This window comes from Pinus tabuliformis, chromosome 9 (assembly GCF_031772625.1).
Source record: "Pinus tabuliformis cultivar Carrire ecotype Pingquan chromosome 9, CPIR1, whole genome shotgun sequence".
In the NCBI taxonomy this organism is placed as follows: Eukaryota; Viridiplantae; Streptophyta; class Pinopsida; order Pinales; family Pinaceae; genus Pinus; species Pinus tabuliformis.
Genome location: NC_142307.1, coordinates 498555464 through 498699642, shown reverse-complemented (window position 1 = coordinate 498699642; position 144179 = coordinate 498555464). Strand labels below are relative to the sequence as shown.

The 144179-nt window shown below is 38.2% G+C and overlaps 1 protein-coding gene across 7 annotated transcripts; it reads left to right on the top strand.

Moving 5' to 3' along the window:
- The first annotated feature begins 59944 nt into the window (after positions 1 to 59944).
- Positions 59945 to 139593, top strand: LOC149149397 (uncharacterized). 7 transcript variants are annotated; one of them, XM_089440223.1, is made up of 6 exons: positions 59945 to 60163; positions 60288 to 60327; positions 60438 to 60474; positions 60590 to 60658; positions 77994 to 78031; positions 78217 to 78464. In XM_089440223.1, exons 1-6 carry the CDS (start codon positions 60125 to 60127, stop codon positions 78222 to 78224), a joined length of 231 nt encoding a protein of 76 aa, XP_089296349.1. In that variant the 5' UTR covers positions 59945 to 60124; the 3' UTR covers positions 78225 to 78464. The 7 variants fall into 7 exon arrangements, 5 of the variants coding, with proteins under 5 accessions (XP_089296349.1, XP_089296348.1, XP_089296351.1 ...); XM_089440222.1 differs by lacking the exons at positions 77994 to 78031; positions 78217 to 78464 and adding an exon at positions 139266 to 139593; XM_089440225.1 differs by lacking the exons at positions 77994 to 78031; positions 78217 to 78464 and adding an exon at positions 60828 to 61139.
- Positions 139594 to 144179: the final 4586 nt, after the last annotated feature.

The window sequence follows — 144179 nt, the reverse complement described above, 5'->3', positions numbered from 1 at the left end:
GCTGAGACACTAGTTCCAGCTTGATGGGTTTATGGTCTGAAGTGCTGCAAGGGAGAATATGAACTCTAGCCTCTAACCCAAGCAGAAGAAAAGAGCTTTGAATTAAGAATCTATCCAATCTAGCAGCAATATGACCAGGGCCAATTCTTTTGTTAGTCCAAGTGAACTTAACAGAGATTGGCTTGATGTCCAGGAGTTCCTAGTCCTGCATAAGATCCTCTGCCCATTCCCTTGCCGGATCTCGAACAATGCTGCCTCCTCTCTTGTTTGCTGATAAGAGAGTAAGATTGAGATCTCCTGCTATGATGATATTCTCCAGGTTAACTAGATCTGCTTGGGTTCTTATGGAGTCCCAGCAGGCCTTTTTTTCCACAGCGTTCACAGGGATGTACACGTTGAAGAGGCTGATAATCTCTTTTGAGTCTAAGTGCTGCAATTTTAAGAGCAGCCAGTGAGTATTGAGGGTCTCAGAAACGAATGAGAATTTGCTAGCGTTCCAAAGAGTGGCCAGCCCTCCGGAAGCCCCTCGAGCTGAGATAGCTTTCGCCTCACATTTGCTCCAAAGTTTCTTACTTGCTTGAAGGAAGAGGGAGTCTTCCAGTTTGGTCTCTTGGATGAGAAGTATGTCAGGAGTTTCTGTTCTTATTAAACTTCTGATGGCTTCTTCTTTGATTTTCCTCCCCATACCTCTATAGTTCCAGGAGACTATCTTCATCATTTGAATTTCTAGTTGGCTCCCTTAGAGCCTTGGGGCTGGTTTCTCGCCATCTTTGCTTTTGATGCTAGGAGCTTCTTAAGGGTTGGCTGGCTGCCTAGAAGTTTATCCTTAAAAGTTTCCAGCTCTCTTTTTTCTTGGCCAGATTTGCGGCCTCTTGTGGATCTCCTTATCGAAGCTTGGGATTCTCCTATTTCCCCTTCTTCATCTGAGCACTATGATTCATGCTTCTCTTCCTCTGCTGCGATAGTGTTTCCTTTGGAGCTCTCAGCTATTGCTAAATCTATTGCTGGAATACCACTTTCAGCCATTGCCTCTGTTGCTGGAACACCACTTGTAGCTTGATCAACTCCATTTCCAGAACCTTTGGGGGTGTCTTTGGAGGGAGAGGTTGATTTTTGATTTTCTGGTTCCTGAGTTTCCTATATTTGCGAGCTTAGAGGGGAAAATTTGTTTTCTTGATCCTTTTTGGGAGGGGGTTGCTGAAGGGGGGCCTGAGGACCTCTTCCATTTGGACCAGCCTGCTTTTGGGTTTTCCTGGCGTGCTTGGCCTGGTTCCAAGTTTCTTCTTTACCCTTTTCTGGTTCCATATTGGTTAGGCAACCTCTAGCGAATTGGTCGTAGACATGGCATTTTCGGCATTTGAAAGGCAGTTGCTCGTAGTCCAGCTTCTGCAGATGGGACCAACTTCCTACTTTGATTTTGATGGCTTTTGGGAGACCCACCTCTAGGTCTACTTCTACGCAGATACGAGCACAATCATATTGACCTTTGCTGTTTGCCCTATCTATGAATTTCCCAAGGGTATTTTCGATGTGTTTCAGCGAGTCCCAGTTCCAGCAATGGATTGGAAGATTAGGAATTCTGACCCAAACAGGGACAGCTGAAGGGACATCGACTGCAGGGTCGAAATCCGGCGTCCATCTGTTGAGATACAAGCCTTGGGGGCCCATGAAATAGGGGCCATTCTGGAAGATCAGATCCTTGTCCTCCTGTGAGGTGAATTCGAAAAGGAAATACCCTCGTCCTAAGAAGTAAGAGGTGACGCTGCTCTTGATCAAAGGAGCCCAGTTTCTGTTTACCCAGGACTCAGTGGTCTTAGGGGAAGGCCATAGACCGGTGAACTGGCCAACAAGAGCCCGCTCAGCTAAGGAGAGGGCTACTTGAATCGGGGTCTCTGGCGGCAGGGAGATTTCAGGAATGTCCTCCAGCCTCTTGACAAACTTGGCTGCTTCGCTCTTCTTCTTCTGCGGCAAGTCGGCCAAGAGCCGAGTGAAAGCTTCAGCAGATGAGGGCAGGCTTGCCTGGGGCGAGCTCGGGACCTCCATGAGGGTGAGCCCAGCTTAAATGTCCCGCCCAACAGAAGACAGGCGCTGTGAACTGCAGAAGCTCAAGAAGGAACGCTGAGAAGGAGGGCAGAGGGCCCAAAGCCACAGGCCGCAGAGCAGCAAGGGCGCAGAGGCGCCGGGGCGCAGCTAGGGTTTCATGGCTGCTCCAGAGCTCACGCGATCGATCCTACCTTGTATTGGAACATCCAACGCTTAAATACTTCTTAAAAAAACAACAAATGCAAATTAATAAGACCAACAACAAATAGAACAAAAATAAGTATATACGTGCTAGAAGGTTCGAACGCGGAACCTATTGGAAGAAATAACTAGTATAGAGACTTCTCTGTAATGCCTGCATTAAGTGTAAACAACCCATTACCCATTGAACTGTATCTAGCAAGAAAAACAATTTTTGCAAAGGTAAACAAAGCCGAGAGTCTTTCAAAACCATTTCTGGGTAAACAATAGAGAATAATTATAAGAGCTCATGTGGTAAAATTACCAAAGAGAACATTCGCACAACTGAGTCGGTGCTGTGGTGGAAAACGAGCCAAAATGATTGATAAAGTAACATATGGTAGACAAATATATCATTCTCAGAATGTAGAGAGAGTAAACTAGTAAAAAGAACTCTGACATTTCGAGCTAGTTTTAGAGATTGCAGAAGCTCAGTCAGTGACATACATTGTGAAAATGAACTAACGTAATTTGTGGAGGTATGGTAGTTATTATCTTTCCAATAAACCCTACTGAGTGAAAATCACCATTCATCTAGAGTGGAATCATCATCACCATCGATGGGTTAGGCTGGAAGGACCCATATGGAAGGATAGTAAACTAACACGTATACCACAATACATACAACATAATAAATTGAATCCCATTATCATATTTATTAATATCAGATAATCTGATATGAATTTTATAACTCTCACATTCCTTATTAATGTAATTACATATTTTACATTCCTATTATCTCAATATTATCATTTAAATAATTATTTCAATCATAAAAAATCATATTGTTATGAAACCAGCTCACAAAAAGATAGAAAAGAGAGATCCACGCCTTAGAATTCAGCCTCTTCGAGGGGGCAACCTCCTTTACATTACATAAATGAACAATTCTTGGATGATACAAATGAAAATACCTCCTTTCTATATATAGGAGTCTAAGTGGTCCCAATACAATCAAAGCCTACATAACAATAATATTGTAGGGCACAACAATAACAATAGTGGGCTTCTATGTGGCACAATAGTAACAATATGGGCACTACATGGGTACATCAATATAAATAAGGGGTATAACTACAATAGTAATGGGGTAATCACTAGTATTATAGGGACCCAACATGCCCCTCTCCTTCAAAAAAGTGTTGTCCTCAACGCTTGAGTAGTTCAGGATACTTCTGCATAAAATTCTCATCCTCCCATGTGGAATCTTCAGCGGATAAGTTCTTCCACTTGATAAGGTACTCTGAAATTGATCGATTTCGTAGCTGTCGAGTTCTTGTTTCTATAACTGCTTCCGGTTCCAATATAATTTTTCCTTCTTCGTCAAGTTCTGGCAATATTGTTTGAACTGGGAGCTTGTCGCCTATAACCTTCTTTAAGCATGAAACATGGAAAACTGGGTGCAATCGAGAAGCTGCAGGAAGCTCCAATTTGTATGCCATAGTACCAATCTTTTGCAACACCTTGTACGGACCATAATACTTTGGTGATAATTTATTATCCTTCTTAGCTTGCTTGAGGGACATTTGCTTATATGGTTGTAGCCGTAGGAATACCCAATCACCTACATCAAAACTTCTTTCACTGCGATGTTGATCTGCCTGTTGTTTCATTCTATTCTGTGCCAACACAAGGTTATCCTTTAAGAGTTGGAGGACTTGTTGTTGATGTTCGATGTGATGTTCCACTGCCTGAACCTTAGAATTTTCTCTTAAATATGATGTGATGGATGGTGGTTGATACCCATAAAGTGCCATAAATGGGGTCATTTTTGTTGTTGTATGGAAGGAAGTGTTATACCACCATTCAGCCAGAGGCAACCATTTGACCCATTGTGTCTGTTTATCAGATACAAAGCAACGAAGATATCCTTCCAAACATTTGTTTACTATCTCAGTTTGCCCATCAGATTGAGGATGATAAGATGAGCTATGAGCTAACTGAGTACCAAGACAAGAAAATAATTCTGTCCAAAAATTTCCAGTGAAAATGGGATCTCTGTCACTTACAATAATCTTTGGGTTTCCATGTAGCTTTTGAATTGTTTCCATAAATGCAGTAGAAACTGTACTGGCTTTAAATGGATGTGATAATGCACAAAAGTGTGCATACTTGGTAAGTCTGTCAACTACCACCATGATGACACTCTTTCCCTCAGACTTGGGTAAACCTGTGATAAAATCCATTGAAACCTCCTCCCAACGTTGGCTTGGAATGGATAAAGGTTGTAATAGACCCGGTGTCTTAATTGTTTCAACTTTATTTTGCTGGCAAACCAAACATTCTGCCACAAACTTTTGAATATCTGATTTAAGGCCATCCCAAAAAAATTCCTTCTTAACCCTGTGGTAAGTTTTTAAAAATCCTGAGTGCCCTCCTAAGGGAGAAGTGTGCAATTCCATAAGAATCTTTTGTTTTAGCTGGGAATTCTTACAGAGGTATAAGCGATCTTTGTACCATAACGAATCATTTTTCCAGCTAAATGTATCAGATGTACTGGAATCTTGTTGTAGCTTTCGAATAAGTGCCCACACTTCTTCGTCATTCTTCCATTCCTCCCTTGCTTCATTTATCCAATCTGGTTGGATAATAGAAATGGCGCACAACAATGCTTCCACATCCTCATCCTTTCTTGAGAGTGCATCTGCCACCACATTTTGCTTCCCTTTTTTGTAGATGATTTCAAAGTCATAACCCAACATCTTTGTGACCCACTTTTGTTGCTCTTCAGAGGATAATCTTTGTTCTAAAAAGTATTTAAGGCTATCATGATCTGTTTTTACCTTGAAGTGTCTTCCCATTAGGTAGGGTCGCCATTTCTTAAGTGCATGGAGTATTGCCAACATTTCCTTCTCATAAATAGCTTTTCTTAAAAACTTTCCCTTGATTGGACGACTTTCAAAAGCAATGGGTCTTTCATCTTGCATTAGAACAGCACCAATTCCATTTCCTGAAGCATCACATTCCACAATAAAGGTTTTTGTGAAGTCCGGTGTAGCTAAGACCGGTGCTTGGCACATTGCCTCTTTAAGATGTTCAAAGGCCTTTGTTGCTTCCGGAGTCCATGAAAATGCATCTTTCTTCAATAATGTTGTTAGAGGTGCTGCTATTCTCCCATAATTCTTAACAAACTTGCGATAATACCCTGTCAACCCAAGAAATCCTCGCAGATGCTTTATGGATGTGGGGATTTTCCATTCCTTAATGGCTTTAATTTTGCTAGGGTCTACCTTAACTCCTTCATGAGATACAATATGACCCAAATATTCCACCTCCTGGACTCCAAAGAAACATTTGGATCTTTTTGCATATAATTGTTTCTCCTCCAATAGTTGTAGCACCCTGTCAACATGTTCAACATGATCCTTCCAAGACTTGCTGTAGATTAGTATATCATCAAAAAATACTAACACAAATTTTCTAAGGAATGGTTTGAAAATTGAATTCATCAAACCTTGAAATGTTGAAGGTGCATTGGTAAGGCCAAAAGGCATGACCAAAAATTCATAATGACCCTCATGAGTTCTAAATGCCGTTTTCGGAATGTCTTCAATCTTCATTCTGATTTGATGATATCCTGAACGAAGATCCAACTTGGTGAAGTAAATTGATCCATGCAATTCATCCAGTAATTCATCAATGACAGGAATGGGGAACTTATCTTTAATAGTGAGCTTGTTGAGCTCCCTATAATCCGGACACATGCGCCATGATCCATCCTTCTTGTGCACCAATACTACTGGAGCAGAGAAAGAACTTTGACTTGGTTGAATTATACCAGCCTCTAGCATTTCTGCAACCATACGTTCAATTTCACTTTTTTGGACATAGGGATATCTGTACGGCCTGATGTTTGGAGGAACACTTCCTGGAATCAGATGAATAGCATGATCATGATCACGCATAGGTGGGAGACCTTTGGGAGTCTCAAATACCTTGGAATGATTGTCCAGGACTTTTTGGAGATCTGGAGAAATAGATGATTCCAATGTGGAAACATCTAGCGAACATAATTGTGCAATTACACCCCTTTGCTCCTTTTTTAGAAGCTTTGTCATACCATTAGAGCTGATTATCTTTCCTGGTTTCCCTGCAATACCCCTTAATTCAACTTCCTTTCCTTCCACAGAAAATTTCATGAAAAGTTCTTGAAAATTAAAAGCTATTGTACCCAAGGATTGTAGCCATTGGACTCCTAGTACAACATCAGCACCTCCCATTGGAATGGAAAGCATTGGGCTAGTCAATACATATTCTCCCATGGATAGCTTGATATTATGGCACTTTCCAGAGCAATTTATTGTTCCTCCATTTGCAATCATCACTTGACACTCTGGTGCTGGATATAGGAAGCAATTCAATTCTTTTGCTACCCTACAATGAATAAAATTGTGGGTGCTTCCTGAATCAATCAACACTATTACCTTTTTCTTCTTGATTTGTCCTTCTATCTTGATGGTTTGAGGAGTGGTAATTCCCGCCAATGCATTACAAGATATGGTCGGATTTATTTGTTCTTCATCTAGGCTTTGTTCCTGGAATATATCCTCTTCTTTTGACCTTTCTTGCTCCTTTTCTTCTTCCTCTTCACAATCTATGTAGAATAATTTCTTCTCAGCACACTTATGACCTTTTGTGTATTTGCTATCACAATTGTAACAAAGCCCTTTTGCTCTTTTTTCTTCCAATTGTTGTGGTGTCAACCTTGTAGGTTGTGGAAGACTATGGGCAACAACACTTCCATCTTTATAGTTGTGAATGGTATGCTTCCTAGTTGCCATAATTTTGCTTTCCATTTTTCTTGCTAACCTGAATGCCTTCTCTAATGAATCAGGTTCCCAAAGGCGCACATCATGTTGGATATTATCCTTTAAAGACCCTATGAACACATCAATCCTATGCTCCTCTGGAATATCTTTTACCCTTATGTTCAATTTTTGGAACTCCTCAATGTGCTCCATTATTGAACCCTTTTGTTTGAGACTTATCAATTGGCTAAAAAAAGTGTTGCTTTTTGTATCCTCATAATGTGCTATCAATTCTTCCGTAAAAATTGCCCAAGTGATAAATTGTTTACGAGAACAAAGCCATTGATACCATACAAACTGATTTGGTTCCAAATATAAAGTTGCCATACGTACCTTTTGTGTGTTTTGCACATTATTGAGATCGAAGAATTGCTCCATCTGTAATATCCATGTGGCGGGATCCTTGCCATCAAACTTCCTCATATCGATTTTTGGAACATGGTGAGTCTTCGATCCAACATTAGCATCTATGGTATCATGATTAACATTTCTTTTGTTCTCATCATGAGTTTCCTTTACTACCTTTTCACCATTAGTGACACTTTCTTGTAGCAACTTCTTCAATTCTTCCATATCTGTCTTCAAATCTATCTTCAAATCTGCCATGTCTCTCTTCAAATCTGTCTTTGAATCATCCATCTTAGCTTCCATGCCCTTTATCTTAGATTCCACGCCACTTATCCTAGCTTCTGTTAGCTTTTGTGAGCGTGACATTTGTTGCACTTGTTCTTGTAATTTTGATATATCATGTAGCATTTCTTCTTCTTCTTCATGAGTCATGCTAGAGCTTTCAGGTTCCTTACTAGGTGTTTGCATTTTCTTTCCTCGGGGCATCAGTTACCGATAATAATTCTTTACTATGCCCTTTGAATTCCGTTAAACCAAGCTTACAAAAAAAAAAAAAACTACACACCTTTTTTTCACTTTATAGAAGCATGATATTGAATTTGATGTGTCTCTGTAATTTTGAATCATCCAGTTCTGAAATTGCTACCTGAAGTAGCCTTCTGCGTCCTCTTTCCAATGCCACAAGTCTGAGCCAAATTGGATTCTCCAAGGAAGAGTTATGTGAAATCTCCCACAGTGACTTGCTTTTAGACTGGTTTAGTAGAGCGAACTTGTACGACGTGCCACGAGCCACTGTTTCAACCTTTGAATCTAAAACACACATACAAGAAACTACAGTCCGTCCTCTTTCTGTACCTTTTTACGAAATTTCAATCCGATCCTCAGAGAGAGAGTTATGACGATTTTCCCCAAGTCACCTGTTTTGAATGTTATTCAGGAGTCTGCAAAAAGGCCAACTTCCTTAGATCATATCTCCGACAATATTGCACGAAAAGCTCTGAAATTCGGACCAAAGGTTCAGCGCAAATTCTTCTCAAATGGGTTTTTTTTTTGACTTCTGAAACGTCACAGAAAAAAAGTTATAGCGAAAATGCCACGATGACCTGTTTGGAGCAGCGTAACCCTAGAATCCAAAGCTCTGATACCAAATGTTATGAAACCAGCTCACAAAAAGATAGAAAAGAGAGATCCACGCCTTAGAATTCAGCCTCTTCGAGGGGGCAACCTCCTTTACATTACATAAATGAACAATTCTTGGATGATACAAATGAAAATACCTCCTTTCTATATATAGGAGTCTAAGTGGTCCCAATACAATCAAAGCCTACATAACAATAATATTGTAGGGCACAACAATAACAATAGTGGGCTTCTATGTGGCACAATAGTAACAATATGGGCACTACATGGGTACATCGATATAAATAAGGGGTATAACTACAATAGTAATGGGGTAATCACTAGTATTATAGGGACCCAACACATATGTTTTTAGCTTTAATCTCTTAGAAATTCCTAAATTCTAATTAATAAATTTGTAAATTGAGGGTTATTGTCAGTTGTTATTCTTACCTTCTTTATCTATTTATTAATATTCTGGGCAGTTCAGTCTTTGGAATCATTTTCATCATGAAGATGAACCATAGTTGTTGGTTCGAAATGCCTATTGTAAATATAGTGAATGCGATGAATCGGGAAACCTGTTTACAACATAATAATAAATTGAATAAATGTGTCGTAAAAATATAAGTGATCCAAGAGTAAACCCTACAGGCAGTGAATGTCATTGATTTAAAACAAAATATAGCTTAACCGTTGATTTGATAAGGGAGTATAAGTAGTCATGGATTCAATATTAAGAGAAAGAGGTTTAAGAAACCCACCTTTTCTAAAATTATGCAAGCATGAAACTATAACAAAAATGTTAGCCAACAAAAGAACCTGGGGCAGAAAGGAGGATCAGGAACAAGATAACAAAATACTAGTGACTCAGTAAAACCACCAATAAAATGCTAGGGTTATAGTGAAAATTACTTATGGAGAGATTTTCCATAGAACCCATTAAATAAGAAAGCAACATTAAACAATATTCAAGAATCACCTACTATAAATGGTGTTTCTTGTAACATACCTTGAATCAATGTTGCATTGGATGGGAGGCAAGCAGATCATCAGTCCACCAGGGTGGAAAACAAGGTAAAATTCTTGAAAAAAATGTATATGTACTTATAGATCTAGGATCAACATTAAGTTATATTTCCCATGCAGTAGTTGAAAGATGTAATCTTGTAAAAGAGAAACAAAACAAGCCTTAGTTAGTACAGTTGGCCACATGAACTAAAAGAAAAGGGATAGAAATAAGAAAAAATTGCATAATACATCTAAATGGAATGCATACCACACTAGATTTGTATATATTACCCTTGGGATCTTATGAGGTTGTCATAGGTATGGATTGGCTAGAATCACATAGAGTGATATTAAATTTTTTAGAAAAGTATTCTACCTGTGTTGATAATAAGGGGGAAACTTGCATGGTCCAAGGAATACCAAGAAATATTTATGTCAAACAAATATCTGTAGTACAAATGAAGAAATACACTAGAAAAGGATGTCAAATGTTCATTGTCCAAGTGAAAAATATTTCTAATAATAATAAAAAACCATCATTAGAAGAATATCCTATACTAGAATAGTATAAAAATGTTTTTCCAGAAGAAATACCAAGAATTCCTCCAAGGAGGGATATTGATTTTACCATTTATCTTCTACCTAGAGTTGTTCTGGTATCAAAGGCACCATATAAAATGAGTATTCCTGAGTTAATGGAGTTGAAGATTCAGTTACATGAGTTTTTGGATAAAAAGTATATAAGGCCAAGTGTGTCTCCTTGGGGGGCACCCATTTTGTTTGTCAAAAAGAAGGATGGTACTATTAGGTTGTGCATATATGATAGACAACTTAATAAAATGACCATAAAAAACAAATATTGCTTACCCAAGATAGATGACTTGTTTGATTAAGTCAGAGGAGCTTCTATTTTTTCTAAAACCGATCTAAGATCAGAATACCACCATATTAGAATTAAGGATGAAGATATTCACCAAACAACATTTAGCACACATTATGGGCATTATGAATTTGTGGTACTTCCATTTGGGTTTACTAATGCACTAGCTACCTTCACATGGCTTATGAACAATGTACTTAGACCATTCCTAGATAAATTTGGAATTGTCTTTATAAATGATAATCTGGTATACTCGAACAGTAGAGAAGAACATGACCAACAATTGTAGATGGTACTTCAAACTCTTAGAGATAATGAATTATATCCTAAATTCAACAAGTGTTCATTTTACCATAAATAAATTCATTATCTATGACATGTAATATCAGAGGAATGAATTGTTGTTGATCCATAAAAGATAAAGGCAATAATGGAGTGGTCGGTACCTAAAAATGTAGAGGAAAGCATATCCTTTATGGGAATTACATAATACTATAGGATATTTATAGAAGGATTTTCCAAAATTGCATATCCAATTACTTCTTTACAAAAGAAAGTAATCAAGTTCGAATGGAGTAAAAAATGTCAAGACAACTTTGATAAGTTAAAACAACTCCTGATCACAAGTCCGAGTTTAAAATTGGTTGATCCCAACAAGGATTTTTGAGTATGTACACATGCATGTATTGAAGGTTCAAGAGGAGTTTTGATGCAGGATGGTCATGTTATTTGTTATGAACTGATAAAGTTGAAAGAGCATGATAAAAACTATGCTAATCATGATTTAGAATTAGCAACTGTCGTTCATGTAACCAAAATGTGGAGACATTATCTTATAGGAAGAAAGTTTCAATTGAGGGCAAATAATGTTAGTCTCAAATATCTATTTGATCAACATGATCTAAATGTTAGATAAGCAAGATGGTTTGCATTCATTAGTGAATATGATTTTGAGATTATGCATATTAAAGGAACGAAAAATAGAATAGTTGATGCTTTAAGTAGAAAGATTAAAAAAATATGTGTTATATCAGCAACGAGTTGGTCAACAAACTTAATATATAAAGTCAAAATGGTTGCAAAGTCTAATTCAGAATACCTTAAAATCAAGGAAAAAGTCCAGAAAACTGAAACATTGGATGAAGAGGGAGATATTTTTCAATAGATAGTCAAGAAATATTACTGTCTGAAAGAAAAATTTATGTGCATGATGATATAAATTTGAAAAAAAATGTTTTATATGAGTTACACAAAAGGCCAACAACTGGCCATCCTAGCTACAAAAAGTTGATTACTATGTTGAGAAACGATTTTTACTGGCCAAATATGAAGAATGAGACAACAAAATATGTGGCTAAATGTCTTGATTATCAACAAGTTAAGGCTTCTCATCAATACGATGGTGGGTTGTTGTAACCCATACCCATTCTAGAATGGAAATGAGATACAATTTCAATGGATTTTTATTACTAGACTACCTAATACTAGGAGGCAACTTGACTCCATTATGGTTGTGGTTTATAAGCTCAGTAAAGAAATACACTTTATCACTGTAAAATCCACTTTTAAAGCAATAAACGTTCTAGAAATTTTCATGAGAGAAATTTTTAGAATCCATGGGATACCTAAAATTGTAATCTCATATAGGGATGCAAAATTCACATCCAAGTTTTGAAAAGGGTTGTTTGAAGGTATGAGAACAATGTTGAACTTTAGTACAAATTACCATCCTCAAACTGATGGCCAAATAGAAAGGACCAATCATATATTGGAGGATATTGGAGGATATGTTAAGGATGTATGTTAAGGACAAACAAACAAATGAGAGGATTACTTGCATTTAGCAAAATTTGCTTATAATAATGGATACCAAACCTCCTTGAAAATGAACCCTTTTGAAGTGATGTATGAAAGAAGATGCAAGGTACCTTTCAGTTGGGATCATCTTGAAGATAAAATAGTGTTGGCACCTGATATGTTAAAATAAATGGAAGAAGTGGTCAAGTAGGTTAAACAAAATTTAAAAACGGTCCAAGATCATGATAAGAGCTATGCAGACTTGAAAAGAGTTCAAAATGAGTTTAATGTGGGAGATCATGTGTATTTAAAAGTTAAACCCAAGAAAAGCACACTCAGACTTGGCAGTTGTGCCAAGTTATCACCTAGATAATGTGGACCTTTTGAGGTGTGAGCCACAATTGGACCTCTAGCCTATCGACTAACCCTACCAGCCAATACTAAAATTCATAATGTGTTTCATGTATATTTTTTGAAAAAGTATATACATGAACAATCTCATGTAATTGATTGGACTGTTGTACAGGTGGAACCAAAGGGAGAATTCCTAGTAGAACCACTACATATTCTAAACCAAATGGTAGTCACGCTCCAGAATAGAGATGTACTGCAGCTGAGGGTTCAATGGAAACATTTCAATCCAAAAGATGCAACTTGGGAGTTAGAGTATGCTTTCAAAGAAGCATATTTTGATAAAAACTTGAATGTATTTGAAAATAATAATGAACACTGGGACAATTTCAAACTCAAGCGAGGGAGGATGTGATATCCCTTGACTTGATGTTTTTTGTAATTAAATGTGCATATGTTTATTTTTTGTTAAGTAAGTTAGACTGAAAGATAATTGGAAAATTTTACTTATCAACAAATGTACTGCAGATAATAACTCGTTGTAAATTTGTAATTATGATGTTTATTTTTTTATAAATGAAGAAAATCTAGAAAATTAATTTTTGAGTACAAATGGCTAAAAGAGATAAGACTACAAAATTATTGTGAAATATTTATTGCCCACCAATAAGTCTTAGGCATCTAATCTGGATAATTAGATTTAATTGGGGATTATGATATTGGCCAATTAATTGTTTCCTAGAAGACATGGAGTTGTCTTCAACAGTGGTACACAAAAGCTCATTAATGAGTTGATAACTACCTCCCACTTGTTGGTGAGGTGGAGACAATTAATAACCACCAAAAGAGTGGTAGATGGGAATGGATAAAATATTCCCTTTTTACTGGCTTTTATCTCATTTTGAGAGCATAAGAGACTAAAGAGGAGAAGGAAATTGAGACAGAAATAAACTGCATGTCTGATATGCTTGGGGGACATTGGCTATTTTGCAGTGTCAATGTTGGGAGGAGCCAAGTACTAGACTATTAATTTTTCAGAAAAGAAAATACTATTTCAAGTTGGTATCTCTAGTTTCTATAAATATCTTCTTGTCAAGAAAATGAAAATGGTTGTCTTATATATAATTTTTTTATACATTGGGAAAAAGTAAAGAAAAGAAAAAGAAAAATGAATTGTATTTTTAAAAGCTTGTTTTATTTATCTTTTCTATAGAATGGAAGTTAAACTATATGCATGATAAGATAGAAGAAAAAGAAACAGTTGAGTCATAGAGTATTATTTTATAGAGAAATTGTTTAATTATTATGCTAGCTAGAAGTCGAATCTTTATTTAAAGAAAAAACAAATATGAAAAACAAATATCATTTCTTGATATGTATATTTAGAATTAAAGTCATTATTATTATTGATTTGAGGCTTCTGCGATTTATATTTTGTATGGTGTTATCTTCCAAAATCATTATTATTGTTATATTTTATATATAGAATTAATTGTCAAATACACAAATAACAAAACTGCAGATTACTTTAAACGGAAACTGCAGATTACTAGTATAAATGAAATACTCATATGCAGGCTTGTATTAACGACAAAAAAAACCTTTTTCTAGAAAAATGGTTTAAATAATCAAAACCACCAAAGTATTAGTGAATTGTTCTTGATATGTACAATAATATGAATATTAAAAAAAAAAGGTTGTAAGACAATAATTTAATTGCAAATTTAACAATATTAAGCCTAAACAAGGTAAATGCTATTCGATACATTATACAATGCAAAAACCTTTCAAGTAAAAATAAATAAATATGTACATATTTCTACAAATAACATTGTCCAATTGGAAATTTGTATATAAAAAACCATAATTTTAGTATAAACAAATTAACTATAGAGTCTAGTATAACAAGGCCAGAGAAAGGTTTATAAAGAACTTATTTAACATTTAATAGTTGATGGATAAATACTCCAGAACTAAGTACTCAGTTACAAATGGTCGAAGAAGATTTTAATTCAAACAAGAAATAAATTGTGCCTTCATCCACTAGTTTCACCCAGAGTGAGCTAGAGTCCCGACCTTGTGAATACGGTTAAAAAAATTAGTGAAATCTCATAGTTGGACTTGAAATCGAAAATGCTAGAGGAGAAAGAAGAATTTCCACAGAAACGTGGAAGGAGTTACCTAAAAAATTAAATATACCATTAGTAAAAAGTAAGGAAATAACTATGATGGAAGAATTAGGTAGTGAACGTCATTGATTTAAAACAAAATATAGCTTAGTTTCTCATTTGATAAGGGAGGACAAGAAGATATGGAAGTGTTATTCGATGACAAGTAAGTTTATGGAAGGTTAGGGATAATTATAAGCATAAAAATTATGTTTAGTACCAAACCAATATCCAACCACATTGTTAACCAAAAATATGTGCAGCGGAATTTTAAAACAGAGCGACCTGATATGTGTTAACATGTGATTATTCGTATCAGTATTGGGATTGAAATAGTATCTCTATATGAAAAATATAAGTGGTAGTTTGTGTCCAATTCGATGGATCTACATGTGTTGAATTAATACATATAATAAAGATCATAATTAATACATATATTATAATATATGAAAAAAAACAAAACATAAAAAATAAAACATAATATAGATCATAATATAATAGGAAAAATTCAACATATAATAAAGATCATAATATATGAAAAAAAAAACAAAACATAATATAGATCATAATATAATAAGAAAACATAATATAGATCATAATATAATAAGAAAAAAAACAAAACAGTCTCAATAAAGATCATAATATATGGAAAAATCATAATATAATAGGAAAAAAAACAAAACAAAAATCATAATATAATAGGAAAAAAAACAAAACAGTCTCAATAGGAAAAAAACAAAACAGTCTCAATAATACTTAATATATATAATAAAGATCATAATATATGAAAAAAAAACAAAAAAACAAAACATACTTAATACATATAATAGGAAAAAAAACAAAACAGTCTCAATAATACTTAATACATATAATAAACATCATAATATATGAAAAAAAAACAAAACATAATATAGATCATAATATAATAGGAAAGAAAACAAAACAGTCTCAATAATACATATAAGAAAAACACTCTCTCAACATGAGAGACAAACCAATTTAATAGTTTTAATAATACATATAGGAAAAACACTCAAAACACTCTCAATAATACATATAGGAAAAACACTCTCTCACATTAGAGACAAATGAATTTCTATATAGAACTAGCAGACCATAAGACTATGATATAGGAAAAACACTCTCTTAACATTAGACACAAATGAATTGCTATATAGAACTAGAAGACCATAAGCCTATAATATAGGAAAAACACACTCTCTCTCAACATTAGAGATAAATGAATTGCTATATAGAACTAGCAACAATAAGACCTCTTTCAACATTAGAGATAAATGAATTGCTATATAGAACTAGCAACAATAAGACCTCTTTCAACATTAGAGACAAAAACACTCTCTCAACATTAGAGACAAATGAATTTCTATATAGAACTAGCATACCATAAGACTATAACATAGGAAAAACACTCTCTCAACACTAGAGACAAATGAATTGCTATATAGAACTAGAAGACCATAAGACTATAATATAGGAAAAACACTCTCTCTTTCAACATCTCTCTCTCTCAACATTAGAGATAAATGAATTGCTATATAGAACTAGCAACAATAAGACCATAAATTGCTATATAGAACTAGAAGACCATAAGACTATAATATAGGAAAAACACAGTCTATCTCAACATCTCTCTCTCTCAACATTAGAGATAAATGAATTGCTATATAGAACTAGCAACAATAGGACCATAAGATAGGAAAAACACAATATAGAAGAAAGAACTAGCAACCATCTCAACATCTCTCTCTCTCAACATTAGAGATAAATGAATTGCTATATAGAACTAGCAAAAATAAGACCATAATATAGGAAAAACACAATATAGGACAAAGAACTAGCAACCATCTCAACATCTCTCTCTCTCTCAACATTAGAGATAAATGAATTGCTATATAGAACTAGCAACAATAAGACCATAATATAGGAAAAACACAATATAGGACAAAGAACTAGCAACCATCTCAACATCTCTCTCTGTCAACATTAGAGATAAATGAATTGCTATATAGAACTAGCAACAATAAGACCATAATATAGGAAAAACACAATACAGGACAAAGAACTAGCAACCATCTCAACATCTCTCTCTCTCTCTCAACATTAGAGACAAATGAATTTCTATATAGAACTAGCAACAATAAGACCATAATATAGGAAAAGCATTGTCTCAACATTAGAGACAAATGAATTGCTATATAGAACTAGCAACAATAAACTAAGCTATAAATAGATGACTAAAGAAAACCACTGAAGTAAGAGGGGATTATTAGTTTTCACTAGTTAAAAAATATAATATAAATTTCTTTTTATACAAACAAAATGTAAGCTTGAGGTTATTGGTAGCTATTATGATCAAAACCTTGTGAGCTATTTTCTTGTCGAGAAAATGAATTAAAGAAGGGAGAATTAAAACTATGGGACACAATTAACCAGTTTCCTTTTAAATTTTGATAGAATGTTTTGATTGTGAATTTAATGCATTGTAATTATGTGCTTGTTTTAATATATATATATATAGAGAGAGAGAGAGAGAGAGAGAGAGAGAGAGAGAGAGAGTTTCTTTACCTTGTCGAGAAAATGAATTAAAGAAGGGAGAATTAAAACTATGGGACACAATTAACCAGTTTCCTTTTAAATTTTGATAGAATGTTTTGATTGTGAATTTAATTCATTGTAATTATGTGCTTGATTTAATATATATATATATAAAGAGAGAGAGAGAGAGTTTCTTTAAAAAAAATTAGACTAAGAGAGGGACATTACAAAAAAGTACCCTCATCCATTGAAAGAATGTTGAGGAAGATGAAAAGGGGATGTAATGCTAGGGAAGGAGCCAAATATACACCCTTGAAAATCTCACCAACTTAGTACAAATGGTAATGGAAACCATGGAAATATGGAAATCAACCATCCTACACCAGATGGTAAGTTGAAGGAATTGGTGTTATAGACATTTTTGGGCACTGCAACCCCAATCATAAATGTCCATAAACCAAGGGCTCCTAAGTCCCTAAAAGTGTTGTTCCACCCCCTAAAAGAACAAGGTCAACTGATTACAGCATCTTCCAGAAGTTCTCCATGAAAAACTACTTAGAACTGGTCAAAACTGGACCATCTCACCTGCTCCATGGTCAAAGTGCGTTGCATCCCACCTAAATGCACACAAGAGGTGCGATGCATACTGAAAAGCCCTTCTATTGGGTGCGATGGGAAAGAGTGGACAAATGGCAGGGTCAATCTGTGAGGTGGAGGATCATGGAATCTTCCAGAAACTTCTCCTGTGACACTTGCCTCTCTGCATTCGCCCAGGGATGAGTAAGAGATCATCAATTTCCAAGTGGAATCAAGAACTATCAGAGAGAGGACACTAATCAAATCTCAAAAGCTGACTCACCCCCCTTGCAAACATCTATATATGGATCCCTCATCCCAGAGATCTAGAGGCTGGAATTTTGTATCTTGTAAGGAAGTGCTGCTGGTTTCTTGGTGTAACATCATAGTGTTGGGTGATCTAAGCTTTTCATGAGGTGAAGAAGGGCTTTCTTGCTGAGAGGATGACGCTGGGTCAGAACAATTGGTTGTAATCCTCTTTGTTATTCTTGATTATTAATAAAGCTATTCAAGTTTTCCTCCACATTCTTGTATGATTGATGATATATGCATTTGTGTGGTCAATATATATCTGGTCCTATATTGTTTATGATAGTAGATCTATGTTCTTGGATAGTGCTATGCTGCTTTGATTCTACAGGTTCTCTTTGAAGCTGGGTAGACGAGGAAGCAAGTGGCAAAGATCTATCGGAAGGGAGAGGAATCAAGCAAAGAACAAAGCGCAAGATAGAGGTTGGTCTCCTTTGTTCCCCTCTTATCTGCTTCTCATAAAGGAAAACGAAAGTGGTTTTAGTTTGTTTGTTTCTAAGGTAGCTACCAGCCTTAGTGGGACTAGCATCTCTGCATAGACACTAGATTTACCGATAACAAAATGGCGACTCCGCTGATGACCGAATAGATTGTTTGCTTCTCTATATTTGTTTGCTTTATAAACTTATAGACGAAGCCTAAAGTCAAGCCAGCTAGCCTTCGAACTGCATTTGCTATGCAAGTGCAAAGTAGATCAATGTTGCTTCAGTCTATCTCCGGGTTTTGTTTATGAATTGAAAAATCGATTTACAAGCTCTATAATTGCCCTTGTGGTGGCTCTAGTAAGCTCCTTAGATCTACCCCTGTGATTTACTTACTGATTACCACTTGCTCGGCCAAAATCCCTGAACTGTGCTGCAAACTATGATCAAGAACTGGATCAAAAGTCTCGCACTGCACCATCGCACCCTCCCTTCAAGGATCTCAGTATGCATCGCACTTCCCGTGTGCTGTAGGTGGGATGCATACTGGAATCCCTGTGTAACAAGTGCGCTGATCAAAAAGGGCTAATTTTGCCTCCAGACTTTGGTTTTTTCACTCTTTTCAGCTCTATTCAGGAGTTTTTGTTATCTGTAGTCAGTATACCTCTGTTGGAAACCCCCTTCCTTGCCATTATTCTGCCTCCATTGTGCAAAGAACTGTAAATGTTTTTATGTATTGTGAGCCATTTTCAGTTCTCTTTTACAAAGAAGTAGCGTAATTGAACTGTCGTTTCTTGATTTGAAAGTGTCACAAGTGTCGTTTTCAGTCGTAGAAGAGAATCCGATTTTTCTTGATAGTCGATTACACTGTTACTCTTGTATTTGATTTGAATTAGTAGTTTTTCAAGTGTCGAAAGCAAGTTTTCAATTCCAAATCGCAAAGTGTCGTCATTGTCTTCATTTTGTCTTAAAAAGAAACTTGTTAGTAATATCGCTTTGAAAAATAATTCAGATTTGCGCTTAGCTTTCTTTTTATCATTCACACATTAAGAAGGCTAAAAAAAATACATGCATGTGCATTTGCATTTAGACTATTTGTTGGTTTGATTTAGGACAGTGCATATAGTGTGTGTTCTCTGCTCTATGTTGAAAGAATATCATCTCTCTTTTCTTAGTAGCTAGGATTTTCATTGCAAAAAGAAGATTAAACGATTGTTTATCATCTTAGATTGCATTTTAGTAATTGTATATCTACATCACGTGGTGAACCTGAAAGGCAAATTTTTTAAGCAAGATCAACTGTAAAATAAATTTAATGAATCTAAAAATGCTTTGGAACCTAACGCACAACATTTAGAAGTCTAGGCTAGAGATGTATTCCGACGTCGTAAAGCCTGGTAACTGTTGTTTTCATTACTGGTTGGGTGATTCCTCCACTTTGAGATGATAAGTGACAGTACGGACTTGTGCTCCCACGTATCGTTGAGTATATATTGGGAGACCACAATAGGCTTTATCCTTTATCCCTAGGAAGCCGTGTCTGCCGCCCTATCGATCACAATGCACTGAACACATCATTCGGGAAGATTGACTGCCGTACCGTAAAAAGTATTCTGCAGTTTTGCAATTGGTTTGGTAATCCCTCTGTCTAGATTTCCAGAGTAGTCTCTTTCATTCCTTTTCAGATTCCTTAAAGGAAAAGGTCCATCTGAGCACTTGTCACTTCAGGCTCATTAAAAATCGAAGGCGACTAGAGTCATCTTTTGTTTTTTCTCGACTCTTAAAAATTGAAAAAACAAGTTGTGTCTAAGCATCTAAAATTTATTTTAATCGGAATAAACATCACCTTTCCTATGTTGGTCTTAGGTTGAGAAAAATGGAGTCCACCAACCAAGGATTTCCCCTTGGAGGAAATCCTAGTCCTTTCTCCTCTTGGGGAGATGTTGGTGCACACCATATGGCCACATTGTCGCTTCCAGGATTGAAAATCGGCTTGCCCGTATGGCTCTTCTCGACCTCTGTCGTTCAGAACACCGTGATTCCTAAACAATCAAGTCAGCAACTAAACGATACCAAAGTCAACCCCCAACCTTCTACTTCGTCCAATTCTCCCTCTCCTCCTTCCTCTTCGCTTGATAAAGCTGGTAAAGCCAAAAATCAAGTAACTGAGAAGAAGAAGGAGAAGAAGAAGAAAGAGAAGAAGAAGGAGCCAAAGGCGAAAGGGGCAACCAGGCATCGTCTAGTGAAAATCCACACACTACACCGTCCAGGCCTAAATCGCCATGTGTCATTTGCAAAAGAGACCACTATCATCGAGATTGTCCTTGCATCCCTCGGATCTTAAGGGACTGGTCTCCTCGTTTGCACAATCCGGTGTCGTCAACCTCTGATGATCATGTTGAAAATACACCGTCAACTAGTGAAAGTGAAGCCCCTGGACAAAAAGGAAAATGTAAATTTCCTTCTAAACTGTGTGAAGGCGATCATGCCATCCACCATTGTCCCTTCTTAGACGAGGCTAAAAGAGTTTTGGACGACCGTCCAGTTTCACCACTACGGCTTCCTCCTGGATATAAGAAGCTCTTGCCGAGTCCGTCACTAGTTGAAAATTCGGCTGACATGCCATTGTGGTCAGCCGAAGTGTCTATCATTGAAGATAAACCATCTGAATCCACACCAGACGAAAGTCAAAAGGTCGAGACGGTAGTTGACCCGGTCTTGCCTTCAGAGGATCCATCTTCAGATGATACAATCACCGGAGAGAACAAGAACGACATCGTCCAAATTCTCTTCATAAGCACAGACTCCGATGAACATGGGGGCAGTCTACCCGTTCCTTTACCGCAGGAAGGAAGTTCGTCAGAGTCGTATCTGGCCGTCTATTCGGTCCCACCTCCAAGCAACCTAGTTGTTTCCTTCGATTGAAATCTACTAGGCATCCCCACTTACCGGCTAGTGTACCATTTCGAATCATTGCTCAAATATATAGAATGGTCATGGCCGGTACCATCATAGATGAAGGGGCTTCTATGAGTATCCTTTCCTCAACTGCTTGGAAAGTGCTTGGTTCGCCATCGCTTTTGCCTGAAATGAGAAATCTAACAAGCTTTGACAAAGGAACCAGTCGATCGTTAGGGATCCTTCCCAATGTGCCGATAACATTGAGAAGGAAAATCGTTCACATAAACGTAATGGTAGTCCAAGGACCCCTGGATTATAATCTACTCCTTGGACGTGACTATATTTATTGCATGGGAGCCATTGTCTCCTCACTCTTTAGAGTAATGTGTTTTCCGCATGAAGGAAGGGTGGTCAAGCTCGTAGACCAGATTTTATTCCCTGGTTCACACATAGCAAATAGTCAAATACCATCCCTGAATGGTCTTTTCACGCAAGGAATGTCTCATCAATCCCCAGTCCGTCCACCTGATGAGCGCAAGTGATTCGGAGGACATGGCTGAAACCCAGGGGGCATGCACCTTGGCCTGTTTCGACAGGAAAACCTTGGGTATAGGGTAGGTTTCCGCGAAGGATATATGACTAGTTTATGAAATTAGACTGGAATAAGATTCCTTTGTGAAAGTTATGTGAGTGGAGCCAGTTGCGCCACTCACCTTTGTATATTTTGGTAGACATCGCTGAGGAAGTGTTTTGCATGAAGTATGGATAGAACAATCTTTGGTAACCTGGAAATTTTTCGCTATACCTGGGGGCATGCAAACCTTTTGGCGTGCAAGCGAAGAGCGACCATTTATTTTTTTAAATTTGTAGTTCCTCTAACCCTTTAAACTCATAGGATTGGTCGTTTCCTAACTTGCATAAAGAAAGGATGTGGGGCAAAGCTTTAAACAAATGCCATTTTAAATGAGACATCGTTATTATACGACTGGATCAAGCAGTTTTAACGTGGAATTCAAGCTCGTTAAAAAATAAACATAAGCAATGAGCAAATGTTCCCCCAGAGTTTAAGCTCATTAAAAAATGAACCAATTTTCGGTAAATAACCATCGTGAATGCATTATCATCAGCCTTTGAAAACTGGGTCGTGTTCTCATCATCACCTCCACTCTATTTTGGCCGATCATTCACCTCCATTTGATTGTTTACCCTTTTTGAGGAACATCTGCGAAGAGTGATCCTGTTATCCATCCTTGTGATGCTGCCGTGATTGGAAAATTCCAAACCTTACCAGGAATTAGCTGCTACCCAAATTTATCACTCGTTCCTCGAAAAACGAGTCTCCTTTAAGCTCTTTTCATCTGACTCGTAAAATATGAAAAGATTGCCGAGCAATTGGCCTCTCCAGCTCGTTAAAGTGACTGGAAGTGCTATCCCTCCTTTAGATTTTAATCTTTTTGGACTTGAGGGATTATTACACAAAAAGATCAAGCGCTTGTATTGTTTTATACTTTTTCGGACTCAATGGATTATATGACGAAAAAGGATTATTGGAGTTTTCTTTACGTCCCTTTTTAAGATTCTCTAATATTGAAAAGGACCGAGTTATCTTTGTCGTTAAACTCGTTAAAACCGAATAGCGACAAACTTGTCCATACAGACAAGAACAAGTTTCACTATCGCTAGGCTCGTTAAAACATAACGATGGGTTCGCCCGAAGGGTAAATTATAGAACAAGCATATGTTATCCTCCTCAAGCTTGACAAAAATAAAGAGGTACTGGTCAACAATGACTGGGGAAAAATTGGGAAGAAAACTTGGAAAAACTTTATTGGTAGCAAGTCGCTCTTGAACATGACACTTTCACTCCGCATCCGAGTCGGGTTGGGTTGTTCCGTTCACTGGTCATATCACCATGGGTCCGTCACACCATCCATATTTGGGGTTAACGCTACCAATCCATCATGTCAGTGTCGCCGATATGTTCAAGAGAAGTCTCTCAGAGAATTCACCTGTGTCTTATCCACTGCAATACATTTACGCTCTATCCTTTCATGACCGCCACCCTGAACCTTATGTCGTCAGATCGTTTTCACCTCCATTAAAATCATTTGCTCCGTTCCATGTCATTGATGTGGGATTCACTAAGGCCCTCCTATGACAGATCGCTTCTTGTCGACATCAGCTCATTATCCAAGAAGTCGATCTAGGAACAACCCTTTCATTACTTTGAGGCTTGCATGCCTCAATGGCAAGTTTCTCACTTCCGGCAACAGGTTTACATCAATGGCCTTCGACCGAAAGATTTTGCGTGGTGTTCGACGCCAAGTCCCTTATTCACATCACATGAATTGTACTGTAGTACCTTGAGGGTCATCATCATTATCGGTGATTCCTCTCGCGCCTGTTAACAACTTACATCATTGGCTGGTAATCAGGCGATGTCTTTCCGTGTTTGACTCCAGAACATCTCTCACATGGATCGACTTGTACTTTGAGTGAAGATCGAACGAGATTGAAGACCCCGGATCTAGTTTCATCCATCCGGGCTACGATATATATTCAGGAAAATAAAGACATCAAATGTACATCATTACTGCACAGATAATCATCCAATCCAAGGGATGATGGCTCTACCAGAATCATCAGTCTGCACTCAGACGATTGTCTGTCTTATGTACATGAAAATGAATTTATAAAGCTGAGCATGGGAATGCCCGCCTCAACTAGATCATGAAAATATTATGAAGATAATGTATTGTATTGTATCTTATTACAGGTCGCCTTCCAGCTTGAAAAAACTTCGGATCCTCATGATAAAACATTTCACCCGACATCAAAAGATTAACGACCTCATGCTTTAAGGGGCAACTGTTATAGACATTTTTGGGCACTGCAACCCCAATCATAAATGTCCATAAACCAAGGGCTCCTAAGTCCCTAAAAGTGTTGTTCCAACCCCTAAAAGAACAAGGTCAACTGATTACAGCATCTCCCAGAAGTTCTCCATGAAAAACTACTCAGAACTGGTCAAAACTGGACCATCTCACCTGCTCCATGGTCAAAGTGTGCTGCATCCCACCTAAATGCACACGGGAGGTGCGATGCATACTGAAAATCCCTTCTATGGGGTGCGATGGGCGAGAGTGGACAAATGGCAGGGTCAATCTGTGAGGTGGAGGATCATGGAATCTTCCAGAAACTTCTCCTGTGACACTTGCCTCTCTGCATTCGCCCAGGGATGAGTAAGAGATCATCAATCTCCAAGTGGAATCAAGAACTATCAGAGAGAGGACACTAATCAAATCTCAAAAGCTGACTCGCCCCCCTTGCAAACATCTATATATGGATCCCTCATCCCAGAGATCTAGAGGTTGGAATTTTGTATCTTGTAAGGAAGTGTTGCTGGTTTCTTGGTGTAACATCATAGTGTTGGGTGATCTAAGCTTTTCATGAGGTGAAGAAGGGCTTTCTTGCTGAGAGGATGACGTTGGGTCAGAACAATTGGTTGTAATCCTCTTTGCTATTCTTGATTATTAATAAATCTATTCAAGTTTTCCTCCACATTCTTGTATGATTGATGATATATGCATTTGTGTGGTCAATATATATCTGGTCCTATATTGTTTATGATAGTAGATCTATGTTCTTGGATAGTGTTATGCTGCTTTGATTCTACAGGTGCTCTTTGAAGCTGGGTAGACGAGGAAGCAAGTGGCAAAGATCTATCGGAAGGGAGAGGAATCAAGCAAAGAACCAAGCGCAAGACAGAGGTTGGTCTCCTTTGTTCCCCTCTTATATACTTCTCATAAAGGAAAACGAAAGTGGTTTTAGTTTGTTTGTTTCTAAGGTAGCTACCAGCCTTAGTGGGACTAGCAGCTCTGCATAGACACTAGATTTCCCGATAACAATTGGGTAAGATTTTTTCATGTTGAGATTATATCACCTCGAAAATAATTTCAATTGAATGCATGTCTTGTATGAATTCCCAAGAAGGGTATGGTTAAGGGAGAGAGATGTCGATACATAAGATTTGGTTAAAAATTAAAAATATGTATGAACTTCCCATGATCGATAACAATCTAAAAAGTGAGTAGTAGAATAGTTGAATAAAATAATGGTGGATTATCTAAGGAAAATGTCAACTTGCGAAATAGTGAAGCCCATGGGAATGAAATCTAATCCACTTCTGAAGTTGTGAGTGCGACTCTGAAAAGGGGATTGCTAAGAACCCGTGGAGTCACAACAATTTGGATGGGATTATAATTTTAACATTGCTGATTAAGGATATCATTGAAGAATATTTTGTTTTAGTATTTCAAAGGCTTCTTGACATTTGTTTGTCCAACAATTATATGAATCTTTAGCCAGCAGTCCAAACAAGGGTGAAGTTAGTTTGCTAAAAATGTTTAATGAACCTTCTATAATACCCAAATAATCTAAGGAAATTCCTGACATCTCTTTGCTTTTGAGGGATAGGGACCCTTTTGATGATGTCAATCTTGTTTGGGTCAACCTATATTCCTTCCTTGGATATGGAGTGACCAAGGACAGTCCCTTCATTCATAAAAAACTCACATTTCTTAGGGCTCAATGAGAGATTCATTTCAATACATTTCTTCAAGACTTTGCATAGATTAGAAAGAGCTTCTTGGAAGTCACATCCATAAGCAGTGAAATCATCCATGTATATCATAATAGAGCCATGAACAAGCTCAACAAAAATACTAAGAACTTCCCTATGAAAAGTAGTAGGGGCATTGCACAGACTAAATGGAATAAATCTATAAGTAAAGGTACCCCAAGGACATGTAAATGTAGTCTTATCTTGGTCTTCAAGACTGATCTATATTTTGGTTGTATCCACTAAATCCATCTAGGAAGGATAAAAAATTATTTCCTGCAAGGCCATCTAGGACTTGGTCAATGAAGGGCAAAGGAAAAGGGTTCGTCTTTGTAGCCTTGTTAATCTCCCGGTAATCAACACAGATTCTCCACTTCTCATTCTTCTTGGGAACTAAAACAAGAGGAGATACCCACTCACTATCTGAAATGGGGCATATGAACCCAACATCTAGTAGCTTTGGTAATTCTTCTTTCACAATGTCCTTAAGAGTTGGGTTCATCCTTCTCTGGGTTTGGTGCACAGGCTTTTGTCCCTCTTTGATGTAAATATGATGTGTACAAATTGAGGGATGCACACCTTTCATTTCTTTATAATCCCAAACAAAAACATCTAGGTGTTCCTCAGTACATTGCACAATTGTTCTTCTTGTTTGGCTGAGAGAGAGGGGTTGATATTTAGAGTTCTGGATCAAACAAACTCTACAATCTTGACATGTTCTAGGCTAGAGTCAACAGAGCACAAGTTAGTCCAGGGACTACTCTCAGATTATTTCAGCAATTCATCAACTGGTATGGTAGTGGGAGGCTGGTTCTGCAAGATATGGTCAATAAGGTCATCTTCACCAAGATTTCCCCTTCCTATAATGATCCAAAATGGATCCTAGAACACTCTCTAAGTTTTCATGAACTCTTTAAAAATCATGCCAAAGATTCAAAGTCTTATAAAGATCAAGCTATCGGAAGGAATCCTCAGACAGTTGCAATGGTGATCAGTGCGGATCAACGAGGACTGTCGATCTAGCGCGCAGAGCGGCGAACCATGGTAACCCGCGCTGACACTAACCATCAAATGCAGGGATAATTTTAAGTAATAGAGGCAGTTTCCTATATGTGATTAGCAACAAGTCACTAATCGCATATTGCAGAGCAAACCTCTCAGTGAAGAGAAGCCCCAAGCACCCGAACCCGAAATAATTATAAAATGCGGAAAATATTGTTTCGGTTCCGTCGGAGTGGGATTCCACAAAACCGGCAGAATATCAGAGGGGCTTCAAGCGGTAAGCGGTCTTGACCGAGTTCCACTCGATGCCACACATCGATTGCCATGCGTCCCGATGGGAAGAAAGAAAATCGCTCACATCGGACGAGTAAACATTATGCTAGTTAGCCGCCTGATATGAACGATGACCGTAGGATCTGAGCCCCCAGATCAAAGGCAGAGACGTGTTCCGATGGATGATTGGATTTGAGAAGGTTATGAAGTGAGGTCACATAGGATTTGAAGTCCGAGATGGACAATGTGTTGGTAGAAGGTCGTGTTTCACGAGCATTCTTGGAGTTAACGAGAAAAAAAGGTCGTTTCGAATATGTCCAAGAGAACTGACACTCATCTGTTATGAACTAGGTGGCCACCTCCCTGTGAGGCGTTATACAATGACTGATTACGCAGGACAGAGGGATTCAAATGGACAGAGGCAGGGGAACCAAAAAGTTGGGAAGCAGAAACGAACAGTCGGGAAGCAGATTGGCTTTAAAGCCACAAACTGACAGAGAGAGAAGCGAGCAGTAAGCGAAGAGTAGTAGGCAGTAAGCCGAAAGCAGAGAGAAGAAGTCAAGCTGACCTACAGAAGAAAAGGTAGCATCGAGCCAGAGTTAAGATAGAGACAGAGAGAGTCAGAGAGTCTGTGCACTCCAGAGAAGGCTTGAGAGGTTCAAGCACACTCCTCTGTAATGCCTGTCATGTATGAGTCTCAGATTGGGCTCATACTACTGTGACCAATAGAGGTCAAGAGTTCAGTGAGGGGAGTCTGTGTACTCTAGAGACTTGGGGAATCCAAGTACAGTCTTACTGATTTGTATCTGCTGAGTGAGACTCAAATTGAGCTCACTGTTGTAAAAACTCTGCTTTGAAAACATAATAGAGAGGCCACCATTGAAGGCTGGACTGGGAGACGTAGCCTAAGAGTATTGGGTGAACTCCTTATTAAAATCGTTGTGTTTATATGTTTGCCTGCTATGTTTTCTTTCACTGCTTCATTGCCTGTGTATTTCGCAATCTTATTGATCCGTTGCATAAAATAACATAGTCACATCCATGCACATGAGTCTGTAATACCTTATTAATTGTCTTGGATCAATAACAAATCAAGTGGTATCAGAGCTTTAGGTTGCTAAGGTTAGACAAACTTGTGCTGGACTGTTTGTGAATGATAACTAGATCAAAGCTTAAATTAGGAGAAGGAGAGTTGGTTGAAGCTAACCCAGAAATTAGAAGAGTCTATCCTAAGAGGAAAATGTCAGAAGAAAGTCCCTTGGAATTAGACTCCCAGTTCATGGACAGTTTCATGACCATGAGAGCCATGGTAGAAGAAATGTATAGAGAATTTAAGAGAGGTAGAGGTGAAGAGTCATCAACCTCCAAACAAGATAAAGGAGTAGAAGAACCTCTTCTAGTTGCCCACCCAGAAGGCAAAGGAAAAGAAGAGAAGCCCTCTCCACCATCTCCCCCATCATCACCTTCATCGTCATCTTCTTCACATAAAGAAAGCCCTAAAAAGAAAAAGAAGAAACCTTCTTTGATTAAATTAGATGTGAAGTTTGATTTTCCAGTTTATGACGGAGAATTGAATGCAGAAAAGCTAGATAACTGGATTAGACAGATTGATGTATATTGCAGAGTGCAGAACATCGATTCAGAAAGGAGAAAGATTCAGTTGGCTAGCCTACACCTCGGAGGCACCGCCCTGGTATGGTGGGAAGGCAAGACACAAGCTGATTTGAAGAAGCATGGTAAAATTCTTTCTACCTGGAATGAATTTGTTTCTGCAATTAAAAAACAATTCTATCCACTAGCTTATATGCAGCAAGCTATGATGAGTTGGCAAACTCTTCGCCAATTGAAAGGGCAAAGTGTACAAAGTTACACCCAAGAATTTAGAAAAAGATCTTTGATTCTAGGCATTTCTTTAGACTCACCTGAAACTCTGCTGAAGTATATAGGTGGTCTACACAACTATTTAAAGCACACCATTCTCATGTTTAATCCTACTAGCATAGATAAGGTATCTATTCAGGCTACACATCTAGAGGCTAGAGGCAAGAATGTGAACCCAGAAGTTGGGGGATCATCAAAACCCACTGCAAATAAGAACAAGGAAAAGAGAAAGCAGAAATGGAAAGAGAGGAAGGCAAATGCTGTACAAAAGACCAAACCTTCATGCACTCATTGCAAGAAGGATGGGCATGATGATGAACACTGATGGATTTTGCATCCGGAGCTGAGGCCCAAGAAGTACGATGGCAAAAAGAAGAAGACTGTTGCAGCTATTCAGAAGGATTTGGGGTCGGACTCAGGGGATGAAACAAAAATCACAGCCACAGGTATAAAAGGTAAAAATTTTGAAGCATCTACTAGTAATTCTGCACAATCTACCGATAATGAAGAAAATGAGAGGAAAAGACATGAGCTTTTTCATATTAGAGTTATTTCCAAGCATCAAAAGATTGATACTTTGTTTGATAGTGGCTCACAAGTAAACTTAATTTCTGAAGCAATTGTAAATAAGCTGGGATTACTAACCACACCTCACAAGAAGCCATATCCATTGGGTTGGTTATGTGATAAAGCAAAGCTACAAGTGACTATAGATAATGTAAACTTAGGTTTTTGTTTGGGTCAGCATTTGTAGATGAGGTTGAGTTAGATATTGTTCCCTTGGATATATGTGGAATTGTTTTAGGAAGTCCTTACTTGTATGATAGAAAAGCCATTTTCTATAGAGCTAAAAAAAGTATCAACTCGTAAAAGATGGAATCGAATATATTGTAAGAGCTCATAAACTCAAGAATAATTATACTCTCATAAACTCAGGGTAGATGAAAAGAATTGTAAATTCATGCAAACAATTTTTACTGATGGTTGTAAAGGAAAAGAAACCTGATAAAACTAATGTATTTGAAGGCTGTAATGCTAAACAGCAAGTTGATTTAGAAAAAGTTTTTTCAGAATATGATATGCTATTTCAAGAACCTAAAGGTCTGCCACCCAAAAAGGAAATATTACATGATATTAATTTGCAGCAAGATGCTCCATTGCCTAACATCAGAATGTACAGGTTGTCTGCTTTAGAGAATGCAGAAATCAAGAAGTAGGTACAGGAGCTGCTTGAGAAAGGGTTCATAAGACCTAGCACATCACCATGTGGGTCTCCAATTGTCTTGGTGAGAAAGAAAGATGGCTCATGGAGAATGTGCATTGATTACCGAGCACTGAATAAGATAATGATAAAAAATCGTTATCCCCTTCCTCGCATAGATGATCTATTAGATCAGTTGAAAGAAGCTGTTTACTTTTCCAAGTTGGACTTGCATAGTGGCTACCATCAAGTCAGAGTTGCAGAGCAAGATGCATGGAAGACTGCTTTCAAAACAAAGCAGGGATTGTATGAGTGGTTAGTTATGCCTTTTGGCTTAACTAATGCTCCTGTTACTTTCATGGGAGTAATGAATGATGTACTCAAGCCTTTTATTGATGATTTTTTCATTGTATATCTAGATGACATTCTTTTATTTAGTAAAACATGGGAAGAACATTTGAAGCATGTAACGCAGACTCTAGATGTTTAGAAAAGAGAAAATCTTTATGTTAAGCTATCAAAGTGTGAATTTGGAAAAATATCTTTGAATTATTTGGGTCATATTGTAGGGGGGTGGTGAATTGAAGATAGATCCCTCTAAGGTTGCAGTCATTGTAAACTAGCCTAAACCCAAATCTGCTACAGAAGTTAGAAGCTTCGTAGGAGCAGCACAATATTGGAGAAAGTTTATTTCTAACTTTTCTTTGATTGCAGCTCCCTTACATGCTTTAACATGATTGAAGGTGCTTCAGTGGGGAGGCAAATAACAGAAAGCCTTCGACACCTTGAAAGAAAAGATTAGTACAACACTAGTACTAGCACTACCCGATCTTCAAAGACCCTTTGAGATTGGAACGAATGCCAGTGATTATGCCATGGGAGCAGTGTTGATGCAGCACGATAAACCCATATGTTATCATTCTGAGACATTTAATTCTACAGTGGTTAATTATCCCACATATGATAAATAATTGTATGCATTAGTACAGAGTGTGAAAAAGTGGAAACATTATTTAATGGGAAAAGAGACAGTTATACATATTGATCATCAACCTCTTCAATATTTACACTCACAAACTAAGTTGTAGCAATCAAGACACTATAGGTGGATGGGTTTTCTACAACCGTTTCATCTTGTCATCAGATATAAAAAGGGAATACACAATAAAGTTGCAGATATGTTGTCCAGACCAATCATAAATGCATCTACTATACTTAAACATAATTCAATATTGCATGAAAGCTACATTGAACAATATGCTCAAGACATAGACTTTAAAGATGTATATGCAACTTTAAGTCATGGCAAACAAGTAGAAGAATTGGATTATCATGTTAAAGACCAATTCTTGTATCATTTTCGAAAGTTATGCATTCCTCAAATTGAAAGAGTAAAGATAATTCGAGAAGCACACACTTCTCTAATATCAGGTCACTTTGGTGTATTAGTAAAACAATTGCACAACTGCAAAGATTTTGTTATTGGCCCAAAATGAATGAAACAGTTTCTAGATATGTAAGAGGGTGTACCATGTGTGCTAAAAGAAAGCCCAACAATAGAAAACTAGGCTTGTACACTCCACTACCAGTGCCTTCTCATCCTTGGGAAAGTGTTTCCATGGACTTTGTTGGGGGATTGCCTAAATCTAGAAAAGGTCATGACTATTTATATGTTATTGTCGATAGGTTCAGCAAAATGTGTATTTTAATACACTGTAGAAAACAGATTACGGCTGAACAAACAACAAAGTTGTTCTTTCAGCATGTATGGGTTCATTTTGGATTACCCACTTCCATTATATCTGATCGAGATTCCCGATTTGTTGGAAATTTTTGGTCAAGTCTGTGGGAATTGATGGACACTAGACTGAAGAAGAGCACAACCTTTCATCCACAAACATATGGCCAAACAGAGGTGGTCAATAGGACAATGATCCAGTTGCTCAGAAGATATTGCAGCAAGCATCCCAAGCTTTGGGATGAACATTTGTGTTATGTGCAACATGCTTACAACCGGGCTAAACATTCTTCTACACAGAGATCTCCTTTTGAGACTTGTTTTGGTTTCACACCAAGGACTCCCTTGGATTTTGTCTTTGGTAAAGACATAGTAGTTGATGGACACAGTGATGTGGACAAGGCAACCAAGTTCATTGAACAAATCCAAGAGATTCACCAGGCAGTATAGGAACAGCTAGAAAAGAGCCAAGCCAAGTACAAGGCAAGGCATGTATATCAGCAAAGACAGAATGCAAGGTGAAGGTAAGAAGCTGAAGCCGATAAGGTATGGACCTTTCAAGATACTTGAGAAAATCGGTGAGAATGCTTTTCGCCTTGATTTGTCATCTTACATGCACATATCTCCAGTAGTTAATGCAGAAATCTTGAGACTGTTTGAACCTTCATTGGTTGAAGATCCCGAAGAGTAGAGTCAATTGCCTTCTATTGATGATCTGTTGCCTAAATATCTCAATGAATTGCAGGAAGACACAGTTCTGGAAAAGAAGGTGAGAACTATATATGCACAGAGGGGATGTTGAGTACCTCAGGATTGGACTCAAAGGTTCAAAACCAAGCAGTGCAAGATAGATAGAAATTGGGCAAGCGAGGAATCTATATCCTCACTTGATTGATGCTTAAAATTCAACTTTTGGTGGTCCAAAAGCTTTTTCAATGGGAAGGCGTGATCCAAAATGGATCTTAGAACACTCTCTAAGTTTTCATGAACTCTTTAAAAATCATGCCAAAGATTCAAAGTCTTATAAATATCAAGCTATCGGAAGGAATCTTCAGACAGTTGCAATAGCGATCAACGCGGAACAATGAGGGTTGTCGATCTAGTGCGCAGAGTGGCGAACCATGGTAACGCGCGCTGACACCAACTAGCAAATGCAAGGATAATTTTAAGTAACGGAGGTAGTTTCCGAAATCGCTAATCACATATCGCAGGGCAAACCTCTCAGTGAAGAGAAGCCCGAGCACCCGGACCTGAAATAATTATAAAATGCAGAAAATATTGTTTCTGTTTTGTCAGAGCGGGATTCCACAAAACCGGAAAAATATCGGAGGGGCTTTGAGAGGTAAGCAGTCTCGACCGAGTTCCGCTTGATGCCACACAGCGATTGCCACGCATCCCGGCGGGGAGAGAGAAAACCGTTCACATCGGATGGGTAAACATCATGCTACTTAGCCGCCCGATATGAACAATGACTGTAGGATCTAGGGCCCCCAGATCAACGGCAGAGACGTGTTCCCATGGATGACCGGATTTGACAAGGTTATGAAGCAAGGTCACATAGGATTTGAAGTCCGAGATGGATAATGCGTTGGTAGAAGGTCGTGTTTCGTGGGCATTCTTGGAGTTAACGGAAAAAAATGGTTGTTTCGAATATGTCCAAGAGAACTGACACTCATCTGTTATGAACTAGGTGGCCACCTCCTTGTGAAGCGTTATAAAGTGACTGATTACGCAGGACAAAGGGATTCAAATGGACAGAGGCAGGGGAACCAGAAAACCGGGAAGCGGAAACGAACAGTTGGGAAGTAGATTGGCTTTAAAGCCACAAACTGACAAAGAGAGAAGCGAGCAGTAAGCGAAGAGCAGTAGGCAGTAAGCCGAAAGCAGAGAGAAGAAGCTAAGCTAACCTACAGAAGAAAAGGCAGCATCGAGCCAGAGTTAAGATAGAGACAGAGAGAGTCAGAGAGTCTGTGCACTCCAGAGAAGGCTTGAGAAGTTCAAGCACACTCCTCTGTAATGCATGTCATGTATGAGTCTCAGATTGGGCTCATACTACTGTGACCAATATGTTGGGTGTGGAGCCTGATTATCTTCTGCATTCAAAGGTTTCAACCAGATGTATACCCCAAGAAGACTGTACACCCCTCCATGCGGGGGGGACTTGATCCCCCCGCGGGGGTTCGAGGGCAGCGCCCTCGAAGCTAAAAATAGATGTAAAATTACCTTGTAAAATTCTAGTAATTTCTATTCAATCTGGGCCGTTCATTAGGCGGATGATCTGACGGTAGAAGTTATGTTTAATTTAGGGTTTTTTGCCCTAGAAGGCAACCCCTCACTATATATGAGGGAATTGTATTGCGTCTATGTATATCTGTATTCTAAGTGAGGAAGAGAGAGGAGATTGAGAGCGAAGAGGGAGTTACAGCGGATTTGTTGTAGGTTGTATCTCTTCAGTTTGTTGGATAATATAATAAGAGAAGGACTGGTTGTTTCTCCGTGGATGTAGCCCAAACTGGGTGAACCACGTATATCTATGTCTCTTTTGTTTTATGCATTTTCTGTGTTTATATTTCTGCAATATTTTATGTGTTCCATTGCTCCGTAATATATAATTTTCTAACAACTGGTATTAGAGCCGAAGGTCTATTTGGCTTATAAACTCGCAAGAGAGAAGGGTTCCTGGTTCGAGTGGGAGCAATGGCAGAAGATGGTAGGTTTAGGGTCGAAAAATTCAACTGCCAAAACTACCAGTTGTGGAAGATGCAGATGGAAGATTATTTGTATCAGAGAGATCTGTACCTACCATTGAGTGGAAAGACAAAGAAGCCGACGAGTATGATAGACACAAAATGGGATATTCTCGACAGAAAGGCACTTGGAACAATACGGCTATGCCTAGCAGCGTCGGTAGCGTTTAATATTTCAAAGGAAATGACAACATAGGGTTTAATGTTGGAATTGGCCAAACTATATGAAAAAACCTCGGCCTCAAATAAGGTATTTCTTATGAAGCATTTATTTAATATGAAGATGTCAGAAGGTGGATCTGTTGCAGACCATTTAAATGATTTTAATATAGTTACAAGTCAGTTAAGTTCTGTAGGGGTAAATTTTGATGATGAAGTTAGGGCTCAATTATTTCTGTGCTCATTTCCAGAAATTTGGAATGGTTTAGTTATGGCCATTAGTAACTCTATCTCTGGATCTAGTACTTTAAAGTTTGATGATGTTGTCAGTGCAATCCTTAGCGAGGAAATGCGACGGAAAAGCTCCGGTGAGACATCAGGTAATGCTTTGACTGCAGAGACTAGGGGAAGAAAAATGGAAAGAGGAAAGAGCCCTAGATATCACAATAAGTCAAGAAAAGGCATATCCAAGTCCAGATCAGGGATAGTGTGCTGGAAATGTGGGAAGAAAGGACACCTGAAGAAAGACTGCAAGTCTCGGTAGGGAAAAGAAGAAGACGCACAGCAAGAAACTAATCTTGAAGCAAATGTAACAGGTGATGTGTTGCAAGATGCTTTGATTCTTTCATTAGAAAATATTATTGATGCTTGGGTGGTAGATTCAGGGGCCTCATTCCATGCCACACCTGATAAGAAACATTTTCATGATTATGTTCAAGGATATTTTGGGCAGGTTCGATTCGGTGATGATAAACCCTGTAAAATCATTAGAATGGGTAGAGTTTTCATAGAACAACAGAATGGAAATCAATGGATATTGAAGGAGGTAAGGCATGTTCCATATCTGAAGAAAAATTTGATTTCAACAAGGTAGTTGGGAGGTGAAGGTTGCATAAGTAATTTCACAGATAAAACCTGGAAGGTCACTAAAGGATCCTTGGTAATAGCGAAAGGAGAAAAGGTTGGTACATTGTATTTATGCCATGGTATTTCTAATTTTGTTAATGCTTTAACCTCTTTAGGAGAAGATACATCATTGTGGCATCATAGGCTCGGGCACATGAGTGAGAAGGGGATGCAAATTCTTCACTCAAGAAATTTGTTGCCAGGTTTGAAGCATGTTGATTTAAAATTCTGTGAAAATTGTGTTTATGGAAAACAGAAAAGAGTCAGATTCCGTAGAGTTGGGAAAGAGAAGAAGAGCGAAAAATTAGAGCTTGTGCATACATATGTATGGGGACCTGCTCAGGTACCATCTCTTGGTGGCTCTCATTATTATGTTACTGTTGGGTGTGGAGCCTGATTATCTTCTATAGTACCGGCATTTTGGACCCCAGTTCAAAATGGGGCGGCAACGCCGCCCGTAAAATGATCGCTGCCGTGGGGGGTCACTTTATGGAGCCCCCCCCTGGCGGGGGGTTTCGGGGGCAGCGCCCCCGAAGCTAAAAACAGCTGTAAAATTGCCTTGTAAAAGTATAGTAATTTCTAGTCAATCTGGGCCGTTCATTAGGCGGATGATCTGACGGTAGAACTTATGTTTAGTTTAGGGTTTTTTGCCCTAGAAGGCAACCCCTCTCTTTATATGAGGGCATTGTATTTGAGGCTGTGATAGAGGTGTATTCGGTGAGCGAGAAACATAGAGGTGAGACTGTGAGAGAAAACAGAGGATATTACAGCGGTTTTGCTGTAGGTTGTATCTCTTCATTTTGCTGGATAATAGAAAGGAAGGACTGGCTGTTCGGGGTGGACGTAGCCCAAACTGGGTGAACCACGTATATATGTGTCTCTCTTGTTTTGTGCGTTTTCTGTGTTTATATTTCTGCAATATTTTATGTGTTCTATTGCTTCGTAATATATAATTTTCTAACAGTTACTTTTATTGATGATGCAACTAGAAAAACCTAGATTTATTGTATTCAAAATAAATCTGATGTATTTGATACTTTCAAGAAATGGAAAGCTTTGGTTGAAAATGAGACAGGGAAAAGGTTGAAGTGTCTCAGATCAGATAATGGAGGTTATTATTGCAGCAAAGAGTTTGATAGGTACTATTCAAAGAATGGAATTCACAGAGAGAAGATAGTTCCAGGAACACCACAAGAAAATGGTGTGTCAGAAAGGATGAACAGAAAAATCATGGAGCTTGCAAGGTGCATGAGATTGCATGCAAGATTGCCTTTACAATTTTGGGCAGATGCTATAGACACTGTTGTTTATCTAATAAACAGAGGACCTTCAAGTTCTTTGGATGGTGATATTCCAGAGGAGGCATGGATAGGTAAAAAGGTAAACTACTCTTTTTTAAAGACTTTTGGTTGTGAAGCCTTTGTCCACATTAATAAAGAAAATAGAACAAAGATTGAGGCAAAATCAAATAAATGTACCTTTATTGGATATGGTGTTAATGATTTTGGTTATCGCTTATATGATTATGAAAATCACAAAATCATTAGGAGCAGAGATGTAATATTCAATGAGAAGGTCTTGTATAAGAATCAATTGCAGGAAAAGAAACAGGAAAAAGAAAACATAGAATACACAGTGCTTGACAATATCACAGGAAAAGTGATGGTGCCTGTTGAGACTAAGAAATTTCATATTTTCATCCACCTTTTTCCTTACATTTCATCATCCCATTAACCTGTTATCATATCACTTTCATACATACATTTGGGTTTCACCTTCTTATTTTCCATTTTATTCATTTTTGTATTATAAGTGAATTTATGATTAATTATTAGAAAATGTACATATTTTTATATATCTCAAGAATATGTGAGTTTTGTGATGTGTAGGAAATATGTGAAGAATTAATATCTCCTCCACCATATCAAGGAGATTATTATGCAAGCCTTTTTCAAGGAGAAAATCATGGAGGCATATCTTTTTCTAAGGAGAAAATCATGGAGGCATATCTTATCCTAAGGAGAAAATCATGGAGACATATCTTATCCAAGATATGTGAGAGATTTGTGGGATCATGTTTGAGAGATTTGTGTGATGATATCTTGTAATAATGGGAAACTAGTTGAGAGTGCTTGAGAGAATATTTGATATGTAATTATGGAAATGTTATCTTCCTCATGTATATAAGAGAGTGCTCTCTCTTCATTGGAATAATGAATAATAGAGAATGGAGATTAACTTTGATTCTTTGTAATTTAGTTATTGTAATATAATTTGACATAGTTTTATTGTTATGAGCTCATATCTGTTGTTTGCCATTCACTTCTTCACATGTTGTATTGCTTTTCTTTTATGCAATTTCCTGCTTTCCTAGTTAGTGTTTCAATGCTTTAATTTGATTTCAGTAATTTAGATTAGATTAGATTAGATTAGTTCCACTTCAGTCCTGCATATATAGTGCATGTGTCTCGTAAGTCTACGGACCTCGGGTTGACAAATTAAATAGTTGGGTAAGTACTACAACAGGATTAAACGAACATAGTTTCACCCAACAGTGCCTGAAAATCATAATGATAAACAGCTAGAACAACAACCACAACAGCAACAAGCACCTCAAACACCTGAAAGTGGTGTTAGAAGATCTACCAGGATAAGTAGACCCCCTGAACGATAATCTCCTTCATTATATTATGTATTGTTGATTGATTCTGGTGAACCAGAATGTTATGAAGAAGCAGTGTAGGTAGAAACCAGGAAGAAGTGGGAGCAAGCCATGAAAGAAGAGATGGACTCCTTAGCACATACCCAGACTTGGGACTTACAGAATAAATGGGTTTACAGGCTAAAGGAAGAAGATGGAGGTAGAAAAAGGTACAAAGCTAGACTTGTGGTGAAGGGGTTTGCACAGAAGAAAGGTATTGATTTTGATGAAATATTTTCTCCTGTTGTTAAAATGACTTCAATCAGAACTATATTAAGTCTAGTAGCAGTTGAAGATTTGCATCTTGAGCAGTTAGATGTAAATACAACTTTTCTCCATGGGGATTTGGAAGAAGAGATATATATGCAGCAACCATAAGGATATGAGGTAAAAGAGAAGGAGAAACTAATGTGCAGGCTGAAGAAGAGCTTGTATGGCTTAAAACAGGCTCCAAGGCAGTGGTATCTAAAATTTGACAGGTTTATGTCTGAACAAGGTTATACTAGATGTCACTCTGATCATTGTGTTTATCTCAAAAGGCAAAATGATGGCAGCTATATCATATTGTTATTGTATGTAGATGACATGCTTGTTGCAGGTTCTAACATGCAGGAAATAAATGTGCTCAAAAGAAAATTGACAAACTCATTTGCAATGAAGGATTTGGATGCTGCAAAACAAATCCTTGGTATGAGAATAACTAGAGACAGGAAGAATCACAAATTAACACTGTCTCAAAGTCAGCACATAGAAAAGGTATTGAAAAGGTTTAATATGCAAAATGCAAAACCAGTGAGTATACCTTTGGCTAGCCATTTCAAATTAAGTAAGGAGGCGTGTCCCAAGACTCAAGAAGAAATGGCTCATATGTCTAAAGTTCCATATGCATCAGCAGTTGGAAGCTTAATGTATGCAATGGTTTGCACAAGGGTTGATATTGCACATGCAGTGGGAGTTGTAAGCAGGTACATGAACAATCCAGGAAAATAACATTGGATGGTAGTGAAGTGGATTCTTAGGTATTTGAGAGGTACCACAAATCAAGCATTATGCTTTGGTGGTTCAAAGATTGCTCTACAAGGATATGTTGATGCAGATATGGCAGGTGACAGAGATAACAGGAGGAGCACTACATGATATGTATTTACTATAGGTGGAACAACTATCAGTTGGGTTTCAAAAATCCAAAGTGTTGTTGCACTTTCAACAGAAGCAGAGTATGTTGCTGCTATAGAGGCTAGTAAAGAAATGATTTGGTTACAAAGGTTTCTGGATGAATTGGGTAAAAAGCTAGAGTTGGGCAGGTTATACAGTGACAGCCAAAGTGCCATACATCTTGCAAAGAACTATGCATTTCATTCCAAGACTAAACATATACAGCTCAAGTGCCATTTCATATGGTCAACATTGGAAGATGGACAATTGAAGTTGGAAAAGATACACACTAGCCAGAATCCTGTAGATATGTTAACAAAAGTTGTAACCAAGGATACACTAAGAATCTGCTCAGTTTCAATTGGTCTTCAAGTATGATGAAGAAGATGAGAAACAACCATGTCCAAAGTGGAGTCATTGTCTAGCAAATGAAGCAGCGATGGAGTTGCTATAATCAGTCTCCAAGTGGGAGATTGTTGGGTGTGGAGCCTGATTATCTTCTGTATTCAAAGTTTTCAGCTGGATGTATACCTCAGGAAGATTGTACACCCCTCCACGTGGGGGCGGCTTGTCCCCCCAACGGGGGGCTAATCCCCCTCGGTGGGGGTTCAGGGGCAGCGCCCCCGAAGCTAAAAATAGATGTAAAATTGCCTTATAAAAGTCTAGTAATTTCTAGTCAATCTGGGCCATTCATTAGGCGGATGATCTGACGGTAGAAGTTATGTTTAATTTAGGGTTTTTTGCCCTAGAAGGCAACCCCTCACTATATATGATGGAATTGTATTGCGTCTATGTATATCTGTATTCTGAGTGAGGAAGAGAGAGGAGATTGAGAGCGAAGAGGGAGTTACAGCGGATCTGTTGTAGGTTTTATCTCTTCAGTTTGCTGGATAATATAATAAGAGAAGGACTGGCTGTTTCTCCGTGGACGTAGCCCAAACTGGGTGAACCACATATATATGTGTCTCTCTAGTTTTATGCGTTTTCTGTGTTTATATTTCTGCAATATTTTATGTGTTCCATTGCTCCGTAATATATAATTTTCTAACACAATAGAGGTTAAGAGTTTAGTGAGGGGAGTCTGTGTACTCCAAAGACTTGGGAAATCCAAATACAGTCTTACTAATTTGTATCTGCTGAGTGAGACTCAAATTGAGCTCATTGTTGTAAAAAATATGCTTTGAAAACATAATAGAGAGGCCACCACTGAAGGTTGGACCAGGATACGTAGCCCAAGAGTATTGGGTGAACTCCTTATTAAACTTGTTGTGTTTATATGTTTTCCTGTTATGTTTTATTTAATTGCTTCATTGCCTGTGTATTTCACAATATTATCGATCCGTTGCATAAAGTAAAATAGGCACATCCATGCATATGAGTTTGTAATACCTTATTAATTGTCTTAGATCAATTTCAGTTCATATAACAATATCTAGAGTGCAGACTCGGTAGGGGTTTGTGTGATACAATTCATCCTCTTCCTCATCCTCTAACCATATGGGTAAATCATCTTTGATAGAAGGCTGAGAAGGAGGATACAACAAAAGTTGTTTTAATGAATGTCCATTCTTTATAGTCATGTTCCCAACCCTACAACTAATGTAGGAATCAAGAGTGGCCAACCAAGGTCTTCCTAAGATGAGATGATAGCCATTAAATTTGGTTTTGGGTTGGAGAACTAGGAAATCAGTAGGGTACTCCCAGGAGTCAATGGAGACCATGACATTCTCAATAATTCCCTCAGGAGCTACCGTGGATCTGTTGGTAAGCTACAACACTGTGGTGGTGTTTCTCAAAGCCCCTTGGATATTGAGCTTTAGCATGGTTCCCCTAGTAATCACATTTATTGCAGCCCCAATATTAATAGGGTATTAGGGACCATAATGCCATCTTTGTGCACATCCACTATTGGATTACCAGGCTCTAGGTATTTTGGGAAGATCACCCTCCCAAGCATCAGATTAGATAGTTTTCCAACAACATTGATGGTGGGGGTATTTCTTCTTCTTCTTCCAGGCCTTTTTGAAGCATTTTCCCTTAATAATCTTGTTGTAGATGGGAACATATTTAATGGCTCGGAGAAGGGGTATCTTGACACACAAATTCTTCAATTCTCCTAAAAGTTCAACCTCTTCTAGGGTGTGCTAGTTAGGGTAGACCAACCTTTCAGGATAGGGGGTGTATTGACTTGAGGGGAAATCTCTTCCTTCTCTTCTTCAATCTCTTTAGGTGGAGAAGTTGGGTGATTATCTGGGAGCATCCTCCCAAACTGAAGATTGATCTCTTGGATTTCCATAGTATAAACAAGAAAGGATGTCTCTCCACTGTAGGCCTATTGTGCTTGCTTATTGTTCGGGTTCAGATTGGGTTGAGCATGAAATTGAGGTTTCTTAGGTGGGGTATGACGAGTTAGTTGTGTTTGACGATAGGGTGGAGGTAGTAAAGCTAGAAGCTAGATTGTTTGAGGCCTCCACCCTTGTGAGGGGTTGCCCCATTGGGAATATTAGGGTGGATATGGTTGAAAAGGATGGTTGAAAGTCTGAGGAGGATATGGAGGAGCATAAGGCCAAGGAGGAGGTGTGGACCATTATGGATGAGTGGAAGGGTACCAAGGCTAGAAAGGTGCATTCTGAATTGGATTGTAGTGAGGATAATGTGCACCTTTCATTCCTTGTTGATATGGCTGAGGTCCTAAGGGTCTCCTTTGGTTAATGAAACACAACTTTTCTGACCCACTCTCTAATCCTTTCTGGTATATAGCCTTTAGGCCTGACAGAGAGGGAAATTTGTCTATTGCATGATTCTCTTCACATACTAGGACAACCTCTATGAAATCCACTGGGCATTCACTCCTAGGATGTATTTTAGTATATCTAGGGCAGAAATAGCTAGTGCCCTTTTTGCTTCCTCTTGTTTTCTTTTTATTTTCATAGTATCCATTTGCAGGGCAAAGGTATGCAACATTTCACTCTTGAAATCCTCCAACATATTCCCTATCTCATGCTTGATGGATGTTGTGGAGGGAGAGGAACTGACCAAGATTTGGCTAGACCTACCCTTCTTCCTAACAACCCTAGAGTAATTCTTGAATACATTTTTGATGTCATCATAAGGAAATTGGTAGATATATCCTCCAGATAGCATGTTGATGGTTTCCATTACATCTTCCCTAATCCCTCAGAGAAGAACTAGCTTGAGTGACTTAGTATCAAGGGTATAGTTGGCCCTCCTATAATTGAGTTGAAACCTCTCCTCATAGTCCTCCAAAGATTCATCAAGTCCAAGGGTCATCCTAAATATTTCCTCCTTTGTTTCTTTGGACCTACAATAATCTCGGTATTTATCATTGAAGGTTTGTTGCATTTGGGCCCAGGTAGTGATGCTGCCTCTAGGTAGACTCATAAACCAGTGCAAGGCTGCATATTTGAGGGTAGAAGGAAACAACTTCAACTTCTTCTCATCAGAGGCATAGTCATAGGTCCTACAAACAACAACAAACTCAAACATGAAGGTGTCAGGATCTTCATAGGTTAGGCCATGGAAATGTGGAAGGGAAGTAGGGCTTATATTTTTCATTCTAGCCTCTCCATTGGTTTCTCTGATGGGGAAAATCTCATTGTTCCTATTTTCAGCCATGGTTTGGGTAGGTGAGGTGGGTTCTTCTTCTTTCCCAATAGGTTCTTCAGGAATTTTAGGTTGCTCACCTAGAGGGTCTTTTAACTCCCCTATATTTAGAGAGGGAAGTTCACAACCACCGAAGAAGGATGAAGGCTGGTTGCTTGAGGGTGCCGAGGTTTTTGGTAAGAATTTTCCTTGGTTATCCCTACTCGTACGAGGCATGAAATAACATATTTTTTAAATTTTTCATTTTTTCAAGCAATATGATTGATGCAAAAAAAAAAAAAAAAAAAAAACATGCTCAAGCATAAACAACACCTACTTAGACACCTCCCCAACAACAATGCCAAAAAGTGGTGAGCCTGGTATTGCAACAAGAGTGCCACAACTCCCAAGGGCTCCTAAACTTAAATTATCAACCTGGGGTTTGTACAAACTTAGAGGTGACAATGTTGTATGCACAACAGGTTAGCTTCTACTCATGCCACCCTCAGTCATTACTATAGAAATTTTGAATAATATAACACTTATTCACAGAGATTATCCTGATTATACACTATTTGTGGAATGCATGCATAATACATAACCTCCTCTACTATTGATCATCAATTTGTAGTATTCAGAAACAATCACATGTGCACATTGAAGCATCAATCGCACATATCAACACAGTATATCACGGAGAAAGCATACAGCTGAAAACCCCCAACTATCTTTATATTATATTGATTGAGAACATGTAACAATACATAGTACAATGCTCCTCGCAAGTACTCAGTACTATCTCCACCTGTTACACACAAACTAGCTCAGATCTGAATCAATCACAGGTTCAAATCTCCTCCGCTGCTTGCCTGCCTCCACTGCGCAATCCTGCATGAGAATGGCTGATCCAAACTCGTATTTCCCTTGGCTGAACCACACAATCCTCATTGGAAATACTCAATCCATTGATTGTGCAAATCTCATGCACAACTATAGTCACAAATGATAGAAATCTCAACCTCTAACACCTGTCTCCACTGAACTGTCCATGCACTGAGTTAACTGATGTATTCTTTAGTTTCTTTATGAGTTAATAATTAGTGAATTAATTAACAATTAATTCACATCACTCATCACTAGTGTATTCTGCAGTTAGACTAAATACAACTAGTTCAACTAAGTCAAACTGAACACAACTCCATCAACTCCTCAATCAACTCCACCAAACTCAATCTCTTGAGTTCTAACTGAAGTCCATCATGCAATAGCTCAACTGACCCACAAGAAAAGTGTATTTCCTTCTGACAGTTGCATGTGCCACATCCGTAGCTCGAACTGAAGTGCTCTAAGAGGATAAGATAATGTTTATAGTCCAAATATTATTAAGAGCTAATAATATTCCACTGTTCTATTTTTAGCCTGGTAGTCTAAAAATAGACTCTGCCCATATGTCTAAAAATAGAAGTCCATCTATTTTTACCAACATGACCAATCATCCACAAATAGCATCCTGCAACTCATAGACCATGATCCATATGTCTAAAAATAGACATAGTCTAAAAATAGACTTTGCGCCAAAAATAGCCTGCGGGCCCACTTAGTGAAGGCGACTCCTTTCCACTAAGCTCCATCATCTTGATGCATTTTCAACACTCCCTCTCAACAAGATATGGATTATCTGCAACCCCTATCCTGCAACTCTGGAATGTTCTGCATGCAACACATTTACCCAGTGCACTTGCTCCAACAACACTTGGAACAAAAACACTCCCAACTGACCACTCTGTTGGGCTAGGAACATACTCTGATGCTGAAGCTCTACCTGCTGCTGACAAGTGCTCCCTCTCTGACATCTACGCTACTGTAACATCTCCATGCCTCTCGCACCATTGCACACCTCTCTGTGCCACCTAGCACTGTGCAAAACACTTGTGCCTCTCGCATTGCTACAGCCTGCTAGCTATGCGCTGTCCTGGGATTCCCTACACTGTAGCTCTCTCTGCCGCTCCATCTGCATCTGTCTCTACCCAATCCGTTAGTTCCTGCTACTCCACATTGGGGCTCTCGTAGCAAGGTATCATCCAAGAGGTTGGGTACCTCAAGGATCCTGCCCCTCCTCCTTGGGACGATCACTCTATATCGCCCCACCTCCTACTTGGGTATGGCTGCATGTGATCCCTCAGCCCACCTGGCTCGAAGTTTCCCCCTACTAGAGGTCTCTGCATGAGTAGATGTCTCTACTCGATCTCCTCTCAGCTTCCCTTGTTGTGGCTGCTCCACAACCTCCTGAAGCTGCTGCACCAATTGTGGCTCCTCCACAATCGTCTGAGACTTCTTCTGGCTCTGCATGTTGAGAAGTAATATACGCTCCCTCTCAACCACCAAGTCTCCATCAGTTGCCTCGCTGCTCAAGGCTTTGCATGCATCTTGAACCTCAAGAGCATATAGGTTCTTGACCCGTGAACCAATCTGCTTCACCTGTCTAGTGATGATGTGTCTAAGGAAAACCTTTCCCTTACTGAAGACTACATCATAGCCTCTGTCTTCCAGCATCGCGATCGACACCAAGTTTCTCTCCAGTCCTGGTACATACTTGACATCGGTCAAGGTAAGGCGAGCTCCATGCTCCCTCTGAAAAATAACCGTGCCTACACCTGAGACACTATAATTCTCATCATTACCCATCACTATGAGTATCTGGAGATATTTCTCCTCCAAAGTAAGGAACAAACTCTTGTCACCGGTCATGTGGAAAGAAGCTCCACTATCAAGAAACCAACCACTTCCCACCATGGATGAAACCATGCATGTGAAGAGTGTGAAATCCAAATCAAACTGTGAAGAAAGTGCCTCACCTTCAGATCCTTCCCCAGATCCCTTCTTGGATTTCCTCCGTGGACAATTTACATCATAATGGCCCACCTCATGACAACGAAAGCATCACACTTTCGATTTGTCAACCTTCTTCCCATCATTGGAAGAACTAGATTCGAAAAGAGAACCCTTCTCCTTCCCCTTCTTTACTTTGGCAGCCAAAGTGCAATTTTCTTCATCAGATGCCTTTGATGAAGATCCATCCTTGGTATTCCGCCTGATCTCCTCTTGCACAAGATTCGACCAAAGTCTCTCCCATCCTGGCAATTTCTCCCGACCATTGACAGAGTCCTGATAGGAATGCCAACTCTTCGGAAGACCAAGGAGAGCCAAGCTCACCAAGTCCTCATCATCAACGGTCACCCCCACACTTCCCAGCTCATCTCGGAATTGAGTGAACTTCGTGAGATACTTGGGCATACTGTCTCCTTTATCACACTTAATGTTTCTGAGTTTATCCTTGAGCGCCAACTTCCTCTGGTCGCTCTTGCTTTGGAATAGATATGTCAACGCTTTCCACGTCAAGTATGGAGAAGCCTTTTCATGCAAGCTGGATACAATGTGATCCTTCACCCCCTCCAACAGAATCCTTCGACACTTTGCTGTCTTCTTTTGCCAAGCCTCAACGTGAGAAGCATCAGTAGGCTTTGGGACCTCAGCCTCTATGAACTCCTTCAACCCATTGTCATCTAACACTGCCTCCATCTTGTCTTTCCATGCAATATAATTCGAGCTACCTTCAAGGGCATACTCCAATCGCAATCCGTTGCAAGAAATTTCAACTTCGACACCAAGAAAACACTGTTGCAAATTTGAATTCCACCAGCTCAAAACTCAACCGCTTCTGATCTAAAATTCGTGAGAAAAAAGTATTTCTGGTACATAGATTGACTGTATGGGCTTTTACTGGATATCTCACCTTCCAAAAGAAGGATGAATCCAGAGGCTACCTAGCCCGATTACAGACTCTGCCTGAAGAAATAAAATGTAACCACATTCTGAATAATAGATATGATGATCAACTCTGCTTTGATACCATGTATAAATTTTGAATAATATAACACTTATTCACAGAGATTATCCTGATTATACACTATTTGCGGAATGCATGCATAATACATAACCTCCTCTACTATTGATCATCAATTTGCAGTATTCAGAAACAATTGCATGTGCACATTGAAGCATCAATCACACATATCAACACAGTATATCACGGGGAAAGCATACAGCTGAAAACCCCCAACTATCTGTATATTATATTGATTGAGAACATGTAACAATACATAGTACAATACTCCTCGCAAGTACTTAGTACTATCTCCACCTGTTACACACAAACTAGCTCAGATCTAAATCAATCACATGTTCAAATCTCCTCCGCTGCTTGCCTGCCTCCACTGCGCAATCCTGCATGAGAATGGATGAGAATGGCTGATCCAAACTTGTATTTCCCTTGGCTGAACCACGCAATCCTCATTGGCAATACTCAATCCATTGATTATGCAAATCTCATGCACAACTATAGTCACAACTAATAGCAATCTCAACCTCTAACACCTGTCTCCACTGAACTGTCCATGCACTGAGTTAAATGATGTATTCTTTAGTTGCTTTATGAGTTAATAATTAGTGACTTAATTAACAATTAATTCACATCACTCATCGCTAGTGTATTCTGCAGTTAGACTAAATACAACTAGTTCAACTAAGTCAAATTGAACACAACTCCATCAACTCCTCAATCAACTCCACCAAACTCAATCTCTTGAGTTCTAACTAAAGTCCATCATGCAATAGCTCAACTGACCCACAAGAAAAGCATATTTCCTATTGACAGTTGCATGTGCCACATCCATAGCTCGAACTGAAGTGCTCCAAGAGGATAAGATAATGTTTATAGTCCAAATATTATTAAGAGCTAATAATATTCCATTGTTCTATTTTTAGCCTGGCAGTCTAAAAATAGACTCCGCCAATATGTCTAAAAATAGAAGTCCATCTATTTTTACCAACATGACCAATCATCCACAAATAGCATCCTGCAACTCATAGACCATGATCCATATGTCTAAAAATAGACTTTACGCCAAAAATAGCCTGCGGGCCCACTTAGTGAAGGCGACTCCTTTCCACTAAGCTCCATCATCTTGTTGCATTTTCAACAATTACATCATATTAAGGTGTTCAAAGACCATTCCTCCAACTTAACTATAGTGAAAACTCCCGATGAAACTGATTTTAACTATGAAAGTGAAAATTCCATTCATTCAACTTGTAGATGCTAATTAACATTACATGAGAGGGAAAGGGCTAGTCTACTTGTAGAAGTGAAGCTACTCTATTTTGCACATTTCATCAAATCAATAACCTACTTGCATGTATCATTGATCTACTTTACATTTTCTTGAAAATTAGAAATCTAACTTGTAACATGCTTGTGAATAAAAACACTAATTATACTTTGTTTTGCAGTGAGGAAAAGAGGAGGTTGGAGTGGTCTAAGAGCTTCTCTTAATCATCAAATCACAAGTTGGGGGTCATTATTCATCTTAAACAAGCTAAGGTCGAAGTGGGGAGAAAAACAGGTGGAGGAAAATGGTGCTACAGGTGCTGCTACAGGAGGTCTTGTATTGCTATAGGAGGCCCTGTATTGCTACAGGAGGGGTTCTGAGAGCCTTTTGAGGGTGGAGATGGTGTCTTGAGGGAAGGAGAAGATGGATGAAGGTAGGAGGGAGTGAATGAAGGTTGGGGAAGCCTCCTAGCCAAGCCCAGGACCTCTTGGAGGTCTTTCTTGCACCAAGGTGGATTCCCACGATGTCCTTAATTTCCTAAACAGAATGACTGTGGAAACAGAGTTTGAGAGTAGTGTGAAGGGTAAAGGGAGAAGATGGAGAAGTCCAAGTGGAGATGAAAATATGTGCCCACCCCTGCAGATCAACACAACCCTACAACTGGCCAAATGCATGCATCAAATGATCAATAACATAGTAAGATAAACTTCCATGGAAAACATGAGTTGAATTTGACAAACATCTATTCCATTTCACAACACTACTTTGATCACTAAACTAACTCCTAAGTTGCAGAAATTAATCATGCAAAAGGATAACTAACATCTATCTAGTCCCAAGAAATCACAAATAATATTTTTTGGACTGAGATTGTAAATCCTTCCAATCATTGTTACCACAAGAGAGGTGATAGGGAAGCCTGCAATCACAAATTTTTATAGCTTAACATCTACTACAACAAAATAAAGACATTGCATGCTTGGAAACAAGAACAAGAAAGAAATACAGAAGAGGGACTAAAGCCTCTGGGTTGGGCCCAAACCCAAGGGTTTCAGCCCTCTAGAACTAGATCATATGTAGCTCAATATCAAACTTCTTATTAGTAGAAAATAGTTGTCTCATACATCACATGAAAGTTAACAATAACAAGGTCAATCCCTGGGCTCAATAGCTACTCTTATCTAAATAAAAAATTTGAATCCTAATGAGCCTTTCAGTTGGTTTATTTATACAAAAAGGTAGATGATGGCAGCTCCCTTGAAAATAGGAATGATTCCCTCCAAGATCTCGAAAATTGTGGATCTAGTCCTTCTTGAGCTTCACTTGCACTTGGAGTTACTCAACTGTTAGTGAATTTGAGTTTGTGAGTGAGGATTTTGTGATCTCAAGCCGAGTTAAGGAGGTGGACAAGCCTCCCTAGATTCTCTCTCAGTTGTCTCCATCAATCCCCTGGATAGTGAATGCCTCAAAAATGCTTCTTTTTCCTGTAATTTAATCACATTATGCCACATACTATGACAAACTCCTTTTACTCTTCTTTCTAATCATATTAAGACTAAAAATTGGAATTAATGTGAGAAAAGGACAATTCTAAGGGTTTGATGATAGCATAATGAACCTCAAAATTTACCTATTAATGGGACCCATCACCTTCATCTCCCAACTGCCACGTGTCACTCGAATTTGGCCCACTTGGGCACTTGAAAATTCCAAAGCTACCTGCCATTGTCATACACTAGGTTGCCACATCATCCCTTGATGACATAACTTCCACCCTAGCTGCCACAACATTCTGGTCAATCAATAGGATTTTATAATTTGCCATCTTTACATTACATTGGTCCATGTTGTCAATATGCTACCAATATGAGAATTCCATGTTGTCTTGTAGCCACATCACTCTTCCATGTTAACTTGACATGTGGAGGGAAGAGGTTTGGGTTCAGGTGAAAATTGCATTTTATCCTTTGTAAATTTCTTCAGAGGTCGAACATCAAATGATTGGGTCCGACTCCTATTCGAGGCTTTGGGGAATTTTCCTTACATGCCCTTCATATCTACTCAGACTCACACTGGACTAAATGGCCTAAATGACTGGGTCCCACAACTATTTGGGGGTTCGGGGCCCAAACTAGCTCTTTTCTTTAACTAACTACCACACTAAAATGCATTTTCTCATCAATCCTTGGAAGTTTTTCTAAATATTATATACTCTTGGAAAGGTCTTTCTTAGGCCTATCCATCTGAGAACTTTGCAAGAGTATTTGAGCCAATCCACTTCACCCATAATTTCTTCAAAGAAAACATTGAACACACATCAATGACTTTTTGACATCAATGATAACCAATTGTGAGTCTCCAACAGGTTCCCCTTGAGCTTGATACTTCTTGACACCAATGATAACCAACTATGACTCTCCAACGGGCTCCCCCTGAGCTTGATACTTATTGACATCAATGCCTCCTCCTTTGACATTATTGACAACACTTTACCCAACAGGAAGCACAAAGCAGAAGAGAAGAGAAGAGAAGAAGGCTACAAGCCAATGCCCTATAATGGGGAATCATTCCTTATTAATTTGGTGTGGGTAGTGGTTGCTTATCAGTGTGGATGGACCAATGAAGACTCAGTGGATAAATTAACTCACTTAGTGCTTGTTGAGTAAGGTGATAAACCTCTAAGTGCCTAGAGAGCTAACAAACCACTTAGATATTGTTGAATGGGCTTGTAAACCACTGGAGTGATTTTCGAAAGGATGATAAATGATTTGAAAGGTTGATACAATCATGTGCTTGCTAAAAAGTGTTAATAAATCGTTAAGTTCTTGCCTTCGAGACTGAAAATAACTTAGTTCTTTCCAAAAAACTTGATAAACCACCTAGATAGTGGGCTCTAGACTCTTGCAGTGTTTGCCTTGAAAAGCTAACTAATAAACCACCCTTAAAGTGAGATCATTTTGCTCGGATGAGAAGAATTTTGTTGAGCCTTGGATGAATCTTTGTGGTTGATTCTAGAGAGGAAAAAGAGTCATTGTTGTGCTGACTACATGAGGCAATTGAAAAACCACTTAGACAATGCACTCCCTCTCTTTCTTGTTTCACTTGATGTCAATGTGAAATTTACCATTAGAATTTAACTCCTCATACTCTAAATCTAGCTCGTGGGTGCTTAGTTGCAAGAAAAAATATAGTGTAGCTACCATAAGGTTGGGTGGAGAGTTGAAGTCCCTCCCTTAGTTTCCAACCATTCAATTTAATCAGATAAGTGGACTTACTCGTGTATATACTTGTGCCATGGATGATTAATAATGTCTAATATGTGATATGAAAGTGTGTGCAGATTAACATTAGCAATGGAGGGATGTTGATATTATTTTATGTTAATGATGAATGCTTGCTTACATGTTCTCATGGTTATGTTGAATTCTTAGAACTTTTTGTTTTTGTCATTGCTATAAGTTACAGAGTTAGCTACATTAATAAGCATGGTTGCTTGATTGAATTTGTTCATTGATTTATTCATAACTGGAATATGAATTCGTGTGACATGCTTGGTTATTCTGAACCGTGATTCACAGTAGTATGCTATGATTGATTTGTAGATCAATGCCATACTTTTCAAATTATTGATCAATTCTCTTTGAATGAGTTTATCAATAGACCATTATGGTTTAAGTAGACTGGTGCAATTCCTTTTGCTAAGCTAGAAATGATGTGTTAATTGGTGATGGGGCCTTGTCCCTTTCTTGTCTTTGAAACTATTGATTTCTCATTTTTGGAGGTGCTTTCCCTTGATACATTGAATCATTCACTAATAGGGGTCTCTCAAACTTGGGCCTCATTCCTTAAGCTCATAAACTAAAGAGTGGGTAGTTTCCCCCTTGGTTCATAAGATGGTAAAAACGTGGTTTGATGTGTTCCACGAGCATGTGGGCACCAAGATCTCCAAGTAAATTTTGTTGGAAATACTTGGGGGGTTGAATCAGTATTTCTTTTCAATTGTTATTTTACCAATTAAATCATTTATATTCAGAACACAAGATGAAAAAAAAAAGAATAAATGCTTTTATTAATATAACCTTTGCAATAAAATAGATACAATATATATATATATGATTCCAATCTGTTTCCAAGCACCAACTTGGACTTTTTTGAGGCTCCAACCTCCAGAACACCAACTCTGTTTTGTCAAGGCACCAACCTTGGACTTAGGAGCACCAATTCCCAGGACAACAATCCTTCCAGTTCTGAGGCACCAACCTCAAGGGCTCCAACCCTCTGCTGCAAATTGTCTGGATCTGTTTTGTCAAGGCACCAACCTTGGATATAGGAGCACCAACTCCAAGGACACCAATCCTTCAAACTTCTGAGGCACCAACCCTCTTTTCAAGGCATGTTTGATAGTAATGTTCTGCTCTCAGAACTCTTCTTTACCGAGTTCTGTCTGTTTACAACTTCACTGTAGTCTCCATGCTATAGCATCAATGGCAATCAGTCTTCATATGAAGAAGTCTATGCAACTCTTCATACCGTCCACACAGAGTCTACAATAGCCATCATGATATCTGATAACATCTCCACACGGCTTTAGTGAGTCTACTATTAGTTGCACTAAGCTCTGATTAATTCATCACTGGTCTGAATCTTTCAAAAGTTAGCTCGATCAACATAGTTTCTCGTCTGTCGGCTTCTTCCTGTCCTGTTGGATCTTCGGCTTCCTCTTGTCCCACTAGACCTTCGACTTCCTCCTGTCCTGCTGGACCTACCGCTGCCTCTGTTTCTTCCAGTTTTTCCAACCTCTAAACTTTCCTTGTTCTTTGTTTTATATGCCTAATACGCCTGACCTTTGGCTTCCTCCTTGCTCACTTGAGCTTCGGCTTCCTCAACGCTCGCTCGACCTTTTGGCTTCCCTCCTCCAGTCGCTTTAGCTTCCTCTGCGCTCGATTTTCCATCTACGCTCGCTTGATTCTTCGGCTTCCCAATCCATGGCTTCCTCTATCAACAGAGAGGTCCCATGATCTAATAATCACCCTATGGTGACATCAGTTGAAGATTTATTAAACAAAGGTATTACAGACTCATGTGCTGGTGTGTGTTCTATGTTATTTTAAGTAACGGATCGATCAGATTGCTAACACATAGACATTTAAATGGAAAGACAACAGATAAATACAGTAAGCAAACACAAAGACACAAGAATTTTAATAAGGAGTTCACCCTATTCTCCAGGGCTACATCTCTAGTCTAGCTTTCAATGGTGGCCTTGTTTTATTGTGTCTTTAAGCAGAGAATAACAATGCAAGGACTCAATGTGAGTTCTCCTGAAGCAGGTTTGCTTGGCAGGGTGGTTCTTTGATTCCCCAAGCCACTGGAGTACACAGACTCTTCTTCTTCCTACCAGCTTTGTGACCTTCTAGTCTATAGTGGCAAGAGCCCAATGTGGTGCTCAGCCTGGACAGATTCCTCAATGGGATGGCTTGAATCTCTCAAGCTCTCTGGCGCTCGATGCTGCCGCTGGTCAGCTCGGCCTTCTGTCTCTTTCTACTTTTGCCTTACTACCTTCTTCTCTGGTTTTTGTCTCTCAGTGTTCAGTCCTCCTCTCAGGGTTCACTCTGACTGACTTTAACTTGTGTATTCTGTCTATGTTCATGGTTTTTAGCCATTCGTTCCAATGCCTATTCGGTTCCTCGTCCACCTCTGTCGATTCACCTTCGGCAGCTGTGCTTGGAGTTCCCTGTTCAACGTCATCATAAACGCTCAGGGAGTGGCCACATGTCCTCCTCTAAATGGTGCCAGCCTGCTTCATTGGTTCATTTCTTCAGTTACGTTGTGGATGAAGTCTTTCCTCCACCATGGCGGTCAAACGGATTCCAAATCCTTCTAAAACACGACGTGTTCCTTCGTCGATTCCACTTCCTCCATCGGGCTCGATCTCAGTCTTCCGATCCCGGGCCTCCAGATCTGATGCCATACACACGTCCCGCACAGTTGACTTGCTTGACCGACAACGCACGATCAATGGCGGTTTTCTCTCACCTCCGCTTGCCATGCGTCAATCGATGCATGGAATCGCCCCGCTTTCGTCCAAAACCTCTTACCATTTGTGGGCACCCCGATCAATACCGTTGGTCTTCCAGAGCGCGGGTCCTGCCTTTGTACGTTAGCGCTTTTTGCTTTTCCGCCCGCGGTTCTCCGGTTCTCGACGTGACCGAGTGCTTGAGGCTCCTCCATTTTGGCCCTGTTTGCGCAACGATGCGTGATTAGCGCTAATTATGCATAAAAATCCACCTCCTTTTCCTGATCTGGGGTTCCCAGGGGCTACTTTGACCTCCCGCGCAATCTCCATGGGCCTCGGTTAGCGCGCTTTGACTGAGGTCCTTGTCATTCCATGCTCGCTGCCATTGCCACTGGTTCAGGGTGTTTTTGATCGTTGTTTTTGAATTTTCAGAGATTTATCCCGACCTGATACAGTCATGGTTCTTTGACAGTTCTTGATGGATCCAACTCGGATCATCCCAGATGCCACATCACTATCTAATTGCAATCACAACTTTCTGGAGATCTTTTATATGCGTGCCTATATGACGCAAGGTATCCTTTTCTTAATTCCTCACCTATGCATGTTTCTCGAGGCACACCTTATCACATATTGCTATCGCAATGGTTCAGGCCCACTAAACTATCAGAAGAATTAATTTATGCTTTTTGCCTTGAAAAAAAAACCAAGCAACATTACTTATCAGAATACACAGGAATACATGGAAAAACACCCTCCAAACACATAAGGCCAGACTTCAAATGCATTACCCCCACATCTATAACTTCATTGGGTCCGCTCCTTCACAACTTTATCGCAATCGGCAGATTTGCACATAACATAGCCAATTCCCCGATACCCGAACGTGATATTATTTTAAACTATTTTAATAACTCCGTCGGGTCCATATATATATATCGCAATCGGTGCTTTCAATGTGGCAAGGCTTTACAAGAGGCTTGTGATATGTGACGGATGCGATTATATATTAAATCATATTCCAATGGTCCAGTTGGGTCCGTATATTATCGCAATCGGAGGGTTCGAGGGTGACAATCCTTTATAACTTGCGCTATGAGAGTTCTAATAGGTAGATGCATTAATATATTAAATCATATTGCAATGGTGTAATCAGGTCCGCATACATATCGCTATCGCAGTTTTAACGTGACAAGGCTTTAAACGCTGCGATACATAACTCCCGATATGCTTAAGCCGCATATAATCAAACTTCACACTTTGCTTTGATATATCGAACTTAACCACAAAACCCTCTCTTAACGTTGTTTATGCGTAAACTTAACCCATAAACCTTTATCCCCTTTAATTCTATTATAACCCTCGTATAATGGGAATATACACAAACACACGGAAACTTACATTTTCCACTTTTCCATAGCCTTGGCGCGTTTATCGATGCTTACCTTTATTAGGCTCATTCTCCACCATAGGTTTCTCTGCATCAGATCTGATGATTGATATTACACCCAAAGTTTCAAACAGTTTGTTGATCCTCTGCCGTCGATCACCTCCCGCAAGATCTGACGGGTCACACGGATTTCGGTTGGACAAATAGCTCGAGGATTACCCGCCCGAAAAATAGTTTCCTCTCTCCTCCTCGCTGCTATTTGTCGCTCGGTTAATGGAATCGGGCACTCTCCTCTAAATACCACTTACCGCCTAGCGTCCACCCAAAAACCACTGCCACTATTACAAATCTGCCTTTTGGAATATAACCACGTGCATTCACTTTGACTTTAACCTGATATTATATACTTTAACTTGATATATGTGGTTATATACTTTAACCTGATAGATACTCCTCCGCTCTATTCTGGTCTGATATGACTCCGCGATGGCTTCCGATGCACTGCTCCAATAGCTCTTCTCTGATATTCCTCCAATATCGCATGATATGGCTCCTCTGTTAACTGCTCTTCCGCTGGCTTCTCCTCCTGATGCATGTTCCTCTTTGTTCCTTCTCTTTTGATGACTTCTTCCTCTTTGCGAGACTTCTTGGGCATATAATACATTTGATATTCCCAATATAGCTATTTATGCTCCTCCACTATGTGTTCCTCTTTGTTTCTTAGTTCTTACCTTTTTCCACTGTGTGTTCCTCTTTGCTTCTTCCGTTGTACTTCTTCCTCTGGCTTTTCTTTAACTGTTCCTGATCTGAGCTTCCAATGAGCTCTTCTGATGGTTTCCCTGATGGCTTTGCTCCTTGGCTTCTTACTCCTGTTTCTTCATGGATCTGCTTTGCTTCTCCTAGAATATTGCCATATTGACATCAATGACAATCCAGGTCAACAAATTTGAGTTGAGTAGTCAAAAGGATTCAGAGCCATGATAAAGTGTGTGTAGGGTGGACCCTTAAAGTTCTTTTCATTGTGGGTCATTGAAAGGATCTGAGGCCCTGATGACATGCATATGGAGGACCAATCGGGTTATTTTCCCTACGAGTTGTTGAAAGGAGTTGTGGTCATGATGAGGTGTGCATGGGGAGGACCCATTGGGTTATTTTATGTATGATTTTGAAAGGATTCAGGATTGTGATGACGTGTACATAGGGAAGACCCACTAGGTTCTTTTTGTTGGAAAATCAATGCAAATAGATTAGGGATTGATTCTCCTTACTTGATAATTACTTGTGAATTATGTTGGCTTCTTTTACTTCTTTATTAACTTATCTTTCATCAAGCAATTACAATATTATGTGTGTATGAAGATCACAAATAAGAGACACAATATGTAGGCACTATTCCAGGGATAAACCCCCTCGAGGGGAAAACCCAGTCAAAATTCTCTTCCTTTAAATAGTATTCTTTGAGACTCTTCACCCTAGATAAATACCAAATCTTTCCTCCACACCAAGTCAGCCTCCCAGATCTTTGAACTCTTTATAGCAGCACTTCCTTTTCAGCAAACTTGACTATGCAGCAACTTTCAGCATCAGGAAGCAGCAAAACTTTGGAAGACTTCGATCTACCAAACTAGGGCACGAAACAGAGAGAGAGAGGTTCCAAACTTTTGATTTTCTTCTTCTCCTTAGACTTGTCCCAAATCACACTTCCTTTTTCTTCCTTAGATCCAATTCGCACTTCTCCAGCTTCCTTAGAGATATCGAACTAGGTTGAGATGAGATGCTCCAAATGAATTCAACTCGCTTTTATTTATATGCAACGAACCTAATTTACATCCCCTAAATTTTTCTTTCTTTCTTTACTACATGTGTAATCTATACTATTCTAAAAAATTAGTACACCCCCATATTAAACTTTATATACCTAAGTCTTTACCCATCAATGCTAAATAATGTGATCCTTGGTTGCATAGGTAAGGCACAAGTAACCTTAGTCATGGTGATGGCGGGTGTCAATGTGGTTAAGCTCTATATAGGTATATGTTTATACTTTGTTTGCTACCTATTACGCCTTACCCCATAACCCTTTACATCGACCTCTTTCCTGTAGTAGTAGCGTTATTTTTTTCACATATCGCGGGGTAATGGAGTTTGGTGTATAACAGTTCTATGCATTCATTTGTTGTGATACGGACCAGGGCAGTACGCCATGCTATTGCAACGCTATGTGTAACCTCTTTCATCTCAGCCGAACTAAACCCTATGCATTTGTTCCCTAGGCACGCATCCCTAATGCTGAGTTTGTCGAGGGGGTTTTTAATGCCCCAGATCTGCCACGATTTTTTTGATCAGTGGTTGTCATTGATGTCAACCCAAGAAGTACCAAGGGCTACCTCGATCTTTCAAGGGAATTTTGACTTGACAACTCATATTATTGTGCGTCAAATATATTCTCGATGGATTCTACTCGTAGAGATGTTTCCATTGATATATGGTACGCCTCCCAGTTCTTCACAATTTGAGAGTTATTTGCATTTGAAGTTAGTAACCCCCGCTAGTGGGCTAAAACCCTATCGAGTTGTGGCATGGAACTCATAATTGGTTGTGGTCATTGAATAGTCAATAATTAATAATAATTTTTTGATCCTAAAATCCCTCCAATGGTCACTTGTTGAGGACCCTCTCAACTCAAGATATTTATATCAATAATGACCCTCATATCCTCCTCTTATAGGGATTTTCTGGCTTCAAACAGGATATCGTGGAATTTTCGCTATAACTTTTTCTTCTGCGCAACTTAAGCAGCTGAAATTAGAACCCATTTGAGCCAAACTCTTGATGAATGTCTGACTGAATTTCAGATCTTGGTTCTCTATATTTTCGGAGATATGAGTTGAGGAATTTAGGGTTTTTGTAGGCTCCCAAATTCCATGTCAAATAGGTGACGTTGGGAAAATAGTCATACCCTTCTCTCTGAGAATTGGATTCAAATTTCGTAACTAGTCATAGAAATATGACAGACTTTAGTTTGTTAAGTAGCATTTTCAGGACCGAAGGTCGCAACAGTGATACGTGGAACTTCGTACAAGTTCGTTCTACTGAACTAGGCTATAATCAAGTCATCGTGGGAGATTGGGCATAAATATTCCTTGAAGGATCCAATATTGATCAGACCTGTGGGGTTGCAAAGAGGACTCAGAGGGATACCACTGGACGAAATTTCAGACCCTGGGGATACAAAATTACATAGATACAACAGATTCAATATCGACCTCCTAGAAGGGAAGAAAAAGCATGCAGTCAAGGATCATTGCAGTAAGGACCACACATCAACAGTCAAGGGTAAGTCTCCTACAAGAAGGTATGTATGATTAAGTGTTTACATTTGAATTTTGAGTATCATCTCTAACATATATTTTGTAGGACAACGTAAGTATATACAAGGTCTCAATTATATCTCTATGTCTTTATATGTCGCAATTAATTTTGATACCACATTTTGGATGTCCTATTCTTGATACTACACATTTGATGCTACACTAAGTCTGCTAAATCTAATGATGTAGTAAGTTCATGTTACTTGTCTTGTCATAGTTGATAGAATGGTCTTTGTTGTTGTACTTAGAGCTTGGTTCATCGCAAGTCTAGGGTCTGTCATCAGTTTCTATTGTATATATCTTTAGGACAGTTTTAGATATAGTCTTGCATAGAGTCCAGGCCTATATCAAGAGTGGGAGTCTTCTATTTCTCTGAAAATTTTTAAAAGTGCTAATTGCTAAGAAATACTGATTCACCCCCCCTCATTATTTCCAATATATTTTATCTATGGCTCATATTTTCTCACCAAACCCTAACCTCGTTTTGTTGCCTTCTACATTGGGGTTTGTCATTTCCTCCTTGCGGCATATAGGGCTGAGATTTGGGGTAAGGGTTTCGGATTTCTGTTGTTGTGTTGCGACCCTTCCCTGTTCGCAGAGTTTGCGTATAATATTTCCTCCTCCTACCTTTGGAGATTTAATAAAAGAGTGAAAGTTTTAACAATGACGACTCGATGCGGCAACCACTCCATGCAAAATGGGGTAATCTTCAACCTTCTCCATTAACTTTAACTTCGTTTATCACTTGAATTTAGATTCTGGTTATATTTCATTTTATATTTTTCCTTTTTACCTCATTAACAAAAGGAATGCCAGGACTCCCTAGCTATCACGCCTCCCCCTGAACGGTGCTACCCTACTCTTAGGTGAGATTTTCCGTGAGAATTTTAGAGTAACATATTTCTGGAGTTAATTTCCCTTTCTTCTTGGTTTTTATTCTATCATCCTAACTCAAATTATGTGATTTATCTTGTAGGTTTGGAGAGCGCTTCTAGGTTCTTATGGCTCAACAGGTAACCCCCCAAAATCCCTCCCTTTAGATAGAATTTGTACTGATTTACAGTTATACTGGTCTTTTGGTTGCTCTACTAATGGGTGTGCTTGTTCTTGTCTCATGTATGCCCCCAGAACGACTAATCTGACGCACAATTTCATGAGACTAAAGTATTTATGCCGTGATGGTCATCTGTTTGACAGGTTGGTGACTTTCACTCCACATGGGTTCTCCTTCAATGTGCTGCTTGTGGTTTTGTCCCCATCGCTTCTGCCTTGCTTCCTATGGATGTCTGTGTAGTTCTGACTTACCCAAGCTGAATATGCCCTTGGTTCACTTGATTGTATTTTTTTGTTTGGGGTTTTTACCCAGGACTGTTGGCTTCTATAATTTTGGGTGAAAGATGTTTGCTGCTACCCAGTAGCGATTGTGCAGCCTTGGTTGCAGGGCTTAAGTTTCCCATGGTTCAATTGTTAGTTATATTTATTTTTACCTTTATTCATTAGCTTGAGAGGGCAGCGACTATGCCAAATGTATGAGGGTTTTGAGGGTCGCCATGGTTGTTTCAGTCTCGCCCTCTTTTTTCTTTAAATACAAAACTCGACCCAGACTGTAAGATATCTTGGTTAATTTTGTGAAATGTTTGAATTTGGAAATCTCCTATGATTATGGATATTTGGTTCAGTTTGATTCAATGGATGACGTTTTCTGTCTTCGGAATTAACTTAGATTTCTTTTTGGTCCATATGCCCAATTTTCCTTATATGCAAATGATAATGGAACCATCATGTGAACATCGATGGAATAATCACACCTTGTTTCTTGCTCGATTCTTTTGGTTAAATCTTTGTTGTACATATTGGCTTATGCTTGTTTCAGAAATAGTATGGTCGTAGGGTGTCGGTTTATTGCGTTTTGCCTACCTAGTTTCCATAACCTTCATCTATTGCTAGGTATACCCGCTTACTTAAATTCTGCATGTATATACAAAAGTAATCACTTTATCATTTCCTTTAGGAGTATTTTATCTCATATTCACGGTTTTTTTGATCTCTTTATGCATTTATCTTCTCAAAGCAAGTAATAATATGTCTTTTGAATAATTACTGTGTAACTCTAATATTTGGTACAATAGCTCTATTTTAATGTTATGCCATCTAGCTTACAAAAATTTCCAAATTGTTTTATATATTGTAGTAGACCATGCCTTCACGGCATCAGATTTGCTAAGCTATAGATTTGTAGGCGAGGTATGACGTATCCCAGGTCTTCCTTGGAGATTTTATGACTACTAAACAACTAGGCATGTTTCTTCATAGTCAAACAGCTCCCTGATACTATCCCCTGTCTCTCACCAAAAATCCTGAAATGGATGGTAACTATTTACCAAGATACACTTCTTAAACAGTACTCAAAATTTTAGGAACATAATTCCTAATCAAAACACCTACAGACTTGTCTGCCTGGAATTCCCTATACATCATCAACTGCATACTTTTAGATAAAATATATCAAAATGCATATATCCAACATTTTCTATACGAAACTATAAAAATTCCTACATGCAACCCAATCGTTCAATGAGACCGCACTGGTTAGCACATTCATTTGCATACATTCATTGGAAGCCTTAACATACAAGCTCCTATTTCAACCAATATAAAATTATACAAAAGAATTTAATCACGCTACCCATAGATTATATAAACTTTGAAACCGAGAAGAAATAATTAAATTACAGTTGGTAACTAACCTTTAGCATGCATCTAATACAAAACAATATTCAAGTACAGTTAAGAATTTTCTGACCAATACACTTCAGATCAGAAAATCAATGGCTGACATCACCAAACCTCCCAACCTTGAATCCTCTGATTCCCCCTGAGCTATGACAACTTGTTGGGCATGAGTAACCACTACTCTTCCTTGATAATGCTTATTTAACATTATCATGTTCACAAATTTTTCCTTAGCAGCATCCTACCTTCAAGGGTTTTGTTTCCCCTTAGCCTAGGTTTTTTTCCATGTTTTTCCTTAAAGCTAAAAACCTGCCTTTTCCACTTGCAGCGCTTTTATTCCCAGTCTTTATCTCCCACCAGGTTAGCATATATATATATATAGGAAAAATCATGATGAATCTGATTCCTCTCAAATTCTTGGCAAGTTTCATCTTCTACTGTAGGGTCAGCCAATGAAATTTCCATCATAAAATCAATAACTTTATTAATAAAACTTAAACATCCAAACATACATGTTTATCACATACTAGCATAGTCTTTGTAGCCATTACATAACTAATTAAGTTCTTAAAAATGGGAGGTGTTACATCATCCCCCCCTTTAAACTTAACATCGTCCTCAGTGTTATTATTCAGCAGGAAATAACGCAAGATAAGAAACCCTTATCACCTCTTCTTTTTGCCAGGTTTCTTCCTTAGTAGTAAAGTGTTGCCACTGCACTTTAACCTGAGATATGACCCAATTCCGCAGTACGGTTTCCCTCCGTTCTAGAATGCAGAGTGGTTTGGGCAAGAAATCTCCTTTGGGATCCACCTGTAGAAGATGCAATCAATTACATGAGAGTTATCATGCACATATTTTTTTAATAGCGACACATGAAATACATTATGTAATTTAATATGAGAAGGTAGACCTAATTGATATGCTACTAGACCTATTCGATCCAGTACTTCAAATGGCCCACAGTACCGCAATGCTAGTTTAGCATAGCTGCCAGTACTCAAGGTACTCTTGCAAGGCTTGACTCTCAAATACACATGTTCCTCGATTTGAAATTCTTTAAATTTATTTTTTTATCTACATAGGTTTTTTGCCGATCTTGAGCAATTTTAATATTTTGCTGAATTTTTCGTACTGTCTCTTCCATTTCACCCAAGAGCTCGGGTCCAAGGATCAACCTATCCTCTGGTTGACTCCAACTGAGAGGGGTATGGCATTTTCTGCCATAGAGAGCCTCAAAGGGGCTCATTTTAATGGAAGCCTGATAACTATTGTTATAGGAAAACTCGGCTAAATGCAGATAGTCTTCCCATTTTGTGGGTCTATCCATCACATACATTCGAAGCAGGTCTTCCAAGACCTGATTAGTTCTTTCATTTTTCCCATCCGTATGCGGGTGGTATGTTGTACTGAAGTTCAGTTTGGTACCAAAATTCCCAAAAAGTGATTTCCAAAATTTTGAAGTAAACTTTGCATCCCAATCTGATATGATCATTTTTGGTATACCATGTAATCTGAAAATATCTTTCATGAAGATATTCACAATTTGTGTTGTTCCAAAGGTGGATTGTACAGGAATAAAGTGGGTTTCTTTTGTCAGTACATCTACTACCACCATAATGGAATCATGCTAGTATCAAGTTCTTGGTAATCCAGTTATGAAATCCATGGAAATCATTTCCCACTTCCACTCTAGAATAGGTAATGAATTCAGTAGACCTGCCAGATGTTGATGTTCTACTTTCACTTGTTGACATTATAGGCACCTTTCCAAGTAATTGGCTATATCCCTTTTCATTCCAGCCCAAAAAAATTGTTTCTGTAAAGCAGTTATCATTTTTTGGTATCCTGGGTGGCCTACATATGGCTCTTTGTGTTGCTCATCCAAAATTCTTCGTTTGAGAGGGGTGTTATTAGGAATGACTCATCTACCTTGGCAGGTGATCAATCCTTGAGGATTGATCACATACCTTGTTATTTTACCTTGTTGTATTTGTTTGTGCAATTCTTGGTATTGTGGGTCATGTTGCCCAACTAACTTCACATGTTCTTGAAAATCCGTTCTTACACTTACTCCCATGTGTGCAACTGTAGCATGAGCATGCCAACTTAATGCATCAACAATCTTGTTCTCCTTCCCTTTAATATGATTGATTTCAAATTCGAATTCGCTGAGGAAGGTTAACCATCTTGCCTAACTCACATTCAGGTCGGATTGACTAAAAAAATGTTTAAGATTGATGTGGTCTGTCAATAAAACAAACTTTTTACCCAAAAAATAATGTCTCCACATTCTTAATGCATGAATTAGTGCAGCCAATACCAGATCATACACATCATAATTTTGCTCGTGTTGCTTCAGTTTCTGGGATTCATAGGTTATCACAACATTATTTTATAGCAACACCCCTCCTAAACCTTCAAGGCACGCATCTATGCATACTACAAACTTCTGATCTGGATCTGTTATCCATAAGACAGGAGCCGTGGTCAACAATTTTTTAAGTTTATTAAAACTTTCCTAACACTTTTCCATCCAGTCAAACTTCGTTCATTTTTTCTGTATGAGGTGATGGGGTATGCCAATCTGGAAAAGTCCTTCACAAATATGTGATAGTATCCTACAATTCCCATAAAAGAATGGACTACAGATACATCCCTTGGTACTGGCCATTCCAAAATGGCTGCAATCTTCTCGGGGTCTACTGCCAAACCCTCTTTAGATATGACATGTCCTAAGTATTGTATCTTGGTTTTGAAAAAATCACACTCGTTGCCTTTTGCGTATATTTCATGTTCTCTTAATTTCTACAGTACTAACCTTAAATGTTCTTGATGTTCCTCTTCGCTCTTGGAGTACACCAGAATGTCATCTATAACGACTAATACAAAGTGATCCAGATACTGGTGCAGCACGTTGGTCATGAGACACATGAACGTTGTAGGAGCATTGGTGAGACTGAATGGTAGCACCACAAACTCATAGTGCCCATACCATGTTCTGAAAGACGTCTTCTGGATATCTTCCTCTTCAATCCACAACTGATGACACCCCGTTCTTAGGTCAATTTTTGAAAAGACTGAGGCCCCTCCGACTTGATCAAATAGATCATCTATTCTTGGTAGGGGGTATCTGTCTTTTACTGTTAACTTGTTTAGCTGACGGTAATCTATACACATTCTTTATGTATTATCCTTCTTTTTCACAAACAAAACTGGTTCCCACCAAGGAGAAACGTTGGCTCTGATATATCCTTTGTGTAGTAATTCTTGTAACTGCATTTTTAACTCTAACAATTCTAGAGTACTCATACGATATGGAGTCTTAGACATCGGAACAACCCCTGGCACTAGATTTATCATGAAGTCTATATCTCTGGATGGGGTTAATCCCAAAATTTCTTTTGGAAAAACATCCATGAATTCCTTGATAACCGGAATCGTTTCTAACTTTTCTTGTTCATACAATCGGGGGCTGGCATCAACCTATGCCAAATATAGTTGATAGCCTTTTCTGGCGCTTCTTTTTAGTTGTAAGGTGGAAATTTGTCGAAGCATTACTGGTTTCACTTTTCCCTTAATTACGTTCAAGACCCCATTCGTTCCTACACATGTCACTATTTTCTCCAAACAATTTATAATAGCAGCTTGTTGTTCTAACTAGTCCATTCCCACTAATATGTCATATGACCCAAGTGGGAGAAGATTCAATTCTACCTTTGAGGAATATCCATTAAAATCAGTAGGGCACTGTTGCACATACTGAGTTATTCTCCTCTTAGTTCCCATGGCTAGTTGTACCAGCCTTGCATTTCTGAATTTTTCTGTTTTCGGATTGCATTTTTCTACAGTTTGGGGGATAAATAGCTTAAAGTATCCCCCGGATCTATTAAATAGACACAATCTGGTTTAATATTTTACCTTCTATTTCCAGCATAGTGGCTTGATGTTCAGCTTATCGCTTTTCCAGGGCGACGCTAATCCTCGATATGCTTCTTGCAACATCATTTACTGTAGTAGTCGCCTGAATTGTATGTATGTTGTGCATAGACCGAGAGTTGTGTGGGTAGTCTCTCATCATATGAGGTCCCCCACATCCCCAATACCTTAGTGGTTCTTTGGCGGCGTCATACTTTTTTTTGTTCTCTTTTGTTACCCTTGAACCCGTGTGGGACTGAGCTCGCAAGGGTACTTCTCCTCTAACCCCTTTCCTTTTCTGATGATCTCAATCAAAATTTCTCAAGTATAGTGGTTTTTTCTTCTTCACCCCCCCACTAGTTCTATTGCCTTCCTTGGTCCTCCACAATTTTCCACCTTCATTTTTAATTTTGAACTGTTGATGACATAGCCTCTCTTTTCTGACCACTTTGTCCATGGTCTTCAGGTTATCAAACTCAATTCTCTCCTTGTAAGAGACCGGAAAACAGTTCAAGAACGATTGAGTTTTAGCTTTCTCTTCTTTCAAATAGGGTACATAACGCAACAAATTGGTGAATTTGTTTACAAATTCATCCATAGTCAGTTTCCCCAACTTTAGCTCATGGAATTCCTTAGCCCTGTGTTGTAGCCAAACAAATCTTGGTACTACTGGCCCTTTCGGCAACAGTCCATGGAGCGCGGACTAAGGTCTCACTCTAAGTAGTATGGTAGGGTGTTAGAACTAGGTTTCTGCACCCTGGAGATGTCTGATGAGTTCAAATGGTTTGCGGTTTGACCCTATACACAAGTTGCTTCATGCACTTTCCCGTACCTCGCAGCCTGATATACTGCCTTCGTGCAACCCTACCCAAGGGTTGAATGTCGCACTCTGTGTTATTACACAAGAGCTTACTGGTATTCCAATGCTAGTTAATTAGCTTTGCCTACTTGATTGCTTTAAGTATACTTAGCAATATAAACCATTCATACAGGTGCACGCGGTAAATAAACAATATATTTGCAAATTATATCAATCATTCATTAACCCAAGAAGAGATACACAAAATTATAACAAAACTTCTCTTATTAATTCCTTCCTCTATTATAGACTCGACTTCACCCCGCGCACTCAACTGCGGACTATTAGGCCTCTACGCACTCAGCTGTAGAGCATTCTCCTACTCTACGATCCAAAGACACACTTCAACTTGTGACTCAATCACCTAGACTTGCTTCTACTTCTTCCTTCTCCTACACTTAGAGCCTCTCTCTATTAATACAATCCCATGGTCAGCGGACCATGGGTAGGTCTATCCAGCCGACATTACATTACAACACTAGGGTGGACAACCCTGTGATTCTATCATACTTTTGTGCCCCGTGCCCGCAATTCGCGAAGCTTTACAACAAGATTCGGTCAAAACTTGGGCTTTGAACCCAAAAACATGCCTTGGGGGAATTCCATGCCCAACAGGACCCCAACACAAACATTGTGACTTGCCCTCGAGTCACTCTTTCAGCACAATGATCTTTGCGCGAAGTCCCTCTAACTATTCTTGAACTGCGCAGAGGTCAGCAGCGCACTGAGCTGCTGCTTGCTGGATTTGCTGCATATGCTGTTCCGAGACCTCTGTGTCGGGATTGCTTCTCTGCATCAATATGTGCATCCCCTGTATGTGTGCGAGCTTGCCTTCGATGTCTGTCATGATGGTGAAGGCCTCGTCCATCCAAGGTTGGACGCACGCTTTTAGGACTGCTTCCTTATGTCATGCCGCATCCACCTGCTCCTTTAGTGCTTTAGATTGCTGCATCCGCGCAAGCCTTTGGGTGAGGACCATTGTCTGCATAGTTCCTCAGACATTGTCATACTTTTGTTGGAGTTCTCGTGCCTCTGTCTCTAAGCGCTGGATGTTGGGGTCCTCCTGCAGAGTTGAGAGGAATTCAAGTGATTTTTCCAACATGCTGGTGTAGTCTCGCACTGCACCTCTGATTTCCTCCAATCCCGCTGTGATAGCACTAGCGCGTTGTTCTCTGACTTCCGGGGGAGTGGATGGTTGCGCCTTTAATCGCAGCTCGACGATCTGAAGATTCAGCTCCAACTGAACCTTTGTCATTCCTCCCTGGCCTCACGGACCCCTGCTTCTAACCTGTGGATCCACGCCTCCACTGGTATATTTTCTAGGATGGCCAGCTCCGAGACGCTTTGGCAAGCGTCATCTATCACTTGTACCAGCTGTTGATTTTGCGACACCAACTCGTTGCGCTGCAAGCTCAGTTGTTCCATATTTATTTTCTGCTCACTAAGGACTTAGAGCGCACGACTCTCCCTATCTTGCAGCTCTGCAGTTATTCCATCCTACAACACATATAATGTCTCACGCAGAAGGGAAGCTACATTAACATCGAGACCTTTCAGCGTGTTAACCGAAGGCCTGTCGGTCTCACTTGATGTCGCTAGTGCCCCTTCTGGCAGCACTATTATGTTCATCATCCGCGCGTGCAACATTTGCTCTGCTGCCGTGGATCCGACTGCAAGGTTGGTCAAAAGGGTACCAACCTAAGGGGGCGTGCCTATAATTCCTACAACTGTGCTCTGAGGGCCCCCAACACAATTTGGTTCTCTTGCATGAAATCTTGGAGAGCCTCATTGGTGACATCGTGCACCGTCTCACCAATGTCATGCAGATCACCCTTGGTTAGGGCGATCGAGTTAATGGACAATTTCGAAGCCTTGACCTTCTTCCGCAACCCTGCCCGCTCTGCTGGGTGTTGGCGCTTCAGCTATGTTGACGTGGTTCGTGGGTCCACGCCTCCTTCTTTTGTTTCTGCTTCCTGCCCCTGCGAAGGCATTATTTGGACCTCGCCCACCTTCACGGCTGCTTCCTGTGTTGCTGCTGCTGTTGCAGCCTTCTCCTGCTCAACTACTTTTTGTTCCGCATCCCGCACTGCTCGCACTTCTGCTGCTGTTGTTTCCTTCTTTCATTTTTCGGCCAACTGTGCAATGCGCAGCTTGGCCTCATCTTTCTTCTTTTGCGCTGCTGACTTCTCGATTTCTGCAATGTCTGGGGCATGCCATTCCGGTGGCCATGCCTCCAGGACATTGAAAATGGCGTCGTCGGTGGCTACAAAGGGTATCTTTGTCCACTATTTAGTCGGGTCCTTGCGCACCCTGATATATATGTTATGCATGTCTGGCTTAAATTATGCAAAACTCTGCAGACTGTTGTAAACCGTGGTTGACAACCGTGGCTTATGGTTGATCCAAATTCTGAGGTTCATCTCCATGAGCACCTAGAAGATCTTGTTGTCACATATCCTTTTAGCATCCTTCGTGGCCCAAAGCGAAGCATACTTCGCGGCCTCCGGTAAATCTCTGTCAATTATGGGGAATTGACTATCCTATAACAGTTCCTTGGCTACGAGCACTATGGACAGTAACAACCATGCATAGTGGAATGTTTTGCCCTGTTCCTGGGCTTTGCGGAAATTCTCTAAAAATTTCATGCAAAGGAATTCGGACCAGTTAAACTGGACCCCCTCCACGCACTGCTCGGCCAGTGTGACCACCGGCGCAGGTACCTCGTCTACGCTGCACTTGCACATAAATTTTCCTGTGAGGATTTGGGTTGCCACGCGTACTATTTTGTCCTTGATGTTGGAGATGGCGTAGCCCCTCTTCTTCTTTTCCAGCTTGTACTTCTTCTTCATGGCCTCCGTGATGGCCAAATCACTGCCCTTCCCTTCTGATATGGCCGCAGGGTCCTCTCCTTTGTATGGAAGCTGGGAGACGCGATGAATCAAGTCTATCGTGATGGGGATGGGCTCCTCTAGCCATAAACACCCATCATGCACCAGACGGAGCAACTGCTTGATGACGAAAATGGTTATTGAGGCACGATGGAAATGCGACACCCAGAGTAGGTTCAGCAGCCCAACCTTTTCCATGCCGCGCAACCACTTTCGCGGCTCTAATGTTGTCACCTCCCCCACGGTGTTCTTCTTCATGAGGTTTCCAATCTCAAGGTGAGGGAACTTCTCGTGGTCAGCGAGGTCCCAATATTCAAATTTTAGGCTCGGCACGCGGCCCAGGTGCGTGCCTTCAAACATAATGCCATCTGGAAGGAGCGGGGTCTGGAGCGAGCTCTTGGTCTTGTCCAGGTCCTTGGGCACTTTGGCCTTCCCTTTTTGCAAGGGGACATAGGCGGGCAGTTTTGTTGCAGAGTGCGTAGGCTGAGTATCCATCTCCATGCCTTCATCTTCTTCTTATGCAATGGTAAGATCCTGCAGATCTTTTTCTTCTTCATCTGTTTCCATAGTGACAACTTTCCCCTTCTCCTCCATCGACAGTTTACTGCGCAGCGGGTTTCGCGGGGACACGCGTACGAGAGCCATTTATTGTTTGTCCTTCTTGTGTCTTAGCGTGCATGTGATTTCTGGATTTCTGCCACAATACCAACACCTTCTGGAACATCCCCCACAGTTAGGGCTTTCAACACCTCCTTGGTAGTCACTTCTGCTATCTCCATACCATCCTTAGTTGTTGCCATTGTATCTATGTAACAATCTATCACTCGCGAATTTAGGGGCTTAATCAACACTCGGCTCACAACAATCAGGGTTCTGCTTGACCGCTCAATTCGCAAATGACCAAGTGTTGTTTGCTGGGCAGCCCTTTGTATTTTATAGCGCTTTTGGAATTTGAATTCGACTGTTCCCCCCAAATCCGGTTCATTAATTCTCCCTTGGCGGTAGATTTTCCCAGATTTTTCCCATAAATCACATCTTAAATTCCTGCTGCCCACTCCATTTGGCCTCAAGTCGAGCATCCCATCGTGAATAGTGACTTCAACGGTCACTTTCTGGCCAACCCGCGTGGCAGTGCAACCCCCCGTGCGCAGTCGCAAACCTTGTGACTCTTTGCTTCTGCGCGCATCTCCAATATCACGCAGTTCCCGGGTAGAATAGTTTATAGTCACGTGCTCCTTTCCAACTGCCTAGAGCACTAAGACTGTCCTTCCCTCAGCTAGTCAAGTTGTCACACCACCCGTGAAAAGTTTCATCCGATCATTCATCATGTTGCCTGGAGAATCTCTACCTTTTACTATTATGGTTGGCATCGCGTACTTTATTACTTGCAAAGCTACCTTGGTCATTATGTTTAGCAATATGCAGTCCAAGCCAAGGCATCAGACTAATCAATTCACGGAAATAGGCCTTAACCCTGTCATCGTGATCGCATGCACCCTACCTTACCATTCTGGTCTTTTTGCCGAGAAAATCTTTCTTTATTTCGTCCTCCATCTTCTTGACTTCCATGTCCATCAAAGCACTTTTCTTCCTTAACGTACCCTTTCTTCTTCAAGTTTGTGGAGTCTAAGGTTTCCTTGTTGAATTTATTCTTTAAGTCCCATGCGTTATGTTTCTTGCGGTTGTGTGATCCCTTCTTTCCGAGCTTCGCGAACCCTCGTATCTACTATTGATAATATGTGTGGACTAAGCTTTGCATGCTCCATAAGGATTACAACATTCGCTTCGTACTTCAGCTTCGGAAGTGCCCGCGTGGTCAGGGTTTTGCATATCATCCTATAAGCCCAAAGAACCACTGGTACATGTAGGTCCCAGTCAGTTCGTTTCACATGGTGGACCGTGTTCAGTGCTTCACATATTTTTTCAAAAGCTTCTATGTGAATATGCTTCTGTTTGCTTGGTCTTACCATACTTCCTAGTCCCAACAGGAGGGGTCATTCACGCCATTGTCTTGCCCGCTACTTCTTTTCAGTCGTGTTTCCTATCGTGAGGACAGTGTGCGTTTGTGCAGGTTGCGCACCATACGCCTGTACCCATATGGAAAGCTGGCCGCACGGGTTGTTTCGTCTGTCATACTCGAATTTCCTCCACATTCGAGGCTTTCCAAACCACATGTACATCATCCTTCTGCATTCGCGCCACTGCTCAAAACTTCCTTGATGCGTACCCCACCATCTCGCGGGCGTTGTGCGCAATACCCATTTTAGAGCGTTGAAACATTGTTGTTCCGGTACTTCACTTTCATATTTGTTCAGGAAATCATCCACCTTGCTCAACCCGTCATACATAGGCAGACCTCTTACCTCAGTTGCCACACAACGCAATGACCTTGTCATCATGTTACAGTTGAGTGTAGTTACCTCGTGTAACCGGTTCTACCATCGTTCTATTTCCTCGTCCGAATCTAAGGTGTAGGAGCTTTTGCGCTCCCATGAGAGTCTGCCATCTGTTGTTGGATTCACCCAATCATGCTCCCACGCGGTTATCTTGTAGATATAGTCTGGATCATCGTCGCTATCGTAGTCACGCACTGGCTCTGTGTAGCGCTATCCTTCCGCAAGGTCTAAAGGTACCACTACGTGCAGTGACTTTTTCTCGAAAATCATCTTGAGCTTCTTTAGATTTATCACTCCATTCATGTCAGTGGCCCAATCTATTCCTAGTAGCACAGGATAGGGATTGTTGTCATCAATAATCTCTATCACTTCGAAATCTGCAAGCGCACTCACACCTTCGATATCTACCGATATTCCCTACAATCTTCCCATAGGTAGGATCTTTTCCTAGTTCGCCATTCATAATTGAATAGGAGACCATTGCAGTGCAAGCCTGCCCATGTGCTCCCATGTCTGCTTTGGCAAGACGTTCGTGTCTGATCCTAGATCCAAAATCACTTGATCCATTTCATATTCCTTGATCTGCACAGTCAATCTCATCTCTCTTCCTATTCGCGTTGTGTGCTTCTCGAGCTTCCAGACTATGTGCGGTTCTCCTGGTGTGGTTCCAGCACATCTAGTGATGAGTTCTTGTAGCCCTTTCACAGATTTTCTGTCACGCAGTAGCTTCATGCATGTCTCCAAAAATGTAGTGAGCATTGATGGGTCCATTTCTGGTTCCAGTTTGTCTTTACTTCTTGAAGTGGAGGCATCCGCGAAGCTCTTCTTAGCTTCCATGAATGTCTCCTTAGCGTGCTCCAAATCAAATTCTGGTTCCTTTGTTGGAGCCTTGCGAACCAGGAACTCTCTTTGGGCTTCTTGCGTTTGTCATCTCCTATCGTGATACCACTTCGGAGCACGATATTTACATTTGAGTCTTCCTCGCGCAGCTCAGACCTCATCATTTGCAGGTTCTGAGTCAGGGGAGGTTGGAGTGCTCCTTTATCGTGCAACCTCGCTATCAGCGTGGGACAGTCTTCCGTCTCATGATCAAACTTGGTACAATATAAGCATGATGGTCTCGTTGGATTTATACAATCGTAGGCATAATGCCCTGGCCCTCCACAATTGTAACATATCAGCTGGCCACGACCTCTTCTTGGTCCCATTCCACCTCGACCTCTGAAAATCCAGTGTGTGCCATCCCTGCATTTTGATTGAGGGCCCATGTTTCAGTCTGAACTCTATAGGTAGGAGTCCGATCCATCATCAGTTCATAACTTCTACAGGTGCGCTCATCATGGCCTACTGACCTGCAGAAATTACAGAACAACTGCTGGGAATTCTGCGTATACTTCTGTAATAGATGTCAGTTATTTGTAGCATGCTTCCCTCCTATCTGACAAATTGCACATCATAATGTAGGGGCTTTGCTCGATCCTACTTGTGCCTCCGGTCTCAATGGCATTGGTCCTCCTCCTGCCAGGTAGTTCACAAAGACTGGATAATGGCACTTGTCATGTCCTTGGCCTTTGCGCTTTACACACCATACCTCCTCATGCGCTTCTGGGCGAGCCATTCTATCTTGTTTCAAACTCTGCATCTCAAGGTACAAGTTTTCAACTGCGCGTGGAACTATTGAATTCCTAGGTTAGGATCTTGTATTGGAGTCTCATACAATCTCATCGCGATCTCCAAGGCCTCGGCCTGAGTGGTTAGCTTCTACTGTGACAAAGTGTTCCTTAGATGTGGTGTTAGCGATGCTATAAACCATGCGCGGTGTTGCCCATATGTCAAGGTCATATTGGCTTCACGAATTGTACACTTCAGTCTCTAATACAGCTCCCAGGGGGTCTCGCCTGCAAGCATCGTGATTTCCTTAAATCCAATGATCGACTGTCTCTGATTTTGGCCTGCTAAATTCCTTGTTTAGCACAACTTGGATATCCGCAATCCCTGCATTCAGATTGTCATTGGAATTCTTAATGTACCAAGTCAGTGTATAATCCTGCAGAGCGCTAACCAGTGTTGCTTTCTTTATATTGTCATCCGTGACTCCTTGCACTTCCCATACTGCCCTTACCACGAACCAAAACTAGTCCGGATCTTCATTCCCTACTCCTTTGAACACTAGAAACTTTATCACGCTTGCCATATTGAACGGTGGTGGTGGCGGAGGTGGTGTGGGCGAAGACGGGGGTGAATATGGTGAAACTGGCAGTGGTGTAGGTGGAAGTGGTATGCGCGGAACTCACTGCTTTATCAAACTGATCGCGCTTCTTGGTGAAACCTTTGCAAGCTCTTCCTCGCTTTCTCGCGGAGGTGAAATCAAGGGGCTAGTTTCTAGTTCTGCGCTACCTTCATTTTTGTAGATCCTCCCACTCTGCGTAGCCCCAAACATCAATTTATTCGCATAACCCGCTTTTCACACAGTAGAAACTTAATCCAAGTGTTCAAATATTTAACGTACTTACCTCGCAGTCCTTTGAGGAAGCATCGTTATACCTCGCTATAGCTGGCTGAAGTATCTACCGTGAACTCGGTGATAAATCCTCCTATAATTCGATCGAGCCAGTGATCCACAGCATGTGCGAACTTATCTTTCGATGCTTCCAGCCTACACACCAACTCTGGAGTCCAAACAATAGGTTTGTCAAGCCTACACCTTCCTTCACTGTCTGCTAACTTCGCGATCCACTCGTACAATTCAGAGGGGAAGGATGCAAAGAAAATTTCGTGGATTTTCCATATATAAGTAGCAATCTAACCACTCTTCCTTTGATAATCACGGATTCTTGTTTTCCTACGCCACGAACTCGTGAATCTTTTTGTCCAACCACTCTTCAATTCCTTTCTTTGTCAGATTCCAGTGATACGACATCAGACATCTGTATGCAAATACCGATCTCGGAAACGGAACCATTTGTTGGCTTATTGGGGCCTGACCCAAGTTCAGAGTTAAGTTAGCTAAACAAATCCTGGTACTACTGGTCCTTTTGGCAACAGTCCGCAGAGCGCAGATTGAGGTCTCACCCGAAGTAGTATGGGAGGGTGCTAGAACCAGGTTTCCGCACCCTGGAGATGTTTGATGAGTTCAAGTGGTCTGCGGTTTGACCCTACCCGCATGTTTCTTCATGCACTTTCCTGTACCTCGCAGCCTAATATATTGCCTTCACACAACCCTATCTAGGGGCTGAATGTTGCGCTTTGCGTTATTACCCGAGACCTTACTGGTATTCCAACGTTAGTTAATTAGCTTTGCCTACTTGAGTGCTTTAAGTATACTTAGCAATATAAACCATTTATACAGGTGCACGCAGTAAATAAACAATATATTTGTAAACTATATCAATCATACATTAACCCAAGAACAGATACACATAATTATAACAAAACTTCTCTTTATTAATTCCTTCCTCGGTTACAAACTCGACTTCGCCCTGCGCACTTAGCTGTGGACTATTAGACCTTTATGCACTCAGTTGCAGAGCCTTCTCCTACTCTACGACCCAAAGACACACTTCAACTTGCGACTCAATCACCTAGACTTGTTTCTACTTCTTCCTTCTCCTACATTTAGAGCCTCGCTCTATTTATACAATCCAATGGTCTATTGACCATGGGTAGGTCTATCCAACTGACATTACATTACAACACTAGGGCGAAAAACCCTGTGACTCTATCATACTTTCGCGCCCCGTGCCTACAATTCGCAGAGCTTTACAATGAGATTCGGTCAAAACTTGGGCTTTGAGCCCCAAAACATGCCTTGGGGGGATTCCATGCCCAACACCCTGTCATCATAATACCTCTCACTCAAGAATATAGTCTTGAATTGCTTCTGAAATTCCTCCCATGATATTTTTTTTTCTTCCCGCGCTTGAACACTCTTTCGCTCCTCCCACCACAAGGGGCTTTACCCTACAATTGATAAATTTCCAATCGCGCTTTCAAATTTCTTTCATATTCATATACTTGAAAATATTTGTCCATATTCAAGAACCATGCCTCTGCATCCTCCTCCTTTTCTCCATCAAACACTGGTGGCTTGATCTTTCTAAATTCTCCTTGTAATTCGGCTTTCCTTCGATTCTTATACACCCTTGGTGATTTGGGATCGGTTTCTTCCCCACTTCCCGACTTGTCAGATCCTATATTCCTCATACCTTCCTAGTCTACACTTTTATGACTAGACTTCTCTGTCTATTCTCGAATTAGCTTCTCCTGATCTTCACTAGCTCTTAGCAAATTTTCTTTACTGCTATGGAGTTGAACTAACTCCAATTGCAATGTCTATACCATTTCCACCAACTGAGAGCTTACGGCAGTCGCACTGTCGGCTCCCCACAGTTCCACGTACAATTCCTCTTCTCCAGTATTAGGTGGCAAAGGTCCTTTCATAACTATTCAAATTCAGATTTTTACCTACACCACAATTCAAATTCAATAAGAACAGTTGGCATATTAATTTAGGCACACACACACACACACACACACACACACACACACACACACACACATATATATATATATTTAAATTTTTTTTGGTTCTTTGTGCATAGTCTGCGTTAACGTAGATGCCCCTATACAAGCTCAAAAGTAGAATTGTGCTCCAATACCATTTGTAACGAACCTAATTTACATCCCCTATTTTTTTTTTTATTTCTTTCTTTATTACATGTGTAATCTATACTATTCTAAAAACTTATTACACCCCCATATTAAACTTTCTATACCTAAGTCTCTACCCGTCAATGTTGAATAATGCGATCCTTGGTTGCATAGGTAAGGCACAAGTAACCTTAGTCATGGTGATGGGGGGTGCCAATGTGGTTAAGATCTATATAGGTATATGTTTATACTTTGTTTGTGACCTATTACGCCTTACCCCATAACCCTTTACATCGACCTCTTTCCTGTAGTGGTAGCATTATTTCTTTTTTCACATATCGCGGGGTAATGGAGTTTGGTGTATAACAGTTGTATGCATTCATTTGTTGTGATATGAAACATGGAATTACGCCATGCTATTGCAATGCCATGTGTAACCTCTGCCATCTCAGCCAAACTAAATCTTGTGCATTCGTTCCCCAGACACGCATCCCCAATGTTGAGTTTGTCGAGGGGGTTTTCAACTCCCTAGATCTGCCACGATTTGATCTATGACTCAGATTTTCTCACCAAACCCTAACCTCGTTTTTTCTGCCTTCTACATTGGGGTTTATCATTTCTTCCTTGCGACATATAGGGACAAGATTTGGGGAAAGGGTTTCAGCTTTCTGTTGTTGTGTTGCGACCCTTCCATGTTCACAAAGTTTGCATCTAACAATTCCTCCTTCTAGCTTTGGCGATTTAATAAAAGAGTGAAAGTTTGCATAGTGACGGCTCGATGTGGCAGCCACTTCATGCGGAATAGGGTAATCTTTGGCCTTCTGTTCATACTCCATTAACTTTAATTTCGTTTATCACTTGAATTTAGCTTCTGGTTAAATTTTGTTTTGTTTTTTTCTTTTTATCTCGTTAACAGAAGGAATGTCAAGACTCCCTTGCTGTCATTCCTCCCCTTGAACGATGCTACCCTAACCTTAGGTGAGATTTTCCCTGAGAATTTTAGAGTAACCCATTTCTAGAGTTAATTTCCCTCTCTTCTTGGTTTTTATCCTATCATCATAACTTGGATTATGTGATTTCTCTTGCAGGTTTGGAGAGCGCTTCTGGGTTCTTTACAGCTTAACAGGTAACCCCCAAAAAATCTCTCCCTTTAGAAAGAATTTGTACTGATTTACAGTTATACTAGTCTTTTGGTTGCTCTACTAATGGGCGTGCTTGGTCTTGTCTCAGGTACGCCCCCAGAACGACTAATCTGACACACAATTTTGTGAAACTAAAGTATTTACGTCGTGATGGTCGTCTGCTTGACAGGTTGGTGAATTTCACTCCACATGGGTTCTCCTTCGGTGTGATGCTTGTGGTTTTTTCCCCATCGCATTCGTCTTGTTTCTTATGTGTTATAGACATTTTTGTGCCTTACAGCTATAAGCATGAAATGTCCATAATATAAGGGATCCAAAGTCCCTAAACATGTTGTTCCTACCCCTAGAGGAACAAGGCTAACAAACCACAGCAATTCACAGAAGTTCTCCACCAGAAACTGCTCAAAAACAAGTCAATTCAGGATCAATTCAATGGCTCCACTAGCTGTCTGCGCTGAAATGCAAAGTCAACACTAGCTACCTGCACTGCAACGCAGGTAGAAGCACTACCAGGGTGCGCTGAGCGAGAGTTGACAAATGGCAAGTCCATTCCAAGAGGTGTCAAGACCTAGGAAGCTTCCAGAATCTTCCTCAATGACACTTGCCTCAGTGAATTCGACTAGTGATGAGTAAGAGGTTCCCAATCTCCAAGTGGAAGCAAGAACCTCCAAGTGGAATCAAGAACTGACAGAGGGAGAGGACACTAGTTAGATCTCAAGCTGACTAATCTTCTCTCCAAACATCTATATATGGATCTCTCCTCCATGAGATCTAGAGGTGGGAATTTTGTTATTGCAAAGAATTGTTGTTGGTTTGAGATTGGAATCATTGGGTGCTTAATGCTTTGAAGGGGGTTAAGATAGGAATTCCATTTGCTGGGAAGGAGATGCTGGATTGGAGCCCTCTGGGTTGTATCTCTTCCTGGACCTTGTTATTCATCAATAAAGCTATCTTGGTTTCTCCTATATACTGATGTATCTTTGATGTATGATTGCATTAGTATGTTTAGTTTACTTCTAATCCTGAACTAGTTATGAATATGAATCTATGTCTTTGTGTAGCGTTCTCTTCTTGTGATCTTGCAGAAACCTCTTGAAGCTGGGCGAGCGAGAAGGCAAGTAGCTGGGAACTCTCAAAGAGAAGGGAAACTGGATCGAGGGACAAACAGAAGACACCGGTTAGTCCATCCATCTCTCTTCATTCTTAATTCATAAAGGAAGAATACTAGAATAGTTGTCTTTGTTTGTTGCTAAGGCACTGTCACACCTTAGGTGGATAGGATCGTCCTGCATAGGCATTTTTCCCCACAACACTATGGATATCTGTGTAGTTTCGACTTAGTGAACCCTGATATGCCTTCGGTTCTCTTGGTTGCATTTTTTTATTTGGGGTTTTTACCCACAACCCTTGGCTTCTATGATTTTGGGTGAAAAGATGTTTGTTGCTACCTGGTAGCGATTGTGCAGCCTTGGTTGCAGGGTTTAAGTTTCCCATGGTTCAATTGTCAGTTATATTTATTTGTACCTTTATTCATCAACTTGAGAGGGAAACGACTATGCCAAATGTATGAGGGTTTTTGAGGGTCGCCATGGTTGTTTCGGTATGGCCCTCTATTTTCTTTAAATACAAAACTCGATCGAGACTGTGAGATATCTTGCCTAATTTTGTTAAATGTTTGAATTGGAAATCTCCTATGATTATGGATATTTGGTTCAGTTTTTTTGTAGATTCAATGGATGGCATTTTTTGTCTTTAGAATTAACTTAGATATCTTTTTGGTCCATATGCCCAATTTTTCTTATACGCAAATGATAATGGAACCACCGTGTGAACGTTGATGGAATAATCACACCTTTTTTATTTCTTGATTATTTTGGTTAAATATCTGCTGTACAGATTGTTTTATGTTTTCTTCAGAAATATTATGGCCGTAGGGTGTCGGTTTATTGCGTTTTTCCTACCTAGTTTCCATAACCTTCATCTAATGCTAGGTATACCTGCTTACTTAAATTCTGCATGTATATACAAAAGTAATCATTGTATCATTTCCTTTAGGAGTATTTTATTTCATATTCCCAGTTTGTCTGAATCTCTTTATGCATTTATCTTCTGGGAGAAAGTAGTAATATGTGTCTTTTGAATAATTACTGTGTAACTCCAATCTTGTTATAGTAGCTCTATTTTAATGTTATGCCACATGGCCTACAAAATTTTCCAAATTATTTTATATATTGTAGTAAACCATGCCTTCACGGCATCAGATTTGCTAAGTTATAGATCTGTAGGTGAGGTATAATGTATCCTAGGTTTTCCTTGGAGATTTTATGACTACTAAATAGCTAGGTATGTTTCTTCACAGTCAAACAACTCCCTGATATTATCCCCCATCTCTCTCTAGAAATCTTGAAATGGATGGTAATTATTTACCAAGATACACTTCTTAAACAATAATCAAAATTTTAGGAACATAATTCCTAATCGAAACACCTACAGACTTGTCTGCCTGGCATTCCCTATACATCACCAACTGCATACTTTTAGATAAAATATATCAAAATGCATATATCCAACATTTTCTATACGAAACTGTAAAATTTCCTACATGCAACCCAATCGTTCAATGAGACCGCACTGGTTAGCACATTCATTTGCATACATTCATTGGAAGCCTTAACATACAGGCTCTTATTTAAGCCAATATAAAATTATACATCAGAAGTTCAGCACGCTACCCACAGATTGTATAAACTCTGCAACTGAGAAGAAATAACTAAACTACAGTTGGTAACTAACCTCTAGCATGCATCTAATACAAAACAATATTCAAGTACAGTTAAGAATTTTCTGACCAAGACACTTCAAATCGGAAAATCAATGGCTGACAGCACCATACCTCCCAACCTTGAATCCTTTGACTCCACCCCTAGCTATGATAACTTTCCAGGCATGAGTAACCACTACTCTGCCTTGATAATGCTTATTTAACATTATCATGTATACAGATTTTTCCTTGGCAGTGTCCTGCGTTCAGGGGTTCTGTTTCCCCTTAGCCTAGGCTCTCTTCCATGTTTTTCCTTAAAGCTAAAAGTCTTCCTTTTCCATTTGTAGTGCTTTTATTCCCGGTCTTTATCTCCCACCAGTTTAGCATATATATATGTATATATAGATATATTTTTTTAGGAAAAATCATGATGAATCTAATTCCTCTCAGATTCTGGCAAGTTTCAACCTCTACTCTAGGCCCAGCCAATGAAATTTCCAGCATAAAATAAATAACTTTATTAAAAAAACTTAAACATCCAAACATACATGTTTATCACATACTAGCATAGTATTTGTATCCATTACATAACTAATTAAGCTCTTAAAAAAGGGATGTGTTACATTATAGGCTTCAATGGAGGTCGAATTGAAGTCCTTAGGCCGACTTGATCTCTGCTAGGCCGACTTGGTTTAGAGGATACATAAATTATATTTGACTTAGTAGTAAACCTTTTTACATGATTCAAAAACCCAAGAAGGGTCTCTTTGAATGTACAATGACTCTATAAACTCAATATTAGTCCTAGGAGTCCAGAATGGGGACTTTGGCTAATATAATGATGACCCAATCATGAAACCCATGCTTTAATAAGTCATTGATACAATAAAATTTATTTTCTTTATTCTTTTGACAAATACATTTCATGATGACTCAAATACGTTAATGAAGACCAAACCTAGTTACATTTTCCAAAACTCCCTCTTAACTAGGAAGGTATTCATAATATATAAATATAATGGAATATATCAACCTATATTAACAATGAAGAAATTTAGGCACCACAATTCCATGGACTAGATTCTTGACCAGGGCAATATATCCATTGGTCTCTCATCAATTTAGGCACCACAATTCCACAGACTAGATTCTTGACCAGGGAAATATATCCAAGTGGAAATAAGGTGGAATCAAGATTTTAGCCTCTCTAAGTAGCATCAAGCTTACTTGCTAACCACCAACCTAGGGACCCAGGTGCATATCCATGGTAATAGCTCTACGACCCATGCCACCTTCCCTACTTTGGGACCTAGAAATCAACACAAAGTGTCAGCCAAATGTCCTCCTAGACAATGCTTCACTCGCAAAGCCTCAACAACTCTCTTGCAATTTATTATCATCAATACAATCAACAATATCTACCACTAGCCCATGGGGCTTTGGATTGACGGTGAATGGTGCACTGTTAAGGCACTCCTTGCGATAGGTCACTGGTTCAAATCCACCATGGGTGCTTACTTACCAAAAAAAAAAAAAAATCAATATCTACCACACCAAGTAGGTTTCTTAGATATTCGAACTTCTTATTAGGAAGAGCCTTTATTAGTATGTCTTCTACATGTTCATCTGTTGACACATACTCCAAATTCACGATCCCATCCTGCACCAGGTTCCTAATAAAGCGGAACTTATTGTTTACATGTTTTGTTCTAGCATGAAACACGAGATCTATAGACATCTTGATACAACTTTGATTGTCACAATTAATCATCGTAGGACCTAGAGACTTATCGAACAAAACTGCTAGAAGATTCCTTAACCAAACAACTTCCTTTCCTACTTCATATGCAACCACATATTCTGCCTCAACGCTACTTAAAGCAACGAGATATTGCTTCCTACTCATCCATGAGATCATAGTAGGTCCCATACTAAAATGTCCTCCAATAGTGCTCCTTTCATCGGTCTCACTGCCACCCCAATCAGAATCTGTGAAGCCAATTAGCTTGACTTCCTTACTATCATACTTTAGGCAGTGATGTATAATGCCACAAAGATACCTCAATATATGTTTGGAAACTATCGAGTGATCATGACGAGGCTCCAACTGAAACTAAGAATTTTTACTGCAAAACATATATCTGGCCTAGTGTTTACTAGATACATTAGGGAACCCACCAACTGTCAATAGGAGGTAGGATCCAAGAGACTAGAGTCAAATCCCCTCAACTTATTGAGATTGGTGATCCTAGGAGTAGCCATCGGCTTGGAATCCATCATCCTAAATTTCTGTAGCAACTTGATGATGTACTTTTCTTGCCCCAAATATATCTCCCCAGGTCTCTGCCATACTTCTAAACTCAGGTAATAGTGCATCAGTCCTCGATCCTTCATTTCAAATTCATCTTCCAACATCTTCTTGCATTCTTGAATTCTTCACTACACACCTGTGATGAATAGATCATACACATATAGTAGAATAATGATAGGCTCATTATTCATGACCTTTATGTAGATATTCATTCAACAAAACTCTTCACAAACCCAATTCTAAGTATATATGCATCCATCCTTGCATAGCATGCCCTAAGTGCTTGCTTCAAACCATATGTAGCCTTCTTAAGTCTGCAAACATGAGAGTCCGTATAATTAACTTCAAGGCCTGCAGGTTTTTCAATATACACTTCCTCATCAATGGTCCCATTCAGAAATGTGGTTTTCACATCCATTTGATAGATATTCCAATCCATTGTAGCAACTAATGAAGCCAAAGATTTAATGGTAGTGTACATTATTGTGGGAGCAAAGGTTTCTTCATAATCAATGCCTTCCTTTTGAGAGAAAGCCCTTGCCACGAATCTCACTTTGTACTTGTCTATACTTCCATCAACAACATGTTTGATCTTATAGATCCATTTGGAGGTGACAACCGATTTGTCACTAGGTCTAGGAACGATTTCCCAAACCCCATTCTTCATGATGGATTGATATTCTTCCTACATTGCTTTCTTCCAAACCTCTTGATGAGAAACTTCCTTGAATGTAGATGGTTTGGTTTCAATTAACTTTGTCATGTATGTAGCATAACCAAAATATATTTTTGGTCTCTTACTTTCCCTGAAGGTTCCTTTCGCAGCTTCATGTCCTTCAACATATTCTAATGTAGCTTTTAACCAATTTGAACTTTTTCTTGTGGTTGGGATGACCACCGATTGAATTGGCTCACTTGGTCCTTCTTCTTCTTCTTAATTTGTAGTAGGGTTTTCATGATGAACTTCTTCTTCTTCAAATATGGGAACTTCTTCATCATCATAATCAATAGGAATATCCTTCGATTTCTTGTATGCTTCATTTTCATCAAATATGACATCCCTTCTTACTTCAATGTGTCTTCATTCCTTAATGTAGATTCTATATTCTTTTGAGGAGAGATTATATCCAACGAATATTCCCTTGATACTTGTAGAGTCCAACTTATTTCGCTTGTCCTTTGGAACATGGATATATGTTGGATTTCCAAAGATTTAAAGGTGATCCACACTCGGCTTCTTTCCTATGAATACTTCTTTGGGTGTTGTATTATGAATACTTTTGTGAGGACTTCTATTTTGAATGTACACGACTATCATTGTTTCTTCTCCCCATAATAATTTTGATATCTTGATCAAGGAGCATAGTTAGAATTCCTTCTTCAATTGACCTATTCTTCCTTTCGGCCAATCCATTTTTTTTGGGATAATAGGGAACAATGAGCTCCCTCTTAGTACTTGCTTCCTTACAATATGAAATCAATTCCTTAGAAGTGTATTCCTCACCATTGTCAAACCTTAGGTTTTTTATCTTTCTTTTGTTTAGGGTTTCCACTTCAGACCTAAACTCCTTGAATTTATCAAATACTTCATCTTTTGTTTTGAGAAGGTAAAGCCATATTATTTCTAGAATGGCCATAAATGAATGTTACATAGTAGAGATGACCTCCAAGTGATTTGTCAGATATGTGTCCACACACATTAGAATGGATGAGGTCTAATATCTATTTAGAGCTAGTTTCACTATTTGGAAATGGTTTTCTTGTATGTTTTCCCAAAGAGTATCCCTTACACACCCTCATGATATAACTTCATATTGGGGATACCATGAACCAATTGACTAAGAGTAGGTATGGCCTTATAATGTAGATGACCATACCTCCTATTCCATAGCTCTATGGGATTGATTTCCATATGAACCAAAGCTTGAGGAGGTGGTGTAATGACTCTATAAAGACTTCCTTCATGAACTCCAATAACCCTAGCTTTATCAATGCTAGAGTATTTTCCCCAAACCAATACTTTTCAATTAACAAAAGGAACTATTTCCCCTTTATCTTCTAAACAATAAATAGAAAGAAAATTCTTTTTCAAATCTGGAACATATAGAATGTTGTTGAGGTGCAGCTTCAATCCATTTTAAAGCTTCAACGATGTTGATCCCAGACCTCTAACAACATAGCTTTTGTTATCATGCAATTCTACTACATGAGAAGATGGCTCCTTTGATAGTGTATGAAGTTGTTTACTTTCTCCTGTAATGTGTGTTGATGCTCCACTATCAATGATCCATGCATTGTCATCATGAAGAGATCCTGTAAGAGCAACCAAGAATCCTTGACTTTTGACCGTGTTGCATAAGTAATGGATGACCTTCTTGATCTAGCTTCCAGCAGTGTTGATACTCATTCTTATGCAGTTCATCAAAGAGGGAGAATATGTTCCAACAAAGTGATATTCAAATTTGCCTGACGTTAGCTCTGATACTATGTTGGAAAATCAATGCAAATAGATTAGGGTTTGATTCTCCTTACTTGAAAATTACCTATGAATTATGTTAGATTCTTTTACTTCTTTATTATCTTATATTTCATCAAGTAATTGCCATATTATGTGTGTATGAAGATCACAAAACAAGAGACACAAGATGTAGGCACTATGTCAGGGAAAAACCCCCTTCGAGGGGAAAACCTAGTCAAAATTCTCTTCCTTTCAATAGTATTATTTGAGACTCTTCACCCTAGAAGAAGACCAAACCTTCTCTCAACACCAAGTCAGCCTCTCAGATCTTTGACCTCTTTCCATGAGAACTTCCTTCTCAACAACTTCAATTATGCAGTAGCTTCCAACATTAGGCAACAAAAAAGATTTGGAAGACTTCGATCTCCCAAACTAGGGCAAGAAAATAGAGAGAGAGAGGTTCCAAACTTTTGATTTTGTTCTTCTCCTTAGACTTGTCTCAACTCACACTTCCTTTTTCTTCCTTAGATCCACTTCGCACTTCTCTATCTTCCTTAGAGATATCGAAATAGCTTGAGATGAGATGTTCCAAATGAATTTGACTTACTTCTACTTATAGGCTTCAAGGAGGTCTAATTGGAGTCCTTGGGCCGACTTGGTGTGGAGTATACATAAATTATATTTGACTCAATAGTAAAAAAATTTACATGATTCAAAAGCCCAATAAAGGTCTCTTTGAATGTACAATGACTCTATAAACTCAATATTAATCCTAGGAGTCCACAATGGGGACTTTGAATAATATAATGATGACCCAAGCATGAAATCCATGCTTTAATAAGTCATCGGACACACAAAAAAAAAATAAAAAATTGTATTCTTTTGATAAGTACATTTCATGATGACTCAAATACATTAATGAAGACCGAACTTAGTTACATTTTCCAACACTTTTCCCTATGGGTTATGATGAGCCTCGGTATTGCAACAAGAATGTTGCAACTCCCAAGGCTACCAACTTTAATTATCAACCCAAGGTTCGTACAAACTTAAGAGGTATCGGCACTATATGTGTAACATACAATGTGTCATTCATTTGCTGTCATGATGTAATGAAATCAAATCCTAAACTAATTGCATAAAATGAAATACTCGAAATGGAAACCTTAACCTATTGCAAGAAAAAAAGTACAATGAAATCAACCTATTTTAATTGCATAAAGATAATTGAATAAATGTAAACCATTACATTTCAAATATTTTAGATCCATTAACAAAGTTCATTGGAGGTGGCAATCATGAAAATCATCATTGTATTATCCAATCCATAAATCTGTCCATTAACCAAAATCGTTGAAATGTTTTACATGGGTAAAGAAGAAAGTCATAAGTGGTATTTAGTCTTCCCTAATCATTGATTTAGAGCCTAGGGGTCTTGATTCAACCCTAAGGGACAATAACCAAACTTATTGAGCGAATCTAGGCAAGTAAATGCATGTTGGAAGGCTACTACAAGAAACTACAGGAAGTTATAATTCATCGAATGACCCAGAAAATCAAATTCAAATTGGATGAGACAAATTTTGTTAATGAATAGGATGTCTTAGGTCTCCATTCCAAGTGGAATCACTAAAAAATACCTCTATTAACCGATGCTAAAAAATAGTAGAAAATTACTAGTCTAAAATCTAGAAATTCGAGAACTAGTGAGATAGTAAATCTATCAAATACCTAACCTAATCAAATGCAAATGCGATGCGGTACTTTTTTTATTAAATAGAATGTTTTTTTATCTAATGCAATTGGAATCAACTTGATTGAAGCTCATTAGCATGATCTAAAAAATAGCAGAAATTAAATGTTATTTGCCACAAAGGAGTTCTAGAAATCTAGATTTGGGAATAAGCAAACTAATCCAAGTAGCTCAATAATTACTATGACCTTCCAAATATTTTCCAAGGATGAAATGATGCTTGTGATCCTGCAAAAGAACATACATCAACCATTTAACCCAATCCTACAACAAGGAATCATTAATACTAAATGCAGAAATAGAAAGAAACAAAAACAAGAGATGCATGTGAATAAGAAGAGACAAAAAGAAAATAAAATGATACAAAAGGGCTTTGAGGCTCTTGGGATGGTCAAGCCCAAGTAAACTCAGAGTCCTATGGAGGAGACCAAGACTTTGAATTTGAACATGGCACCAATATTCATTATTTTCATCAATACAATTACATCCTTGCAAGAAATGACAATAGAACTATACAAATATGAGTTCTCTCCACAAGAAGACTAATAAAAATCTACTCCTAGAGGCAAATCCTACTTGGCGCTTATTAAAAATGATTAGGAATCATTGCCCATGAAAGGAGGAAGCTTTCCCCACCAAAATACCTTGATTAGTGGATCTAGTTCCCAATACTATGAATATGCATTAAATGGCAGGGAACACATTCCTAGATTTTCTCAATCATTGGAGATCCACAATCTGTGCCATAATTCCATAATATCTTGTTGATTTATTATTTAATATTGATCCTCCTGTAGTAGGGAGAAAGTCCCTAAATTATCTCATCCTCCAAATCTTCATAATCTGCCCAATATTCTCACAATATTCCACAAAAATAAATAATATTAGGCACAAATATGCAATTATTCATAAACATTCATAATGAACATATTAAAGTTAAAAATACATTATCTAATGCAAAAATAGAGGTTTAATGTGCTGAAGGATGGTCAGATGGACCTTAATTTATGTTTAATTTAGAGGCATGGGCTTTAATTTATGTCTAATTTTGAGGCCCATCATACCCCCCACTGAAAGTGTTGCTCATCCTCTGAGAAACTTAGTGACCTTAGTGTGCCTCATTCATGTCCCTAGTGGCCTCTCTATTGTGCATTCCTCAGTCCTTTCTCATAAGAATCTTGGTTGTAAGTTCAGCAAGGTAAAACACAAAAATGTAGTTGTTCTTTTCATGATTGTTTAATAGTCTTTCAAGCAAAAAAACATAACTTTGCTCTTTGCAAGTGAACTTTGTTGACTTGTAGATTCATTTCATTCATATCCTCTCCCTTGAAACCTTCATTCCATTTTCACTCATTTTTCCAAAACTACTTGTGCATAGAAAAAATCACAGTGTTTCTTGAGACCATTAGCCTACCTTCTTCCCCTTATTCAAGATGGGTTCTTGAATATTTTTTATTTTGGCAAGGTATTCCACATCCTTTTCCAACCTTCTACTACCTTGTTCCACCATTTGGACACCTATGAAACCTTCAAAATGCCTTTAGATGCGAATTAGGACATCCTGTAGTAATTCTTGTAAAAACTACAGGAAACCCTATTAAAACTACATGAAACCCTGTTTGAACCCATTTTGAGCAGAAATGATAGTATGAGCATATAGTAGGCCCTCAAATTGACTTCCATGCCTTTCTCCCATTTTTATAACATCTTTTAGGCCTTGGACAAAAGATAGAAAGAGATTAGAGACCTCTTGGAATGCCTTTTTTCATCAATGCAGTTTGAGTTCTGCTTTGATGGTGAATGTCTTATTTCCTTTTGCTGCCTTCTTCTTCCATTTTGTGGCCTAGATGATTGCCTAATCGCCTTGGAGTTCTCTATTTTGATTAGGTCTCTCTTAGGCATTTCCATTTTGGGTTTTAGTACAATTTATTCCTTTCTTCCTTCTTGTAGCAACATTTTGTCTTCCTATAACAGTCATTCCTCCTCTTTCATGGTCTTCTAACTGTATGGGAGTGATGAGAAATGATGTAGAGGGTTTGGAAGATGATGCTAGGGCTCAAAGAGAGTAGTGTAGGTTTGTGAAAATGGAGAGGATGCTCTGCTTTTTTTTTTCAAGAAATTTTCAGGGTGAGACGGAGTGTAGGGTTTGTTCTTGAAAAATATTAATTTTTTTCTTATGAAATGGGATGGATGAATGATAAATAGATAGTGGATGGAGGGCTTGGAGTGTTGCAGTGACTTATACTTTGCTGAAATTTCTTCTTTTAACTGTTGTCTCCATTCCTCGAAATAATCACCCTTCATAATTTGGCTTTTCCACATTGCATGAGTGAAGGAGTGAGCTACAATTAACTAGTTGAATGCAGTTGAGACTGTTGACCCATCCTTAGCTTATAAAACCTCATCTCTCATGCATTGACAACAAAATTCTAACTATAATATACTCAAGAGAAGAGATCAAGAATAGTGCATACGTGTACATACCTGATGTTGTTGGAGAGGCATGCATGTTGCTGTTGAGTTGATGATTGATCCCTACTTCCCTACAGGTGCTAATTTTCTTTGCTTGCTTCTGCACAGGTCTTCATAGCTTGTTGATTCTTTGATTGATAAGGTTGTTGTGTGCAATTTTCTTTCAAGTGTTCAATCTTTTGTTGGTGGAGTGGATGGACTGATTCCTAAGGAGGGTGTTCCCCCTTTTCAATCTTCAGAAATGGCTTCATGTTGCTCAAGGTGGCTAGATCTTCTACTATGTGAGTGAAAACATAATTGATGGTGAAATATGTTGTAACTGTGCAGGTTACTTAGAGGAGGAATCCTCTTCATGTAGCAGTCATTTAATTCATCTTCGAGACCTCATTGATGCATGTGGGATTTATGTAAAGTCATAAGAGGTATAAGGACAGGGTTAAAATCATCAAGAGGTGGTGTAGGTGGTGGAAAAGTTGATGACAATTTTTTTCTTTCATGTAAGGAAAACTGGCATTTGAAGATGGATTTTGGTTATATGGAGTGGATGAATGACGAAACTGGTGTTGGGGGACCTATATCAACCTTCCCTAAAGAATACATGACCTTTTGACCCATTTCTCCAATCATATTGCCTCTTGTAGCTTCTTCTTGACCATCCTATAGTACTACAAGATCTTCCTGTAGTAATTCAGGACAACCTCTTGTAGCAGACTTGTTTTGTCCATATCTCCCAAACGGTAGAATGGATTGACTTGAAATTTTCTGAGCATGTTGCCATCATCCTTATGCACCTCCCTATAAAAAAAACTTGGCTAGTGGATACACGAATCTCAAGAAAAAGTAAAAATGGTTGAAGTTGATGGAGGTCGATTTCTTGAAAATGTGCACTGTAATTTGCTGAAATTTCTTTGGCATGTTACCATCATCCATATGCATATCCCTCTGAAATAGCTTGGCAAATGGATGCTTGGTTTTTAAGATATGACAAAAATAAATTTATGCTCTATGTATTCATGTTTCCTATAGTAAAACAAAGTCTACCTATAGTATTTCTGGACAACAAGGAAAATGAGTGGTAGAAGTTTGGGAATGATGAGTGGATAGTGGAAATAGATGAGGGTGATGGATTAGCATGGTCTTGGTCCTATTGGAGCATTTGAGCAAAGGTGGAGAAAGTCAAAATTTGACTTATTTTGACTAGAATTTTGACCAATTTTTTCTTTTGTTAGTGCCAACTTGTTTTTGTTGCTTGTAGATGGTGGAGGGCACCTACATTCATACATGGAGCAAAGATTTTTTCTATTTTTTCTCTTTTTTAATTCTAGGCCTACTAGCCACCTCAATGAGGTTTTCAACTAGTAGGCCTGCCTAGGCGCCTCAAAGGAGGTTTTCACCTAGGATCTTTTATTTATTTATTTATTTTTCTCTTTTTTCCAACCCATTGACCGCCTCATGGAGGTTTTCAATCAATGAGCCAATCTCATGCACCACAAAGGAGGCTTTCACCTGAGATTTTTATTTTTTTATCTTATTTTTCATTTTCATTTTATTTTATTTTTCTACCCTACTCTACTTGAAAAACAAAATCACTTTCAAGTATAGGAATACTTCTAATGGAGCCATGTGCACATCAAGATGACAGATAAACTGATGTGTAGGCTTGCAATATATGATTTGACATGTACCTAGATTTCAGATACCAAATTATTTTACTTTGAAAGGATCAAACATAGTTGAAGAAGATAGTGATGCTCCATCTTGTTGATTTTCTGGAACCAAACCTCAATATAACTTTGATGCCCTTGGTTTTCTTGCTTATCTGAATCATTATTCATGTCTTCTTCTACCATGGCCTTCAAATCTTCCTCTTTTTGTTGATTGTTTTCTTGAATACATGGAGGATTTGATGGTACCATGAGGGAGTTTTCTCAATCTCTGATTTTGATGTCTGCTCTTCATCGAGTGAAGCCCATGATTCCTTGATCTTCTCTTTTGAATCTTCTTTTTCTGCATGTTGTCCTTCAATAGAATCAAGAGAATGTATTTTTTGTAATGTTATTCCTGAGCTATGGTGAATACCATTTAACTCAAGAGGAAATGTTTGGAAGTGTTGTACTTCAACATTATAAGTGGGTTGAGCTACTTCAATGTGTGGGTTTGGAAATGGTGGTACAGGTAGTTGAGTGGGAGTGGATATTTGAGATGGATGTGGTTGTGGTGGAAGCGAATGGTAGGGATAAAATGGATTTGGGTATGGAGGATATTCAGGAAAACATTGAGGATATTATGGATGGCTCCCATAAGTTCTTTGCCAACCTTGTTGCCAAGATCGGTTTTGGGGTTGAGATAGCCAATATTGCCAAGGAAATGGTGTGTTCCAATTACTTTGATGTGGATATGCATAACCTTGAAATTGTGAATTAGGCTCCTGCATCATACTAGGTTGACTAGGTTGCCATGGTCGTCTTGGAGCTACATAACATAAATGCTTCAGTGATTGAATTGCTCCATTGTCCTCTTGGTAAAATTCTTTTAACCTTGGTAATGATTGACAATATTTAACCTTATGTGATTCTGCATGCACAACACAAATATGAACATCTTTTTTTTCTTCATCTTGCATTCTTAACATTTATACTTGTTCATTTAGATTGCCAAGAATTTTTGTTTTAAAGTTATAAAGAAAAAAATCCAAGTTTAGCTTGACTTACCGATCTTGATGCTGATTGACTTGCTCTTTCCCTTCCTCTTGATATGTGTTTGCATTTTCCACAATTTTCTTCAAATGATAATTGGTATACATCACCTCTACTCATAATATCAAGGAGATCAATCCACTCATCCCTAATTTTTCTAAGTAAGAGGGTTTTTAGTGTGTCAGATCCTAAATGATGTGTTTTTTCCCTCTTAACATTATACATGAACCACTCTATTAGATCCTCGACACTCTCATCTTCTTTTTTATTCATTCTAAATATTTCTTCTTTAAGCTCATGATCTTTATATTTTTCTAGAAATATCTTTTGCATCTCACTACATGATCTTATTGAGTTAGTCCCTAAATTCATGAACCATTTAAGAGCTCTATCCTTCAATGTTGTCAGAAACAATCTCAATTTTTGAGTGTTTAACAAGTAACCATAAATTCTACAAATAATTTCAAATTAAAGGAGAAATGTTTTTGAATCCTCTGACCTTAGACGATGAAAGTTTGGAAGAAAAGATGGAGGGATGTTCTTCATATGCACGCTGACATTAGTATCTTGAATGTGGAATCTGAGAAGATCATCTTGATTGTCATCATCTCCATCCATTTCTTCTACCTTATCTGTTACCTCTTCTTCTTCTACCTGCAAAAATTAATGGTGCCGTGGCTCTTTCTACACCACGTGATCAAATGGGTGGGTGGGTTGATGTTGAAGAATTTTATGTTTTTATGATTGAATGAAAACACTAATGCAATGCACTTTTCTATTTTTGAAATGAAATATGCCTAATTCATTTTTTTTTTACAAAAAGTAAAAACAAATGAATCAACTCGGGAAGAAAACAATGCATAATTTGACACCTCCCCAACAACGACACCAAAAAGTGATGAGCCTCAGTATTGCAACAAGAATGTTGCAGCTCCCAAGGCTACCAACTTTAAATATCAACCCGGAGTTTGTACAAACTTACGAGGTATCGACACTATATGTGCAACATACAATGTTTCCTTTGTTGTCATGATGTAATGGAATGCATGTACTAAAATCAAACCCTAAACTAATTGCTGAAAATAAAATGCTCGAAATGGAAACCTTAACCTATTGCAAGAAAAAAAGTACAAAGAAATAAACCTATTCTAATTGCATAAAGATCATGAACTAAATGTAAACCATTACATTTCAAAGAGTTTAGATCCATTAATAGAGTTCATTGGAGGTGGCAATCAATACAATCATCATTGTATTATTCAATCCATAAATTTGCCCATTAACCCAAATCGCTGAAATGTTTTGCATGGGTAAAGAGGAAAGTCCTAAGTGGTCTTTAGTATTCCCTAATACTTGATTTAGAGCCTAGGGTTCTTCATTCAACCCTAAGGGACAATAACCAAGCTTCTTGAGTGAATTTGGGCAAGTAAATGCATGTTGGAAGACTACTACAGGAAACTACAATATGTTACAGATTTACTACAGGAAGTTATAATTCATCGAATGACCCAACAAATCAAATCCAAATTGGATGGGACAAATTTTTTTATTTACTATGATGTCTTAGGTCTTCATTCCAAGTGAAATCACTCAAAAAGAAATTCGAGAACTAGTGATCTAGTAAATCTATCAAATGCCTAACCTAATCAAGTGAAAATGAAATGGGGTAATTTTTTTTATTAAATAGAATATTTTTGTGATCTAATGCAAGTGGAATAAAATTGATAGAATCTCGTTAGCATGCTCTAAAAAACATCAAAAATTTACTGGTATTTGTCACAAAGCAGTTCCAGAAATCTAGATTTGGGAATAAGCAAACTAATCCAAGTAGTTCAATGATTACTATGACCTTCCAAAGCTTTTCCAAGGACAAAATGATGCTTGTGATCCTGCAAAAAAACTTACATCAACCATTTAACCTGATCATACAATAAGAAATCATTAATACTAAATGCAGAAATAGAAAGAGACAAAAACAAGATATGCATGTGAATAAGAAGTGACAAGAAGAAAATAAAATGATACAAAAGGGCTCTGAGGCTCCTAAGATGGCCAAGCCCAAGGAAAATCGGAGTCCTAGGGAGGAAACCAAGACTTAGAAGCTGAACATGGCACCAATATTCATTCTTTCCATCAATACAATCATATCCCTGCAAGAAATGACAATGGAGCTGTAAAAATACGAGTTCTCTCCACAAGAAGACTAACATAAATATACTCCTATAGGAAAATTCGACTTGGTACTTATACAAAATGATTAGGAATTATTCCCCATGAAAGGAGGAATCTTTCCCCACCAAAATCCCTTGATTAGTGGATTTGGTTCTCAATACTAGGAATCTACATTAAATGGCAAGAAACACATTCCTAGATTTTCTCAATCATTGGAGATCCACAATCTGTGCCATAATTCCATAATATCTTGTTGATTTACTATTTAATATTGATCCTCATGTATTTGGGAGCAAGTCCTTAAATTATCTACTCCAAATCTCCATAATCTGCACACTATTCCATAAAAATAAATAATATTAGGCACAAATATGCAATTATTCATAAACCTTCCTAATGAACGTATTAAAGTTAAAAATACATTATCTAATTCAAAAAGAGAGGTTTAATGTGCTGAAGTATGGTCAAATGGGCCTTAATTTATGTTTAATTTAGAGGCATGGGCCTTAATTTATATTTAATTTAGAGGCCCATCAAGTTATGGAAGGAGATAGGGCCATGGTGACATGTCTGTGGGCAGAACGCATCGAGTCCTTTTCCCTAGAGTTTGTTGGAAAGAACAGGGGCCATGACGATGAGTGTGGGAGGGAACCTATTGGGTTGTTTTTCCAGCAAGTTGTTGAATGGAGCCATGACCACGATGTTGTCGTTAGGAATATCACTTATAGTGAAGAATAATTACAAAAAGTGATGGGATCGGGTTGGTTGAGCCCATGACCCTAATTCCATGTGGTGAGAAATGATAGGAATAGAGGATGTTTCCATGGAAGCCACATAGGAACCTTGAGAGGTGTGACACTGTCAAGGATGACATGGCAGGTCCACATGGATCACATGTGGGTACCACATGGAAGTAACTTGTTGACATGGTGTTATTTGGTTGATCAAACTTCAAATGGAAAATTCCAGGTAGATCTTTCTTATCTTTATTTTTAATTTCTTAAATTTTATAAATTACTAATTCTTGGATTTTGTTTTCATCCATATTTATAATATTTAACCTATTATTAAAAATAATTATTTTCTTTAGATTTATGAATAATATTATTATTTTTATTGTTATTCCTTTGAATTTATTAATTAAATCATTCCTCCCTGACCCAGTCAAAATTAGTCGTTTTTATAGTCGTTACCTTGTAGTTGTTGGAAGGATCTTTCCATCTATTTAACCCGCTGCCATGATCTGAATCTTCATCTTGTCCTGACGATGAACCACATATGTTGGTTCGAAACGCGTCAACAAATTCTCATTGATGTGATTTATTCTGAAATATTCTCTTATAATAAAATTTATATCGTCAAAAAGCTCTCGATGATTTGAATATAATGGTAATATCAGAAGTTAATTCCACTAACTTTAGAGTAGAAGGAATTTTCTAAACCCCTCTTCAAAATGGACCATGTAGGTTGGGTTAATCATAAAGTAACACCTCCCACAACCTGAGAAGGTTCAAGGGGGTGGGAGGGAGCATTGCAAAGTGGTATCAAAGTAGAGGTTCTACACTAGACCTTTGGAGATAAAATTCGGATCTCTAATACAAAGTGGTATCAAAGCAAGGTTCAACACTTGGATTGAATGGGAGTAGAAGAATAACATTAAAATTTATGTTGGGAGTTTCAAATAATAGTATTTAGTTTGATAATTGATTGTGTATGCATATGTGTGTTGATTTCATAATGTTAATTGTTGTGAATTCTGGCATGATAAATTGTTTATATGTTATTTTATTTTTTAATTGGCATACTAACCTAAGATTGGATTTTCCATCCAGTTTCACATCAACATGCTAATTGAAAACATGTCAAGGTGATGGCTAATCATGAATTCTTGTATTTTTATTTAACTAACAATCATTATGTATATGACAACACATAATAATACATCAAGGAACACCATAGAAATAAAGGTATGAGCAGCATAATGGTGCAGTAGAATACTGATAGGTCCCAACATTGTCAGAAGAAGACTCAATTGGGAAAGAGAGAGAGGAAAATTCCCCTAATTGGATCGATACCCTTAGAAGTTTAAGTGTTGAGTTGAGAACTTGTAAGGATGACAACAAAAATATTGTTAGAGCTCAAGAGAAGCAGGCATAGGTAAATGCAATGATATTAAATATCCTATAGGACTTGCAAAGGTCGAAGTAGCATTAGCTAGATGCCACCCACCTAGGAAAACATAAATCCAAGCATATCCCATCTAAACTTTGGAAGCATGAATTGGATGCTATAGAGTAGAAGGTGACAAATCTAGGAAGAGGCATATATAGGAAAGTGAAGATACAATGAGAGGACATACTCCACTTATTGCTCCAGAGAGAAGAACATGTAGTCACAAGCAATTGTATAACGTTGCAACTAATAAACATCACCAAAAGAGGAGGAATGGAAAAATCTTAATACCAGAGGAATTCAAGAAGGAAAAAACTCCTACCTTTTATGGAGAAGTCAAGAGGTAGAAGCATGACTATTGGGGATGAAGAAGTATTTCAGGTTGCATGACTACTATAAAAACATGATGGAAAGAGTAGCCATCTTCAACTTGAAAGGAAAATCCAATATCTGGTGGGAATACTTGAGAAATGTCAAAGACATTACAGAGAAATATTTGTCCAGGAGAAGTTCCTATCTGAAAGGTACTATGAAAATAAGGTTAAAGAGTTTCATGAGGAAAAATTGGGGCAACTTACATCCAATGAGTACACTAATAGATTCTTGGAGTTGTTGAGGTATGTACCTTATATCAAGGATGAGAAAATAAGTATTCAGAGGTACCTCAGTGAGTCATGACAAGCTTACATGTATAGAATTGAGTTTGATGAGCCAAAGAATTAAAGGAAACCATTTGAAAGATGAAGTACTACTATGAATAGTCTAAGCATCAAACCAAATTTTAACTTGATTATAAATAAAGAGGTAGGCCCAAGTTTAAAGGAAAAGTGCAGAAATATTCAGCACATCATGCTTAGTGGTGATTAATGGCATGCCCACATTGGTCATTTTTGAAGAAAATTTACTAGAGATGTAATTAAAAATTACTGAGAGAAAAAAACATTAACACAACAATAATAACACAAATATGCAAACATTGTAACAACAATATTATCTGGGAAAACCACAACTCTGAAGAAAAACCCAACCCAATGAAATTTCATTAGCCTTTGCCAAAACCCTGGCCAACCCGGCCAAGTGAGCCTTCACCGCTCACCTCTCTGGCCTCTTTCTTTACAATCAAGTCTTCATAGCCTTTTATAGGCTTCATTACATGTAATACCATCTACAAAATAGCATGGGTACACAACACCTCATGCCCAAAAACCACTACAATTAGACTTGGTCAATTTTGACTCTATTCCTAACTCAATATTACTTAACATTCCCCCCTTAAACTTGACTTGTGGTTCCTTGACTAAATCCAACCAACCTTGCCAAGTGAGTAAGCCTAGCTCTACTCACTCTGACCCTTACCCCCCTCAAAGTTTATATCGAAGTATATGTTAACCATACATCCCCCCTATCACGTAGGTCTAAGCCAAACTTTACCAATGATTACCCAGGGGTACACATGCCTTACCAAGTCTTACATCAGTATGCCCATTTACATGTAATAAAATAATATTAACTCCATCATAAAATATTTTTCTCTCTCTTTTTTTAAATCCCTTGCTGCTATCTTAATATGACCATCCCTGCTACTTTGATATGCTCCATGAATGATACTTTTCTCCGCTATGTACTGCCATACTCTGAATAATTTGATTGACACATTCTATCAAATACTTTGTGTTCATCCTCATTATGGATTTTCCACGGTTCCTATACCCTTGCAGTGCTTATTTCCCATGCCTAAAATCAACCTCGTGGGAATTATGCTTGAGAGAAACTCCATGCCTTTATTGCCTTGAGTGGGGGCTCACCCATGAGCAAACTATCCCTTAATGATTTGGTGATTGTAGTTCCATTGATGTAGTTGAGATCTCCATATCACTACAACAATATTCAACGTCTCACGAGGTTTGGCTCCTTTTCAAACTATTGCAAGAGACCATCGACATTCTCTTTGAAATCCTCTTGTGGTGTCAAAAATTTCTAACCCTATCGCAGATCCTTTTCACGGACTCATGTGCCTCTTGTGCCCACTACATTTTCTCTTACGTAGCTCGCATCCATGCCCATGCATTTTCCTTCTGCACCCAAAATCACACCTCCACCAATGTTGCATGCTCCACAACCTCCTCGCTCACAAGTCTAGGAATGATAGACACAGGCACCAAACCTGGCATAGCCTGTTGCCCACTGATGACTCGCCTCATAGGATAGACATGCCAATATTCTTGAGTCCCAGTGTTCCTCTTTTCTACAACATAACTCATCCTGGAGGAATTATACCTCCACCTTGACATTTTCTAGCAAGAAAAAATGTTGAAAATTTTCCCTCGCAATCAATTGATGCCATGCCATTTCTCATCCATGCGTTATCACCAATACGTCCACCAAAAAATCCTTGATGGTCACATGATGCTTTGCAGCGAGCTTCCATGCTTCACATCACTTGGGCCCGATCCAATAACGCACAAAATTACAATGGTTAGAACTCAGCTCACCAATGCAACAACAAAATTACAGTCTGAAGTTGCCTCTACTAGTGTTTTAACCAAGCACGCAGGTGGCCACATTTCACCTTCGATATAATTGAGAAAACACAAGATTCCAACCACTGAAAAACCACAACTAATAAATAATCAAACCCAAATCAACCTTCGAAACAAGCTCGATCTCTGGGAAAAAAATACTTTCAACTGTAGATCGACAAATTCAACCTCAAATCCATTATAATTCTACTCTCATAGAAGAGTCCAGGTTAACCTGGGTTATAAAGGCATCCCTTTAAATAAAAATCCTGCACCTAATCCACCTTCGGCTCTGATACCAGATGAAGAAATTTTACGGAGAGATAATTGAAATTACTGAGAGAAAAAAACATTAACACAATAATAATAACACAAATATGCAAACATTGTAACAACAATATTATCTGGGAAACCCAAACTCTGGGGAAAAACCCAACCCAATGAAAGTTCATTAGCCTTGGCCAAAACCCTGGCCTACTCGGCCAAGTGAACCTTCAATGCTCACCTCCCTGGCCTCTTGCACTATAATGAAGTCTTCCCAGCCTTTTATTTGCTCCATTATAAGTAATACCATCTACAAAATACCATGGGTACACAATACCTTTTGCCCAAAAACCACTACTATTAGACTCAGTCAATTTTGACTCTATTCTCGAGTCAATTTTACCTAACAAATTTGAATATATTTCCATTGGGATCCTATGACATGCTAGTTGGCATGGACTGGCTCTAGACCCACAAGACAAAAATCAATTGCTAAAACAAGTCCATTAGAATATCTCCATGACGAAGGAGAAAGAGTGAAGTTGTATGGGAAAATAAAGTATGTGACTTTCAAGAAAATATTAGTATTGCAAATGAAAAGGTGCAGTCGAAAATCATGTGCTTTATATGTGGTCCAAGTGACTAGAAAATTAGAAGATGGTAGAGACAAAATGGAAGAACATCTGATATTAAGACAATTCAGTGATTTATTTCCTGAGGAAATAATAGGATTTTTTCCAAGAAGAGAAATCAATTTCTCAATCAAATTATTTCCAAGACTAATGCCAATGTCAAAAGATCCATATTGCATGAGCATGTTAGAGTTGGTGGAGCTTGTTAGGATCCTATAATCTAGGAATCAAAGTGTGTTTGCCTCTTATTATTCATCTAGAAGGTTTGAAGGCATTGGAAAAACTACTTCAAGAGTTATACACCATCACACAGACATTTCAAGCCTACCCATTTGATCCATTTTTCCAGAGGAGGTGTGCAAACATACAGAGCATAGAGGGCTACTTGGACTTGCTACGAATTTGCAACGAAATTGATTGTTTTTTGTCATCGTTTTCAAAAGATGTTTCCAACCAAATGGAACTAAATTTGGAAAAGCATAAAGAGGTTTTTTCCAAGAATGGGCCAAAGAACTAAAACCTCCTTCATTTTATTCACAGGTGTCATATATTAGAAGATTCAAATGCATATTTGTAGTCTATTTTCCAGGTTTTGGCATTTCTTGTTTTACTTATGATGTTTGGGTGCAGATTGTGAGGAACTGGAGAGGAAGTTTTAGAAACTGAGAGAGGTTTCTGATCCAAAAATGGATTTTGGATAGACTCCTAAGTCTAAGTGTTCCTTATAGAGGAAAATGAAAGTCCAAGGATTCTCCTAGAAATAGCCCTATTGTGTAGATCGTCTCATTCTGAATCTATTGCAACTTGAATGGGCTAAAACAGACTTCGGATGCAGAAGTTATAACAAAATGAAGTTGCCCTTTATCCCTTGGAAAAAGAGGCAAAATCCCCTAAAAATGGATCCTAAAAACCCTCTAAGTCTTCAAAATCAAAAAAAATATCACATAAGGAAAAACCTTACAAAATGCGGATTACACTATCGGGCCTGAAAGACATGAAGAAATGGCCAAAAATAGAGTTATGAGAGGCATGGACAGCGATGCCCAAGAGCCATCAGATCTGGTCGATCAATGGTCCAGATCGGATCGGCATATTGCATCGGAAGGGTGAGCGGAGGACTTAAACAAAGGCGGAAGAGACCCCCCCCCCGATCACCGATCTCCAATATATCAAGTCGGAGGTAGGCTTGTGTTCAATGGCAGGACCCCGGGCCGAGTGATATTGCGATCGTTGATATCGGCGGATCGACATCGGCGATCGGCGTAATCAATGGACAGAACCCCCGGGGACTATGCCATATGCGATTGCGACATGTCGCATCGCAATATCGCATCAGAGTGATACAAAGGAGCAGGGTGATAAAAATGCGACTGCGATAGCCGGACCCGATAAGATTATGGATGAAATTTTATTATTTGAGTTCCGGAAAAAGGGATTTTCCTATGTATTTTGCATTTTCGTTAAATAAACAAAATACAAGGGAAATGCACCCGATGCGATGAAGCCGGACTTGAAAGGGTTTATCAATGCAGCTGTGTATCATTTGAAGTCTGCCATAAAGCCTTTCGTCAAGATTTCAGTGTTTTTAATGTATTTTTACAAATACAAAGGAAACAACGGCACAGGGGCACTGCGACTTGCGATAGCGATTACAGGCGGACCCAATAGGAGTCTAGGGTGGATTTAATGATATTTTAAGTCCGATAAACGACAATTTTGTGGATTTTTCCCATGTTTTAGTGTATTTCTCTATGTAAGCAGAGAACGACCATTCTAGGGATTTCAAAGGCGTCGATGGTCCCTTTCGTTGCAGAACAGGTGGCCACCATCCCTGAAGACGTTAGCAATGATTTCTTAACACTTAGAGGGGGATTTAAGTGGGCAGAGGGCGAGAGACAGAGAGCCCCAGAGGGAAAACGAACAGACAAGAGTCGATTAGCTTAAAAGCCATGAATGTCAGAGACAGAGGGGATTTGTCACTGAAACAGAGAATAAGCAAGTAGCGCAGAGAGCTGAAAGAGAGAAAAAGCCTGAGAGCACGATTGACAGGCAGCAAAGTTGCAAAAAGGTTGTTGGAAGGCTACCGAGGATCGCTTGGAGGTCAAGCGAATCACAGAGGCATGCAGAGGCCGAGAGAGAGCCCAAAGAAGCCAAAGCCACGAGCCAGAGCCAAGAGCCAAAGTGAGAGCGTAGAGCCAAAAAGACTGAGAGCTTCAGGGCCAGGGATAAGATGGTGTCTGAGCCCATTGTTTCTGTGAAGAAACAGTGGAGTTAAGTGAAGAGCTTGTAAAAAGACTTATACCATAATCCCAGAGAGCCTAGTCAAGTTGACTAGAGCTCAAGGAGACGTAGCCCAAGAGTTTTGGGTGAACTCCAAATTAATATTGTTGTCCATGTGTTTGTTATTTGCTGCATTGTTTCCCTATTGTATGTTTTATATATCATTCTAAGCAATTGATTTACAGCACATAAACAGTTTTAAAAACAAACATAAGCATACACCTAGATTTTCAAACACTTATTAATTCCGCATTGGTTAATCATAAAGACTTGGGAATATTTAATATTTGGAAGTGGAAGAGGTACTTGTGAGTTAGACAAGAAGCCTAAGTGCCCCACTATTCAGATTAATTTCTCTCAAGGACACTCTCATATACTAAAACCTCCCTCGGTTTTGTGACATATGTCCGGATTCAGGATATATGAGTTTGTCTTTGAACCCTATTTTTCCATAAATTTGGTGCCCTCTGCTGTGCAAACATATCAATCAACTCTATTTTGGAAAAAATTGAAAATTAGAGCTTGTAGAGGTTGTTTTAGTTGTTGGATAAGTGTTGATAAGTTAAAATCATGTAGTTTGTATTGTTAAACAAAGATGCAATGTTTTAGTTGATGTTTCTAAATTGCATTGCATCTAGACCATTCAACGTTTATGATGTGAATTCGACCACCTAGAGTGGTAATTCAAATTCCTATTTGTATATGATGATGTAAAGTCATGGAAAATGGGGTTGGTTGTTTAGATTGGAGAGGAAAGAAAATTGGGCATATTGTAATTTTTTTGAGTTTTAATGAAATTGGTGGATCAGAAGTACCTAGTTAAATCTCTTCAGAGATTCATGTGATTCAACTTGCTTATGTGACTGTTTCCTATTTTTTGTATGTTATATTTATTCCTATTATGTTTAAATGAAAAACTTGTTTCAAAATTCATCTATTTAATGGTGCTCTATTGCATTCATTTAGACATTCCATATATTTTTTCTGCCATAACCATTTTAAGATTCATCTATTGTTTGATGCCTTAAGATGGTTATCTACTTTCTTTATTCTTCTCACATATGAAATTATTAATTGGCATAAGGAAGTGTTTCTATCTTGCCTTTGAACAGATTTTCCCAATTCACTGAGCACCCACCACGTCATTGATCTCAATTTTTACTAACTCCATGCCCAATGGGTTTTTCTCTGCCCTGCCACCACACCTAGAAACTTTGTTATTTTCCAAAGATATAGCCATTGTTCTTCATTGAAACCAATAGTTAGTGACTGAGTTGAAATAGAGAGGCCTATCTATGGTTGGAAGGGCTAGTTTCCAATTCTGCACGTGGTTTGTGGTTACCTTTGGGTTTCTTTCTTACAGCCAAAAGAAATTACAAAGTGCTAACAAAGCTAAAATTGTAATTGAAGTAATTGCTATACAAAAGGTATATCAAACCTAGTGTGTCATCCTAGGGAGCCCCAATGCTATTTGTGAAGAAAAAATGGCACAGGTAGCTTACTAAAGCCACAGTAAGGCACAATTATCATTTTCCTAGGATTAATAATTTGTTTGATCAGCTGAGAGGAGCTGTGATATCTTAGAAAATAGGGTCAAGGTCGGGGTATCACCAAGTTCGAATTAAAGATGAAAATATCCACAAAACAACTTTTAGAACTATGTATGGACATTATGAATTTGTGGTCATGCCATTTGGGCTCACAGATGCTCTAGCCACATTTATTTGTCTAATGAACAATGTCCTTAGCCCATATTTAGACAAGTTTGTCTTGGTCTTCCTAGAAAATATCTTGGTGTACTCTAAAACCAAATAAGAGCATGACGAACATTTGAGAGCAGTGTTGCAATTGTTGAGAGAGAACAAGCTTTGTGCCAAACTCAACAAATTTGATCTTCTCCAATCACAAGTTCAGTACTTGGGACATATTGTCTCCAAGAAAGGAGTGACAATGGATCCTGAGAAGATCAAGGCCATTATGGAGTGGCCTACTCCTCGAAATGTTACAAAAGTTAGATCCTTCATGGGGTTGGTTGGATATTACCAGAGGTCCATTCAATCAATTTGAAAGATTGGGCATTTGATCACAACCTTACAAAGGAAAGGAGTTAAATTCCAATGGACATCAGAGTGCGCAACCAGTTTTGAACAAATGGAACACCTACTCACACATGCACCAATATTGAGAATAGTCAACCCAAAAAAAGATTATGTGGGTTGCATAGATGCTTGTAAAGAGGGAATGGTAGAATCCTAATGCAAGAAGAACACATGGTGGGTTATGAATCGAGAAAATTAAATGAGCATGAGAGAAATTATGTCACTCATGACTTGGGGCTTATAGCAATAGTGCATGCATTGAAAATGTGGTGGCACTACTTGCTTGGAAGGAAGGTTTTTTTAATCTTAGGCCATGGAGGGTTGAGATATTTATTTGACCAACCCAAGTTGAATGCAAGACAAGCTAAGTGGCATGCCATGATCAATGAATTTGATTTTGAAATAAAGTACATTAAAAGCAAACAGGACAAAGTAGCATATGCACTTAGCAGAAGTATGCAAGACACTCATGTGGCAACCATAAGTACTCATGAAGTTGATATCAAAGAGAGAATCAAAGAGGCATTACTTCAGGATGTTCATTATCAGCATGCGAAGGAACGCTTGCAGCAAGAGCTAAAATGGTCATTGAGTAAGAATAACTCACTCACTAATGAAGATATGTTGAAATTCAAAGATAGATGGTATGTGCCTTGCATGGGCGACTTGAAGAAGCCCATCATGGATGAATTTCATAAAATACCTTATTCAGGTCATCCTGGTTATTAGAAAATGATAACAACCATGAAGAAAATGTATTATTGGTTGGACATAAAAAGGGAAATTGTGGATCACATCACCAGGTGCTTGGAATGTTAGCAAGTTAAAGTGGAATGTAGGCACATAGCGAGATTTTTACAACCAATCCCCATTGATAAGTGGAAGTAAGAAGTTATCTCCATGGACTTCATCATAGGACTGCAAAAAAAATCTAAACAACATGATACTGTAATGGTGGTAGTGGACATGTTTAGAAAGATAGCTCATGTTATAGTTGTCAAGTCCACCCACAAGGCAATTGACATTGCTCATATTTTCATGAAAGAAATATTCCAACTGCATGGCATACCCAAGAAGATCATTTCATATCAAGATTCCAAATTTACTTCAAAGTTTTAAAGCATTGTTTGTGGGTTTGGAACAGAGTTAGCATTTAACACAGTGTATCATCCTCAAATGAATGGACAAATTAAAAGAGAAAATAGAGTTCTAGAAGACATGTTAAGAATGTATGCCATGCATCATCCAAAGAGGTGGGAAGAATTTTTCCTACCCTTTGTCTAATTTTCCTACGCCAATGAGTAACCGGATTCATTGAATATGAGTACTTTTGAGGCTCTATATGGTAGGAGATGTAGCACACCCATCATGTGGGGTGATCTAGAGAATAGGGTGGCACATGGACCTAATATGTTGAAGGAAATGAAGCAAGAGGTAGTTAATATCAAGCATAAATTAAAGGCAACCCAAGATAGAAAAAAGATTTATGTATATTAGTAGAGAATGCACAAGGAATTCCAAGTGGGGGAGCATGTGTGTCTTTGAATCAAACCAAGAAATAGTTAACTAAGAATAATATCTTGTTCTAAATTGGCACCCTAGAGACGAAAGAATCAAAATAAGAAAACACAGATCTGTGGGAGCATTCAGAGAGGGCGCATAGAGTGCAGAGGAGACATTGAAGGGGAGGAGCTACAAGGAAGTGAAACATGGAAGATAATAGAATGTTATGAGCCAATTCCCTATAATGGGACATTGTTCCTTGTAAATTCGGTGTGGCTAGTGCTTGATTATCAGTGTGGATGGGCTAGTGAAGACTTAGTGGATACATTGACTCACTTAGTGCTTGTTGAGTAAGTTGATAAAATTCTAAGTGCTTACTAGAGAGATGATAAATCACTTAGAGCTTTTTGAATGGGTTGATAAACCATTGGGATGCTTGTTGGGAGGCTAATAAACCACTTGGAAAGCTAATACATTCTTATGCTTGTTAAAAAGGGTTGATAAAATACTAAGTGATTTCCTTGGAGGTTGATAACCACTTAGTGCTTATTAAGTAAGCCAATAAACCACCTAGATAGTGGGATATGGACTCCTATTATGCTTTCCTTGAAAATCTAGCTGATAAACCACACTTAGAGTGAGATCATTATCCTCAACTGAGTAGAATTTCACTAAGCCTTGGATGAATCCCTATGATTGATTTTAGAGAGGCGGAAGAGTCATTTGAGTGCTTAATGCATGAGGCAATTGATAAACGACTTGGGCACTGCACTCCCTCTCTTGTCTGGTTGCCTTGATATCGGTGTGAAATTTCCCTTGTGCATTTAACTCAGACTCTAAATTTGGCTTGGGGAGTGGTCAATTGAAATAAAGGTTGTCGTGTAGTTGGCCTGAAGTCGGATGGAGATTTGAAGTCCCTCCCTTAGTTAACAATATTCAAATTAGTTAGATAAGTGGACTTACTCATGTATATATTTGTGTCATGGATGATTAATAATGTCTAATGTGTGATATGAAAGTGTGTGTGGATTAACACTAGTATGAAGAAATGTTGATATTCATGTATGTTGATGATGAATGCTTGTTTATATGTTCTCATGGTTATGTTGGTTTCATAGGAACTTTGTGTTGTTTCCATTGCAATAAGTTACAGAGTTAGTCACATGAATAAGCATGGTTTTCTTGGTGATGTTTTTCACTGATTTTATGCATAATTGGAATATGAATATGCATGATCATGTTTGGTTATTCTAGACTATGATGTGCAGTAATATGCTATGATTGATTTGTAGATCTATGTGATATTTGCCTAACTGTTGATTAGGGTTCTCTAAATGAGTTTATTAGTAGGCTAGTATGGTTTGAGTAGATTGGTGCAATTCCTTTGTTAAGCTAGGAATGTTGTGTGAATTGGTGACGGGTCCTTGTCCCTTTATTATGTCTGAAACTTTTGCTTTCTTGCATTTGGATATGCTTTCCCTCGATATAGAAAACCGTTCACCATTGGAGACCTCTCGGCCTCAATCCTTATGCCTTAATATTAGAGAACTCAAGAGTGGGTAGTCACCCCCTTAGTTCATACGTTGGTAAAAGTGTGACTTCATGTCTTTTGAGGGACTGCAACCACTAGTCTCTCCATGTAGATTTGAATTGAGTAGTCAAAAGGAGTTGGGGCCATGATTATGTGCACGTGGGGAGGACCCAACAGGTTCATTTCCTTGCATGTTGTTGAAAAGAGTAGAGGTCGTGATTATGTGTGTGCATGGATGACCCACCAGGTTCTTTTCCCTGCGGGTTCTGGAAAGGAGTCGTGGTCGCGTACAAGGGATGACCCATCATGTTCTTTTCCCTATGGATTGTGGAAGGAGCTAGGGTCATGATGACATTTACGTGGGAAGGGCCCATTGAGTTCTTTTCCCTGCAGTTGTGGCAGGAGTCGAGGTCATGATGTCATGTGTGCGAGGAGCACCCACCGGGTCCTTTTCCCTGCAAATTATTGGAAGGAGTCAGGGCCATGACGACATGTATGTAAGAGGGAACCTATTAAGTTCTTTTGCATATAAGTTGTTGGATGGAGCCGCAAACACAATGACATGGTTAGGAATATGGCTTATAATGATGAATAATCGCAAAACATGATGGGGATGAGTTGGTGGAGCCCACAAACATAACTCCATGTTGCGAGCAATGATAGGAGTAGACATCTCAATTGGTTTACGTATCTGTATAACTCCATGTTGTGAGCAATGATAGGAGTAGACATCTCAATGTGTGTAGCAATTTCCTTATTTACTTCAGGAACTGATGTTATTGAGTTGGTTACATAATATTCACTTGGAATTTTTATCAGCTAAACTGAAACATCTTAATATGTTTTTACTTTAATTAGTTTGTCATCTTCTTGAGTTGTGATATTGACTGGATCCATATTGGTTCATTTTTCTTCAACTTGGATTGCTACGTTTTAAGACTTTGATGCTTCTTTCGTGATAAGTTCTTCAAGTTTGTTTTGCAATGATTTCTTATCATTTTTAAGTTTCTTAATTTGATGAGTAGACTTTGATTATGATTTCTGATATGTAAGGGTTATTCAGATTTTGATTCAACTTCATTTTGATGCTCAAGCTTCTCATTTTTTAAATCTTTGAGTTGTTCTAATAACTTTTTATTAAAGTTTTTAAAACACCTTTTATCTTCTCTCTTCCCTGATAGATTCTCGTTAAATTTCATCTTGAGACATTCATTTTCTTCTTCTAATTTTTTCTTTGTACCTTTGGAATTCTTGACCTTCGCAAGTAATTTTTTAATATGGACACTTATATGTGAAATTTCTCTATTGTTTTCTATCGATATTCCATGGAATAGATCTTCGAGATATTTATATTTATTTTTTGATGCCTTGTTTTTGGACTGAAGTTCTGTGAGTTCTTGCTTTAATATTTTAATTTGTGTTTGTTTATTATCTTGGTATTCTTCCATGGTAAACAATCTCCAACATGTTAGACAAAATGTTGTGTGATTTTTAAAAATCGACAAATACTCAAATTTTGTTTCATAAAACATACACCTGATCCAAAACATAGAATTAATTAATTCATTTTTTGTATTGACACCATTTTGTTTTGTTAATAATTTTGTCAAATAATACTTTGTTTGTAAAACTTATTTATATTCTCCTTCTTTAAAATATAATAAATCTTTTTTAATAAAATTAAATAATTATCCTTTTTACACTATAAGATGATTAATACAATTAAATAAAATTATATAATTATCCTTTTTACAATATGATGATGGGTATGGAGTATAATAATATATTCCTCTTATTGTTTTCTAAATAAATTTTCATATCTTATAACTCTTCAATTAATAATGTATTGCTTTATTGCTTTTTCTAAATAACTTTCCAAACTTTTTATGAAATAATTGATTTTCCTTTTATTTCTCCTGCAGCCACTTACAACTCTTTTATAATGTGATTAGTATAGATACAGATACGTTGGTAACTTTTTGAAGAAAAAAACAACAGAAATCCTTTTGACAAATTGATTAGTATCGACACAACAATACGAACAACTCTCTCTTAAATGGCGACTACATGTATGGATTGTACAACATACACGGAAAGATGTGGTGATTCTATTTTCTTAAATCAATTTTTTTTCAAGTAAAAACGCACTGAAATGGTAACTGTGGATGCTCGGACAACCAGCAGTGTTTGTTGTTCATTAAGGTGTGATCAGACTGTACTGGCGTTAACTTTGAGAAGATAGTATTAGAGGTTGATTTTTTAGTTTCTTTTTATCTGTGGAATTTTGCTCTATTTTACGAGTAAGTAACTTTTTTATTTTTGAATAGTGGTTTTCGTGTAATCTAATAAACAAGGTTGCATAGCTAGGGTTACTTGCCACTTAGTTTAATAAAATATTTTAATGTCATGATGTGTTGTCTATACTCTAAACAATAATAAACATGTAAAATAAGTTATACAAATATTTGTTTAATCTTTTTTTATTAATTTTTTAAATATAATTAAACTTTTTTTTTTATATAATTGACATTGACAAGAATGATAACAAGTTAATAATTATTGAATTGAGGCTTCTGTCATCCATAATAGTTGTAAGAAGAACTTCGGCGTAAATCACATGAGGAAAGACCTTTGTCGACTCGTTTCAAACCAACCAGTGTGGTTCATTGTCAGGACAAGTTGAAGAAACAGCTATGCATGTTAAATAGTCTGAGCAGAGCCCCCAACAGCGATCTTGACCAACGGCTAATTTTGACTTTGGGACCAGAGTCAAAAAGTCATTTTTATAATATAGTTATATTCAGTGACCATTCCTTTAAAATATATAAAAAAACATTTATATAAATAAAATAATTTAATAGGTGCTAATGTTAATAGTTAGTTAAAAGGTTTAATAATTAAAATTATAAGTTATAAGAAATATTATAATAACAATATACATAGGGTATTTTTTAGGACAATAGTTAGTTAGAATTAGAACGAGAAAATAAGTTTAAAAAAAAAATAAAAAAATAAATAAATAAATATAAATAAAAAATAGGAAAAAATAAAATAAATGAAGTAAAGGTAAAAGTTAGTTGAAAAGCCAAAATTAATAAAAAATAAATAAAAATAAAAGAGGAAAAACAAATAAATAAATAAATAAAATAAAAAATAAAAATATATTAAACTATAATAAAGAACATAGCTAATAAAGGTAAACATTAATTTAAAAATTAAATAAAAATAAATAAAAATAAAAGTAAAAATAAAATAAATGAATAATTAGATAAAAATAATAAATAAATAATTATACCTGAAAGAAAAAGAAAAAATAAATTTAAATAATAAATTATATATATATATATATATATATATATATATATAGAAAGAACGACACAAAAAATAAAAAAGAGAGGGCAGGAAAAAGACCAATAAAAACCACAGAGAAAAACGGATAAACCCTAGGAGGAAGGAAGGCTCCAGGGGAACACAGAAAGCTAGCACAAAGATAATAAGGGGGAGGGGGAGGAGGAGGGAGGAGAAAGACTAAGACGACAGGGCAGGGATCCAACATCAACTGATTTTCCAGCCGTCATCTCTATTGAGATTGTTAGACCTTCTTTCAATCTCAATAGCTTCCTTGAATTTACGATGATGGAATTGAGCAACTTTGGCAACAACCTTGGCCTCCTCTATACAAACCTGATGCTTGGTCTTTTCCACATGCTCTGCTAATGTTGAAGACTTGGTTCTCCCATATCTTAGGTCAGCTGCATGTTCGTTGATCCTCTAATGGATGGAGCGCCCTGTTTCCCCGTTATAGGGGGTTCCACAAGAACAAGGGATCAAGTAGACACCCTTCATGTCCTTAGGGTCAACTGGATCTTTTACTGATCGGAGGGATTTACGAATGGTGTTGAGGGGCCTAAAGGTTGAGGGGATATCATACCTCTTAAGGATCCGAGCAATTTTTGTCTGTGGTTCCTTGAACATAGGGAAGATGGACACCCAGTCGGCGCTCCTTCGGTTCTTTATTAATTAACACATTTTTAGAGGCTTTAAGGAAAGCCTTCTAACCTAGGCGCCTACTGTAGCCATTCTGGTGGTCCGACCTACCTTCTAGCTAAGTTCCTTGCCCTGAAACTTAAGCCCCTGGTTGGCCGCACTGAGCCCTTCATGAAAGACTCTGCATCCTTCATTAAGGAGCTTAAGGATATTAAACTTGACCCTGATGACATTCTTGTCAGCTTTGATGTGGTCTCCCTTTATACTTGCATCCCTATAAAGGAGGCCTTGGAAGTGATCTATCACATAATAGATCCCGATATCGCGCATCTGGTTGAGATCTGTCTCACTTCCACTTTCTTCTGTTTCGAGGGTGAGTTCTTTGAACAGACTTGTGGTGTTGCCATGGGTTCCCCCCTTCCCCTTATTGTTGCGAATCTCTTTATGGAAGATTTCGAAGCCAAAGCTTTAGCCTCGGCTCGTCTCCTTCCCAAGCTTTGGAGAAGGTATGTAGATGACACCAATGTCATCTGGTCCCATGGCCAAGAGGAGCTAGATCGCTTCTTCAATCACCTCAACTGTCAGTCCTCTGCCATTAAGTTCACCATGGAAAAAGAGGTTAATGGTTGCCTCCCTTTCCTGGATATTCTTATTTCTAAGAATATGGATGGCTCGCTCTCCCACTCAGTATTCCGGAAGAAAACGCATACTGAGCAATATCTTCATGCCGATTCCCATCATTTCCCTGCTCAAAAGATGGGTGTTCTTAACACCCTTGCTACTCGTGCCCGGAGGATTTTTGATAATAAGAGCTTTGATAAGGATAGATCCCATCTCCTTAATGTCTTTGTGGAGAATGGCTACAGTAGGCGCCTAGGTCAGAAGGCTTTCCTTAAAGCCTCTAAAAATGCGTTAATTAATAAAGAACCGAAGGAGCGCTGACTAGGTGTCCATCTTCCCTATGTTCAAGGAACCACAGACGAAATTGCTCGGATCCTTAAGAGGTATGATATCCCCTCAACCTTTAGGCCCCTCAACACCATTCGTAAATCCCTCCGATCGGTGAAAGATGTAGTTGACCCTAAGGACATGAAGGGTATCTACTTGATCCCTTGTTCTTGTGGAACCCCCTATATCGGGGAAACAGGGCGCTCCATCCATCAAAGGATTAGCGAACATGCAGTTGACCTAAGACATGGGAGAACCAAGTCTTCAGCGTTAGCAGAGCATGTGGAAAAGACCAAGCATTAGGTTTGTATAGAGGAGGCCAAGGTTGTTGCCAAAGTTGCTCAATTCCATCATCGTAAATTCAGGGAAGCTATTGAGATTGAAAGAAGGCCTAACAATCTCAATAGAGATGACGGCTGGAAAATCAATAGCTGTTGGATCCCTGCCCTGTCGTCTTAGTCTTTCTCCTTCCTGCCCGCCCCCCTCCCTTCCCCCTTATTATCTTTGTGCTAGCTTTCTGTGTTCCCCCTGGAGCCTTCCTTCCTCCTAGGGTTTATCCGTTTTGCTCTGTGGTTTTTATTGGTCTTTTTCCTGTCCCTCTCCTTTTTATTTTTTGTGTCGTTCTTTCTATTTTATATATATATATATATATATATATATATATATATATATATATATATATATTTGGTATAATTATTTATTTATTATTTTTATCTAATTATTCATTTATTTTATTTTTATTTAATTTTTCAACTAACTTTTACCTTTACTAGCCACGTTCTTAATTATATTTACCTAGTTTCAGTTTTATATTTTTATTATTTATTTATTTATTTTATTTTCTTATTTTTAGTTTAATTCATTAAATTTTTTTTAATCTAATTATTCATTTACTTTTTTTTTAATTAATTTTTTAAACTAACTTTTACCTTTATTAGCTATGTGCTTTATTATAGTTTTATATATTTTTATTTTTTATTTATTTTATTTTATTTATTTATTTGTTTTTCCTCTTTTATTTTTATTTATTTTTTTATTAATTTTGGCTTTTCAACAAACTTTTACCTTTACTAGCTACATTCATTTATTTTATTTTTTCCTATTTTTTATTTATATTTATTTGTTTCTTTATTTATTTTTTAACTTATTTTCTCGTTCTAATTCTAACTAACTATTATCCCAAAAATACCCTATGTATATTGTTATTATAATATTTCTTATAACTTATAATTTTAATTATTAAACCTTTTAACTAACTATTAACATTAGCACCTATTCAATTATTTTATTTATAGAAATGTTTTTTTAATATATTTTAAAGGAATGGTTACCGAATATAACTATATTATAAAAATGACTTTTTGACTCTGGTCCCAAAGTCAAAATTAGCCGTTGGGGGCTCTGCTCAGACTATTTAACATGCATAGTTGGATCTGTTTCTTCAACTTGTCCTAACAATGAACCACACTAGTTGGTTCGAAACGCGTCGACAAAGGTCTTTCCTCATGTGATTTACGCTGAAGTTCTTCTTACAAGTTAATAATTATTTATTTAATATTGAATGATGGCAAATTTTTTATATAATGCTCACATTATAGTACACTCGTGTCATTAGAGTATAGATTGATATAATGAGAGTTGTACAAATTGTACACATGTTGTTTTTACATTTTTTTTCAAATTTATATTTTTTAAATTATTTTTTTGTAAATTAAAAAATAAAACCCATAAAAATTATCTATTCAATATTTTACACTAATGAAAAAATGGAATTTTTTTTAATTTAATTACAAACCATTCCTGTTTATGGTACATAGTAATTAATATATAACATTATTTTTCAAATTATTTATAATTATTGTACATAGTAATTAGTGATATAGTACATAGTACATAGTGATTAATAATAGAGTACACAAAAGTCAATTATTTCCATTATTACACAATAAGAGGGGAGACATTTTAACCAATCATTATTGAGATAAATAGAAATGAATTTTATTTAAAAAAGATAAATTTAATTTCGTAATGTTAAACTTTGGATAGATTTTAAATTTTTTTAGTCAAATAAAAACTAATAGCAAGTCAATGAAAAATTGAGTACGTTATATCTTGTTAGAATAATTTAGTAGCGGCGATGTTGGATAAGGTGGCAAGGCAGGGCGTTTCCACTACAAGATGGGAAGCAATGCCCATGGTGGTAGGGTGGGGAATCACTTAGTTGTGGCATGTGGAACAGGCTCTTGGTGGTCGCCGACTCTTGGTGGTTGCGGCGACGATGACCCGGTCCACTGGGTTTGGTTTTTTATTGTTTTTTTTTTTAATTATAATTTTATTATATATATTATAGTTTATTTTTTTCCTCTATATTAATTTTGAATTTTTTTAATATATATATTCCTTTTTGTTAGCGGTTAAAGGCCTAACAGCGAAATGGAAAACCTCCAAAAACTTTTTCTAGCTAAAAAGTCTCAATCAAATGACAATGAACGCGACAGAGAGTTGATGGCCAAAGGTCGGATCAGATTAACTTTGATACAAATGTTACGAACAGAGTTCGTATACCCAGTGGAATATTCAAAATATATAGAATACAAGAATGTCCATCATAGGACGAGTAACATATTTATATAAGAAATGTTGAATGTACAAAAAAAATCGATGATATGATGTGGTTACAAATGAGGGTCCACTTATATACCTAGGCAGGTGCCCCTTCATAAGCGGCATGTGTCCCTTACAATATGTCTCTTCAATAACTAATTATTATCTAATTAATTATTATTGTGATTATTATTATTTATATTATTTTTATAAATTAAATTCAAAACAATGTGGCTTTCCAAAAAGGAAATTCAAAGTTTTCCCCTTATGTTTTAGGCCATAAATAAATTTGTGGATGAAACACTTTGCACAAGTTACTATAGAAATTCGAGGATCTAAAAGGATTTGACCATGGCCCCTAGTTATATGGTCGAGAAAGGTCTATGACTGGCAGTTGTTTGGAATGAGGGACTTACTGGTATCAAGCATATGGGCATATTGCCATGTAACGGACATCGGTGTATTGAGATATTAAAACCACAAAGGAAAAAATAATGTGAGTTATTGGAAATTTCCAATATGTTGAAGGTTGACATGACAATCACGTAGAAGATGTAGACCAGTGCGGGAGTGGCATTTGATCAAGGGTCATTAGATGTCATCCATGTGGGTTATACGAATAACGATGTGGCCTCAAGGGATGAACCATCAACTAAGAAACTACTGCAAATCATGCACCAATGCACTAAAGGCACACCAAGGGACACTTGACTGGGTGAAAGGCTCTCCTTGTGTAGTGCAATGTTGGAAATTCAAGGCATTTGTAGATTTATGTTGATTCTTCTTACTTGATAATTACTTGTGATTTTTGTTGGAATTTTATTAAAAATAAAATCACTTCTTCATCAAGCAATTATCAAAAAACATCAAGATCACAAACACAAAGAACACAAGATATAGGCTCCACATTAGGGAAAAACCCCACAACTGGAGAAAAAATCCACTTATAGAATCAAATCAAAGTGAGACCTTCAAGAACCAAGACCAAGACCAATATCCCCACAATCACTAGGCCAACCCTTCGTTTAATCCATCAAATGTCATTATTATGTATGCAAGAGAAACTCAGAAAACAAGTTCATCATTCCTTCATCAGTCTGCGGGAGACTTGAATTAGATCACAAGAAGAGTTTGCCTTCCATCACAGAAAATTCAGATCTATAACTTCACTTATCTACCACCAAGGTCCGCAAAACACATGTCCAAATGAGGAACACACTCACCAATTTATAGTCGTTTGTGTGTCCTGAATTGTCGCATCCTTTAAGTAGGATGCCTTGGCCATCTAAAGGGCTAACTTGATCTTGGGTATTAATTTGACATTTTTAATCATAAACAAAATTATTTTTCAATGTCCAAATGGGACTTGACTCTTTCTCAAACATTATTTTGACTCAATAAATCCTAAGAGCATGAAACTCGTGCTTAAATAATAATAACAATAATTATTTTATATAAAATACAAATTGATACAAGTACAAAGATAAATATGAAGACTGAACCTAGTTGTTTTACCAACACTCTCTCTTAACTAGGGAGGTATTCATAATGAATCAACAGGTCTATCTCAAGTTGAAGAGTTTTCATGAGAAGGGATACAAATTGATAAGCATCAATGATCATCATATCCAATATTGTCACATTACCAAGGCCTTGATAGGTACAATATCTATCACAAGGTCAAAGAACAACGTTGGGAGGCATTCCATGGGACACCACAATGCCTCACAAAGGTACATACTCCACCTAGGATACTTGGTGTATGTCCTCCACTAGACCATTTCCCTCAAGGAAATGTTCGTCCACTAGACCATTCTTTATCGAAGTCCATGTACTTGACTTAGGATCTCCATCCTAATCCATCACAATGCATGACTCAAGAATGTCCATCTAAGATGCTTATCCAATCCACCATTCTCTTTATCCATGTCCATGTACCTGAATCAAGATATCAATCCTAATCTATCACAGTACCTGACACAAGGAGAACCATGCTTATTCAATTCATCATTCTCCCTATTTTTTATGCATGCACTAGACTTGCAATGGTTAGTCATGGTATAGTACATGACACGGGGATAACCAATGTTCAACCTTACTCCATTTCAACCCGAGAGGATAAATCCATGCTCACTCCCTCTCAAACTGGGAGAATTCATCAACAAGCCTCAACTTATGTCAGAAGTACACATACTTCCCTTACATTAGCTACCTACGATTGTTGTAGTTTCCTCAACCAACCCTCTTATTACAGAATTTTCTCATCTTACAACTTCTTGAACTAGGGCTCCAAATCCACCTCCTAACAGTCTATGATCCTGTACTTGAGGTCTTCACCAACTGCATCCTGAATTATGTCCAACAATACTTCCTGCACTCCACTGTTTCCTACCTTAAAGGTAGTCCATCACACAGTTCCTTCAATTGATTGATTACAATACAAGGTTAGCCAATCTATTACTTTTCAAGTTTGTTGACCTTTCCAATCAATCTTTATTAGATAGTGCAGCTCTATGGTCTCAAATGAATCTACCTTGTAGTTTTTATTCTCATGTTTCCAAAATCGTCAACTCGAAAGGTCTTCACCAAAGTTGCCCTCTAGCATTGATATGGCTCCTCCAACAGAATTTCTCTGAGGGACTTCTAGACCTTCCCTCCTATCAATGATTTGTACCATTAAATAATTGAACTAGGGTTACAAGAATCTACCCACTAACCATCTCCTTACTTCTCATAAGATGACAAAACCTAGGGCTTCTTTCAATGACCCACATAACACTGAATGACCTCATGCATACAATGTACTTTGGTTTTTTTCAATCTACCTTCTTAACAAACGAAGGCTTGAAACATGATCAATATACTTAGGAAACAACATATTGTTGTTCAAACTTCTAAGAACATACATCTTTACATCACCTTCAGTACTTCATGACATCCATACAATCAAAATCAATTCACCTTACCTCTGTCCATACTTGAAAGTATTTTTGTCACCTCACTTGTATCTAATTTCCCACAGATAATGCATAATGTTCCTAAAAAACAAGGATGATTCCAACTCATGTAGGGTTCTCAACCCTCTCCGCTTGTACATAAAAATTTCACCAAGTTTCTAGGGCAAACTTCTACAGTTGAATTAGGTTGACTGTCCACGTACCAAAGTATCCCTAATCTAGGGCATAAAACTGTTGTCCATAAATCGTTGGAACAACTCTCCACCCAAATTTAAATCAACATGAAGAAACAAATCAACATACCTTTTTTAGATGATTGATCCATCTTCTTAAGGACATGGTTATTGGCATAAACTTTGAGGTTTTCATCGCTCTGTTAGGGCACTTGTAAATCCACATATCAGCCCTAATCACAACGAGAACAAACTCACAAAACAATGACAAATCCTCACTTTAAGGCCTTTATGTGCATCTCCAGAAGTATTGTAGCCTTTAATCCACAGTTCCATCACACACACAAGACCATTGTCCTACACCTACACAGGCATTGGACCATTATAAAAACCCATAAATACAAATTATGCTTACATGTGGAGAATTTTGTTTACATATAGAGAATTTTGTCACAAAAATGTGCCCAGAAATACTCATTTTGTTGTCAGTTCTTATCTTCTCGGTCTCAATTTAGAAAGAACTTGAACTACTACCATACCTTGGAGGAGATGTCGCACACCATTGATGTAGCACATATCATAGTCAAGTATCAAGGTCACATATGCCACAAAGCGAATCATACCACATATTACCATGATGCCATAGAGTATAGTGTAAATTGTAGTGATGCTACTATACCGAGATCAATGAGCCAATACGAGCCCCAAATGCAAGAGATAGATCATGATCCATAGAAATTCGATGTCACAAACTTTAGAAATAACCATATGAACCACACATTGTAATGTCACCCAAAACTTGTTCTGGAAATACTTCGTGAGTTCATATCTCATAATATTTTGAGTTCTAGACTCACTAGGTATGATGTCATTGTTATACCAATTGTTATGTATAAAGGAGCATATTAGTGAGCTAAAGAAGCATATCTATTGTATATGTTTAATGGATATAGCAAGCCTCATACGAATCACATAAATCAGATGTCATAGATCAAGACCATGTATTATGAGTGGGCCTTTTAAAACGAGTTGTTTGTTCTTATGTGAGCCATACGATAATACAAGAAGTTACACAAAGTGTGATATGTGATGTCATCAAACAATGTGACAATAATTTGAATGATACCATAAAGTGTGCACACTTTTATCCAATTGAAGCCACCTTGTAGTGAACCACTTAAACGATCCATATGCTAGCTATGTTGTAGAGCGAGTTTTTGTTGATCCATAAAGGAGTAGACTTGAACCTCAAGCTATTGTAATGCAATTAAGCCATAGAAAGGAGGATTTGAGTATTGTATGAGTCACGAACTATAGGTGCAAATTATATATATATATATATATATGTGTGTGTGTGTGTGTGTGTGTGTGTGAGAGAGAGAGAGAGAGAGAGAGAGAGAGAGCCTCTTCCTGATCATAGAACATATTCATTAATCCTTTATTCAGGCTATATACACCACAATAGATTGATGCATGCCACTGTGAACTTATGTGGGCTCCTGTGAATTTTATTTATGCCATATGTGACATAAATGAGCTTTTGTTAACCAATCATAAGCTACATGATAGTGAATTATAGAACGAGATCATTGAGGAATCCAAGTTTTTCCAGATGAAGCTTGTATTCTTCAGAAACCAGAACAACGAACTTATCAGAGATATGCCAATAGGGAGTGATCTTCAAACTGCTTCTTTTACCAACCTTAACTCTAATACCATGTTGGAAAATCAAGGTATTTATAGATTTATGTTGATTCTCCTTACTTAATAATTAGTCGTGATATTTGTTGCCATTTTATTATTTTGTTTTTACTTCTTCATCAAGCAATTATAAAAAAAATTAAGATCACAAAACACAAAGAACACAAGATATAGTCTCCATGCCAGGTCAAAACTCTGCAACTGGGGAAAACCCGAACAATCCACTTCTTATAGAATCACATCAAAGTGAGACCTTCAAGACCGAACACCAAAACTAATATCCCCACAATCACCAGGGCAACGCTTCATTTTATCCTCCAGATGTCATGATTTTTTCTGCAAGAGAAACTCAGAAAATAGGTTCATCAGTCTTTCATTAGTTCTTGGGAGACTTGAATTAGATCACAGGAGGAGCTTTCTTTCCTTCACAAAAAATTCGGATCTATAACTTCACTTATCTACCACAAAAGATCCACATAACACATGTCCAAATGAGGAACATGTTGGCTAATTTATAGTTGTTTGTGTCTCCTAAACAATCACGTCTTTTGAGTAGGCTGACTTGGTCCTGTTAACCTTGTTGGCAAATGGCCCAAAAATGGATCCAAATATGCTCTTGAAGTCTTCAAAATATTCTTAAGGATCAAACAGTCAAAAAACTAAGTATCAGAGGCTTAGACTGAGCAATGCACAGCAGCCATTAGATCTGGTTGATCAACGGCCCAAATCTAAGCGGAAAATCATAATCAGCTGAGGCTGGCCGGCAAAATAAGCAGGGACCGAGTGGATATGCGATTGCGATCAGTGATGCAATGTGGACCGTTGATCAAGCGACGCAGATCAACAGCCACATTGCGTCGCAAGATCGCTATCGGAAGTACAAGGAGCGCGCTAAGTAAGGGCCCTGGGCATGAGAGGTAAGTGATTGCGAATAGATCGCATCGCTATATCGCAACGGAGCAGCACCAAGGGGCGGAGCCTTTACACCTTCATATGTGCGATGCGATGATGTGGACTCGACAGTATTCTAAATATTATTTGATAATATTTGAGGTCTGCAGAAAGTCCAATTTCAATGCATTTTTGTGTATTTTCATTATATAATGAAATACAAAGGGAGCCTTGGGCAGCGACGATGCGATAGGTCCCGGACCCGAAAGGGTTCGGGAATGAAATATATAATATTTCAGGTCCGTAAGGAAGCCGATTTTTAATGCATTTTCAATGTATTTTGTTATTTAACGAAATACAAAGGGAACATGGGAGCAACGCCGATGCGACATTACGGACCCGAAAGGGTTTATTAAGGCGGTTGAACACCATTTCAAGTCCGATAAAGTGGGATTTTCACATTTTAATGTATTTTCCAATATAAAGGGAAAATCACAAAACCGGAAAGATTTTGGGAAAGCCAAAGGCGATAAGTGGTTTAGACCGAGCTCTGTCCGATGCCATACAGTGGTTGCCATGTGTCCAGGATGAGGAGAGAGAAAACCACCCTCATCGGATGGTTAACTCCAGTACAAAAGAGCCGCCCGAAATGGATCACAATCATTGGATCTAGAACTCCCAGATCAACGGTGGAGATGTGATATCACTACAAAGGCGGACCCAATAGGAAGATATGCCATGATTAAAGACTTTTGAAGTCCGGAAGAACAGAGCTTCGCGGGATTTTTACAATGTTGCTATGTTTTCTGTGTTAAACAAAAAACAGTCATTATAAACGTTTGAAATATAACAGAGGCTTCAAGACCCATTCTATCACATAATAGAGGTCGGGAATAACTGTCGAGGGATAAAGGATGAAAAGCGGTCATGGAGCAGCACAACGCAACACAACACGCATAACACATCCAAACAAACAGAATGGTCATGGAGCAGACAGTGTAACTTGCCCAAAACAAACAGAAACATCATGGGGCATCGACAGCGCTCAACCCAAAAACAATAGAATCGATTATGGGGCATCTCTGGCACGAGAGAGCTCCCTACCAACATAGCAAACCACCTGAATGCGGTTACTCTTCTGTCAAAAGAAGGAACCTCTGAAGCCCATGCTTGCCTAGTCAGGGCATCAGTTAGTGAACAAGACAGATAGGATAGATTAAGACTCTAAGCCTTTGAGAGTTCAGGAGCATTGTAAAAGGCCTATAAAAGGCTGAAAACTAAATGTAACAAAGATTCAACTTTTGGAGATTGTTGATACTCTATTCCTTCAAGCTTCTCATTTTCATTCTAGCAATATAAGCTTCTTTTGTTGTTATATGTTCAATGTTCATTTTCTCTTCCGTTCTAAGCTTGCACTTGAACAGGTTGTTCATATTACTTATGTGTCTAATGTCAGATAACTAATATCTTATCTTTGCGTCGATAAATTAGATTTGCAAGCTTCTTTTACTTCCTGTAGATGGCCATTCATATGTGTTTATATATGCATCTACTGGTACAGTCGGTGTTCTCCATCTATTCTTTGAATCTACAAACTATTGAGCATTAGTGGTCTAAAGCCTTCTAAAGTTGAGGGTGTTCATGCATGTCTTGAGTAAAAAACAGAGTTGAAATGGTTATTTGGCTTGATCCAAACCATCATTCATTCCAATAGTTTAGAGAACAATATTGAAGATTATATGTTACCAGGCATCTTTGAGCTGCAACCTAGGAGAGCTTCCTGGAGCCCTAACAGGTCCTCTAAAGGGTCGGCCTGACCTTGGGGATTAATTTCACATTTTTAATCATAAATAAAATTATTTTTCAATGTCCAGATGGGACTTGACTCTTCGCCAGAAATTCTTTTGACTCACTAAATCCTAACAACATGAAGAACATGCTTGACCTAGACTTGAGCATGAAACCCATTCTTAAATAAAATTATTTTTCTTCTTTTATATAAAACAAAATTTGATACAAGTATAAATATTTGAAGACCGAACCTGGTTACTTTTCCAACGCTCCCTCTTAACCAAGGAGGTATTCATAATGACTTAACAGGTCTATCTCAAGTTGAAATATTCTCATAAGAAGGCATCCAGATTGATAAGCATAAATGACCATCATAGCTAGCATTGCCACATTACCAAGGCCTTGACAGGTACACTTTATCTCTCACAAGATCAGAGAAAAATGTTGGGAGGCATTCCATGGTACACCACACTCCCTCAACAAGGTACATACTCCACCTAGGATAACCGGAGTATGACCATTTCCCTCAAGGAAATGTATGTCCAGTAGACCATTCTTTATCCAAGTTCATGTACTTGACTTAGGGTCTCCATCCTAATCCATCACAGTACATTGTTTGTCCAAGATACGTATCTAATCCACCATTCTCCTTATCCATGTCCATGTACTTGACTTAGGATATCAATCCTAATCTGTCATAGTACTTAACACAAGGAGAACCATGGTTATTTATCCCATCATTCTCTATATCTATGATGCATGCACTAGGTTTGCGGCAATTAGCCCTGGTCTAGTACATGACATGGGGAGAACCAATGTCCAACAACCCTCTCAACCTGAGAGGAGAAATCCATGCTCACTCCCTCTCAAACAGGGAGAATTCATCAACAAGCTTCAACTTGTGTAGGAAGTACTACTCATACTTCCCTTACATCAACTACCTGCGATTGTTGTAGTTTCCTCAACCAGCCCTCTTATCACTGAGTTTGTTCATCTTGCAACTTCTTGAACTAGGGCTCCAAATCTACCTCCTAATAGTCTATGATCTTGTACTTGAGGTCATCACCAACTGCATCTTGAACTATGTCCAACAATACTTCTTGCACTGCATTGCTTCATGCCTTGAAGGTAGTCCATCACATAGTTCCTTCAATTGATTGATTACAATACAAGGTTATCCAATCTATTGTTTATTGTCCTTCCGAAGATCAGATCTCCGACATTTTCACGAAACCGCTTGGCAGAATAAAATTGACTAAGTTCAGGGATGAACTTGGTATTTTTTGTAATGTATCTTTGGATCATGGGGGGAATGTTAGATGATCCAAAAATACAATCTTATCATAGGTTATAAAATTAGAATAAAATAATTATTAATTTAAGATATTAAATTAATAATTATTACTCTAAAATGTTTAATTATTTAGAATTAGTATTTTGTTGTAACTAGATATGACTCTCCAAATGTGTCGTATCTTGGGCTCTATTTTAGGAGATTTGTTAGCTAGTTGGTTTGAATAGCATTTATTGTAAATGGACACTTGTTATTTAATAAGTGATCCATAATTAGAGGTATTTAGGCATGGAGCTTGTAAATAGCTCATTGCAAGAGTGTTTGGATGTTCGGGTATAAACCCTTGCAAAATCAAATTATGTAATTCTTTTTTTTATTATTAATAAAATTACGTGTTTGAGGACACTTATGCCATTATTGTGGTATCAGAGTTCCAGTAATGCTACTGTGGATGTGAAGAGGAAATTCCAGCTCTACAAGTTTGTGGAAGACTCCATTGAATTGTTCAACAAATAACTGGTATGGAAGTTGTCAAGTTTTTGTTCCAAAAAGAAGAAATGTTATTATTTTATTGATTTTAGATTTTTAAATTTGAAAATCAATTTTGTGAATTATTATCAAAACTGCGTTGAAGATCATTTCCCAATCGCCAAATTCCATTGAATTGTTTGTGCTGAAAACTACGTTGAAGCTACATAGAGCTCGTTGTCAATGTGGTGAAAACTGCGTTGTCAATAGAATTTCAGCTGTAGATGAGAGCCCGTGGACTCCACGAGTCCCCACTATCCGCAACCAAATGAAATGCTCGTGGCATCCGCGTGCAGCCGCGTGCTCGGTGACCAAAGAGAAGTAATTTTCTGGCTGCCGGAACATTGTTAATTGCCTGTGAATTGATGGTGACGGAAACTTTATAATGGGAATACAAATCCAAGTTGTACAGAGAGTTTGTAGAGTTTGTTGCAGGTCGATGAGAATATATTTTTGTAAACAGTTTCACGTTTAGAGTTTGTTCAGCGCTGACCCATCTGTGCAGGTTTTTTGTATAGCGGTGGACACAAATCACAAAGTTTATAGCATATGGAGTCTTTTTGTTAATGGGATAACTGCTATAAACCCAGCTTCTCAGCTTATCAGCCTAAACGTAGCCGATGCCCTGGCAGCCTCAACAATGGCTTTGGCGGATTTATTATAGATCCTGGAACGACTCTCACGTATTTGCCAAAGCTTGCTTATGGTACCCTGAAGGCAGCGTTGGCATCATCGATTACTTTCCTACAGAGCGAAACCACTTCCGCTGCCCTGGAATTTTGCATTCTTCCAGAGGACTCTGCAAATTCAACCTTCCCCTCTGTGACATTCCATTTCAAAAGCGGCAACGATACCAATAAGAACGTCAGAGCAGATAATGACATCTCATCACGTTTTGTAGCTGGTAAAGACGAATAAGGGAGTTAGTGAATGTAGATAGATAGAGGAAGGTTATTAAAGCGATGACCTTGCACTCCCACGTCGGCCTCCCCAGGAACAAGAGCCTGTAACAAAAGTCTTCAAAGCCAGCCAGCCAACCAGCGAAGCGATTTTGCAAATGGTACAAGAATTTCGTTGAATTATATTTCTCAGTTCATTGACACGATGTGCGCTCTATGAATGGTTTAAAGAGTGCCTTTCAAAAAGTAGATTGAAATTCACTTTGTTAAATAGGGATTTGATGAAATTCATTTAAATGGGATTTAAAAGAAATTAAAGTTAATGAAGTAATAAGGTGGAGTTTTTTTAATGGAGTGATAAGGTGTAATTATATTTTGAAATTTTGTATTTTTGTGGAGAAATAAGGTGTGATTGAAATTTGTAATTTTTGGAGTAATAAGGAGTTTTTTTTCTTCGTAATTTGTTTTTGGAGAGATGAGTGTGACATTGTAACTCAAAGTAATTTTGCTTTGAGGGGGGTAACCTTTTTTTTTACCAAGTTTTGCAAAGAACATCATTGTAAAAGCCAAATTTTGAAAATTACCTTGTAATTTTTGAGAAATTGACTAGAGCCAAGTGCAAAGCTCAATTATTTTTCTCATGCTTCAACGACTATACGAGGGTCAAGGCCAAGCCCTGATAGATCGTGTTTTTTGTGTGGTGTGTTGTGTTTTCCATCTTGTCATTTCTGTTCTGATTCTTGGTGCGAAGCTTCAACGCTACAATGTCTAAGTTGATTAATTTGTTTTCTGATTCTGACAAACTTGAAGGCACAAAATCTTATAAAACATGGCACCGTCTCATCGAAAGCACTCTCATTTACAATGAATTATGGCAAGGTATATGTGATGGAGATATTAAGCCAAATAAACCCACAGATGCAGCTGCACTAGCAAAATGGGAAGTTAAGAATGCCAAAGCCTTAGCTCTTATTAAATCTTTTGTGAATGATGAAATGTATGTCCATATAGAAAATGCTACAGATGCGTGGTTTGCTTTGAAAACTTTTAAAGACCTCTTTGATACTCAGCCTGAATCAAAGAAAGTTGATCTACAATTAAAATTGTTACATAAAAATTAACTGAAGGAGGTGATGTTCTTGAATATATCTCAAGACTTAAGAATATTAGGCAGGAAATCATTAATGCTGGTTTTCCAGCAATAGATGATAGTTTTATGGTAACAATTGTAATAGCTGGACTTCCTTCTTCCTACACGCATTTTTGGAGACTCTACAATTAACTGGGAAATTAGAGAAACTAAACTTTGATGAGCTTTGTGAAATGTTGACTCAACATGATAAAACCTTTGGGAAGAAGAAGAAAGTTGGTGAAGATGTTTTTCTCACAGAGGCCAGCACTAGTAAATCATCAGCAGAGAGTTCTTGAGGCAGAGGCAAAGGCAATCAGAATCAAGCAGCACAAAGTCGAGGTCGAAGCCAAAGCAGAGGAAACAACTTTAACAGAGGCAATAGTTCAGGAAGAATAATTTTCAAGGTAGAGGAAACAACCAAGGAAGAGGCAACTTTCAAGGACAAGGAAATAATAATGAAGGTAGAGGACAATCTCAACATAGAAGTCAAAGCAAAGGGAGAGGACAATCTTCAAGAAGAGGAAGAGATTTAAGTCAAATTGTGTGTCGAAGATGTAACAAAGTTGGCCATTATGCTGAAGATTGTCGAACATCTCTTAATAAAATTCCCAAGTTTCAGCAGCACTCAGCTCAATTTGCAAATGATCAAGATGATGATAACTCAAAATATGTTTTTACTTCCTCGCCAGCATCACAACTTTCATCCCATCTTAGAAGTGATTATGAAGATGCCTGGATCTTGGATTCTGGGGCAACTCAGCACATGACTTGTCGACGTGATTTTTTCTGGAATTTTCAAGATTGCCAACTTAATTCCATTTTTCTTGCTGATGATACAAAACATACTCCTTATGGAAAAGGAGGAGTTAAAGTTTCTCCCTGGCATTGGAGAAAAAATGATTTCCAATGTATGGTATGTACCAAGTTTTAAGAAAAATTTGCTCTTTAGTCACTATTCGACAAGCCGGACATCAGGTGATTATGGAAGATGGTTTAGTCAAGATTAATTCAGTCAAACAGAGTTTGAAAACTGTCATGAGAGGATATGAAGATGGAAAATTGTGACGGATGAAAGGGACAGTTATTCCAAGGCATTCTGATTTTGCAGGGGCAATGAGTACATGTATTTCACCTGTAAGACTATGGCATGTAAGATATGGACATTTAAATTTTGAGTCTTTCTCAATTGCAGAAACAAGAAATGGTTAAAGGACTTCCCACTTCCAAAAGGAAAATGCAAAATGTGAAGCTTGCATTTATGGCAAACAAAGTCGAGAAAGTTTTCCAACAAGTTCATGGCATGCAAACAGGCGGCTACAACTAGTTCATAGTGATGTTTGTGGACCACTACAAACTTCCTTTGGTGGATGCAAATATCTCTTGCTATTCATTGTTGATTTCAACGATTTCAACAGAATGACTTGGGTTTACTTCTTGAAGAACAAGTCAGAAGCATTTGATAAGTTTAAAATTTTACGCCAACTTGTTGAAAATGAAGTCAAAGAAAAGATAGGTACTCTCAGGACAGATAATGGGGGAGAATTCACTTCAAATGAATTCAAAATTTATTGCAGTGAAAATGGCATAAAACGACATCTTACTAATGTTTACACTCCACAGCAAATTGGAGTAGTTGAAAGAATGAATCGCACCTTGCTAGGAATGGCGAGATCCATGTTAACTTTCAAGAGGTTAAGTCCAACATATTGGGTAGAAGCAATACATACAGTTGTCTACTTAAGAAACAGATCTCCAACTTCTTCTTTAGATGTAATCACACCTTATGAAGCTTTGTTTGGTTTCAAACCTCGAGTTAAACATCTTAGAGTTTTTGGATCAATATGTTATGCCTTAGTTCCGAAAGAAAAACGAACTAAGCTTGACTCAAGAAGTTTAAAATGCACAATGATTGGCTATTCTGATTAGAAGAAAGGGTATCGTCTTTTGACCAATGGAAAATTCATTGTGAGCAGGGATCTCATTTTTGATGAAACTGAGAGTAAGAGTGCTGAAGAAATTGAAAATCTTCTTCACAAGTTAGAAACTAAGGATAGTAAAAGAAATGGTAAAATGCAAAGTCAACCAACTTCACCAAATTGGTATGAACTTGATTTTCCTTCCTCTGAAGACGAGTCATCCAGTCCATCTACATCAACAACATCATCTGGGTCTTCTAGCAGTTCATCCGCATCTCCAAGCAGCAGTGGTTCTTCTGACAGTGATTCTCCAGATTCTTCCCCTGAACGAAGAACATCAGTTTATATTAATCCTCTTTACAATGATGGAGATTTTACAGAAGTGCAAACAAGTGAGCACCAACTACCAAAATGGGCAGTTCAACTTTTGAAAGATGTAAAGCCTGACGAGCAAAATAAAACAGGCACCAAAAGAGCACATAGAAGTGAAGGCAATTTTGCCTTGATAACACATGAATTTACTGAACCTTCCACAAACAAAGAAGCAGTAAAACATAGAGAATGGAAACAGGCTATGGTTGAAGAATATCACGCAGTAACTGATAACAACACTTGGAAACTTGTTGATTGTCCATCAAATGTTAAACCCATAGGATGCAAATGGGTTTACCGAATTAAGTATAATCAGAATGGAGAACTTGAAATGTATAAAGCACGACTTGCCGCAAAAGGTTTTGCGTAGCAGGAAGGCATTGATTATGAGGAAACTTTTGCTCCTACAGCAAAATGGAACACCATCCGATTAACACTTGCATTGGCCGCTCAGAAAGGATAGAAAGTTCATCAAATGGATGTGAAAAGTGTTTTTCTCCACGGGGATTTATAGGAGGAAGTGTATGCAAATATGGATGAATATCTTAAGAAAGCTGGTTTTCAACGAAGTGAATCTGATGATACTTTGTATGTGCGACAACAGCGAAAATATCTGGTAATTCTTGTTATGTATGTAGATGATTTGATCATTACTGGCAACCATGATGATCATATTGCACAGGCGAAAAAGGAGTTACATGCAGGCTTTAAGATGACAGATTTGGGATTACTTCACTATGATCTTGGAGTTGAAGTCTTCCAACGTCCGCATCATATTTTCATTTCTTAGAGTAAGTATGCAGCAGAGGTTCTTTAGCAATTTGGCATGCAGCTTTGCAAGCCCGTTCTCACACCCATGGAGCAAAACTTGAAACTTTCAAAATTTGAAGGGGGTGAAAGGTGGACAGTACCACTTACAGACAATTGATTGGCAGCTTGATTTATTTGACAAATACTCATCCTGATCTATCTTATGCAGTCATTATTCTTTCACGCTTTATGCAGGAACCACGAGATAGCCACTGGAATGCAGCGAAACGAGTTCTTCAATATATCCAAGGAACAAAAGATTTTGGTCTTCTTTACACAGACTAAAAATTTTGTACTTGGTGGATATTCTGATACCGACTTTGCTGGAAGTATTGATGATCGAGCATCAACATCAGGTTATTTAATGAACATGGGGTCAACAATAGTATCTTGGAGTTGTAAAAAACAAGCTACAGTGGCCACTTCTTCAACAGAAACAAAGTACATTTCAACATGGGAAGCAGCATGTGAAATTGTTTGGTTGCGCAGAATTTTGCAGGACTTGGGCATTTCTTAGACAGAAGCTACATCATTATTCATTGACAGCCAGTCAGCCATCAAACTTGCCAAGAACCCAGGTTTTCATTCAAGACAAAGCATGTGGACACCAAGTATCATCATATCAGGTCTCTCATTGCCAAAGATGTCCTCAAGCCAGTTTATTGTCCTTCCGAAGATCAGATCTCCGACATTTTCACGAAACCGCTTGGCAGAATAAAATTTACTAAGTTCAGGGATGAACTTGGTATCTGTTGTAATGTATCTTTGGATCATAGGGGGGAATGTTAGATGATCCAAAAATACAATCTTATCATAGGTTATAAAATTAGAATAAAATAATTATTAATTTAAGATATTAAATTATATTTATTATTCTAGAATGTTTAATTATTTAGAATTAGTATTTTGTTGTAACTAGATATGACTCTCCAAATGTGTCGTATCTTAGGCTCTATTTTAGGAGATTTGTTAGCTAGTTGGTTTGAATAGCATTTATTGTAAATGGACACTTGTTATTTAATAAGTGATCCATAATTAGAGGTAGTTAGGACATGGAGCTTATAAATAGTTCATCGCAAGAGTGTTTGGATGTTTTGGTGTAAACTCTTCCAAAATCAAATTATGTAATTTTTTTTTTTTTTTCTGATTAATAAAATTACGTGTCTGAGGACACTTATGCCATTATTCCACTTAATCGTTATCAGATAACGCAACTTTGTAGTATCAAATGAATCTTCCCTATAGTTGTTAGTCTCATTTTTCCAAAATCGTCAACTTTTAGTGTATTCACCAAAGCTGCCCTCTAGCATTAATATGATCCTCCAACATCATTTATCCTAGGGACTTCTAGACCTGCCCTCCTATCAATGATTTGTATCATTAAATCATTGAACTAGGGTTACAAGAATCTTCCCACTAACCATCCCCTTACTGCTCGTAGGGTGACATAACATAGGGCTTCTTGTCAACTACCCACATAACATTGAATGACCTCCTGCATACAAGGTACTTAGGGTTTCATCAATCTACCTTCTTAATAGAACAAGCTTGCAACATGACCACTGTAACAACAAAATGTTATTCAAATTTCTATGAACATACCTCTTTACATCACCTTCAATACTTCATGATAGCCATTCAATCAAAACCAATTCACCCTACCTCTGTCCATACTTGAAAGTATTTTTGTCTCCTCACTTGGATCTAATTTCCCACAGATTTGTACGCTCATTTTGATGCATGTTGTTCCTCAAAAACAAAGATAATTCCAACTCATGTAGGGTTTCATCCCTCTCCACTTGTATACAGAAACTTCACCAAGTTTCTAGGGCAGAATTTTAGAGTTGAATTAGGTTCATTGTCCACATACCAAAGCAACCCTAATCTAGGGCATCAAACTGATGTCCATAGAGCCTTGCGACAACTCTCCATCACCTAATAATCAATCAACATGAAGAAACAAATCAACATACCTTTTTTAGATGACTACTCCATCTTCTTAAGATTATGGTTTTGGGCATAAACTCTGAGGTTTTCGGCCCTCTATTAGGGCACCTGTACATCCCAATATCAACCCTAATCACAACCAGAACATACTCACAAAAAAACAACAAATCCTCACTTTAAGGCCTTTATGTGCATCTACAGAAGTATTGCAACTCTTAATCCACAGTTCCATAACAAGCACAAGACCATTGTCCTACACCTAGACAAGGGCTGGAACATTCTACAAAACCACAGAAACAAATTTGGCTTATATATAGATAATTTTGTCACACAAATGTGCCCAAAAATACTCCTCTTTTCGTTGTCAATTCTTATCTTCTCGGTCTCCATTTAGAAAGAACTTGAATCACTGCTAGACCATGGAGGAGTATCATAGTCAATTATCAAGGTCCCATATGCCACAGAGTGAATCATACCACAGAGTATCACGATGCCATAGAGTACACTGTAAATTGTAGTGACGCTAGTATATCGAGATCAATAAGCCAATATGAGCTCCAAATGCACGAGATAAATCATGATCCATATAAATTCGATGTCACGGACTTTAGAGATAACCATAAGAACTACACATTGTAATGTCACAAAAATTGGGTTTTAGAAATACTTCATGAGTTTGTATCTCATAATATTTTGAGATATAGTCTTCCCAGGTATGTTTCCATTGTTATACCAAATATGATGTACAAAGGAGCATAGTAGCAAGCCAGAGAAGCATATCTATTGTATATGTTTAATGGATAGAGAAAGCCTCGGATGAATCACATAACACAGATGTCATAGATCAAGACCATATAGTATGAGCGGGCCTTTTAAAACGAGTTGTTTGTTCTTATGCAAGCCATAGGATAATACAAGTTATACAAAGTGCGACATGCGATGTCATCAAACGATGGGACAAGAATTGAAATGATAACATAAATTGTTCACACTTTTATCCAATCGAAGCCACCTTGTAGCGAACCACTTAAACGATCCATATGTTAGTTATGTTGTAGAGCAAGTCTTTGTTAATCCACAAAGGAGTATATTTATTCAAACCTTAAGCTATTGTAATGCAACCCTTTCTAGTTTAGCCACAAAAAGGAGGATCTGAATATTGTAAAAGCCACAAACTATAGGTGCAAGTTATTGAAATATATATACAGGTATTCACAAGCCTCTTCTTGATCATAGAACATATTCATCAAGCCTTTATTCACGTTATACACACCATAATAGATTGATGCATGTCACTGTGAACTTATGCGGGCTCATCTAAATTTTATTTATGCCATATGTGACATAAATAAGCTTTTGTTAACCAATACAAGCTATGGGATAGTGAATTATAGAACAAGGTCAGAGAGGAATCCAAATTTTGTTATTTGAAGTTTGTATTCCTCAGAAACCAGAACAACGAACTTATCAAAGATATGCCAACAACGAGTGATCTTCAAGTTGCTACTTTAACAAACCTTAGCTCTCATACCATGTTAGTTAATCAAGGTATTTGTATATTTATGTTGATTCTCCTTTACATGATAATTAATTGTGATATTTGTTGGAATTTTATTATTTTGTTTTTACTTCTTCATCAAACAATTATTAAAAAACATTAAAATCACAAACATAAAAAACACAAGATATAAGCTCCATGTCAAGGTAAACCCCCACAACTGGGGAAAACCCAAACAATCCATTTCTTATAGAATCAAATCAAAGTAATACCTTCAAGACCCAAGACCAAGACCAATATCCCCAAAATCACCAAGTTAGCCCTTCATTTTATCCATTAGATGTCATGATTTTTGTCTGACAAATCTATTATCATGCACTTGTACTTGTATATTTTGCTTGGTTGTACTTGCTATCAAAGAATTGCAGGTAAAAGCAAGATGAGGAGGAAGAAGCAAAGCAACTATCGTGCTTGATGGTGACTCCTTGAAAATAATGAGCATGATGGAGGAAGGGAATTGAAAAGACCCTGAAGTAACTAATAAAAGAACTTTCTTGCTAGAATATATATCTTCTAATGATCAACATCAAGTACGATCTCCGGAAGCAAATAGAAACTTGGTAATCAAGTTCGATCCTTGGGCACTCTGATGTAAGAAGGAAAACTCTTGTGGAGATGGACCATGAAGATGTTGAGGATGAGAAAGACTGTCATGGTGAGGTACGTCTGATATTTGTTATTGGTTATGTTGTTAACATGTTGTTTGTGTTACCTAGAAAGATGTTGCAGGTGTACATAATGATAGTTGAGGCAAGTTCAACTGTATGGATGATGAAGGAATAGCCTCATACTTTATGAGGGTGTCAGAAATAAGAAGAACTCCTCCAAGAGTTGGGAGAAATAACGTTTGATAAGGAAATGATTACCATATCGCTTAATGCACTACCAAAGGAATGAGGCAACTTCACATCAAGCATCTATGGGAAGAAGGAAGCTACTCCATTCAATGAAATGTGATCATTGTGCAAAATCAAAGAAACCAGGCTGAAGGCAAAAATCAATGTAGGAACAAGCGAGCAAGCTCAAGCTTTTTCTACCATGCCTAGAAGAAAAAGGGAAGTTTGGTCCTCAAAAAAAGAACAACATGTCGAATGCTCAATGCTATGGTTGTCATGAATATGGGAATTACAAGAGAGATTGTCCAAAGCTCAAGAAGGACAACACCAAAAGAGGAAGGGAAGAATATCACTGAAGAAGTGGAAGAAGCTGAAAAGAAGAAATCCAAGGAGGAAGTAAAAGATCTCTACTATGATTCAGATAGTCTTCCTGACCTAGTTCTTTTCAAGTTTATGTTTCAAATTTTTTGTTGTAAACTATAACTATCATGGTAGGAATATTTAGAAGCATGATAGGATGCATAATTTTAAGAGATAGCATCATAGAAACATACAATTGAAAGGAAGAGTTGGTGACATCATCATAAAGAAGCATGAAAAATAATTGACATAGAAGTCTATGGTTGTCACCTATAGAAGGATGTAGCTCTTGGTAACCTCATTAGAAGCATGACTAGTACTTATGGGAAAAAGAAACTCATCTAATATAAAGCTCATTATACATCATTCAAAAGGAGCATTTGTAGGATGAGGATGATCAAGATCCTCCGTTGGAAGATTCACCTTCTGGAAGAAGTGTCTCACCAAGAATTCCAACTTGTAAGGGATTCATGGGATGATGGTATGATGTCAAAAGAAGTGTAGTGGGTCAAGGGATTGAAGTTCTTTCAATCAAGGAATCTTCCAAAGGAAGTATAGATGACCAAAATAAAGAGATGAGGTATGTATGTTTGTGCTTGATAAAATAGCGTCATGTCATATGGTTGCAGATATCATGAATGAGTGCTCTACCTCAAGAGCATGATCAAAAGAAAGGATCTCCTCCTGTAAAAGGATGCACGAAGGCATGGTTCACACATTGACTAGATGAAATCAACATAACATGTCCTCATATGAAATATGAGGTGGTTGACAAAGCTGAAGGAACTATGATTGGAAGTTCCTGGTAGGAAATGTGTGAATAAAGAAAAGAAGAGATCATGAAAAATGCAACTACGGAGAGAGCAATCAACATCCAAGGATTGTAAGATTTCACTGTGATATCTCCATGGAAAAGATATGAAGATCCTGATAAAGTCTGAAAAAGAAAGAGACACTTGACATTGTATATATTTTTGGAGATGTGTAAATATATATGCAAGATGCTGATGCAAACAAGGAGATTTCATGATGAAATACCATCACAAAGGCATTTTTTATTTAATGTTCATTTTCTATTTTTGAATAATATCTAGATGGGCTAATGCAAAACTACCAGAGGAGTTGTAAATGTCATCTACCACTGACACTCATGTGGTAGGATGAAAGATCATGATGGAAACATGATGTGAAGAAGGTGGCGAGGCATGAAGGAAAGGCCATATATGGACTAATGGATCACTTTCCAATGAAAGAAAGGATGACATGATTGACATAATTCATGAATGAAAGTGATGGATGGTCGATGCCCTACGAAGAAGTCCCAAAAAGATGAAGACTCCTGAATAAAGAAAAAGAAGTTCATGACATCGAAAGGAGGATCTCTTCAAGCAATTGGTTGTCCCATGATCTCCACCTAAAGAGTTGTTGGAAGCAAGTCCATGGTCAAGAGGGAGCTTGGACAAGTCCCTGATTAAGAGGGAGGTTGAATACATTCCTTTTATGGAATGTGTTGGTCATCCCTAGTTAAGAGGGAGTGACAAATATGGTTCTGTACTTCAAGTGTCATGCATTAGACCAAGACTAACAGTGGTAAGTCTTAGTGAAGGCCATGAGGAGACATAGACACATCATTCTTGTTTTCACCTAGGAAGATAGAATGGAGGATTGGGTAAGCATTTGGCATCTGATACTCTTTGAGGATGTGGTAGGGCATCCAAGATAAGAGTAGTCGTAGAGGACTGATATTATTTGAGGACTGAGAATCCAAGATAAGAATAGTCCTGGTGGAACATACTTTGAGATAACTCAGGTGCGGTATGTTCTAAGAGGGACAATGACGAGGGTGTCTATAGATCATTAGTCTCGCCAACATTGTGCTCTGATCTTGTGGAGAGATAGAGTTGTTAGTCAAGGCCTTGCTATGTGACAATGTTGGATGATGTGATGCTATACAAATGGGTTATCAATCTAACTCTTCTTATGAGAATTCTTCAAATTGAGAATGTCCAAATACCTTGTATGGATTATGAATACTTCCCTAGTTAAGAGGGAGTGTTGAAATATGTAACTAGATTTGGTCTTCATAATGGCATATGTAATTGTGATTTTATGTATTTAATGAAAAGAGAAAAAATATTTATTTGTATTTCTAAGGCATGGGTTTCGTGCTCAAGGGAAATTTATTTTTAGGTCAACCACCCACTGAGTGCTTCTAAGTTTGTCATAAAATTAATTGAGCCATTGTCATGTAAGAAAGACCCATTTGGGCAGTTACATATTGTAAAGAAAAAATTATTGAGTCAAAACAGAATCAAAAGACCCTCCAAGGCCTCGTCATGACACAAAGATCAAGTTCACCTACATGAAGGGACAAGTTGGCAATTTGTACCCCATAAAAGCCTATATATAAGAAGGAATTTGACCTCATTTGCACACTCATTCAAGCAAGTTTGATCCCCCCTCAAGATAGAAGTTGGAAAAGGACAAAGAAGAAGAAGAAGATAAAGATCGAAGTTTATGGGCCTCTTTCTCTCTCTCTCTCTCTCTTTTTCGTTAGGGTTTCTACAATTTCTAAGCTAGACGAAATTCTAAAGTTGCATCAAAGTTGTGGAGCTGCAAGGTTGAAGTTGTGAAATTGCATTGAAGTTGTGAAATTGTTGTTAGGGTCGAAGTTGCTAGAGAAGTTGTTGGAGAAGTTGCTGGAAGGTCAATGTTTGTTGCTGGAAAGAAAGTTCATCAAGAAGGAAGGATGACTTGGTGTTTGTCATAGGTCTTGGAATTCGTCAATTGAAGTTCCATAAGAAGAGAAGGATTCTGATGGGTTTTCCCTCTCAGTTGGAGAGGTTTTAGCCAAAGTTGATCATCTATATCTTGTGTCCTATTGTCTCATTGTTCTTTATGATTTGGTAGTTGTTTGATGATAGAGAACACTAATAATAATAAAGTAAAGAAGAAATTAATCTAGTAAAGTAAGAATACATCACAAACAACGATCAAAGTAAGAGAAATCACCTACACTTGTTCCCCCTAGAGTTCTCAACACCCTTCAAGTTAGAAAAAGCCCTTCCAATCCACAAGAAGCCTAACTATATGAAGGGATTCGACCTCCATTTGACACACATCAAAGTGAAAATCGTCTAATCTGATCTAAGGCAAGAAAAGAAGTGCGAAAGGCAAGAAATCCAACAAAGAAATGGGAGGACGTCATTCAACTTGGATATGCTTTGCTGTGAGAATTTTTTGTGATATTAGGTTTTACACGGAACTGAATTATGTAGAAGTTATCAACAGAATTTGTTCGAGAAGCAGATCTCTTAGTTGGTTGGCTGACCTGGTCTTGGTGTGTTGGTCTTGAGTCTATGGTCTTAGAAGTCTCATTTGAAGTTTATAAGAAGAGAATTTCTTAACGATTTTCCCTTGTTGGAGGGGTTTTTCCCTGGCATGATGCCTACGTCTTGTGTTCTTGTCATCTCTATTTGTTTGGCATTTATTTGATGATAAATTAGTACACACGTAATAAACACAATTTAATAAGGCTTTCTATAAGGGAATAAACATATCATGGTTAATGTTTCTCTCTTGACAAGGGTTTCTAAGTATCAACAAGGGCTTTTACAAAATTCATGACCTTTATCAAGATCAAGAGCTAGGGTTTCTATCAAATTAGGGTTAGTGTTTTTCTCACTTGACAAGGGTTTTCTACTTCAAGCATCATCTAGGGTTTTGTAATTCCTAGATTTCAATGATGAAGTCTACAAACCCTATGATCAAGATATACATAGAAAATCCCAACACAATAAAAAAAGTAACCTTTTATTCAATTATGCAAATGCACATACCTTATGACTACATACCTTAGTCAACCAATATTGCTTGAAGTTGCTGCAAGGCCTTCTCCTTCATTACATTGTCCAAGGTAATTTCACTTCCACAACTGCCACAATCTTCCTATTGATTCCAAGATGTCAAAGCCAAAAGTTGCCTTTCAAGGGTGTTGCAATCTCCAATGATGTCATGATCCTCTACAAGGGAAATCACCAAACCAGGATGCTCTTCAAGGTGATCAACACAAGATAACCTTCCAACATACTTCAATCTTACATGAGTGTTAATATAGGTATTCTTCCCTCTGGTTAGGGCTTTCTATTTTCACAGTATATCTTTGTAGAATAGACCTATAAGGTCTTCCAAGCTTGCTTCAAGCAAGTCCCAAGAAGCTAGATGCTTCCAACTAGCCAAACAATGATATTATCTAAGAGATGATACCACTGTTCTTCTCAATTACAGATTAGGATAGGATATAGAAGTTGCTACAAGTTCTCAGATAGGCTCCTTCCTTCACTGTTATAGTCAGAGATGAATAAGCTTCTCCTATTGTGATGTATTGTTTCTATCCTTGTCATAGATTGATGTATATATATTTTTGAGTATAGACCTTTAATATGCTTTCCAAAACAGAAATTATTTAATCATTTTTGGGTTGGCTTCTCAGTAGTTAAGGTTCTGTCTCTTCTCCTCAGACCCGCAGACCAATAGCCCCTGATCCCATAGACCACTCCATTACATGGGCAATTTTCGATGGAGCTGCTCAACAACAAAGATGTGGGGGTTGTTTCATTCTATATATATCAAAACAACATTATTACAAAGTCAAGATGGGCCTAGGAGTAGAAACGAACAACTATGCAGAACTCATATCTCTTCGTCATCTTATGCATTTTGCTTTAAATCATGATTGCAGAAAGTTACAGATATATGGTGACTCAAATATTATCATAAATTGGATCAATCAGAATACTAGATGTCACACTCACACACTCATAAATTTTCTAGACGAAGTATTTCATCTCAAAGCTCAATTTAACTCCATACTTGTTCGTCATATCTACAGGGAGCATAACCACAGTGCCGAAGGATTATCCAAGGAATCCATGCACCTGCGAGGAGGACAGTGGATAATCCAAGAACAGAGGGGCACCTCACAGTACCAGTACTACCACAGACCTTATATAGACCAAATCTACCATCAGGTGGATGGTCACTAATTTTTTTTAAGGATTATCGAACATATAATGATGATGTAGATAATTTAGTTTTATTTATGATCAACACCCTGCGAGGTGTACATATGTTTATATAGAACACTATTACAACATCATCCTGTGTGATGATTTTTTTTATTTTTGACACAACATCATCCTACCTGATGATTTTTTGATATTGACACAGCCATATATAGGAATGGTTTGTAGATATTATAGATATATGGACACAAATTTCATATGTTGAATAGCATATACTACATGTAATTTTTCACCATATTAAGGAAAGATTACAATTTTTCCAGTGGAAGAAGTTAAGATTCGATCTCCATATATATGTATGTGTACAGGGCTGCGATCACTTTTACAGAAAATATTCAATTTTTTTGGTGGTTGTAACTTAATAATAGGTCTCTCAAAATAGGTCATCAATGCTTCTAAACAATTCGACCTATGTCCCTTTCTTGCTAGTTGTCTAGTCCTCAAATGATATTGTATTCCTTGATGTGATTACCCACAAAAATACATAGACTTCAGATCTTTGTGATTACACAGTATTTCATACTTTTGGAGAGATTTCAGATCATAATATCTAAGCCCAAGACTTCGATCCTTTCATCAAGGGACTCGGTCTTGAAAGGGCTATTAATCTAGCCTCTCGGTCCTTAGAACCAATGCTTCTATATTCCTCAAATTTCTTTGTTATCTTTGCTCAGGCCTGCGGCCTTATCACAAAGGTAAAGGCTTGAAGGTATGCTCAGAAAAGTGTTCTTTTGGAGCTCAAATTTTTCTCTAGAAACTCGACCTTGAGGAATGATACAAGTAGACTCTTTATCTTTCAAGATGTGATCCTTCTCTAACTGCCTTTAGATCATTGTCCTTAGCTCTGATACCATGTTGGAAAATTGGTTAGGGCAGCTTATTAAATTGTGTTTTCCATACATGACAGTTATTTGTGATTATGCTCTTTATTATGTGTGTATTCTTTTATCATCAAATAAATGCCAAACAAACAGAGATCACAAGAACACAAGATGTAGGCATCATGCCAGGGAAAAACCCCTCCAACAGGGGAAAACCCACAAGAACTTCTCTTCTTATCAACTTCAAATGAGACTTCCAAGACCATAGACTCAAGACCAACACACCAAGACCAGGCCAACCACCCAACCAAGAGATCTGCTTCTCCAACAAAGTCTGTTGCTAGCTTCTACACAATTCGGTCCTGTGGAAACCCTAATATCACAGAAAATTCACACAACAAAGCATATCCTAATATTCTTGTGATGCATATTATGATGATGTCCCTGCTCATGATGACAAGTCCCTCTTGTTTGATAAGGATGCCATTAATGAAGATATCAAGCTATTAATGATGCCATTATGATGTCAAGCCACTAAGAAGATGTATGGTCCTCTATGATTGAACTAACCATGACGACACCATAACCTCACGTATCTTTTCTCTTGATGAAGAAGCCTAGAAATCATGATGATGTTCTTACTCTTGATGAAGAAGCCCTAGAAATCATGATGATGTTCTTACTCTTGATGAAGGACTATACATGAATGACCACACTTGATGTCATACATGATGGCACTTGATGAAGGTCTTGATGACATGGACAATGATTGGAGACATGACATGAAGGACTTGGAAATCTCCTAATGGCAAATTAATAAATGATGCACTATGGTTGGTGACATGTCATTGCACTATCATGAATGCTAAATACACTATCATAATGTTGGATACACTATCATGGTGACATGGACGACATACATGATGACAAAGCACTCGGGGAAACACTAATAACCTTTTGATGTCCTAATCATCAAGCCCCAATAATCTATTGTTGTTATAATCATCTTCTGCACTAAAGATTTCAAGAGCAGTCACAGAGAAAAATAAATTTGGACAGCTTGGAGGCATCCTTTCAAAATGGATCCTACACCATCTTAAAGAGGCTTTTTTTCCTCTTTCTAATGAGCTCTTACTTGGCCCGAAACTCCAAATAGTTTGGGAGATATGAATTTTTTAAGTTAAGAATATTATTCTGGACAGTAAGCCGACCTACACTTAGACATTCATGTCAGCCTACCTGCAGAAAGATGTGTCCCTTCAGTTCAAGGTGAAATCCTATATAAATATGACGTCTAGCACCTCATTTTAACCATAATTTCGGTGATTAATTCAGAGGAGTACAGAAAGAGAAAGGAGGCCGAAGAGGACAAAGAATCATTGTTTGGGCACAATTATGGTGTTAAGGTTTATTCTTCAAAGTCAAGGATAGCCACCGTGGAGTAGAAGATTATAGATTTGGAATTTACAATGATAAAAATATTTGCGAGGCTCATATTTGTTGGAGAGGTCAAGTAAAATTTAGAGCTGTTGGACAGTCACTTTGGAGGGCTCGGTTAGGCAAATAGTCTCTTGTTTAGCCTAATTACTAAATACCTTGCTGCCTAAATCTTAGTCTATACTCTTGTAGAAGCTCGAACAGGTGTTTATTTGAGGACAGTCCTATGGAACACTACAACTCGAACGTAGAAGAAACAAACCTTGCAACTACGAACAAACTTCAACTTTGTTGTACAACAAAACTTCAACCTCAACCTAGTATGTCGATCTTTGGCATAAAGATTTGACTTGTGATACCTGTGGTGTTCAGATTTGTGACAGACTTGTAGCCCTTCTTCACACAACCTTGCAAATGAACAAAATTTGTTGAAGACGGTGTTTTGTATTTAGGCATCTTTTGAGGCAGATTATTGGATTGTTTTGAAGTTGTTTGTAACCCTCTCTTCCAGCCTCTTTAGAGCAGCTTGGAGCAGTTGCTAGGTGTCTTTTGAAGGAGTTTTATTTATCTGAAACAAATGCTGGAGACCTATAATTGTGAGCCTTGGAGGCTTGTGCAAGTTAAAGAACTTGAAGACCTTAAACAATGGAACATTTGGGGATTTGCACAAGAGAAGTATTGGATCTTGAATAACTCCTTGGAGAAGCCTATTGAAGACTCTCTTGAAGAAGCCCATTAAAGACACTCTTGGAGAAGCTTGTTGAAGTCACTCTTGGAGAAGCCCATTGAAGTCACTCTTGGAAAATCTTATTGAACCCATTATGAGGTGACCTTGAAGTTTTTGATTGGGTACCATGAAGGACAGCGAAGACACCTTCATGTGAAGAGATCAAGGTTGTCATTGATGACATAATGTAGAGACTACCGTGAAGACGAAGATAGATACGGCTCATCGAAGAAGCCATTGGGAGTCATGAAGTATAACCAAATACATCTTGACAAAGTGAAGCTAAGGGTTGGATCCCAAGAGGTTGGAGCCTCGAAAAAGACAAGGTTGGTGCCTCAAAATTGACAAGGTTGGTGCCTTGGAAAGTCCAAGTTAGTGCTTGGCACATTACAAGATGGAGCCTAGGGAATTGAAGATCGGTGTCTTCATCTTGGGTTGGAGCCCTACATATATTGTACTTTATGTATTGTAAAAAAGAAATTAATAAAAGAATTTATTCTTATTGTTCATTTTGTGTTCTAAATATAAGTGATTTAAGTGATAAAAGTAACAATTGAAAAGAAAAATTGATTCACCCCCCAGTGTTTCCAACAATTACATGTGCCCAAAGGGTCTTACACATCATGACTTTGACTTTGACTCAAAATAAAATCCCTAGAGCACTCAATGGGTGCTTTGACCTATTGACCAATGACCCAAGCATGAAATCCATGCTTTAATAAGTCAATTTTCTTTTACAATAAAATTCCTTTTTCTTTTCTTTTGACAATACATTATGACATGACACAAATGACAATTATGAAGACCAAAACTAGTTACAATTTCCAACATGAGACACATCTTCATGTCCCTTCACCCGAGACTTTGATGGGGAAGATAAACTGAGGTGAATCTGAGATTAAACAACTTTCATTGGAATGACATCTTAAGCTGGTGCTTCTTCATGAGTTTCTCCCTCCTCTCCTTCGACCATGGTTTCTTCATTTCTTGTAGCTTCCACATCTACATTTGATGCGATAAAGTTTCATATGGATTTGCTAACAACAAGGCACCATTAGGAGCAGGAGTCTTTTTGGCTCTGCTTTTTCCCTGGTTTACTCCCCTTTTTTGTGAATTCCATTGATTTCCTTGAGCAGAGGTCATTCTATCTCAAGTTCCAGCCTAAGATTTTTTACAGTCCCAGGCAAAGTGCCCATATTCATGAAAACTCTTGCACTTGAATGGAATTTGTTCATAGTCAAAAGGATGGATATGTTTCTATTCTCCTTGGGTCAAGGCCCTTCTCAAGGTCCACCACAATGCATATTTTGGCATAAGCAAATTGTTTTCCTTTTGGTTCAGCTCAATCTAGGAACATTGCAACACCATCCCCAATGGCCTTTTAAACACTCATCGCTCCAACATGACAAACATAAGTGGGGAGCTTGACCCAAACAGGCACAGCAGTGGGAATGTCCTCATCCGGATTGGAATCCAAGGACCTAGCATTCAGATACATTCCCCTAGAGCCAAAAAAAAATATGACCCATTCCGGAACACAATATCTTGTCCTCCTTGCACTTGAAGAGGACAAAGAAACCATTTCCCACTACAAAAACTCCTAATTTTCCTTCCATCATGGGCTTCCAAGTCTTGTCAGACCACTGCTCAACAGATTTGGGAGAAGGCCACATTACCATGAACTTCGTAACCAGAGCTCTGCCAATGCACACTAGGGAGGTCTTACAAAAGCTTGG

What these genes read in the sequence shown, in the direction of transcription:
- LOC149149397 (XM_089440222.1), top strand. Translation starts at nt 60,125, where the DNA reads ATGACGACTCGATGCGGCAACCACTCCATGCAAAATGGG. An exon ending in ACCACTCCATGCAAAATGGG is followed by an intron (nt 60,164 to 60,287) that starts GTAATCTTCAAC and finishes AGGACTCCCTAG; the next exon opens with CTATCACGCCTCCCCCTGAA. An exon ending in CGGTGCTACCCTACTCTTAG is followed by an intron (nt 60,328 to 60,437) that starts GTGAGATTTTCC and finishes TTTATCTTGTAG; the next exon opens with GTTTGGAGAGCGCTTCTAGG.